Source organism: Acanthochromis polyacanthus, chromosome 19 (assembly GCF_021347895.1).
Source record: "Acanthochromis polyacanthus isolate Apoly-LR-REF ecotype Palm Island chromosome 19, KAUST_Apoly_ChrSc, whole genome shotgun sequence".
NCBI lineage: Eukaryota > Metazoa > Chordata > Actinopteri > Pomacentridae > Acanthochromis > Acanthochromis polyacanthus.
In genome coordinates this window covers 24,279,779-24,423,957 of record NC_067131.1, presented here as the reverse complement: position 1 = coordinate 24,423,957, position 144,179 = coordinate 24,279,779, and the positions used below count along the sequence as shown (strand labels likewise).

At 40.5% G+C, this 144,179-nt stretch overlaps 4 protein-coding genes and 1 long non-coding RNA gene across 9 annotated transcripts; 2 read left to right on the top strand and 3 right to left on the bottom strand.

Moving 5' to 3' along the window:
- Positions 1-22,759: 22,759 nt before the first annotated feature.
- Positions 22,760-33,919, bottom strand: dhrs7cb (dehydrogenase/reductase (SDR family) member 7Cb). Its single transcript, XM_022193173.2, is given in 8 exon segments — positions 22,760-23,633; positions 23,636-23,776; positions 23,904-24,065; positions 27,874-27,966; positions 28,064-28,274; positions 29,334-29,446; positions 31,486-31,642; positions 33,775-33,919. Coding segments are annotated over 7 exon segments (939 nt in total). The 5' UTR covers positions 31,640-31,642; positions 33,775-33,919; the 3' UTR covers positions 22,760-23,568.
- Positions 33,920-36,129: 2,210 nt separating this feature from the next.
- mprip (myosin phosphatase Rho interacting protein) lies at positions 36,130-89,025 on the top strand. 4 transcript variants are annotated; one of them, XM_051939117.1, is made up of 25 exons: positions 36,130-37,149; positions 42,518-42,595; positions 42,879-42,944; positions 50,344-50,495; positions 50,588-50,672; positions 50,764-50,932; positions 51,534-51,978; positions 58,839-58,965; positions 59,858-59,962; positions 62,424-62,480; positions 62,918-62,986; positions 63,081-63,170; positions 66,455-66,564; positions 67,483-68,044; positions 69,088-69,225; positions 71,132-71,191; positions 81,121-81,268; positions 81,411-81,528; positions 85,277-85,436; positions 85,557-85,670; positions 85,869-85,955; positions 86,093-86,255; positions 86,358-86,443; positions 86,797-86,871; positions 88,046-89,025. In XM_051939117.1, the coding sequence occupies exons 1-24, from the start codon at positions 37,027-37,029 to the stop codon at positions 86,827-86,829; spliced, it is 3,345 nt and encodes a 1,114-aa protein (XP_051795077.1). In that variant the 5' UTR covers positions 36,130-37,026; the 3' UTR covers positions 86,830-86,871; positions 88,046-89,025. The 4 variants fall into 4 exon arrangements, with proteins under 4 accessions (XP_051795077.1, XP_051795076.1, XP_051795078.1 ...); XM_051939116.1 differs by lacking the exon at positions 86,797-86,871; XM_051939118.1 differs by lacking the exons at positions 71,132-71,191; positions 86,797-86,871 and having other exon boundaries at positions 36,131-37,149.
- Positions 89,026-94,031: 5,006 nt separating this feature from the next.
- Positions 94,032-96,933, bottom strand: LOC127531037 (uncharacterized). The gene is made up of 3 exons (XR_007937881.1): positions 94,891-96,933; positions 94,546-94,667; positions 94,032-94,384 (listed from the first exon to the last, which is right to left on the bottom strand). It is a non-coding gene; the product is annotated as an uncharacterized LOC127531037 (long non-coding RNA).
- A 6,712-nt stretch (positions 96,934-103,645) lies between these two features.
- On the top strand, positions 103,646-120,003 carry si:dkey-94l16.4 (transcription factor 20). Of its 2 annotated transcripts, none has more exons than XM_022221702.2 (6): positions 103,646-103,831; positions 104,946-107,641; positions 110,900-110,993; positions 111,840-111,889; positions 112,069-112,138; positions 117,443-120,003. In XM_022221702.2, exons 2-5 carry the CDS (start codon positions 104,951-104,953, stop codon positions 112,114-112,116), a joined length of 2,883 nt encoding a protein of 960 aa, XP_022077394.2. In that variant the 5' UTR covers positions 103,646-103,831; positions 104,946-104,950; the 3' UTR covers positions 112,117-112,138; positions 117,443-120,003. The 2 variants fall into 2 exon arrangements, with proteins under 2 accessions (XP_022077394.2, XP_022077393.2); XM_022221701.2 differs by having other exon boundaries at positions 111,837-111,889.
- Positions 120,004-123,198: 3,195 nt separating this feature from the next.
- On the bottom strand, positions 123,199-141,384 carry bsk146 (brain specific kinase 146). Its single transcript, XM_022209049.2, has 5 exons — positions 141,113-141,384; positions 129,413-129,681; positions 129,113-129,315; positions 128,514-128,705; positions 123,199-127,871 (listed from the first exon to the last, which is right to left on the bottom strand). Exons 2-5 carry the CDS (start codon positions 129,582-129,584, stop codon positions 127,065-127,067), a joined length of 1,374 nt encoding a protein of 457 aa, XP_022064741.2. The 5' UTR covers positions 129,585-129,681; positions 141,113-141,384; the 3' UTR covers positions 123,199-127,064.
- Positions 141,385-144,179: the final 2,795 nt, after the last annotated feature.

Here is a 144,179-nt window from a genome sequence, read left to right as displayed (position 1 = left end):
TTTTTCCTGTGTGTTATATAAAATATACCACATACATGAAGAAAAGTGCCATTTTAATACTCATAAAATAATCATACAAAACATAAAAATTCCTTAAAATTCAGATTTTTAATTTAGCGCCAAAGCAAGAGTTGTAGTTTGACCAGCAAGAGCCCATTCATGGCTCCAGTGATTTTGGTGGCTCTACAGTGAAGTTATTGAATATATGTGTAGTGTCTCTTTTCGCTGTTGCAGCGGTTTTGCTATTTGCAGACGGTCCCTGTTCGCTCGTTGCACCGCCGGCTGCTCATAGACGCCAATGTTATTTCTGTAGCTTGAAATACAGCGACTTTTGATAAAATTGGCCTTGTAGCACATTGTCTACCTTACAACGATTTGAAAGAGGCATCGTTCATGTTTTGACAACATATATCTCATGAGTTATTGATGCCGGAAGTCCGAATCTGTGAATATCTTTCCAACTTTACCGAACTCCGCCAGATTCATTGTAAACTAAACTAATGCACGTGCCTGAGTTTGCAAAGAACTAAAACTGGACTTAATTTACAGCAATTTAGGCTGTACAATGGGCTGATTCATACGCCAATTGCCACGATTCATAATCTCAAATTATGTTTGTTTTGTTATTAAGCCTCCTTAGCCTCCTCATTAGCCTCCTTGCATTAGAAGGCTAATGTGTCACCGGCCCGGCTCGTTAGCGTGCAAGCTAAGCAGTACCGTCTTTCATCCATAAACTGTATATCAATTAAAACAGTGCAGTTTCATGAAATAAATAAATTACAAGAAGTTGGATGTGTTATTTACTTGACCTGTGAGGCGTCACCTGCCCCGGTAGGTCCACCGGGTCCACCCGGCGTCTACTCTTTATAAATGGCGCATGCGCGTTTGGAGCAATCTGTGTTCGATTACCTTCCCCTGTGACCTATGTGACGTCATTCCAGTATTTTTCTACTCGTACCCATAAACTTGAATTCGTCCTCACAGGGAAGACTTCGTAGTCGTAGAAATTAGAGTTGCACTCACAACTTTTAGGTTCATACTCGTAAAAACAATCCTAACCCTTAATTTATCAAACTCATGCATATGACAGCAGAATTTTGTGTACACATTTTTTATTAACATACAAATGTTTAACATTATGAATACGAATGGTTAGAATCGTGGATGAATACTTTTGACAGTAATCTTATTCCATACAACAGCAGCAGTGAGAAACCAGGTTAAAATGTCCAGCACTATCCTGGCCTTTGTCCAAAATTCACTCACTCCCTCCTCCTTACTGAGCGTATTTTCCAAAATGGAAAATAACTTTCTTTGTGTTGTGATACATTGCTCTGCTTCCATTAAACATATTCTTTGTATTACTAATAATTTTAATATTTTCAAGCTATTTTTTCATGCATTACACAGGCATATACTGGTGCCCAGATAGCTCAGTTGGCTATGCGGGCGATCTACAAACAGGGTCCCTGACGCAGCAGTCATGGATTTGAAACGTTTGCTTACTGCTTAGTAACTGTCTGTGAACTGTCCATTTACGAGCTCATTTACTTGTTTGCTAATGGAAATAATTTCACAGAGTTTATTTGGAAGTAATAATTGTACCATTAACTACTGTGTCTCCTCACTATGGTGCCATAATTGGGTCAAAAGTCACGCGCCTCCTAGCACTGGAATCCGCCCATAAAGGGTCAAAAGTCTTAGATCAGAGCTCCACGCACGCAGGAGGACAGTCTGCACACGCGTAGCAATGTCTCCGCGCGCGTAGGAGGCTCCTCGCACGTGGAGACATTGCTATGTGCGCGCAGAGTGTTTTTTGCACCCGTGGAGACTTTTTACCGCTCATGCGGGGTACGTGTTTCGCTGCTCGAAAGAGTGTTACGCGCGCACGACAGACAGTTACGTGCGCATGACTTTTGACCCAATTATGGCACCATACCTCACATAAAGGTTGGCTTACTGTTCCATACCGGAGGATTAAATTTAGTGTATGGTGACGCAGTTAGGCTAACGGAAGCAGAAATCCATTTTGAATACATTAGTGGCTAAAAATTCCCTCGAGTTGAACTCAAAGCAAAAATAGAGTTTTTGACAAAGAATTCTGAGCTGCTTTTTCACAAATACAGACAATTAAGTCAGAGGAGTACTGATTTAGCTTTGTTTCCTCTTCACTGTGAGATGCGCCAGACAAAACATGAACTTAATATTGTGCTGCTAAATGGTCCCAAAACCCCCCATCAGCCCACTACTACAAATTATGCGATAAAATAATCCCATTTTGTAACCAGGTTAAGCATAAAGGACAGTTTAGCTACTCTTATAATCTTATGGTTTCTCTCTCTCTCTCTCTCTCTCTCTCTCTCTGTGTGTGTGTGTGTGTGTGTGTGTGATGAATAATGCCAGCTGTATATTGTGTGTATTCCCACTGAGACAGACGCCCATCTGACTGAGCTGTAACATATGCTGCTCTCACCTCATGGACTTACATAGACACTTGTATGTAGACAATAAACAGACCAACACACACAGTCTGATCAGGATGATTAGCACTTTCTATTGTCTTTATAAAGAACCATCTACAGTCAGTGAGAGGTCACTGAGGACACCATTGTGAGTATGTTTACTACTTCACTACAGTTGGAGATCAAATAAGATAAAATGTTAGAGATTATTTGTAGGGAATACGATAATGGTCATTCCACCTCAATACACTGAATGTCCCACGCCAGACCATCTTTAATAGTTTTTTTTAAAAGTGGTGAATATTGATTGAGTTGACCACATGTACAATCTGGGGTCGTAGGAAGCATTAGTTTTTCAATTGGTGAAAGCTGTTCTTTCAGGGTGCTATATAAATAAAATTATTATTATTTAGGTTAAAAAAAATTAAAGAAGGTGGGGTCATGTCCATTTCTGCACAGTTTCATGCATGCCAATCTGTGGAACAATGCTTGAAGTGTGATAACTTCAGAAATAATGTTGCTAGAGTCCTGAATTATTGCAGGCTCATTGATATGTAAATATGATCTTCAGAGGTGCATTCCTGCTTTGACAGAACAATACAATACAAACAGTTAAATCACGATGTAAACCATAAAACCTTTATTATTCACACTAAGAGGCTGATTTTTCCTGTGATTAGCACCAATAGGAGCTTTAAAAATGTAGAGTATGGTGCCGATCAGAGGTATACTTCATGAGAATTTTTTAATTTTTTTTGGAAATTACATTTTTTGCATTTATGGCCAATGTTAGGACAATCACTGAGCAGGTATGATAGGTGAAACTGGTTCCAGCTGGAAGAGTTACATAATATTGCTACTGGGCTATTAAAAAAAAGGTTTTCCAACTCATAGTGCTTCATATAATTTAACACTTTTTCCTTTATAACATGTCAGAGTCAATTCCTAAACACTGGGATTGTGAGTTCTAAAGTTCTGACTTCTAAAGTGATGATAATGTGTTTTCTACCACATTTATTGTCTTGCTTCCATGTAAACACCAGAGCTTTTCATAACTTACAGCCACCTGAATCCAACTGCAGCGTTCACTGTTTGGCTCTAGTTGTTAAATGTCCCACTATATTCACCAGCAAAGGGCTAGAAAATGACAGAAAATATCCATCACAGAGATGCTACAATGCAAAAATATTACAATCTTTACTTGGAACTTAATGAATTAAAACAATGAGGTTACTTCATAGCAGTAGTGTCCAGTAAGACCCAAACATACAGCACTGCAAGTGAGCTGACTCAGATCAGAAAGGCAACAACAACAGGACTTCACAGCTTCAAGGGTTCAGTAACTAACAGCACCCTGCAAAGACCTCTAAAAACTGCTGGAGAGTCCGAACCACTTATATTCCTAAGGAGCATAGAAGTTACCTGTAATTAAGCCTAGTTACTGAAAAAGAAAAGATCTATCTAAAGAGCTGAAGGCTTTAATCTTTTATACAATAAAGACAAAGACAACTAACTACAGCTGTTGAGATCACCTAATGCTGGGTTCAGATGACGCACTGACAGCATGAATGCAGTCTGACCTGAAAGACCTAAAGTGTAGAGACCAAAATGGGACTGACATGACATCTGATTTTTTGTAAATGTTTGTATCAACCAATGCTTCACTGCAGAAAGACTACCATACATTATTTTTTTTACCTTCTGTCACATAATGACAACTTCTACAGCAACAAATATAGGCTACAAGGTTAAATTACCATCATGTCCACAGCTGTTTCTCCTTAAAGCTATCCTGAATACAAAACAGCAGTATCATACCACTTCAGACACCATTGTTTCCAGAAGTTGGCCACAGAACAGACTGAGGTTACGACACCAAAACAGACAAAGCTCAAAAGTATGATGGTGATGGCAAGGTAGTAACTACTGCACTTCAAGCTGCTCTCCTCAAACATAGTTTCTGACCTTTTTTGCTTTAGAAAGAATCCCCTCTCATGTGTTTTCAAATGGTTTTGAGCATAAGCAGCACTGGAGGTGGACCCTTATTAACTGTGCAGCAAATTTATCTAGTTTTATCAATTTAAAGACACATTTGTGGGGGTGGGACCAAGTCATGGCTGTTTGAGATGCCAAACAGTTATCTCTCATGTGGTGGAACCAACTGTTTGGCATCATCAAAACACTCAGCTGCTTGACAGACATTGTTCAGTGAGTGATATGTGGTCTGTTATAGGTGGGATCCCTTCTCCTCCCCCTCTGCCCTACCTCTCACAGTGGAGAGTTTTGCTGCAAGAGTTTAAGGACCTTACAGTCACTTCTTCTTGATTTTGTGGAAAACTGTGAAAAGCAAACACTATATGTGAACATGCAGTTCGGATCAGCCAATATTATTCCTCTCTCCAAAGCAGCTTTGCCCCTGAGAAATGTTTGTAGAGCTAAAATCCCAATCTGCCAATATTTGCCTTCATCCCTATTGCGTAAAAGAGTAAATACCATCTTGGAATTTGATTTAAAACATTGTCTTAAACATATAAGCTCAATTTAAATCCTTTTATTGGAAGTGTATATGAAAGAAAATCTTTTGTTATAAAGGATCTTTGTAAAATTTGCTGTTTAAAAAAAAAACGTTCTCTACTCTTGGCTTCTGTTTAAGGCACGTCTAAGCTGCTCAAAGGCTGCCTTGCCATTATCTACATACTCTAATACTCCCAGAGAGACCAGCGCTGTTTGCCATTATTTCAACTGAGCAGAGGAGATCACAGCCAGCAGTCTCTCCATCGATCCCCAGGTCCCCAGAGGAAAACACAGCTTCTACCAATGTCCCGGTGGTGTAGATATAGTGGGGCCTCCATCAGGACTGATAACAATCCCAAATTCATCAAATGGTAATATGCTGATACAGTCACTCCCTACAGAGCCAAAGCACAAGTAACTACATGCTTTAGGATATAAAATATAGGCTAAGGAAAAATATCTAACATTCAAATGTAAAAAATAATTGCAGACTAAAATGACCAGATCTGGTTTCAAAGTCTGTTACTCACTCAGAAACAGCAACAAACACTAGTTGGTGAGCTCGCCACAGACAGCCATAGTTGAAGATGAAATTAAATTTAAGCACTGATATTTTGCTCCCTAACTCTTGAAACTATTTTCTTGATATTATGGCTTATTTCATATAGTCCAGTCCATTGATCCCAGCAAAGAAATCTCTGGTCTTGCTTTTATACCTTGCTGCTTGAATGTTATACAGCAGCCAACTCTCTTGGTTGATCATGGTCATATGTTATGCATGTGCTAATGTGGACAGAGATTATTTTTGTTTTAATGCAGCATTTTAAACTGGAAAGTGTGAATGTAACCACAGTTAGGCATTCTATACCAGCTTGAGACTGATGTGCTAATGATGTTCAATGGGACCAATACTGCAGATTACATCACTGCTTTCCTCAATCAGCAGAAGGTGTGAACAAAACCACAATGTCTCAATTAAAAAAAAAAAAATCCAACCATTTATAAGTCCGACAATTCTGCAGGAATACACCACTAAATTGATGGAGTGATGGTAATGATATTTTCAAGCAAAAAAAATCAAAAGTCAATACAACATGCACCTTATACTAGCTAACCCGGAAACTTGCAAAATTGGAATGGGTAGTTTTAGTAATTAAAAAAACACAAACAACAATATTATGTCAATATACCGACTCTTGTTTATACAAATAAAACTGTGGAAAACATGTTGAAATTTGGGTTGCTCGGTGACTTGTTGGTTAGCACTTTCGCCTTACAGTTGGAAGGTCCCCGCATTCCCGGGATCTTTCTGCATGGAGTTTGCTCTCCCTGTGGATGCCTGGGTTTTCTCTGGGTACTTCCTCCCAAAATCCAAAAACATGCTCAGGTTAATTGATAATTCTAAATTGTCCGTAGGTGTAATTGTGAGTGTGCTTGTTTGTATCTATGTGTTGCCCTGTGACAGGCTGGCGACCTGTCCAGGGTGTCCCCTGCCTTCACCTTAAGTCAGCTGGGATAGACTCCAGCCCCCTACGACCCTAATGAGGATTAAGAGGTATATAGATAATGAATGGATGGACGTTGAAATCTCCCTTTTAACTCCCTGTTGTCCCACCAGTGATCTGTGCTGAGTAACTGTTTGGTCAGTGGGCACACATGTTCACTACAGAAGGCACGCTCTTTGCTCCATTATACACCAGCACCCAGTACCTCGTTACAAAGATTACCCAACAGCCCACATGGCCTCCATTCACAAATCCAAAATAACTCCTGCCTGCAGCAGCAGCACAGCTCCAGCCAACCAATCAGAGCTCAGAGTTCCGCCGGGAGAAACACAACGGTTACCAGCCGCTCTTTTCATAACCAGTGATCCGAGACCTGTTAGTGGCCGTGTAAAAACACACACACACACACTGGATCTTTTAGTGTGTACATAAAGAAAATGCTGTCAGCTCTATGCAAGAGAACAAAAGTCTTCGTAACAGACAATTAGGATCCCTGCTTCTGTTCTCGTTTCTCGTCTACATCCATGCATGTCTTCCTTCTTCCTCCCATATCCCCCCTATTCCCATCCTGATCCCCCTTTCACCCCCTGAACTGAAGCTCCTTGAGGGCCTGTTGAGCCTGTCAGCTCCTGCTAGGACCAAAGCAAAGGAAGAGAGACAGGACACCAAAAAAGTTTAAACAAGCACCAGTGGGTAAATGTGAAGTGATGTGACTGAAGGCAGCACCGAGGGCTTTGCTAAGATTAAAAAACTGCCTTGGTTAAGCAGCCTACAGTGTGTAAATTCTGTATGACAGGCAATCCGGTTGCCATAAAACCTATTTCACCTTCTGTTCTAATGATACTTACTAGTGAAGACTTGTTTTACAAGCGCAATTTTGCCTTAATGTTTCCCCTGGCAACACTAAGCTGTTGTGTTTCACTCCACAGAGCCCAGGGAAGCCTCTTGTTATTGACAGGCTCTGCCAGTTAAATGTATTTTCTGCTTATTGTCTCTTGATTCATTTCGGTGATTTTAGGGTGCTGTAAAAGAGGAACTGAAATGTGTATTCTCTTTCGTGTTTGTGGAGAAAACTGTTTCTATTTTCAAAAGAGGACGGACATATCTGTGAAACATCAATTTCAGTGAGAACCGGGGTGTCACTTAAAGAGGTGCAGTTAACTTAAATTGTGAAATTGTTTCCCCTAATATGCTATCAAGCACATAAAAAAATCTAAAGAAAATTCACAGAATAAGAAATAGTGCAACAGTGGAAGTAAAAAAAATCTGACTCAAGAAATGAAAAAGAAAAGCCTAAAATAATAATAATAATTTAAAAAAAGGTTTTCAGAAGCTAATGAAATATATTTAAAAAATGTTCAGATTCAGCAGGTTTGGTCCACATTATTGTATAGAAAAGACTGTCTAGATATGTCAATGGGGAAACATTTTAGATTGAGAAAAGACAAATTTTATTTTCTCTTAACAAGTTTACACAGAATACACTCTCTGGGGATAACTGTATATTACACACTGTGTAATTAATTCAACTCTTTCTGTCAAACGATTTGTCTCCAGCAGTTTGTGTCACAATATCTAAAACATGCCTATAGGATGAAAAAGTGTGATATTTGCTTTCCACATAAATTGGCTACAATCCAGATTTTAGGTAGCGGCTCCACAAGACTCACTGACTCCATTGGACTCCTATTCAAAATGCATTAACGTGTTTCCTAAAATACGAGGTCAGTACATTTTTTCTACACATTATTAGGATGTCATTAGCTACATTTTCTCCTTCTTTCAGTGTGCTGGTGGTCATTTTGAAAATCCATCCATCCATCCATTATCTATGCACCGCTTAGTCCTCAGTGGGGTCGTGGGGGGCTGGAGCCTACCCGAGCTGATTTAGGGCGAAGGCAGGGGACACCCTGAACAGGTCACCAGTCAATCACGGGGCCACACAGACACAAATAATCACACTCACATTCACACCTATGGAAAATTTAGAATTACCAATTAAAGTCAGCATGTTTTGGACTGTAGGAGGAACATGCAAACCTAATGCAGAAAGATCCCAGGCCCAGGCCGCGACGGAAACCGGGGATCTTCGAGCCATGAGGTGACAGTGGTAACCACCAAGCCACTGTGAAGCCTCATTTTGAACATGGTTTCATAATAATGTAGATATTAGGCTTCAAAGAACGGGATCATGGCTGGTTTGGTTGGCATGTCTGGACTGACAGCGTCGAAAGCCATACTCTTGATGGTAATTCAACTCCACAGCAAACCAAAGGGTGCCATCATGATGTCTGTGGTTTCTAGCTCATTGTCACAGTAACATACTGGTGCAGCACCTGGGTTACAAGTTTAGTGCAGACCCACATTTTCTTTGACTAGAAAATTTTGAAGATGACAGCTATCTGATGATTAAGCACATCTCCAAGCCAAGTTTCAAACTTGGACAGCCAGAAGATCCCACAGATTCACACTCACTTGAAAAAAAAAGAAAAGCGTGGACATTCAGCTACTTTGAAAAAGTAAAGAGATGCCACGACTTCTGAAAGGTTATAGATGTTTGTCCAGAATCAGAATCAATTCGACTGAAAACCCAATGAAATGCTGGCGATGCTTCATCTGTCCATCTGTGCCTGATCGCAAATATATGATATGACTAATCAAGGTTTGGTTGGTGTTACACTGTGAAAGACTGGCAGGCTGTGTGTGAAATAAAACAGTAAAAACATGAAATATATCAGCTGCACAGGGAAGAGGAAATTAATTAAAATTATTTATTATTATTATTTAACTTACTGTGCTTTAAAAAAAGCAGTAAAAAAAATTACTACACAAAGGAATCCACAAGAACAATATTGCTGCAATATTTAGTTAAATTTTCACAAAAATAATGATGCTATCAGTTAAATTCATCTTTCACTTTGTTTACTGCGTGTCTTGTTGTCTTTAGGACAAGTGAATTACAGGGAGTGAATGTGGGGAAGTGAAGAGCAACAGCCAAGAACAATTACAGTTAATAAATAGTAAAGAGATGACAGATGACAAACAAAAGCTCCACAATATAATTAACACAATGTCAACTGAAACTACCTACTATGGAGTATTGTACCATACTATCATATGTATATTATAAATGTGGTGTCAACATTTCCGTCTTTAAATATCACAGTTATTTTATTATTGTCAGTATCAGTATACTGTAACAACCCTAGCTACTAATTGAAACAAACACCCAAGGTACTGCAATAAAATAAAATCTTAATTTCAGTTTAAAAAATGTGTTTTATTTACATTTGAATGTCAGTAAAAGTATTTGCAATTGAGTGTTGAGTCCCTTTCACATTGTCACGTAAAAAAAATGAAAGCATGCATGACAGAACACCACATGTTTACATCTAAATGAGCATGTGTGTGCACAAGTGTGTTTTCTCCTCCAGCGCAGCTTATGTAAGATTATTCCGGTCATTCAAGAGTCACTCACATGAGCTCACCTAGAAGATGATAGCTATGCGGCAGCACACACGCGAGCTTCTTCAGCATTGTGAGGCAGGCCACCGAGAGGCACAGTTCCCTGCTCGGTGTTATTTTTCTCTTTCAAAGAAAAAAATCCAATCAAGTTCTTTGAAAAGCGGCAGCCGCTCTTCAGGCCTTGCTGGGTCAGGTTGTGGAGGCCCGAGGAGGCCAGGAAGGTGAGGAGCTGAGCCGGGGTCAAGGCATCCGGCAACGGCAGGCTTTAGAAATCCCTGCTCGCCCGGTGCCCCTTCTGTTTCATTAGCCACCCCCTCTTCCCACTATCACCCCACTCTAATTTAGATGAGGGGCAGGAGAGGGTTTGTGTGTGTGAGGGGTGGGGGTGGGTAGGACTGTTTGTGTGTGTGCTCAAGTTTATTTGCTTGTGTGTGTGTCTGTTCTCCATCTCACCATCAGGCAGGATTCCTACGATGTAATTCCTGCTTTTTTCCCTGTGAACAGCAGCAGACCTAATGACCCCTCTGTAATTGCACAGTGTCAATATTGTTGCATTTAGATTCCCATAGCTCTCATATAATATGCACAAAAAGGCATGGCTCATCAGAACTCAATACGCCTAAGCTTAGCAAGTTGGCTGGGGAGCATAAACACTGATATCATGTTGCGTCCTGTCAACTTTGTTGAAATCCTTGCTGCTCCCATGTTGTCAATTTAAATGTCTTTCCTGGAACATTTCTTTTGAAGTCGCTGCTTTAGTGTTTGTCCAATATTTCTGTGATGCGTGCAGCAGTTAAACCAGAGATGTGGAATGTGGGCAGCTTGTTACTTTTCTGTCCTCCACTTACAGTTCAGAGGTTTTTTTCATGTTCAGTCTTTATGTAGATAAGTCAGACAATGAACCACATGCAGGATCATAACATAGCAGTAGATCTGTTTGTCACGAGGTAACGAGACAAATCATGGTCTTGGTCATTATGGTCACAATAATACACACAGCTATTGTTATGGACCAGTCATTGTTGAATGAATTGTTGACTTTTGGTTCTTGAAGTGAGAAATGAACAGTTTTTCCTTGGTAATCTTAGTTGAGGTAGAACCCTAACATGGCCATCTGTAGCTGTGTTTCTATATGACTGTAAAGCAATTCTGGTGCAATTTTGACTGGTTTCCATTGACTGCTTTGGAACAATTAATCTAGGCTGGGCTGGGTCATCAGAAGGTGGTAGTACAGGCCGTGCAACACATGGCCAGCAGCTAAAAAAATCCTAAAGATAAAGAAACAAACAAAACTTTCACCATCAGTGACAGAAAAAGGAGTAGAAGTCGACAAGATAGAGACGATCTTAAAAGCAGGAAAATTTTAGTTAAGTGAAAAGGTGTTTCAATCGACATTGAAGCACATCACCTCTTTTCTGAAAAAGGTAAAAACCGCCTGAACTGAGAATACTTTTTTTTATTATTATTATTATTTGGGCATTTTCCATCATTGAATGTGTATCTTCAAATACTACATAAAAATACACACTCCAGCTTGTTTCTCAGTCATCCCATAACTCACTGTTTCCTCCACAAAATGCATCATGAACCACATGACTTATGAATGACACATTTTACGCTTCAGAAAATGATCTTTTATGTTAACTAGCTAACGTGCAGTCAACTGCCCTTTTCACCTGCCTCACACTGTGGCTTTATTCATCATCAAAAGCTGTCTTTTTAAAATTGAAACGTGTACATGACAGAAAATCAGCAATGATTAAGAGCAAAATACCAAGAAAGAAAAATGAAATCTATGAGAAAAAAAAACAATAACAGGACTGCACTTTGTGTAAACCAACAACATATAAAATTGGATAGATTTATAGATGGAGGTCACCCACCCAACTCTCGAAGATTTGGTTGACTGACTTGACGTACTCTCTCTGAATTGGCTGTCAAAACCCTCACTGTGGGTTGTGTTGACCAGTCCATCCACCCCGACCTCCTCCCTCTATAACAACATCACCACACTTCCCTCTTTGCAACTAAGAATTGAAACAGCCATTAGTCTTGATAACATATTGAGTCATTTTTGAACGGAAGTGCAAGAAAAAGAGAAAAACAGGAAATAGCAAATATTTTTCTAGATTTTATTTAAAATAAGAGAAGCAAAAATAAAAGAAGCCCCATGTTTTAAAAACAGTGATTGCACACTTACCCAAAGGGACACTGCTCCTTTGTCAATCTTGTCTCCTAAAAATTATCTTTATTTATTGCAAAATGTTTTTTTTCTAAGACATTTGAAATGACATGTGATGTTTTTTGTTTTTTTTTCCCAGTTTGTGAACAACTACATTTGGAGGTCATAAGACTTTGCGTTTTGGGGCTTTGGCTATTCCTTAGATGAATCTGTGGTTTAAATTGGTTGTGCTTATCTGAGGTTAAGCAAAGACCACTGCTTTGTCCAATATTTAACCATCACAATATTGAACCTTTTCCTGTGTTTAATCAAATGGCCTGAACACCTAAATATAATCTTTAAATATAAATCACAGGTATCGTAGGGGGTTCAAAGAAACTGGTCATCCTTTGAGACCATTAAAGTCTTGTGTTCTTTATTTATCAAATTCTGTTTCTGCAATTAAGTTTCTTTTCTATCTCTTGGTGCACAGACCTGCAGGTGCTGATCTTCTGATGGAGTGTCTACCTTTGGTTTGCCTGGTCATGGCTTGTATGCAGCAGTTACCACAAAGTGTTTTAGAGTGCCGTGTGCCACCTTAAAAATCTTTGGCCATGATTTGATGCTGAGGAAGTCTCTCTTTGCTCAGAATAACAAAGTGATTTGTGACTTCTATTTAATTCCTATGCCATGTTTCTCACTATCACACTGCTGCTTTGTAATGTTCTGCTGGAAATGTTTCTAAATCCTCACACTTTTTGGAGTATGTTCAGTTTTACATGAAAATATGACACATTTTTGTTGTGTATGATGAAAATATATATTAAAAATTTGACCCAACCATAATCGCTTTAATCTTGAGCTTTCTATCTCATAATACAAGGCCAGTCCTAAATCATTATAGGACCGCTTTAAGCACATTTCCTCAATTCTTTATGGGCACAATAACAGCAGTAGGCTCAGATTACAGGCTTCTTTCTCAGGGGGTGGTAAAATAACACATAAAATTCTTTGTGTGTGTAATCGAAAATACGACTTGGTTATTTACAAGGACAGCAATAAAGCCAAAGAATCAGCCCAGTGGCTGACATTGAACATTGAGTTACCACCCAATGCATTGACTTATAAAAGGCAGACAATCAATAGAGACACTCAAACTTTATTAACACCTCCAGTCACTGTGGGTTGTGTTGACCAATCCATCCACCCTGATCTCCTCTCTCTATAATAAGATGGACAACAAGTCAATCACTGAGTTGGATCGATGGGCGCTCTGACACACTGACGTTCTTACAGAGCCATGTTACTAATGGGTGTAATCAAACTAAAAAAGAAACCGTAAGCACTGCACTTATCAAATTAATCCAAATCTAGTTGTAGTGCAAAGACCCAGGATTCCTGCTTCAGTTTAGCTTTTGTTGCATTTGCATATGAAGGCTTCCTCCACTGCTGATTTAAATCTCTCTGGTAGCATAATTATATCTGTGGTCCCTCTTGATTTGAGGTTCATGAGAAACATCATGATGCTTTTCTGCCCAAAAGCAAGAAAATTGAAGGATTAAACATTAAAAGTCTCTAATCTGTAACTGGCAGCGCAGTCTTATTCTTGCAGAGACTGCTGTGAGAAACTGTTTCTGAAGTGAAGGGACATGAGAAGCAGTGCACGCTAGGATTTATGAGCGATTAAGGCAAACTTTCCCTTTAAGATTAAATATGTGTAATCTTTAAACCAAACAAGACTGATGGATTAGGAAGACTTGTACGACCAAAAAAATCCCTTCTCAAGATGACATGTGATGCTCAGATTATATCTTGAAAGAATAGTTTAATCACTCAGGGTGACATGCTGGTCCGTCCTTCTTTTTCTGTGTGCAGCTCATAGTCTTTTATAAGACTTTCCCAGAGTAATATCTAAGAATGGGTAAATGTGTTGCTTCCATCTTAAAATTATTTGTATTGCCATGTCATCACTGTAAATGAGAAATTGTTCTCAACTGATCTTAATGGGTAAAAGAAAGAATTAAGAATGTATTGATTTCAGGATTTTAAGCAGCAGGTACTGTGAAATGATTTAACAAATTGATCAATGGTAGAACTGAAATTCTTTCCACTGCAATATGTTTTGTTTGGTTTGAACTCCTGTGTGGTTATCTGAATTGTTTAAGGCTCTTTTAGCTCTCTGAAAATTTGCCGATGGGGTTAAAATAGTTTTTAAAAATCACCAAGACTACACCATTTGTCAGAGTCAGAAACTGGAAGAACCATTACATTTCTAGCTTTCTAAATTACTCATCTGTGATTTGTCATTACACCCTGAAGTAAAACCAACGCTAACCTTAAAATCGTGATATTTGATTTAAAAAATTTTTATTCTCTATGTCTCAACAACAAAGACATGCAGTTCTCAGCATAACCATGACTCGGCTGTGACCAACAGTCATATGACAAAAAATATATCAGTGCCACACAGAGAGGGAAGTTAGGAAACAAATAAAAAATATAACAGTAAAATGATGACTGTATGTTGAGTTTTCTTTTTTTTAAACAAGTAAAGTATAATGAGGCCTTCAGACATTGTACCTTACCATAAAACAAATCATACCATAGAAATGTGTCAGGAAAAAAATAACAAAAGCACCAAAAATAGAAGTAAGAACCAAACTGATGAGCTGGTTACACATGGTGAGATCTGAATAAAGCTATTTTGGCTATTCTGATTTATCCATCCATCCGTTATTTATACACTGCTTAATCCTCATTAGGGTCGCAGGAGGCTGGAGTTTATCCTAGCTGACAAAAGGTGAAGGCAGGAGACATCCTGGACAAGTCACCAGTCTATCACAGAGCTACACATAGAGACAAACAATCACACTCACATTCACACCAAAGGATAATTTAAAGTTACTAATTAACCTGAGCATGTTTTTGGACTGGGCTGCACAGTGGATTGTGGTTAGCACTTTCGCCTTGCCTCAAGAAGATCCCTGGTTCAAATCCCGGCCTGGGCCTGGGATCTTTCTGCATGGAGTTTGCATGTTCTCCCTGTGCATGCGTGGGTTTTCTCTGGGCACTCCGGCTTCCTCCCACAGTCCAAAAATATGCTGAGGTTAATTGGTTACTCTAAATTGTATAGGCATGAATGTGAGAGTGATTGTTTGTCTGTATATGTAGCCCTGTGACAGACTGGCCACCTGTCCAGGGTGTCCCCTGCCTTTGCCTGAGTCAGCTGAGATAGTAGTATGATGGTCTGGGGCTGCTTTGCTGCTTCAGGACTTGGACGAATTTCTGTGATTAATGGAGCCATGAATTCAGCTCTCTACCAGAAAATCCTGAAGGAGAATGTTCGGCCATCAGTTCATGACCTCAAGCTGAAGCGCACTTGGGTTCTGCAGAAGGACAATAATCCAAAACAGGCCAGCAAGTTGATTTCTGAATGGCTTAAAAAAAACAAAATGAATGTTTTGGAGTGACTGAGTTAAAGTCTGGACTTGAATCTGATTGAACTGCATGACCTTAAAAAGGCCGCTCATGCTCGAAAACCCTCCAGTGTTGCTGAATGAAAACAATTCTGCAAAGAAGAGTGGACCAAAATATCTCCACAGAAATGTGAAAGACTCATTGCCAGTTTAAGAAAACGCTTGATTTCAGTTGTTGCTGCTGAATGCCAGGCAGCTTTGAATATTTTTTTCCTTAACAAATAAAATCATCATTTTAAAACTGCCTTTTGTGCTTAATTGGGTTGTCTTTGTGTGATACTTGCATTTGCTTGATGATCTTAAACATTAAAATGGTGAGAATGTTGAAAAAAAAGAATTTAAGTAAATAGTTTTTCACTGCACTGTAGATATAAATGACTTATTCTAAGGTCACGAAAACATGACAGTTTCTTACTTTATGGTGATTATACACTAATTAAAACCAAATTTTAATTATTGTATTCCATTTATGCCAATAAATCCTCCAAATCCTACACACTGGTCTGTTGCAGGTTCTACTATCGCATGTAAATATTTTCAGTGAGATAGACTCTAGGACTCCTTTTGGTAAACCAGTCATAATAATAAGTTGAGTGGAACTTCTGGGGTGTGTTCCAATACCATTATTTCCATACTGTATAGTGTGCCAGAAAGATATTCAGCATGTCCCAAAATATACTATGATAAATGCAGTATGACAAAAGTACCACGATGTCTGACTCCATCTGGTTGCATTTTTCAGTATGCTAGCCAACAACTACAGTCCTCCATAGCTGAACATACGTCACATATGTTACAGTGTTTCACTAAAGTAACAAGCGTGAGGCACAGGATATACACGACAGGCCAAATGCTTGGAGGCAAGATCAGATTCGTACAAACAAATATCATAGTTTCATTGGAATACTTTGCAGCAACATACATGTGATTGTTTGAAGCAATCATCAAAGTGAATTTTTCCTAGAATTATCATTTATTTGTATCTGAAGTCTTGTTTCTTTACTCAGCTGTTTCTTTCTAGCCATTTCTGTGGTAGTTCCAGAGATATGGACAGAGTTGAAATTTATTGGGGATTTTGTATGCAAAAATGTGCTGAATTTGTGACTCTTGCAAATCTTCTCAAGCTTAAAACGAAACCCTTCTTTTCTTTTGCTTCAGCAATTGCCAGGTAAAATCAATGTATGAGTAATGGTAAACTGCAAAGTCTGATCGTGCAGTTAATACATGCTAAATATCCATCGAATTCATACAGTTTTTTATTTTTTATTTTTACCTTTTTAAGAAAGACATTGCAAACAGAAATTTGAAATTGCTTCTAAATATTTGACCTGTTGTGTATGAGTAAGACATCAAAGTTTACAGCACAACATTGTGTCAAAGTAATATATCTCAGTTGTATGATACTACATGAAACAACAGCTGTAGTACACACTGAAAGTAGACACACTACCGTTCAAAAGTTTGGGGTCACTTAGAAATGTCCTTATTTTTGAAAGAAAGGCTTTTTTCAATGAAGATAACATTAAAATAATTAGAAATACAATCTAGACATTGTTGATGTGGTAAATGACTATTCTAGCTGGATACAACTGATTTTTAATGGAATATCTACACAGAGGTACAGAGGAACATTTCCAGTAACCATAACTCCTGTGTTCTAATGCTACATTGTGTTAGCTAATCATGTTGAAAGGTTAATTGATGATTAGAAAATCCTTGTGCAATTATGTTAGTGAAGTGTGAGTTTTCATTGAAAACATGAAGCTCCCTGGGTGACCCCAAACTTTTGAATGGTAGTGTATGTGATGGAAATGCAAAGTTTAAAATCATCTTCAAACCTTGAAAGTAAAAGACTATATCTAACCTGCTCAGCTGTAGAAATTCTTGCATGTGCTTGAGAAAACAGAGATTGAGTCAATTTCATGTTGTTTTAAAGCGGTTTTTGGTGAAGCTCTGAAATCTCCTTTATATCAGGTTGACAGTTAAGCATCCTACCTGTGATAATAATCTAACCATACCCCAGTAGACACCTCAGTGTTGTTCTTATTGGTTTAGAGTATTTCTTCGACCACTTTCTTCATTCGTCTTATTTTATATATCACATGATGGAATATAAATATCCAGAGCAACAACAGATGGACAAAGAAGACATTACAGTAATGCTCACTGGAGCAGTAAAGTCTGCTTTCATCCAGTATTTTAAAGTAAGAGCTGGCCCCTCTGGTGTTGTATGTAAAAGCTTAGGGAATCATTACCATGCCCTCTGCATAACCTCCATAAGTCAGGTTAGTGTCAATAACCTGGGCTTTAAAAATTGATAAGGGTGATCACCTTGCTCATGGAAAGACCATTTCTGAACAGCAGACGTCCCTGTGAGGTGATTCTCATATATAAGTCATGCCTCACATTCAGGATGCATCACTCTGAATATGGCTCCAGGACAGTCATCTCCTCTGTGTTTGGGCCTTATCAACATATCGCTCACCAGAGAGCCCAGACACATGATTGAGAGAAACTATTAGGCTTAAATCATTCACAGATATTGCTGCACACTTCGATGCTTTTCTGTTTGATTTACCTTTAAGCAGAAATAAATCTGACAATTTAACGTCTGATATGATGCAAAGTGCTGCTGATCTCTCTGGAAACTCTTGTTAAACAATTATTCATACTTGGGGCTGACCTCCATCACACGCAATGAAACATACATGATCTGGCAGTGCTGCATGACATATGTTAATGTGTCCGATCAAAATGCCAATTTGGAGAGTCCAGCTGAGTGCTCTAAAGAAATCTTTCCTGTTTGACATGTGGAAATGTCACAGAGCTGCATTTATTCATGTGAACATTAGAGACACATTCCTGTCCCGAGGCCCCGGAGACAAAAGACGTGGAACTCCCCAGAGGAGAGTGACCTGGAGGACAGACTCTCGCATACCAGCTGGACTGGACGCATATAGTCTCTCCCACACACACACTGCGAAAGCCATATCTGCTGCTTTACCACTCATTTACATCACAGTTGGCATGAAAAAGAGCTGGCGATCTGTATGACACTTTGTTCCTCATATGATGTGCCAAATGAGTCACACAGTAGAATATACATCATGTTCAGAGGACATGGCTGAGCATCGATCCCACCACTCCTCTCCTACTGCCCTGAAGGGATGAGTGCAATAAATCTATGAGTGACATGCAATTGGACGCATTGCATCTGTGTAAACATCACAGCTGCCCGAAGAAGCTCTTTGGCGTACAGTATTTGTTTAGAGGAATAATCTGTCACATGAAAGGGCTTTAGTGTCTTTATACTCAACACACATTTCATAATTGACCACTGAGTTAATTAATATTTCAACAGAATAAATACAAGGACGCACTGCCCCTTACAAACAAACAATTCAGTGTTTGAGGAGCTTTACAAAGACTCAACACAAGACAGCAATAACTATAGGTTGCTGCCACCTAGAGGGCATACAGAGAAATACATTCATTTTCATCAGAACATACTTAGGTATATGCGTGTGTGTGTGCATGTGTGTGTGCGTGTGTGTGTGCGTGCGTGTGTGTGTCTATAACCCTTCAGGGATTTAATAAATTATTCATTCATTATTTCGTAAATTAACATATAATTTTTGCAAAATTCGATAAAATTAACACTGAGGGACAATCCACTATGACATGTAAACAACATTTTAAACAATCTCTTTCTATCCAATGATAATGAAAAAAAATGTTGTTTTTTAATGGAAGTTCTGAGCATTGGTTGGCAGTCTAAAGAGTATCTGAGGAACCTTTATTAATATATGGATAAACCAGGGTGTGGAGTGCAATGGTGTTGCTTTTAAAACAAATCAGAATAGGCATCTCTATTGTCTGTTGGTCTTACCCTTGAAGAACATCTTATTGTGTATTTTTTTTATTTTTAAACCAGCTGTTAAACTGTTATTTACCCGCTGCAGCACTTCTTATTTTCATTCATTTCTAATCAGTAGGACAGTTGTAAGCAATGTAGAAGATTGCAGTTGCAAAACAAAAACTGTATTTTGTACTACATTCGTTTATGTAAGATAAAACTGTTCATCTATTTTTTCCACATGTGGTCTGTCCAAGATTTCAGACCTTAGTTTTATATTATGTCCATTTAGTATTCTTCCCAAAAATGAACATTGATCTGTTTCTAGAAATGAATGCAGGTATGATGTGTTTTGCAGTGATACTGCCATGACTGACTTGGAGGACATTTGGTTTAAAGATCATGTCTTGTTTTGCTTTCTACAATGTGAAAATAAAATATTAATTAATTTTTAAAATATAGAAAGTTGAACATTTCTAAGCAACAAACTTTAGTAAAGTCTCTGAGTTGGCAGGTTGACTTAATTTCTCTGCCAAGGAAAATGTCAGTTATGTGATGATCGAAGTTGGTTTGTCTGTCTGTCTGTCTATTAGTAACATTACTCAAAAACAGACCAACGGATTTGGATGACATTTTCAGGGAAGGTCAGAAATGACACAAGGACAAAGTGATAAGATTTTGGCAGTGATGTAGCTTATACTCTGCATTCATGGATTTGCTCAAGAATTCTGTATCATTGCGAGATAGCGTCACAGCGTCACTGTAACTATGACAAGTGAACGCTATATCAGCTGCCTGCTGATGATCACGACTGCAATCCTACTACAAATCAACCTCTGCAGAGTTATCAGGACTTATCCATCGTGAATCAAACAAGGAAGAACTGATTAAATTGTAAGGGTATTTACGAATTCCATAATTCCTGCCACCCACTACATAGTTAGGTCACGTGATTCGATATCCATACATAACGTACACATGCATAACACACGTCTGTGCTCAGTGCAAGGTCATTTTGTTTGTGAGTACATCTATATTAAATGGTCACTTTCCATGTTGCTTTTATGATCATCGATAACTAATAAAAAAAATGCTGCTTTCTGACAATGCCATAATGGCAATGAACAGCCTTGGCAGAGTACTGCACTCTCTGAGAGTTTTTCTTGTTTGTTAATTTAGCCAACTCAAAATGTTTTACTTCCATGAACGTAGTACAAATGTGTGTAACAGAGTATTAGTATTATATTGTTCATTGTAGAAGGTTGAAATGTTTAATTTTAGTCAATAGTAAAGTTTAATGTAACATTTGTGTGTGTGTGTGTGTGTGTGTGTGTGTATCTCTACCTGTTGACAGCTGTAAGCACACTTGCTAGCATTCTCTGAAGCCCTTAAAATTTAACCTCAGTGTAGCAATCACTCTGCAATAGTCTGTCATCACTCTGTAATAGTTCATTGTTGGCCATCAAGATTCCAACATGAACAAGACATCTGCCAGTCACAATCAGCCACAATGTTTTAGTCAGTCACTTCCATATTACTGGACCTCCACACTGTCAGTTACAACACCTGAATCAATCACCAGCAGTCTCTCTCTCACTCTCTCCCATTCCTTTGTTTGAAGCACATCAGCTTCATTCAATCACACACAGCAGTAACTTGAACAACAGGATCACCCCACACCACTCATCTCAGGAAACCATTCACTTTTCACAAGCCTGGACACCTGGAAATCACACCATTAAGGAGGAAGTGAGTTCAAACTTTTGCTAAGCATGTTGAAAGCTTTTTAGTATCGTGTTAATGCTCATACCAACGTCAGTTGGCTAGATTCATTACAAGTACTACATCAGTGCAATGCATCCTGGGTAGTGTATGCAGAAAAGCTTTGCAATTTTCAAAATAGTCTACTTGAAGTTGAGTACAACAAACAATCCATTCAACATTTAGTCAGCTACACTGAATATTTTTATTTTATTTTTGAGAGTGATTGTGAAGCATTTTTAGAAATGCCAGTTTAAATGGAATTAATACTGAAACAAGTATCTGAAGCTTTTCAGTATGCTTCCTATGAACCTCAGATTTCTAAGTTCTAACAATTTGATTGGTTATTTGTACCAAAGAACAAAAATGTGACATTTATGTTATGATCCAGTGGCGTAGCATACCTTTCATACCCCCCCCCCCCCCCCCCCCCATTGTGAAAAAAGTGATGTGATATTTTACTTAAGTAAATAAAGTAATACCACATTGTTGAGTCACTCCATTAGATGTACAACTTTGTGAATTATAAAGATAATATAACTGGCAGCAGTTGTGTGTGCTCTTGCATTGTGTATTATATTATTGGATTAATAGCATTTTAATGTTGCTGCTGGTTAAGGTTCATTTAATTACCTTACTCTACCTGTTGTTAGACAGTTTAATTTATTTAAAAAAAAACATGTAGTATTTTAGAAATATTGTGTGAAACATTTAACTGTAAAACTTTAACTTCCAGAAAAACGTTGAAAATTATTTTAAACTTAAAACCAACTGAATACCTCAATGGAATGAAATATAGAAAAAATAATAATTAAAAGTGCTGGAATATTTTAATTTGAAATCACTTATGTGAATTTGTTTAGTTTCAAAATTGAGGTAAAACAAATAGTTACATTTTGTACACAATTTGAAATGTTTTTGTTTACCATATTATAGACATAATTTGAGATTAATATAAACTTGCACAAGTAAAACTGGATAAATGGTTATTTGCAAATTAGAAACTTGAATTTGTTGTGTGAACCTGTAAAAAGAACTATTAAGAATTCAAAGTTCAGTTAGATAATTATCCAGGTTCGGTTTTCAGATGCTTATAAAATTTAAATAAATCTGTGGTCCTTCCTTGCTTCCATAAATTACTTTAAAGTGGCAATTTTCAAGTGAAAGTACCTAAAATTTACATATTTACAGTACTTAACGCCTCTTGATGCCACTCATTGTACTGCATCCTCTGCTTGTTAATCCTTGCAAATACTAACACAGAACACTATTTCAGTAGATACAGTATGTTATCTCAGTATATGGAAATGTGGTTAAGTGAAAAACACACTAATTGATTCAATATGATGAAATGTATATTTGATCAAGGCAACTATTTGTTGCATTTATTTGATTTGCTATTTGTTTTTAATCAGCTCCAGCACTTCCTAATTGCCCTGTTCCTAATCAGATCCTGCTGCAGTCAATTTCCCCACAGCTGTCATTACATTTTCCTCTAATCTAATCCACAGTAAACTTTCCTTCAGGCTAAGTGCAATAAAGAGGCAGACCACAAAAGATTCAGTTTTTCTCTTTTTACATCAAAAAGTCAAACAGCACAACCAAAGGGCAAATGATTTTCTAATGAAAACACAAGGTCCAGATTGGGACTCCACTGAGCTGACAGGCAGATATTGTTTAACACACAACACTTGAGAAAAATACCATTCACAATATTTCAGGTCATCTCAGGACAGCAATGTAATTCTTATTTGAATTTATTCATGTTTTCCCCTGAATGTAGTCACTTTAATGAACCCATATATTCAGTCAGTTCTGGATTAATACACTATCAGAGGCAAAAATGAGCCATTGGACCCAATGGATTGTGGTAGTTTGATTAAACACATACGTATTCAGTTAAATAATAAATGCCTCTACTGTGAAAGAGTGGCTTCAGTGGGGTGTCTTACAAATAGACTATGCAGCAAAGAGCACATACGCAAAATTAGCATGAAGCAGGTACATATAGTAGCTAAAGAGTCGAGGATTTTCGTCAAGAGTAGGTGGAGACCAAAGCAGAGCTAAAAGAAAGACTAAAATGTGATTTATTCTCTTCAGTGGGGCAGAAACAGATTTTAACAGAACTAAATTATGGCTGTTTCTTTTTTAAAATTACTTCATATTTACAGTTTTTGTCTTTTCCCACAAATGAGCAAAATAAATTTTAAAAATTGGCACAATTTCTGCTTAGAGTGTGATTTAGTGGTTTTAAACCAGCTATTCGAAAACAGCTTGGAGCCTTCAGGACTACACTTACATATCTGGTATTTCCAAACAGTTTCAGCTTTGTTGCACACCTCTGTCTTCTTTTCTTTCTGTCTTTCTCTTACTGCATCTGCTCACCCAACACCGAGTCCTTAACTCCAGCAGCCAGCACAGCGAAGAGGAAGGGGGGAGGAGTGAGCGGAGGTAGAGGGCCACCCTGGGGATGGGGTGGGCCAGCACGACCTCCTTCCTCTTTCTGTTCACCGTTTGCATTATCTCATTGGCCAGGACTGACGGCCGCACACCGTGGGTCAGCTGGCTGGCGATAACTGTGAAGAAACAGTCGCATTTGATTGTGTCACATAATAAAATAAACATTTGTATCTGCGTGAAAAATGGTCTTACATCATGATTCATTTAGTTACCTAACTGTATCATAGCGTTTGCTTTACTCACATGCAGCTAGGGCATTTGGTTTAGGAACGGGCTCCTCGACTTGCGGTGGCTCAGAGGCGTTGATGAAGGTGTGACTAATGGTGCTGACAACGATCCCATACTCCTCCACTTCAGCCCTTAGGCAGTCGAAGAAGGCCTGAGCCGCATGCTTAGACGCTGCATCTGATAGGTGCAAACAAACTTATTTACACACGTGGACAAAATTGTTGGTACCCCTCAGTTAAAGAAGGAAAAACCCACAATTCTCACTGAAATCACTTGAAACTCACAAAAGTAACAATAAATAAAAATTTATTGAAAATTAAATAATCAAAATCAGCCATCACTTTTGAATTGTTGATTAACATAATTATTTAAAAAAACAAACTAATGAAATAGGGCTGGACAAAAATGATGGTACCCATAACTTAATATTTTGTTGCACAACCTTTTGAGGCAATCACTGCAATTAAACGATTTCTGTATTTGTCAATGAGCGTTCTGCAGCTGTCAACAGGTATTTTGGCCCACTCCTCATGAGCAAACAGCTCCAGTTGTCTCAGGTTTGATGGGTGTCTTCTCCAAATGGCATGTTTCAGCTCCTTCCACATATGTTCAATGGGATTCAGATCTGGGCTCATAGAAGGCCACTTTAGAATAGTCCAACGCTTTTCTCTCAGCCATTCTTGGGTGTTTTTGGCTGTGTGTTTTGGATGGTTGTCCTGTTGGAAGACCCATGACCTGCGACTGAGACCAAGCTTTCTGACACCAGGCAGCACATTTCTCTCCAGAATGCCTTGATAGTCTTCAGATTTCATCGTACCTTGCACACTTTCAAGACACCCTGTGCCAGATGCAGCAAAGCAGCCCCAAAACATTACTGAGCCTCCTCCATGTTTCACCGTAGGGACAGTGTTCTTTTCTTCGTATGCTTGGTTTTTGAGTCTATGAACATAGAGTTGATGTGCCTTACCAAAAAGCTCCAGTTTGGTCTCATCTGTCCAAAGGACATTCTCCCAGAAGCTTTGTGGCTTGTCAACATGCATTTTTGCAAATTCCAGTCTGGCTTTTTTATGAGTTTTTTTCAGCAGTGGTGTCCTCCTTGGTCGTCTCCCATGAAGTCCACTTTGGCTCAAACAACGACGAATGGTGCGATCTGACACTGATGTACCTTGGCCTTGGAGTTCACCTTTAATTTCTTTGGAGGTTGCTCTGGGCTCTTTGGATACAATTCCAACGATCCGTCTCTTCAATTTGTCATCAATTTTCCTCTTGCGGCCACGTCCAGGGAGGTTGGCTACTGTCCCGTGGGTCTTGAACTTCTGAATAATATGAGCCACTGTTGTCACAGGAACTTCAAGCTGTTTAGAGATGGTCTTATAGCCTTTACCTTTAAGATGTTTGTCTATAATTTTTTTTCGGATGTCCTGGGACAATTCTCTCCTTCGCTTTCTGTTGTCCATGTTCAGTGTGGTACACACCTTTTCACCAAACAGCAGGGTGACTACTTGTCTCCCTTTAAATAGGCAGACTGACTGATTATGAGTTTGGAAACACCTGTGATGTCAATTAAATGACACACCTGAGTTAATCATGTCACTCTGGTCAAATAGTTTTCAATCTTTTATAGAGGTACCATCATTTTTGTCCAGGCCTGTTTCATTAGTTTGTTTTTTTAAATAATTATGTTAATCAACAATTCAAAAGTAATGGCTGTTTTTGATTATTTAATTTTCAATAAATTTTTATTTATTGTTACTTTTGTGAGTTTCAAGTGATTTCAGTGAGAATTGTGGGTTTTTCCTTCTTTAACTGAGGGGTACCAACAATTTTGTCCACGTGTGTATACAGACACAAAAGAGGTGTGACTCACCTGTAAGGAAGTGTCATTCCACACATTGCACGGAGCATACTTTGTTTAATTGTTTTCTGTCTCGTCACTTGAAGCCTTCCTGTGTTTGCACTGTGAGAACACGTCTACATGTTGGGAACCTGAATGTGCTGTTAGACATCTTTGCTTTGTTATATGTTGGGAACCTGAATGTGTTGTTAGACATCTTTGATCTATTGATCGGTACGGACCATAAAACAGACTGTCAAAAACATTTAGAGACTATGTCTATGGTGGGAAGTGGTTCCAAATTTGCAATAATAGAATGAACTGAATGGCTACAGAAACCAAAATAATGTTCTGATCCTTTTGGACACAATAGTTGGATGGTCCATTCTTGATTTGAGGCAGCACTAATTTATTTTTGAAGGATTCACATCATTATATTCATTTTGTATGTATTAGTTTGTATTTATAAGCATTACTGGAGTCTTCTGGTCATATTTTGTACATACTCTAATACATGCTCAGTTGTCAGTCCATTAGGTACATTAACTATAACTAATGCACTCTAATACAACAGTCTTGCAAAAAATCCTCTTCTCTTAAGAGGAGAGGATTTTTTGTTATGTTATTTTGCTTGCCTTGCTGATGTAAATGGGTTGGACACAATTATAGAAACACTTGTAATCAAACTGGTTGTACAGTTGGACCTGCACCTCCCTGAAGCATTTTCAACAAAAACTGAACATTATAACATTTATGAAGGGAGGACGTTTTTCAAGACTACTGTACTAGACTGCATTAGTTGTAGCTAGGTATACCTCATAAATGGAATATTGGATTAATTCTGCAATCAGAAGATGATGACGGGACCCTTCATTACAAATAATATACACCAATCTCCCATCTAGCAGATGCTCGTTTAATGTGAGATCTGGTCAGTCAATATTCTCGGCGCTTTGTCATGTTCATTGAGCTGTTCCTAATGTGGAAGGCATTCGTTTAGCTGATCAGTGTTGCCAATTCCTGTCCTTTTGTACATCCACTCTCATGCAGGTGTCCTAAAAGAAGTGGACATGTGTGGCAGCATGCTAGGATGCATATTTTGTATGGTTTAAATCAATAATTGCCAGCCTTATAACTCAACAATAGATATCACAAATTGAGTACAATGTGCATTTGTCTTTTGCTGATGTTGCTGTTTTGATCCACAGACATGAGCATCAGAGGCAGTTCTGTTAAATATGCCAGTGGAATATAGGAGCTGTGTCCTAGATGATCATAACTCAAGGAGCTCCGACTGGAGGCCATGAAGCGTAACAAACCTCTTTGCCATGGTGGTCAGTTGCTAGCTGAACCCCAGCAGTGCTTTCTGGTTGCCTGCACCAAGCCGCTACTAGTCCAAGTGAGGACCTCCTCATTGGTCACCACAGTATTAAACAGAAGAAGGTTCCACCTAGCGATGCAACCAGGTTCTACAACTAGAATACACTTTTTTGATAGGCGTGAAGAGAATACAGGTTATACCATATTTTGTAGCTTGTGGAGCTATGATACACCCTACCCTATTGACACTAAATTTCAGACAGTGCTTTACTGGAGATGTACGACAAGACCATGACCAACTACATAACATTACAGAAAGCTTGGATGCAGAAATCCAAATTTTTACACCACCAAGGAATGCGGATTTGTTAAGGAATTCTGTATCATTGTGAGATAGCATCACTGTAACTAAAACTACAAGTGAACTACGTCAGCTGACGATCACGATTGCGATCCTACTACAAATTGACCACTGTGGTCTTATCAGGACTTATCCGTCAGAAATGACACAACAACTGAGCAGCTATGGCTGTGTATTGCACTGTCTAAGTGCTTTTCTTGTTTCTTATTGCATTGCACAGCTATTCAGTTGTGAAGCATAAACTGGGCTGATTTTATTAACTTTAATGTACTTGAAGTGTGTATTATGTAGGAAAATGGCATTAGATTGGGACTTGATATTAGCAGACACAAAATATTAAATTACTTGGATTGGATTAGGGTGAAAAGAACTTGACTGGAGACCCCAATCTCTTTTTTTTTAAATTACAGTAGATAGACCAACCATTTAAATTAATCAGAACAAGGTTGTGGTGTTTGTTGGCAACTTACAGGAACTTCTGAAGGGGACAGCCAGTCTGCCCTGGATGCTGTTGATCAGTATAATGTGGCCCGATCTTCTTGATATCATTGTTGGAAGAACACCTGCCACAATATTTAGACATACTACCATTTAGATCAGATCATCAAGAACAAACTCAAATAAATATTTGATTATGATTTCCAGCATTGTCGAGCCTACCTTTGGCCAAAGTACTTGGGCCAAAATAGTTAATGTCCATGATGTTTCTGTCCAGTTCCAGAGAGACGCTCTGTACTGGAGCTTTCAGCTTCATGCTGCTATTGCAGATCAGCACGTCCACATACCCGTAACACTCCATCACTTCAGCCACCACATCCTCCATGCTGTCAATATCACTGAAGTCCAGGATCACTAGCTTTGGTGCAAATGTCTAGAGAGAGGTAGATATTAATTTACCATGTGCTGACAATAGACACCCTTGCACTGCAGAAATGCAGGGCAGGTGTGAGTTGGCAAGAGCATTTACAACAAAAACCCCTTAATAAGCCTTTTTAGTCTTTCAGTTTCCATTGCAGTGGAGGATCTACTAGACTTTCAAAATGACATAAAAATTGTGCGACACCTTCAACCACATCTAAACAATGACAGCAATGGTAGCAATGTGTTGTTGTTTCTAGTTGTGCGTGACTTTAACCAATCGGTGTTGAACACCAGCTTGTTTGTGTCAGTAAGTTAAGAAATAAGAAAGACAATTGGATTAGCTTAGCATAAAAACTGAAAGTAAGACAGCTAGCCTTTGGCCATGTTTGATTTTTACAAAGAGCTACTGGAAGCAGCCATTTCTTGCACCTAGGTAAGTAATAACCCCTATAAAATCTGTACTGTAATTTCACATTTGGTTGTATAAAAACAAAAAAAAAAACATGATAATTTGTGATCATTACAGATGAGGGTGAGTGCATTACAGAAAGTGATCTGCTTTGTGTCATCCACAGCTTTCTACAGTTGCCATGTGGACACATCTGCTGTGGCTGGTGTGTAGAAGACACATAGAGGACAGCATGCTGTCAGACAGGATATCCTGGTATTGTGGAGATCAGAGGAAACGGTGATCTGGGAGGTGGCGACAGAGCAGTGACAAAAACAAGGACAGAACGTGATATTCTGTTGCTTAAAGCTTAAATCCACCAGGTCATTTTAGTGTCACATGTAAATTCCTGTTGAGGGATTTTTGGGAATGGTCAGAGCTTTGCTGTCACTTTACAGACAAAGTTTCCAGAGTATATTAACAGACTTTAGATAGTGTTTACTGGACCAGCCATCATGTAAGATTTGTTATTCTGCTGTGAGGTTTGCCAAAGAGATGACTCAGCACCATAAAAGCAGAGTAATGGTATTAGTTTGGAAGCATTTACTCAGAGTTTGGCATGCTGATGATGTTTCAAACTGACACATCATTCACTGCACATTTATTATTTAATTTCCTCACCTCTCTGGGGTCAGCATCAGTCGTCAGAGAGTCATACAGAGACTCCAGCTTGTCCCAGCTGGTCCCACACAGGATCAGCCTGGCACCGCCCTTATGGAAAAGATGGGCACACTCTGAACAAAATGAGAAAAACATGGTGAATAACTTTGTTTTAAGAGAAAGATTTTTACTATCGGATTAAGTTTGAATGCAACGTAGCACAACCACATTTCCAATGAACGTATCTTTGCTGTTTATTTTGCTGCTTTGCTGTTGTTCCTTTCCAGCCAACCAATCATACAGCAATCAGTCACAACATTATGACCACTGACTGGTGAGGTGAACAATGTCAATCATCTTGTGATAATGCAAATGTTCTGCTGGGGAAACCTCGAGTTCTGATATTCATGTGAATATTTGACATGTACTACCCACCTAAACATTGCAGGTCAAGCAACCCCCACCCCCCATAGCAACAGCAGTCGTTGATGTCAGTTGCCACCTTCAGCAGGACAATGCACCCCAGCACACCACAAAAACTGTTCAAGAGTGACCCAGGAAACATGACAGAGCAAAGGGGTTCACCCAGGTTTCAGACTCCCCAGATCCAACTCTTACTGAGCATCTGTGGGATGTGCCAGGAAAAGCCTGATCTATGTCGACCCCACCTGACCTAAAGGACCCACAGAATTCACTGCCGCCATCCAGGGCATCCCCAGAGGTTCTGTGTCCATGCCCAATTGGGTCAGAGGAATTTTAGCAGCATAAAGGGGACCAACACAATACTAGGCAGGTGGTCATAATGTTATGCCTGATCGGTGTATATTCAATGAAACTCATCAAACTGATAACCCAGAAAATAGATGAGAGACCTGAAATGGTGTATTTTAACCCATACCACAATCGTTTCTCACGGTGAATCTATGGATGTATAATACATGTAGCTATGTCAACCAAAGCGTCAGAGCACAGTTTTGGTGCCTAAACCTAACAAAGCAACAAATGCAAATAAACATAAGGTTCAGAACAAGTGACTGACACAGGACCCAAATGAGTAGTATGTATATGCAGTAGAACACAGGACAGACGTTGAAGGACAGCATGGACCACTGATTTTTGCAACAGCACCACCTGCTACTACTCTTCCCAAAACATCAGCTGTTCATTTAAAAAAATGAAGTTAATAGCTTAGTTAAACATAAGGGTGCATAGCCAGAGAAACAACTAGCCTGCTTTTACTTTAGTGATGGCAATGTAAGAAAGGAGACATGTCCTACACTATGAGGATATTGATAGGGACGGAAAATGGAGCTTGTTAGCCTCTCCAGATTTGACCAATCAGTGTCAAGCCACGAAAGGTATCTACTGTGGTGTAGAATTGCTGTAGAAAATGTGTACATTGAGGGTCAGTCAGTGTACAGAACGTGTGATTGTCCATATTGGCAGACACAGGTGTCATCATATGGCAGCCTTATTGTTTCAGGTGGAGTTAAGCTAGCTGCTACCAGTCTTTATGCTAAGCTAGCCTGCTGTTGGGTGTAGCTTCCTATTTAATGGAGACGTGAAAGTAAAATTAATCTGTGCGTCAAACTGTCTGCAACAAATATGCTTTACTTTTGCTTATGTGCCCAAACATTAAATTATTTATTTGAATAGGTTCACTAACATTTAGAAGAGGATACTGCTCCTTGTTTGCTAAATATGAAGACAGAGGTCGGAGGTCATGATATTACCTTTACACTTAAAGTAACTGGGAAACAGTTACTTGATTCTATCCAAGTTTTTTAAAGTGGCATTTGTTGAATTGATACAAAAAAATCACAGTGTGAAAGTTTTCACATGTCCACATATTTAGGTTAGCTGTTCCTTTTTCTGTTTTTAATCTGGGCAAAACTAACAGCCTCCACATTGTGGCTTCATATTTTGGAGAGTAATCTATCTCCATTCATTTAATGGCTGACTTTTATATTGTATGATAACCATTAAATGGCACAAATCCAAGCTCTGATTCACTACATAAATCAACTTAGTACCAAGCCTTAAATGTCTTCTAAAATTTCATGGAATCTGCTCTGAGAACATTTTTCAGAAATGACCAAAGTGGATTGAAAGCAAAATCTCCATGGAAATCAAAGCAAAGCTAAATATTAAAAACACAAGGAGGATCATTTACCAGCCCCCACCCCAGACACAGCATCACTGATCACCACCACTTTGTTCCGCACTAGGGACTTGGACATGAATTGCAAGACCTCATTGTAGATATAGTAGATGCCTGCTGCCACCACTATCAGCAGGGGCAGCACCGTCACCGAGGGCAGGCCCATGTTCTGTAGAGGAGAGAGGAGAGTGGTCAGTGTTTGGGACACCTACAGACCTACTGACCTTCATCACAGCCACCAGCAGTCTGTGCACACAGGTCAGCTCAGGTCAGGTTTTAGGTTTCCAGAAGTGTGGCTCACTGGTGGCGTAAACTAACACAGTGTCAGTGACACAAAGTGAATCAGACTGGAATTAAACGCAGACCACTTCTCAGTTATCTGAAAGCTGAAATTCATTCTTTAAATGACATTGCTTATCTAAAGCTTCTCTTTTGTATTTGGTATTGATTCAATCATGGAAACCAATCAGGGGTGTCGGGGTTTCGCCTTATCTGTGTATTTCCAGAAAACAGTCCCTAATGTTGTCAAAATTCAGTATATCAGCACCATCTGTCAGAGGCAGTCATGTGTATAAGACAGCAGCCTTCCTGAATGTGCTTCCACAATAACAAAGCAGTAAACCTGCATCTGTTCATGTATAATCACTTTGGGTAGTATTCCCTTTATTGCTCTGAGTTTGCAGAGAAGACTGATCCCACTTCCATATGAAAAATCTAACTCTACACTGAGCTTATCTAATTGTTTTCTTGCTTTGTACTACCCCAATTAGTTAGTATTGTGTGTCCATACTTACACAGTATATTATTGCACACGTCTGTACATGTTCTTGCTCTGAAAAAAAGTTAAACCAAACCAAACAAAAAAAGCTTGATAGCATGGTTTAGCATAACAGGGGGAAAGACATAGCCTCCCAGCACATATAAATCTCACCAATTTATATTTTAAGTAAGTGAAGTGTAAAGCCACTTTTTAACAGACAACACAAGCAATATTTAGCACATTAATAAGCAAGCTTTAGAAATGACAGTGAGTGGATTTTGTTACCTTTGGATGGAGTCAAACTAGCTGTATTCCTTGCCTCCAGTTTTGTGCTAAGCTAAGCTATTTAGCTACTGATCCAGTTCAATCTTTCAGTTATTGAAGTCATATTGTTAGCAAATTATTCTGCTTGACAGGAATCTGCATCAATTTAGTGAACATTTACATTTAAATTAATTCATATTTTCATATATTTATTACCTGAAAACATAAAACTGAATTGTAATCGACTCATGTAAGAAATAAACAGGGATGGTTTGATGGTGATATCTATTAATAACAGTTCTTACCCTTGAATAAAAGTTTCCAGTAAAATGTTTCTTAAAGGCATTTTTGAGAATCACTTTTTGCTCCCATTTTGAGCTAGAAATCTCCAGTTCATTATTGTCTACATACACTAAACTTTTCAGTTTTGTTCCTCTCTATGTTCTGAAGGATTATCCAAAGGGGTATGTTCATGTATCATTGATAACTTGATTCATAAAACAATAATTTTGTAAGATATGACTTTTTTCTGGTTGCTAAAAGTTTGCTTTTGCCACTAATTTGTCAACAAAATGAAACAAGGATTTTGAATCTGGATTTATTAAGAATTAGAATTTCTTTTCAGGAAGTTAAAGCAAATTTCTGCATGTTTGAACATCAAAATTCAGAGAACATGTAATGAAATAGAAATCATTATCTCGGTGTAAGTAACTGGACAAGTTTTATTTCATCTGTTATTTTAAACTGGTTTCCCTATTCTCCTGTAGTATTTTGCCTTAGAGTGCATTGATACATGGTTTCCACTTCAGTTGTATATCTTGCTTTGAATGTGACAAACTGTGTTTTTCTGCTCTAAATGTGTTAAGCCTCCTGAGGTTACAGTTTGCATTTGGAGGCCTTTCTAGTACACTTACCATGTAAAGTGAGAGTGAGAAGAAGAGCTAAATATATTCTGGCCATGGTGCCGCCACAGAATGTCTATGTCATCTCCCGGATATTGTCATATGATACCCCAAAGGAGGCAACCAGGGAGCCTCACATTCATAAGCAGTGAATGACCTTACTTGTCCTGCTTTACTCGGGAAAACACATTGAGATAACCCCTAATCCACATTAAAACTCATGATGACCCCAGCGATCCAGTTCCCAGCTCAGCCCCATGTGTGGAATGACACATGATTGAGGTTAGTCCGCTTGTGAGTGCATATCTATAGCAACTGCACAACAGAAACACACGCACACACACCTGTAATCTGTGTTATTATTGGTTCACTTACAGCACGGACAGGGAGCTAATCCTTCAGCTTGACTGGCTGTAGTTTTTTTCTGGGTTTGGTTAGGTAACAGAGGCCCTTCTCCTCTGTGTCCCTCGTCCATTCACTCGGCTATGATCCTCTGTGTGTCTGACCCTCTGCTGTCCACTGGAACCTGCTGCTTATAATAGCCTCCTCTGAGTCAGCCATTAATATACATATATGTGGTCCACAGTATCTGAGGCATGTTCCCTTGTTGCCAGCATGAAGGGATGGACCACAAGTGAAAGAGTCAGTGTTTAACACTTTATCTTAGGGGCTAGTCATTACATTGTACTGCTGTTTTAAAATCCCTTAAAGCTGTTCATGTTTTCCAACTACCAAATTAAACTGGTATTAATACATAGTAAATGCAGAAACACCTTAATTAAGAATGACCCAAAGTTTCCTAATACTTCCTTGCATGTGAGAATTTGGCTGTCTTTTTATTTATTTTTTTATTAAGCAGGTCATTTAGAAAGTAACTAAATACCGTACAGAAAATTTTGAGGTTCTTCACATTGTTTCAAAAAATGTGAGTTAACTGAACTTCAGTTGAACAATTAGCTCAAAGTCATTTTATGGATTATGAAAATGTAAAACCAGAATAAGTCAGTTATCTGAAAGCGATTAAAAAGCTCAATAAATATAGGATAGCAAGTTGAACCAACAAGTCACACAGACAACAGGCTTGCTTTCATTTAACATTTTCTAAATTATGTTTCTTTTCCAATTTACAACCTTCAGCTGTTCAGTTGCTACAAACCTGGTTACACTGAAATAAATGATAGGTTTATGGATGCAGGGATGATTTTCAGTACTAATTTTTGTAATGGTTACAATAGCTTTGACTGTTACCAAAAGATGCAACTACAACTTTAACATGGATTCAAGACATACAGCATCATTGTGTCTGTTTCCTTAAGCTAGGAATTCAAGAATGTCTGGAGAGTTTTAACTTTGATATTATCCTTGGAAGTCAGCTTATATGTTAATTTTGTTTCTTAGAAATTTAATTTAAAAAGTTGTGTGAAGTCACATCTGTTTATTCAATCAGCTTATCTTTTTAAGTCACAACTCCTTAAGATATAAAAATGACTGTTTTTCAAATCCATAGTAACTAAATCCCTTTTGACAATGTGGTTCACAGAAGCATTTTTCTGCCTCATGAAACTTTTACCTTGGATAATTACATATATTTTGTTGGCACTCCTTTGCGTGCAGTGCCAATTTTGCACATTTGAGTTACTTCTACTTATTTTGCACATCAAAATCTTATATACAATCGTATGACTTGTATACTAGATAATGAGGATCTTAAATGACATCAGTAAAGCAAAAATAATAACTTTCTTAATAATTGAAACAGTGTAAACATGAGCAGATATGCATAATAAATGCTTTACTTTTAATTCTCAAGCTCATTTATCAGATACTTCTACTCATTGCAGTAGTTTACTCCTACATCTGTATATCTAGATATTTGGTGAAGTAAGATTTGAATGCAGTCTTTTTTCATTTATAGCAGAGTATTTTAGTGATATCAAGGTTGCATATTTTACCAAACATAAAGATAGAGAGTAGATTTTAATTATTTATTTTTGTCCAACTATTTTCTTACAGTAACTAATAACAATAGGTTTTCTATTTTTATGGGATGCTGTTTATATTTAATAAATACATACAAAAACTCAGAATAAGTAAATATTCATACATTCTAAATACATATGAAGAAATAAATATTTAAATAAATATATAAATAAGTCTTTGAAAAATAATCTATTTATTATTGCATTCATTTAAATATTCATATATCATTTATTTATGTCAAATTTAATTTAAGAGCTACAGAATGCACTTTCATTAAATATCAAATACATATATACATTAAATGGATCTGAAATAAATAGAAGTATTCCTTTGATCAAATGCCTCTTAAGATAAGATAATATAATCCTTTATTGCTACCACACCAGGACAAATTTAAATTGCAGCAGCAACAGCAGCAAGATTTTTTGTGCTGCAATAAACACATATATTATCGTAATTATATTTACAATATGTACAAGGTCCAAGATGCAGCAGTGCAAAATTGCTGTGCAAATTTTGTTCTATCATTATTTAAAGTAAATACCAATTTGCTTTGTTATTACGTTTATTAATATACTTAATCATTACTCAATCATTTTTTCAGGATTATTTTCAAATGAGTGTTCACTTTTTTATTTCAGTTGAATTAAATTGCTTTACAAACTCGTATGGGTGTTTCGGTGGAGCATTAAAACTTGTCAATGACCGTGTACTCTCTGTGGATGGCGACACTGAGCAGTTATCGCGAGATCCCACAGAATTCCAGGGTCTTGTGCTCAGTCTGCGCTCCCCCTCGCTCCGTGGGGAAAGAAGAAAATAAACCTATTGCTGCTAACCAGGCTAGTTATGGAACCAAATCCTAAATACTCCTTGTGCCATCTGTGACTGGCTAAGAGGTGCTTGCCCTGCACACGGCGTTTCTTCCCGGGAGAAAAGCACCTGAAGCGTTTGTATTTTCGGACCGACTCTTCTGTAAAAGTCAAGTTGAAGACGCCAGTCAGGAGAGGATTTCATTAGCTAGCCTATCTGCGTGCTAGCTAACTAGGCTAACCGTAGCCTAGCAAAGGAGCACTGGATGAACTTCGCATGGAGTGGCTGCTGCGAATGGGATAGTAGCCTGCTGTCTGCCTGCAAGCTTTCTTTTAAACTGGGTTCTTCACATGGGAGTCTGTTGTTACTTCATGGACACTATCGACCTGGAGCTTGAAGGCGATAACTGTTTGCAAATGTTGTTTTTGTGACTTGCGCCATCACATTATTGATCGGGAAATCCACTCGCGAGCTAACAGGATATTAGCCATCTTCTCGCCACTCCGCTTTGTGGTTGCAGGCCATGGACTGAAAAGCATTCATCACTGGCTGAGTGATGAGAAGGCAGGCTTGATGGCAGCTAATTATTTATTGGGAGGCAGCAATTGGATACAGTTAAAGAGACAAAACATGCGTTTGCTTTGAACGTTGTCCCCGAACAATTAAACTAATGTTTGATCTTTTTTCTTTTTTACTTGAAAATGCATCGGAGTGCTGGAGCTTTTACGAAGTTGGGATAAAGGAGACGCACAACGTAACAGCGGGATTACAACTCCATTGCTGATAAAGGTCCTCCAGATAAATTACTCCAGAGAGTTTTAAAAGAGGTGAAATATAATGTCTTCCGTTAAAGAAAACCCTTGTAGGAAATTTCAGGCGAACTTTTTCAACAAAAGTAAATGTCAGAACTGCTTCAAACCACGGGAGCTTCATCTATTGACTGACCAGGATTTGACCCAGGTGAGCAAAATACTGCCAATACAAAAATATATTCCCATAGTGTAAATACTTTTGGTTGACTACCAGCTGAAATAATCCTCTCCAAGACCTACTGTAGCTGTCAAACTTCAGAAAATGAAAAATTATTGTTGCCTGCAAGCTGTCACCAGCTGATCAAGCCTTTGAAACTCTAGAATGACAGCTACGTCCTTGTAACTTTCCTACTATATCTGCAATATTTTAAACTGATCAAAGCTGGACACGGGTATCGAGGTTGAGTTGTACTGATGAGCAGGCTGTCATTGAATATATGTGATGCAACAGTCCAGTTACAGCCCTGCTGGAGGTATGGTTGGGCCTGACTGTTTATTTTAGCTGAGTCTGAGGTCATCTATGGTTTCTTCACTTCCTCTTTGCACTTTATAACTATTTTCATGAAACAGACTGGTGAAAGTTGAGTCCTTCAAATCAGAATTGCTACATTTACTGCCCAGCATTGTGACTGACTGTGTAACCTTCAGGTGTTTATCTATAGTTGTTTGTTTTGACTGTGTTTTTCTCTGTCAGACTAGTGAATAATATGTGGAGGTTAACGGGAACCTTAGTGAAGACCTGTCAACATGACTGGAACAATGATGAAGTGAAGCTCCATTCAGTGATGTTCATGTCATGAGCAAGTTTTTGAGTCTCTCTTTCTGTCTCTCAGATCATTAGTTTAGTCTGTTGTATCCTGTAATTGATCCCAGACGATGAGGCCCAGATGGGCCCTTGAACGCGGTTTAAGAGCCAAGCAGCAACGTCAGCATCCTCTTGTGCTCTGTGAGTGTGTGGGGGCACACATTTGCTTTCTTTCTCAAAAGTGTGTTTGGCTTTCTGTGCTGAGTTTGGTGTAGGTTAACCCTTCAGACACTTAAGTCACAATAGATAGGTTATGTTTACCTCACTTCTTCTAATCTCCCTGTGACCTGGCCCATGCTCTTTCCCACAGCCTGTGTAATGACACACAGAACCATAGAGGCTTACTACTCTGGTCTTCAAGAAACATATGCCATCAGTCCTCGCTCATCACTGCTGTCCCAGTCACCCACAGGGCGTTTGAAAATGTCTCCAATCTGTCAGCTTTCCAGTTTGCTGGGAGCTCAGTTGCACAAGTGGGTTTTGTAAGGATTCTATCTGGGCAGTTCTCAAACCAGTTAGGGCCACGCACCAGGCCATTACTGACCTAAAGTTGTATTATGTAACACCACGTAAACGGTGTTAAACTTCTGAGCCTTGTTCAGCAGGTCCAAGATGAAGGTTAGGATTTGTAAAATTGTTCTAGTGTTAAACTGATGCAGGCTGACTGAGGAGATGAACTCAATAACCCAGTGAAAGGGAAAGCTCCAGTAAAGCTGTGTAATGCTGTTAAATCACCATGAATAGGTGATTTAGCTGAGTGAATGTAAGTCCTAAATTAAATGCAAGTTATTCAGAGCTTAAAAGGGGGGCTAGAGATTGAAAATTCAACTTTGAAACAGATAGCCCACATTGAAAAGTTATGCAAAGAGAAGAAAGCTGAATGTCTGAAGGACAGTGTCCAATATAAACAATCTCTCTGTTCAACAGGACTAGAATAAAAGGTGGGCTGGGGGAGGGGCTGGTCTGGGAGCCGGAGTGAATTCTTTTATTACAGTCAGTTTGCTCCAAAAGAAGTTTTTTGGGTTTTTTTTTTTGTCCCCACAAGTTCTCAGTCTGTTGTCACGGTTTTCACCAGGTCACATAAATAATTTGTCCTCACAGTGTGGAGATGGTGGTCAGGCCTGCCGTTGACTCCCCATTGGAGAGAAGTGATCACACTATCTGGGAGAGGTGGTGGGAGGCAAGACAGTGATGGAGGATTCAGGCAGGCTGAAGTTTACACATATGTGGGAGAGACGGAGAAAGACAGGCGGGGATGTGATAGGACTTAAGGAGTGGGAGCAGGAGTCAGAGGAAGTGTGGGGTTGGGAAATCAGAATAGAGTTTCCTTGAGACTGCTGCTCAACATCCCACTATTTGAGGTTAAGAGCAGGCCTATAGCTTTAACACGTACCAAATGTTCCAGCGCAGTTACTGACTGAAGGCTGTACCTAATGCCTAATAGGCCACAGTTCATACTTATGTTTTTTCACAACCAACACAATTTTTTTTTTCTGTGTGAAGGATTACTGTTGTGATGATAGGATGATGGTCACAGCGGTCCACTGGTGTCACACCCAGCTGCGTTTGTTTTTGTCACCCACAAGCTTGGATAGTGAAAACAGCACCCTGACTAGAATTAACCTGCTCTTTGGAGTTCCCGTTAGAACTAACACTGGTTTTGGCCTTTGGTCCACTCTAAAGATGGTGTTTTCCTCTTTGAAAAACACAGCTCATAAAAATGCTGGGTTGAATAAACAGATCTGTGCTGTCACTGCAAGAGCTTTCCACAGGGAATAGCAACATTTTCAGAAACAGTTCCCCTACCTGCATTTCATATAGAAAAAACAAAAAGCTTCTGGGAGAGGGTTTTACCTCAGAGGCAAATGTTCTCAGGGGTTAGTGCATTCTGAAGATTCAGCAACTTGAGGTGGGGTTTACGTTTCCAAACATCGATTGTAGATAAAGGTTTTCTGCAGCATTGTTGTACACCTACAATATCTTTTTAAAAAACCTCTTTTTGCTTGTAATTTGTGGCTATCTGTCTAAGTTTTATAAATTTTACGATCAGTGATGAGCTCTGAGATACGCGTTTTTTTGCTGCGAAGTGTGACATACAGAGGGTTTTATTTGTTGTTTGTTTATTTTTGGATGTAATCTTCTTGGGTTTTTGACTCTGCTGTTAGGGAATGCTGGAGAGCTGGAAGAACTTTTAATCCTAGGAAAGTTGCTGGATGTTTTTGATAAATCAGAGTTTCTGATTCTTTTGATGGAGAATAATATTGTAATTTTCAGGCTGGAGAAACTTGTAGGGACTTTTTTGAAGGCACTGACATCATTTTGCCGGTGGAGGAGCGCTTCTGTGTGGTTAAGAAGCCAACATTCTGTCATCTGCCTCAGTGATTACTCATTTTGCTTGTCACTTAAACCCATCACACAATACTGCGGAGTCAATGATATAATTATGTTTATGCTGCCAAGTGCTGGCACAATTATGAAACTGACTCAAGGTCTGCCCAGGGATTACTTTTTGCCTGTGTGAGACAGCAGTTATGAGCTTTAATTACCTGTGAATAGTTTTGCAGCCATCTAGCAGCAGTTAAAGAGAGAAAATATACTCGGTGCAAAAATAATTAGAAATTTACCTGCATTTCCAGTCCCAAGCAATTGACGTCTGTGTTTGATTCATTAAAATCTTTTGACATTACAGCGCAACACTGGGCTGATGTATGAGTGACCTTTATTGCGGAGTATGGGGTTGTTGCACTTCAGCACCATTACTTTTAACACGCATTATTTTGGACTTGCCAAAGAAACCACAGACAGCCCAAACTGACCAATCACTGTTTTTGTGTTCTCCACCTAGTTTTCCCATAACAATTGTAGCCTCAGCAGGTATTGTCTTTTTTTTGGCACAGTATGCCAGTTAAACCATAGACTAAATGCTTAGCATCAATGCTTAACCCTAAACCTTAACACACAACTATAAATTAGTGTTTATAGTTTCCATATCTGTGTGGCGCTAAGGGTCTGCATGACATGAATTTCATCATCTACTACATATATATGAATATTTTCATCTGTGTTGACTCAATTTATTCTAAACAAATTCCTGTGCTGATCTGTGTCTGTCACATGGTCAAACAATTTCAGAGTGCCACACTGAAAGTGTCTTCTTGTCTAAAAATGTGCACCATTATCCCTAAGTTTAAGCTATGCTATGTCAGCCCCTCTTGTGATTTCAATTGAGGGCAAACAACACATCTTAAGGACTTCTCTTCTTTTCATCACATGTCTACAAGATAGGGCTTTAGTGCTTCCTATTCGTTGTCTATGTAAGCAATCATGCAATGCATTCTGGTAGCATCGTATTGCATTTTGAGAGATGGGATGGCATGTTGCCCACTTCTCATCTGTATGAAAGTGAGGTTTAGATTACTTTATATAAATAAAGGTTGTCTGGCTGCCACTCAATGCCTCTGAAAACTCCCAAAAAGCTTTTAAACAATTCGTTGCTGATCTAAGATGACAGCTATTGCATTACTTATATCTTGCCTCAAATGTTTTCAGATGAAAATTTTGCTAAACTGTTTAAATGTAAGTAAAAGTTTCCAATACCAGCTGCTATGTTGGTCCAGTTTGACATCCAAGATCTCCTCATTCATTTCAATCAGACCGCTGCCTTTTAAAAGCAAGTGTCTCTTACAGATCAACAGCTTTAGTCTGATTGTGACCTGGGATGACAGTCTCTGGGAAAAAGGGAAGCACACCTCCAGATTGAAGGGGTGGTTGTGGGGTGTTCAGAGCAGAGGGAGTTTGTGTGTTTTTCTAAGTGTGTCTGTGCTTTTCCTTGTCCTTTTTAAAACAGCTGGTCGCTGTTTACACCCATTTTCCAAATGGTTGTCCCTCTGCACTGTCCTGCTCTCAAGCTGCATGACGGCAGGACACAAGTGACATCATTTATCATCCTTTGTCATATTCTCAGACTGCTTTGATTTATCAGCCGCATAGCATGGTGCCCATGCAACATAACCTTTTAATGGGTTCAGCTCATCAAAACTGCCTTCATAGGCACGTCCATGCATGCTCAACCAGGCATGTATAGATTTATGGGGGGCATGCAGTGACATGGAGCAGTAGCAGAATCAGTATTGGAATAGCAGACTAATAATTGGATCCTTTTACCTTCCAGCAGAGACATTTCAGGTTGGATTTGTGGATGTGGTTGGGGAGGAAGTGCTGGTATGGGAGCTGCTTGCTAATGGTGAACACTTGAAGCAGAAAGATTGTCAGTGTTAATGGAGAGCAAAGAGCAGTCGTTTTAAAGAGCCTGCCTGCTTCCCAATGAGAGCAGGTTCTGTGTTTATATGTTCAGAAATCCAGAAGTTAAATCTTGAGTGTCTGAGTCTAGATGTATTTGCAGTGTTTTTGACTATGCAGGCAGTCAGTTTGTCTTACTGATTTCAGCTGCTGTAGGGAAACGGATAAAAAGAGGCATTGAAGCATGTCACCAACTGTGGTTGATTACACCAAAAGGCTCACAAACTGGTTGTGTGTGGCTGCAAAATGCCCTGTGAAAACAGAGGCAACATCTGGATCGCAAAAGGCCTCGCTCTCTTATATTTACACCATATCTCCCTACTTCCCATCCCCCTCAGCTCACGCGCTTCCACTTTTAATGATTAGCTAAATTGCAGTTTTTCCCCTCCTCTCCCCCTCTTTTCTTTTACAGGCTAAACCTATTTATGGTGGATGGCTATGTTTGGCCCCTGAGGGAACTGACTTTGACAATCCTATGCAGAGGTCCCGGGTAAGAGAATGCATTATGATCTCGTATATTTGTTCAGTAAGATGGTTGTACAATCACGCTGTATGTACATATATATGCAGATACTTACCAGATATTTGTTAAATGTAAGTAGGAATACTGAACAAGCTGTCTCTGCAGCTTCTTCTGAAATTAGGAAAAGTGAGGCTAAATGCCAATGTCTGTTTTAATGTTATTGAGGAAGCAATGTGTCTATGCTTTTGTAACCCACAGAAGCCTCTGCATTGGTTCAAAATTGATTCTAGTGACATGTTTCTTTTGACAGAAATGGCAACGGAGATTCTTTGTGCTGTACGAACATGGCTGTCTGCGCTTTGCTCTGGATGAATCGGTGAGTACTGCAAGTTGTCTACTGTTGCCACCCTCTCTCCTCTCATTTCATAGAAGCCAGTCTGACCTGGACTTTAACTCTGTTCATTCTCAAAGTTGCTTCAAGTTCGCACTGGTTTTGTGTTGTTGGGGTGCATGGTTTCTTCTCATCACTGATGGTCCAGCAGTGCCAGGTTTGCATTCTTAAGCACAAAGCATTTGCAAGTCTGGAAAAATGTTAAAAAGCATTGAACATAGAATCTTTTCTTTACCTTTTACTCTAATTTCTAGTTCTACAATGTTTTTTGTATGTGATTGCTGGCTGTTGGGAGACACTTGGACATCACAAACAAAAATGGGTTCGCTGTGACAGTGGATAGTCCTGCAGGAGGCTGTGCAATTCAGTATAAAGTTTCACTCTGCACCATCACGCCTTTAGACACTGTCACTACTGCAGACTGCAGTGGCATGGAAGCTCATTGTCTCTTAATAAGTGTTGCCTTAAATTACATTCAATGGACCAATCATTTTCAGTTGGTCAATGAATCTATTTATTATTTGCAACTTTTCTGTGTTAAGCTTGCATGTGGTGTTATCAGTCTTCAACAGGCAATGTACCTCAGCACTTTGGGGAGTAGTCATGTAAAGCTCCATGGGTACTGTTAATTGGCTTCTCTCCCTTGATGGAGCATATCTTAGAATAATTGCTCATCTTCCTGGATTATAGTCTAGTGTGATGTTTGTATAGATGCTATCTTGACAGCTGAGGATTCATTGAGGATCAGAGTCATAACATTGCTTTCAAAGTCCACCAACTATAGCTCACCTCCTAGTTCCATGGATTAAATGTCTTTGGTGCAGATTGTGGATATTGTATGCAGCCTGTAGGCACTTTATATGGTTTGTTTGTGCTTAGGAGCACGTGTGGTTTTACTACTAGCACTATAAACATGCGGTATAGGCTTAATGAAATTTGTGTGTCGCCTACATTTTCAGTTTGGAACATTCTCTCATAGGGTACTGCCAATGTTTGCCTCTGCAGTGCAGAATTAAATTAGTGTTGGTAGATATATATATAGAGTGTTCTAAGATCTGCCTGGGAATGTGATGAGGATGCAAAACATGACGGTTGACGAACGCTAAGGCTACAAAGTCAGTGGTGCTAAAAATGTGCTACTTCACCAAAAACTTTCCACGCAATTCATAGATGGGTAAAGGGAGCATAGTAATGCTACAGAATGAAAATGATTTCACTTAAGATATGTCAAACACATTGATACAACTGATGGCACCTTCAGGGCCTGTTGGCCTAGAGGAATGAAAAGTTGAGTATTGGACAGCACAGCAAAAGGCTCTGAGAACTACAGAGAGGACCAGTGTGGGAAGTCACCTCTGCCCACTGTAAGCCTGTGTTTGTGGTGGTACTGTGTCGCCAGGGGAATGTGACACGGGTGACCAAACCCATACCGGCTGATCAGGCTAGAGATTAGGCTGCTTGTGTGTAAACACGGGGGCCCACACACTGCCAGTCAGCCTACCAGAAACACACAGACTCTGACTTTTCCATGTGGTGCAAAGAAATGCAGCTCACACTGCACAATAGTTTTTTAACTAGTAGTTGAAACTCTACTTTATGTCTTTCTGGTTTATAAGAAACAGACTCTTGGAGCAGTTGTGTCCCTGTAACTGAGTAGAACAGAGAGGGGAAAGCAGATGAGCTGACTTTACAATAGCCTGACTGTGCCTCTGTGTACAAGCCAGGCGTTTGAAGTCACATTTGGTGAATCTCTTTGTGTTGCCAGTGATGACAATGGGAGGAAACTTGGTGTGTTTGCGAGAGTGCGTGTGCACGTTTCCACTGTGTAATGTCTTTCCAGTGACACCCAGGCTGGTGTGCAGTTGTGTTTTCCTTTCATTGTAACAGTGATTCCAAAGCTGTCTGCCTCATTGTCCTTTGGTCTTTTCATCTGCTCCACAAGGCAGGAAAAGTGGGTCAGGGAAATGGATGCTTTGTGCTATAGACCCTGAGGATAGGAACTCTCCAAAACCTCGGAGCTGATAACAACACATTAATGGTCCTGATCTCATCAAGCTCATCGTTGTTTACCCAGTGGCTCGAGCCACCAGTGGAAGGCAGATGAGATATGTTGAGATCAGAGTTGAGGTTTACATTCACATATCCCATCTCCTCTCATGTGGCTGTAATATAGCAGAGTGATTTACACAAGCCACACCCACCCACTCTTTGTCTTATTACTCTTTTGATCACATTATCTCCACTTACATTGCTGCCCATCAACAGACCAGCCCTGCAAAGCCTCATGACAGGGGGGTTCATGCTGAATAGTGCATGTACAAAAACATTGCCATTTTCAACTCTGTGATGTTTCAACAGGGTTCAAGACCAGCCTCCATGTTCATTTTTGTTGCTGACTAAAAGTAAAACAATTCTTTTGAATATGATTGTGCTCCTCATCCATCTAATATGTTCAAGATGTCAGACAAAAAATACCAGACGTGGAGTGAAATGTTTTTTCCCTTCAAGGCTAATCGTAACATTGTACTCAACATGGTGATATGTAGCAGAAAGAGCTCCAGCTCTCAGATGAGGTGGCCATATTTCGGCTGTAGTTGTATTTTCCAACATCTAGCACAAATGGAAAAAATGCCCAGACATTTTTAATTTTGTTTTCATGTTGTGAGATGTTCGTTTTCTCTTAAAAACATTTGTCCTCATTGCCCTCTCAGGCCTACAGTTTTTCTCTCTGGCTTTAAAGGAATAGTTTATTTGTTTTTCAACTTTCTTGCTCTTTGTTAGGTAAGGGGATTGATGCCGCTTTCATATTTAGAGTAAAGCTGTAATGATTAATCAATTAAGTTGTAATCAATTAAACATTGTTTTGATGATCAGTTAATCGGTTTGAGTAATTTTGTACGAAAAAAGACAAAATACTCCAAGCTTGTAGCCTCCTAAATCTACATATTTTCTAAATTCTTTCCTCCTCTGTGACAGTAAACACAATATCTTTAAGTTGTGGACCAACTTCTTACCAATGTGCACATGTATAAAGTCTATGACAGACTTCGATGTAAAGATGGCTGAGAAATCAGCACTCTCAAGGAGGAATTAACCAGTAGACGTCATGTTGTTCTAATCCTCTACCTTAGGATAACCAGGTTTCTCATTTACATGAGAGTTATGAATTCAGCTTCCTGGAAAAAACAAACTGTCCTATGGTTTCCTAAAGTTTCTGTCAGGTCATTAATCAAACCACAAAAAACTCATCTCTGTGAGCGTTACATTTTTACAAGTTTTATCCATGACTGTAATTCCTTTCTGCCTTAAATGGCTGATACATAGCTTCCTGGTTAGTGACGTTTGTTATGTATGAAAAGTCTGAATCTGTTTTTTTGAGACCGTCATTAGCACTCTGCAGCTTTAAGGTGCAAATGCTCAGTTGTGATGATGGCTAATTAGTTCACTCATTATGTGTCTTCAAACATATAAAAACACCATATGGACACGATAGCAAGATAAAGCACGTGATTTTCTCAGAGGGTCTTTAGGTGCATGTAAGCGTACTGTATTTGTGTGGATAGCTCAGCCACAGACTGGCTGGATAAAAACCCTCATCCTAAACTGAAAACATAAAGCAGTGGGAGAACAGATGTGTTTTTACCACATGTTCATCTTTGCCTCAGCTTGTTCAGCAAAAGAGAAACTTTATATTTTCTTTGTATTTACTTTATCTACAGTGACACCACCTCTATAGCACATGCTTTCACTCACAGCTCTCCACAGAAGATATTATACAACTAAGTAGTGCTTCCCATAGTTGGTGAATTGACCTTTTTATTTGAAAAAATAGTGGAGTTTCCCTTTAGGAGCATTCAGCATAAACGAGGACTACACCACTGGCAGCAACAACAGTTCAGTTATTTTCTATCAGTCTCACTGTTTGTTGTTCGGAAGATAGTTGTATTTTACTGTGATTTGCACTTTGATTGCCAATGTGATTAATCAAAGTATGCTGATAGCCTTATCTTGAGCCCTAGACATTTAGCTAATATGGATAATAGGTCAATTATTTGAGTAATAACATTACAGTTGTTACACATTCTGGCAAGGTCATGTTAATCTCTTTTTGCTTTCTCTGTGTGTTTACTCAGTCTACGATCAGGGCGTGTATACTTAAACAAATATACAGCTCCCAGTCACTTCATTGCACTTTGAGGCCATAAAGTGGATGAAGGAAGAATTTGTCCCCTATTGATGCTCTTAAAATCTGAATACACTCATCCAACAAGGTCCAGGAAGCCATGACATCGTCTACTATTTTTCCCCTGGTAGACAGCAGTCTATCTGAAGCAATAGCCTCTTAAAGCTGAACTATTTTCACCATGAAAAGAGGGAAAGATGCTCTCCAGTCTAAAGCAGCATTCCTCCTCCAGTGCCCTTATTTGGTGAACTGCCGTGTGCTCGGAGGCCCGGGACCACAGAGAGCAAGAGAAAGGGAGCGCTAGCCCCTAAAAACCACAGAGGAAATGTCAGATATGCCCCAGACCCAGACATTCCTCACACACGGCCTGCCTCAGCAAGCACCCAGGTCTGCTGATGCTGGCGATCATAATGCTTCAGATAGCTGAACGGCAATAGTTTAGCACGTACATCACTCTTACATGAGATGAAGACTGGAAATGGGTCCAAAGTGAGATGGATAGTTGAGGAGAAAGAGATTTTTTTTTTTCCCAGAAGAATGGAAATTGAGTTAGACCACCCTGAAAGTTTTGAGGTTAAAAGGTCAATGACCATAAGAACACTCTGAGGTAGGGGTCAGTTGGAGACCGCTTAGATCCAGAACTGCTTCTGTTCTACATCTTGTTTTAGAAGGCAGTTCTGTCACTCATACTTTAGTCAGAACAGCTCACTGTAGCACATCTCTGTTTTGGACTGAGTTGGAGCCTGTCTGTTATGTTTTGATGGAGGGGACTGTGTCAAGGAACATGTACCATATTAAACAGCAGTCTCCTCTCCAGATCCTGCTGTGGTGGACTTGCCTTCGGCTCGGCCTGTAAAAGCCTCCTTGGTGGATTTATCATTTATGGAGTGGGTGTACTCCACTTAATTCTAAAGCTGGCCCAGTTATTTCTTCATGCTGTTTTTACAGGTTTTTTTTGGGGAACATTTACTGTTGGGCCTGGGCTATAATAAAAAATAAAGATTTTAGCATGGGACAATTACCTTATAGACACATCCCTGTTTTTTTTAGTATAAAGCATTTTAATTGTCAGTCTCTTGTGGGTTGTATTGTTTTAGTGTAGTTTTCGCTTAATGTAGCCTCTTGTGTCATGTCAGCCAGGGATCTCAAGAGGAGTCTGTGAGAAAGTCACTGCTTTTAATAATATCCCATAGCAAAGCTAAAATTAGTCAGCACCATGGAAGGCAGACACAATTGAAGGATATGGAATTGGACCAGTTGTGTAGAAATCAAACCCAGGACAATTCATTTGCGTTTCAATGGTAGCCTTGGCAGATACATCTCCTTTGTTTTGGTGCCAGTAGCAGAGGGCAGTTTCTAGGGAACAAGTTGCTTTTATGCTGTCAGCCTCAGGATCAGCTGGACTCCGGTAATCCAGGCTCCACCTAACAGCAGCAAATAACACAGAGAAGCACCTTCAGCCACAGTGAGCATAATCCTCTTTTCTGCGCGATATTGATCAAACACCAATCCGTTTATGAGAGCAAATCAAGTTGAATATGTTTTCATTTCTTTAAGTTACCTTTGCTGCAGACAGTAAAAGGAATTATGATGTTGAGGTCTTAGGTTGATAAAAGATTTTATAATCGGAATATTGGCTGCATCCTTGGAATGGACAGCAGGAAGGCTATGCTTCAGTCTTACAGTCTCTTTCCACTGCAAAGAATTTTCAAGATGGCAGGAACAATTTCAGGAACCATGGACAGAAGTTAGAGCATATCAAAACTTCCCTGCTCTTGAAGTAATACTAGTCAGTAGCAGTGAATTGTAATAGTAGGGTAGATTTCATGGTACATCACAGTACTTAATAATTAGTCATTTATCATATCAAACAGCAGAGTGAAGTGAAAAATCCATTAATCAAAATTTCACAGTTATGAATTGAGTTGCAGATTAATTTTCTGTCTATCAGCTAATGTATTACACACAATGCTGAAGCTCTAAATTTGCACGATGGAAATGCAAAGGATGTACACAAAGCGACTTAAGTTCTTGGTCAGTTTCCTGTGTTAATTTTCCCATGGTTCCTGGAACTATTCAGTTAGAAAATAGTTACGAGTGGAAATAGATTTTCTTCTTAAAGCCTTGCATGGATGCTGCCTTTCTCATTTTAGCATCTATCACTACAGTCATTAATGTGGCACAAGTTTTACCACTCAGTAGGGTTCCACGAAGTTGTCAGCCGCTACCACTTATTCTCACATTTGATCATGTTCTTTCTAATGGAGGAAATTCTTCCATAGCATCTGAGTCCTGAAGTACAACGCTGTGTAATTGCCATATTTGGAAGGCCCTGGGGGTTTACAGGCAGATCTTAATAAAGCTGGATCTGTGTTCAGTGGCCTTAAAAGGAGCTGGAAAGAGACCCAGCACCTGTTTTACATCTGTAGCAGGCAAAATCCAGCACAGGCTGATAAGAGAGCGACAGGATTCTGAGCAGACACGCAGAAGGTTGGAGAGGAAGTTTAGGGGATTTCTTCACTCTGATGGTAGTGAGACAATACCGGTTCAAGTGACAATACAGTCTCAGAAAACACACAGGAAAGGTGCTTCAGTGCTTTGTCTGGGGCCAGTTCAATGTATTTCTGCTATCACTGTGGAGATCCAGAGTTTTCTGTTTTGTAGCAGTTTCACAAAGCACACACAGCTCTACATCCTTCATTGAGAAGACACACAAAGCAGCTTTAGTTTGGCGTCTAATTTCTGTCATCTCTCCTTTTCATTCAGTGTGCTGCAGCTGAAAGGATTTGACTAGTTACCATGGTGAGCTGGTGATAACGGGGAAGTGTCCGTACAGTACAGGCCCAATGTGCCCTGAAATCTGTCTGTGTGAAAGAGGGGCGGATGAGAAGTGAGAGGTTGGAGGAGACTTGCTGTTAAACGTTGTGCTCCACTGAGGCATGTTTTCCCTCAGATCTTCTCTGTTAGAGGTTTGGAGCTATTTGGAATGTGAGACCAATGATATCAGTGTTTAGTTGGGCAGTCACCCATCCAATATGGAAACAAACCAGTGACTCAAGCATCCCTTCTCATTTTTTTCCACATTTGTCTTTTTTTGCCCTTTTTATGCTTCACTGCCAACATTCCTCCACATAAAGTCATGTGACTTACAGTCACACAGGGTAATGTAATTGCTAATTTGTCATGTTGTGTCCTCCCCAGCCAAGCACACTGCCTCAGGGCACAGTGAACATGAACCTCTGTACAGACGTCATTGACGCAGAACCCAAGACAGGCCAGAAGAACTCCTTATGCATTATAACCCCTGACCAGGAGTACTTCATCAGAGGAGAGAATAAAGAGATCATCAATGGGTAATTCTTCTTCACAGATCTCTTGATTGGTTGACAGAAGGTTGGATGTCAATGCACAGAAGTCAGAAACTCTCATGTCTGTTTGTTTGCAGTTGGAGTGAACAGCTGGTTGTATACCCCCGAACCAATAAACAAAACCAGAAGAAGAAACGCAAAGTGGAGCCCGCAACCTCGCTGGTAAACCTCTTCACACCGCATACAAAGCTCAGTTTCATATTTCACTTCCTCCATTCCATTGTCTTTGACTTCTTCATGTTCTCACATCCAGGAGCCAGGTCCAGCCAAGGTGGCAGTGACTGGCTCTGGTATCCCCGAAGCAGAGAAGGTACCAGACTCCAGCTCCATCATCTGGCAGGAGGAGCTGAACCAGAGGGAGGCTGAGGGGGCAGCAGTCTGGGCTGCTGACCTACCTCCAGGATCACCGCTACCCCCTGCAGGTAGGAGGAATGATACCTTTTCCTCTTTGTAGGTTCATGCTTCAATCATTGAAATCAGATATGACATTTTAAAAATTATTTAAAGAAGTGAAGGAAGTAGACAGCATATGTTGCCCCAGGATAGTAGTACCGGTTGTATAGCAGCCAATTATTATTTACCAGCTGTTTTCTTCATAAATGGATTAATCAGATCATTTGTTCCAAGATGGATATTTGTTTTGAGCTGTTGTGTGCAGACAAACACATGGATAACATTCATATAGTCATGTCATCTGGAAATATCAGAAAATACAAAAAAATAAGAGTCACAATATCCCAGAGCATAAGATGGCGCTTGGATTCTTGGACTCACAATCCAAGAGCCAAAGTTATTCAATTTACTATAATGTGACACAAGAAAAAGCAACAAACTGTCACACCAAACTAAAACCAACAAAAGTGCTGCTCAAACCAGTTCATCAGCCGACCTTCCTGATGAGCTAATAAGCCAGTCAGCACAAAAATGGTGTTTTCCATATCAGAATTAAAATATTCAAGTTTAGTGTAATACAAACAATGTGTTTAATGAGCTTCTTTGGCATTTTTGGTTTCTTATCTCTAGGTGACTGTGTGTCTGTAAGTCAGGGCTCTGATGCGGGCTCAGTGAATGGCGATGAGGTGGACCGTGGCAGTCTGGCACTGCACGGCTCTGCCCCCCAGCCCCCCAGCGACCTGCTCTCCCCAACGGGCTCCTGCTCCAGCCTGGGAGGAGTCCCACGCTGCCTCTCCCCAGCCCCCAGTGACCCCTTCCCCTCTGGCAGCTCCCTGCTCTCCAACGGCTCCCATATCAGCGGCTCGGTCAGCTCTCTGGACTCGGATGCTAGTGGCAGCACGGTGACCAGCACCGACAGCCACCCGGCCAACCAGAGAGGCGGTCACTCGTACAGCCACCATGACACGCCACGATCCCGGCGGCTGGAGGCCGAGGCCCGAAAAGCAGAGAAGAGGAGCCGGTTCAGAAGCCCTGACAGACAGGAGAGAGAGGCCGTCCTCAGCCCCGAGAGGAGGTCAGTGGCTGTTTCTTTGTTAATGGTCCCCATCAGTGGGATCTAAACCTTTCTTTACTGCCATGGTTCCCAACATTTTGGAGACTGACATGCACCTATTGTTTTATTGGCACCTATTCTAACAGCTATGTCATAGTTTGAAAGCAGAGATTTGCATTTTTAGACTAAAACTTGGGCTAGTCGACATTGTATTGTGATTTTTTTCTGTATATTAAGTTAACTTTTGAAAATCTCAGAAGAGGAGAATCATATGGTAAGAGAAAAAGAAGTAATTCACTCCATAGCGCTAAGTCCAGCTTCTTCGGACAGATGGTGGGATACAGGAGCAAGAGTTCTGCAATATAATAATAGGCAATACTTTTTTAAACATGCATTAGGATTTTAAATTCACTTGTGTATCTAACTATCAACCAGTGTAGGGAGTTGAGAATGGAGACCATTGTGGTTCCTGTTTTTTTGTTTTGCTCAGACAGCATTTTGAAGTGATGATGAGATAAAAAAGACTGAATGCTGCCAAAGTTCAAAGCATTGTGGTAGGACAAAAAGGCGTGAAATTAAGGAAAATTTATTGTTTTAACTAGGGCTGCACCTAACGATGCGTCGACGAATCGTCTGAGCACGATACGTCATCAAAAGCGGAAGTGAACGTGCAATGCAAGAGAAATTGAACAGAAACAATTTCTAATAATTATTTTATGTATTTGTAAACCCCCAACTTAAAGGAGTGCTTGAAACAACAGCTTATACAGACGCCCTTTTGTTTAGAAATATATATCCAGGTATTCAAGCCAGGAGCATTGATTATTAATCAGTAATTGCTAGTGGTAATCTAATGGCTTAAAAATGAATGCAGAGGAGGAACATGCAGTGTAGCTGTCATAAAATTTTTGTAGATTTGTTTTAGTACTCTCTACCACTGGACGCACAAAGGGTGGTTTGCTGCCTAATGAGATGTTGTCATAGATAGAAATGTAACCTCACAGATTGTATAACAAACACACCTCTCTGCTATACCAAGAAGAGAAAACAATGCAGGCTACTTTGGATTTGATTGGGCAATTGTTCCATTGTGACAGATGGAACTGAAACTTAAGCAATAGTAAATAAAAATTAATTTCATAAATCCAGCCGAAAAAGAACCAAATTTTGATTGCCGACATGGTAGACTTAACATTTATGGAAAGAGATTAAAATTAGCATCCAGCTGGTAGCCCAAGCTGAGAAACCCCAGTGACAAAATAAGATGATTGACACTGACTGAGTAATGCTCAGGATGATGAAACCGATCTCAATGTGTCAAATCAGTGGTGTCCCTTCAAAATAAATTCTGCTTAGTTTTTTTGTCCTCTGTTGTGCCATTCCACCTTAAGTCTGGTACACTAGATCCAAAATGAACATGTGACGATACTCTAAATGCTGGTGTTCAAAACAACTTTTTGACTGACCCACCCACAACTGACTTGGCAGCAACACTCATGACGATTTTTGAGTAAATGTTACACCTTGAATTCAATTCAATTCAATTTTATTTATATAGCGCCAATTACAGTCAAATTGTCTCAAGACGCTTTACAGAACCCATTTGCCTGACCCCCAGAGCAAGCCCAAAGGTGACAGTGGCAAGAAAAACACCCTTTTAACAGGGAAAAAACCTTGAGCAGAACCTGACTCTTGAGCAGTCCTTTAGACACAGGCTTTTTGACAACTGAACATCAGTGGAAATATTGGAACAAACTCAACCTCAGTGTTCCAAGTGGTAATTTTTTTGCTCTGAGACTTGAATGAAAAACAGTACACAAGCATGCAGCTGAGACAGTAGACCAAGTGATTTAGCTAGTGTGATAACGCCTCCCTGTCCTTGCTGACAGGTGAAGAATTTAATCAGCCTCTGATTCAACCTGATGAACCAGGTTAGTGGACTGCTTTCTTGGAATCTCTGCTCTGTGCCTCCGACACTGCGATCTGCAAATACTTGAGCCTCTGGCTTATCCTTTTAAAGGCATCTATGTACACATGCACAGACCCACACACAGTTCAGTTCAGTGACGCAACTAGCTTTTGATGTGCTCACATACAGTCTTACAACTGGTGTACTTTTAATGAGAGGGAGGAGTAAAGGCTGCATTTGGTTAAATAAAGACATACTGGGAATTGTTGTGTTCTGAGTTTCTCTCTTATGTGTGTGTGTGTGTGTGTGTGTGTGTGTGTGTGTGTGTGTGTGTGAGAAAATGTGTTGTTTAATAAGCACCCGTCGGTCAACAGCCTAGCTGTAAGCACAGAGTGCATAAACACAGGTTCTGTACTTTCCATTCAGTAATCTCTCTCTTGGCCATCAGGGCTGCTTGTGAAGAGGTCAAGGTCTTACACTCACGCACAGCAGAGACTGCAAGATTTCAACGAAATCTTGTGGGTGAGGGGAGTTGGTCAGTCATCTTTTTCCTCCCTGAGCCAGCTTCCTGTGCCATTCAGTCCTTCCATTTATGCCAGGCTTGAAAGGAAAAGGAGGAGAGGGAAAATAAGAGGAGTGCCCACATACTGCCCCATAAACACAGGACTTTACTGGTCCACTTGAGCCAGTTAGGGTTTAAGTGAACATACTTTTTTTGCATGTCCGTATGGCGTCTAGGCAGGCAACCTTGGAGCTCATTTTGGATGTTTACCTCATTATGTACATGCAGTGACAAGTTAACATGTAAGCCTTTGGTCTGAGTAAGCATCTGTGTCACTTTGTGTTAAAGCCAGTTTGATATTTCTTGCAGTGTGGGGTAAATAATGTTAAAATAACTCTTTGACTTTCAGTCATGCATAGTTACATGAAAATAATCCAAACATCCAGCCAAATTCTTTACAATACAGTGTGTGTGAGGAAATTATAATTAAAAATCTGTATCTTAAATGTGCCATATAGAATTGGTGGTCTAATAAATAGTGAGAGTGAGAAAAGGGTTCCTTGGTGTTCCTCGTGTGTTTGCAGGTGTAATTTATGACTGAACAACTGAAACCCCTGTTTAAGCTTGAACAACTTAATGAGATGCTTTCATAATCTGTGGGTGGGTGTGAGGGATGAATTCAATTTGGTGACACGGTGCCTGTGCAAATATTTTCAAAGCAGACAAAACTGTTACATTTTCTCTGGAAAGTCAAAGCATTTGTGTTGTAATAAAAGCTGCAAAGTGGGGCCAGGGTCAACTCAAAAAGTAACTCTTTCAGGTTTCAGTGGCAACGTCCAGTTTAAAATCCATCTGTCATGCAGCCAGAGAGGGAACAGAAAACACTCATCTAACTTTTATAGTGTAACTTTTCAGTTCACTGCTGTTGTTTACTCAGCTGCGTCTCTCATATTAAGAACAGCATACACCGATGTGCCACAACATTATGACCACAGATAGGTGAAGGGAATAACATAAATCATCTTGTTGTGATGCAGTGTTATGCTGGGAATCCTTGAGTCCTAACACTCATGTGGATGTTTGACATGTACCACCCACCTAAGCACTGCAGGTCAAGCAGCCCCCAAACCCTCCACTCCCCTTTGCAGCATCAGTCCTTGACACCAGTTTCCACCCTCAGCAGGACAATGCACCCCGACACACCACAAAAACTGATGAGGACTTACCTGGGAAACACGACAGAGCTAAGGTTCGGAACTCAGGTTCCACATTCCCTAGATTCAAATCTTATTGAGCATCTGTGGGATGTGCCAAGATAAGCCTGATCTAGGTAGGTCCCACCCTGCAACCCACAGGACTCTCAGAATTCACTGGCACCATCCTGGTGCCACAGGATACCCCCAGAGGTCATGTGTCCATGCCCCACTGTGTCAGAGGAGTTTTAGCAGAATAAAGAGACAACACAATATTAAACAGGTGGTCATAATGTTATGCCTGATAGGTGTAAATTCAAAGAGTGCAGCTCTTGTAAATGTCTTCTGAGGTCTAAACAGAGTCACCCGGAGCATTTATGCCACTGACAACTAAATCTGAATGACCAAAGCTTTACCAGATAGATGAAAGACAAGTCCTCAAAATGTTTTAATCTTAGGCCATCCTCCATTTGCCAAACTTGAATTTGTATCTTGACATCGAAAATGTAGATGTGTTGATAATAATGGATAAAATGGTAGGATGAATGGAAGCAGCTGGTTTGCACATATGGATGAGTGTTAAAATGATCAGGTGGGATTTTTCTCCACAGCTTTTGCAGTAAAAGATAGAAGCTAAACTTAAACTTAGCTTTGTTTGATCTCTGTCTGTGACAGTCCTTCTGACAAAAATAGTCATTCAGTGGGCGTTCGGTCTCACATTGTCCTTGTCCTCCCCTCTCCATTATTCCCTTTTAAGGACTGCAGCTTTAGCTGAAGAGTCCCCAAATAAGGGCAACATTTAGGCAAAAGAGTTATATATTTCTCACTGCCTCTCATCCTCTTCCTCTCTGTAATGCAGATTCTTCTGTCATTGAACAAAAGGCCTGTGTGGGAATGTGTTGGAGCGGGCAGTGTTCTGTGTCACTGATTGAGAAAGGTTGCAGATGAACACTAGCGAGCGTAGGCTGTTCTTGGATCTGTGATCCAGTGCTCATTGCACCCTCGAGATGGATCTTTCTCGGAAGCAGAGGGTCATTTAACATAATCAGCTGCAGATTGTGTAGCTATACAACACATTGTTGACAGTTTATAAAACATATTACAGCAGCCCTCTAAATTTTTGTGTATCTTTATGTTTACATTTTCGGCATTCAGCTCTTTCTAACTTGACTAGTAGAGCAAACTTTGATCATCCCTGCGAGCCTAAATTTCGGCTTTCAGTGTATGTAGTGGTTTGACTTAACCCGATGTGCACAGTAACATTAATAAACCCTTTACACTGGATAAAAGTTAAAGTTATCACTGTGCCAGAAACCAAGAAATGGCCTGAATGTAGCAACAACAGTTTTATTTTCTCACGTTGTATTGTTTTACTTGAGAAAAAATTAAATGCAAAAATTACTTTGAGCCTAAACACTTTTTTTTATCTGCCACTTTCCACTGTAGGAAAACGACTGGACAGGTCTGATTGATTAAACTTGAAGAAGACAGCAGTGAAAAGCTCCATTCTTTTCTTTCCTCTTCATATCCTATTTTTGTTTCAGTCATCTGTCTTAAACATCGGCATCAGCAATGTAAAATTTTCCATGTCAGCTAACATGGCAAAGAGCACTGCATCAACCAGCTCAATTCTATTTGTTGTTGTCGATGTTATTCCACACTCTGAATTGATGTCGTGGTGGAAGTTGCATAATTATTACTCCACCTCAGGAGTTTAGTAGATCTGACATATCAATGGAAATAGATGAGCTGAGACGCTGATTACAGGGCCTTTGCAAGTTTTTGCAAACCCTTGTGCCTGTCCCAAGTTCCTGCAGAGGAAATGCACCTTATTTGACATGGGGCTCGCAGCCAAAGTACGTTCTGCAGCTATCAGTGCTGGTCCTAAAATAGTACCCACCTTTGCAAGTTTCTTCTAGTGGCCTTGAAACTCTCAAGCTGGAGTTTGTGGCATTGAACATCACTGGCTGGTCCCACAGGTCTTACATGTTGCTTGTGTTCAGCTTCAGTCACATGGTAAAGAAGATGTTTCAGGATCAGGATTTAGTTCTGCTCCAAGATTTCTTGGTGAAAAACCACTCACTCTGCAGATTAGTTTGTTAGTCAACTTCTGCATGTTTATTGTTTTGAACCATTTAATAAAATCATTTAAATAGCAGTCAAAAGCAAATATCAACTATATGGGTAAATTTCACCTCAAATACTAGATTTTAAAGCTATGTAAAGTTCATTTACCTAGTCTTTGTGGGAATGTTTATTTCCTACTTTGCATCCTTACTTCAGCTCTCTGAACTATTGAACTGTGGTAGTTTGTTCCAAAGGCCTGAGGGGCTCTGAAGTCACATCAGCACTTTACACTGTGATTAGTGAGCTGTGCGAAGCTGAAAAATGAATCGGGGGTTGAACTTGTCTCTCTTGCTCACTTTATTCATTCATCAAACACCTTTTTCTGTCACTATTTATGTGAATGTCTTGTCTTCCTGGACAGCCTGAAAGTGTGTGCAATTCAGCAGGCGCTTAGAGAATGTCACATCTCCCGTCTCAGTGACGGACACTTTACATTCTGTCATGGAGGTGTAGCTGTTCAGAAACTTGTCATCTACAGAAAACTAAAGTCAGAGGTCTCTGCCTGATCTGTACACAGTCTGCTAGTACTTCCTTAAAGCTGGGAGCACTCGCCTGCATGTATGAAGTGGTCTAATGAGGACCTGACTCCATCACATCTGCTGCAGATAAAGGAACACAAATGACAACTGTGTGTTCTATCAGTATATGCAACTTCTTAACTTTAAAAAATATTCTGGTTTCTTCTCCTCCTCTGTGACAGTAAACGCTTACCAGTTAGCAAGACCGTGTAATAATAAAAACCAGCTGATGCCAGAGCTGTGCGGGAAAAATGATCTGATTAGTGGTGCTGAACAGTGACTTGATTGTCTGACTGTTGTAGAATTAAAGTCTTTATTTTTGTTGCTGCTCTTTCAATCCTTCACATAGTGTATTATAGTAAAATCAACCTTATATTTTCCCAAATGCAAACGCTAAATGATCATTGTCAGCCTACAAAATGTGTGACAAGCTCCTTTTTAGTATAGACTAAATTCAGACAAAATTATGAGATTGGAGTACGACGTCTTTTTTGCTGCGGTGCATTAAGCCAACACCCCTGGTCTGAGAGGTGTGCTTGAAAAGAGAAGATTGGAAATATAGCAATGATTGTATGTCAGAAATACTAAATGCTTTATGATGTTTGACTTAACCATCTGTGTGTGTTTTCCAGTCGCTCCGGTGTTATTGAGAAGTTGGAGGCCTTGGAGTTGGAGAATCCCGAGAAAATGGAGGTGGAAGAATCAGGAAGAAGTGGAGCCAGACAGGGCCGAAGTGAGCACAGACGCTTCCATAAAGAGGTAACACCGCTGCCTGTGTTGGTGTGTATTTGCGTGTGTGTGTGTGTGTGTGTGTGTGTGTGTGTGCGTGCGTGGCTGCGTGTGCATATCGGGTCCAACAGTGCCAACATTGTGCAGCAGTTTACAATAGATACGGTGAGACTCGTAAACAGTGACGTTAAACAACATCACATGGCAGAGCAGATGTGAGCTCCCAACACCCCCACTCCTCCTCTATCTTTTCCCTCACCCTCGCCCTTTTCCCTCCATCCTCGCCCTCTGTCTGTCCTTTCTTTGTTTTGGTTGTGGGTCAGAGGTCAGCAGCGTGTGCTGTATTCATTTCCAGTTTCCATTCTGTAGTGGGATTCCCCTGGTGACTATGCTTCCCTTTCCCACCCTGGTGCCGAGTTAGACCAGCTGAAACCCGACTTTAGCATGACAGAGCCCTAATCCTAGATCTTTGTTACGCACAGATGAAAATATTACAAACGCACACTGATAAGCAGCCCGGACTGTTTGTGTGCCTCGTACTGCATGCACACGTTACAGCTCTGTTCTTCTTACTGTTGCTTTGGAACAATATGTACACCGTACAGGGTTGAGAGCTGGCACGTTTCACCTCACACTGTCAGTGTTTTCGTTCTCTTTGATTCAGTGCACTTCTCTGCTGAGCTAACTCTCACAAAATATTTAAATTGGCCTTGTCAGGATATTTCTCAACAGCCCATTAATACCTACTCAAGCAGACTACATTAGAAAAGAGTGCATCTTTGATTTTTACATAGTTCAAGTTTGTGTTTTAGTACATTTTCCCTGCCACTTATTAGCCACATATTGCCTCAAATGTAGTTTGTCTTTCTGACAATGTTACTGCAGAAAAACCTAAGTGTGTTGATGTGTGTGTATTATTCAGGAGCAGAGGCGAGATGTGGGTCAGGGCCTGGACTTTCCCTCCACACTGCCCCCTCTGAGGAGAGCCAAGTCCCTGGACCGAAGGACCACTGAGTCAGTCATGACGGTAAGTATCTGCTGTACTCTGACTTTTGTATAAACAAAAGAAGGGTTTATGATTCATCTCAACAGCATCCTCTGTAACGATGTGATTGCAATATACACATAATCAAAGCAATTATCGAAGTGTTCCCGTGAAGGAAATTACCCTCACCGTGATCATTGTGTTTTCCTTCCTTCCTGACGGAACTAAGAAATCAACCCCTGTTATTTGCTCAAGGTGTTTCACAGGTGTGGGGGTATAATTAGACAGTCATACCCAGGGACCATGTAAAATATTAAATTAATAATTAATGCACCAGTAAACAAACTGGACAAAGAAGAGGCAACATCTCACCTACATACCATGTCAGCACTGAGGTTTCAGCGCATGTGAGGCTGCCAACAGATTTATATTGTGCAATGGAGAATTATCCTTTAAAGCTGTTCCACTCTCTCTACTGAGCTGTAGTTTTCACAACATCCTGAATGCAGTGTGGCCAAAGTGCAAAATGTAACCTCTAATAAGAGACATTCCTGAGGACTTATCGAGTTCTCTTAACGAAACTGTAACATAATAAATCTGAAATTCTTAGATGGGCTTTCAATTTCTAAATATATTAATTTATTTAGTTAGTTATTCAGTACGCCTTTCCTAGCACTGAGGGACAAAAACCCTTCAGCCAAACAGATGAATACACAACCAGCACACGTAGTAGGCTTATACGCCTACTATGTGTAAAGTGTTAGCAAACAATTACCGATCTACACATACAGCAGATGTATAGCAACATTAGAATTAATTTGAAATGAAGTACACGACGCCTACTTCATAAATCCAATTTTTCACTTTAAATCTGATATGATTGAAATAATTCCCAATATTAAATGTCCAGTCAGGAGGGTAGCAGCCTCTTGTTCCATGCTAGACTGTCCTTACCAGCCAATGTCTGCTTGCCATTTTAACCTGTGCAGGTAGCATAGAATGTGTTTGTCAGAAGTGCTTTGCTAAAAATAGCTAAAAAAAAAAACAAGACTTGAAGGGACACTTTCTCTTCATTTCTCACTGTAGGCAAAGCCTCTCATATTGTGCACAGTTATGTAACATAGTTCGGTAAAAATTTTCATTGACACTTGAAAACTGTAACATTTCTGAGTATTATCTGCTTAATGCTATACCATGCTACTGTTAGAAAGCCTTTAGGGCATGAAGAGCCAGCAATGAAACCAGTTCAATCGACTGGTGCATAAATGAGCAGGTTCAGATTTGTTCTGATTAGTTAGACGTTAACACTCAAATATTGAAAGGTCAGTGTATTCCAGTGTGTCTGTAGTGTCCCACACAAAGCTTTCCCTGTTCTACTAAGCCGTAGGATCCAGGGTCAGCAGCATTGCCAGGGCTTCAGCTGAGCAGACTGAGGTCAGCGGGTTGTTGTTGGGCATTGAGAGGCTGGATTTGGTTAGGTAACACAGTTTGGAGAATTAAACATTGAGAAAGGTCTCAGTGGACATCACCCAACAGCATGCCATTGGGTTTTTATGTCAGCTTTGCCCAGACTATTGGGAATATTCACAGTTGTAGTTACAAGTGAAGCATTATTATACACGCTGCTGTGTATTGCAATATTTCAAAGCCTTAGTAGAATGTTTAATCTACCCATCCATGCTTTAGTGATGCAAACCAGCTCTGACTTTTATTAAGAAGCCTTGATATCAGTGTATGATTTATTTCCAATCTTTCTTTGGCTGTGGTGTGGTGGTGCGAGGGTGTGGTTGTTGTAGGCCACACCTCCATGCTGCAGGGGGCAGTGCAGCCCCCTCTTCTCTCACTCATCTCCAGGTTATACTCTTCCTCCTGCTCCATCTGTATGCAGATTTTGCCCGCTTTGTGTGTTCATTGCACCCAGTCTGAGCGGTGTGTGTTGGAAAAGAGAGAGTGTGTGTGTGTGAGACTGTATATCACAATTTACCACTGCTACCTGTGGTCACCATTCACGTGTGTATGATTGTGTGTGTGTTAGCATTTCTCCCACTGTGTGGAATCACAGCAGACTATGACAGTATTGAGCACTTGGGTTCTGCGAGTGGTACAGCTCAGCAACACATCTGGGAGAAGTTGCCCCCAGCCAGTGGTCCATATTTCCACAATCTTACATCCTCAACCTTTAATGTGTCTGAGCCATTGGTAGGGCCAACTTCTACCCTCAGCTGACTGACTGAGCATGTGTTTTTCTTGCTCTTAATTTTTGAATGGTGACAATATGATCTTCAATTCAAATTTGACACATTGTCAGTGTCACTTAGTAGCCGCTTCTGGGCAAATTTATAGTCACTCATTTGTTGTCATTTCAGCACAAGGTAAGTTGTGGTCATCTGCTGCTGTGATACAAAATTAAATGATTTGTGTGTGTCTCTGAAGTTAACTTGCATGTTCTCTTTGCTCGTTTTAGTCAAATGATCTGTCAATATCCTCTTTCTCTTGTTTTTAGCCGGATTTGCTGAACTTCAAGAAAGGTTGGATGGTGAAGCTGGATGAGCAAGGCCAGGTACTCTGTCAAGTTGTAACCTGCTGTTGCCATTTTCTTTAGCTAATTAAGAGAAACTGGGGGAAAAAAGTATCAATAACTGGAGGTTTCTTTCTATAAAGGAGTGCCAGCTAAAAACGGAGTCAAAGCCAGTTCAAACAGCATCTGACTCTAAAGCATTCATGAGTGTCTGTAGCATTGTATGGCCTTTGCAGAGCTGTGGTCACACTTTGATGTTCCACCTTCAATGGACTTAAAAGATTTGGGTGGAGCCTTGAAATGCATCTTTAGATGATATATACAAGAACAGCAAACTCCATCTGCTGACATGTACAGCAGCTTTTATTGACCTCCTGGATGTTCAGTGTCTGACTACTGCTTTATTTGTCCAACATGCTGCTTAACTCAGCTTTAAACTTTGCATTGCCGAACTGTCTCCTTTTCTTTCCTTTTTACAGTGGAAGAAGTACTGGTTTGTGCTGACGGATCACAGCCTGAGATATTACAAGGATTCAATAGCAGAGGAGGTGAGCTCATTCACTTGACTTTCTCACTTCTTTCCCATTTCTGCTTATAAACATTTCTTTGTGATGTCCTGTATATCATCCTTGTGTTAACTAGGCCTCTGACCTGGACGGTGAGATTGACCTGTCCACCTGCTATAATGTAACTGAATACCAGGCTCAACGCAACTACGGTTTTCAGATTCATGTAAGAAGCTTTTCCTATTTTCACTCTAAATGCTTACAGAAAAAAATATTCCTCCCACATTAGCACAGACTTTGCACATTGTACTACACAGTCCTATAATGAATACTTTATCTGTGAAAATCCCGTTGTAATTATAGCTGACATTATCAGAGGGGAAACATTGTGGTGTTTTTGTTTAGCTGTAGATTGTTTGCACTTGATAACATGTTAAAGTGTCTGTAGTGGTTTTGCTCTTCTTTTCTATATTGATATTAGGTAAACAAAGTTTTCAGCTGATATTTAGGGCTGCCACAATTAGTAGACATAGTAGATGACATGTTTATCTTCTGTATTGCTACGGGATTCCTGCGTCATGATGTTGGTCATTTTTGGCTCAAGTCATTGGTCAGCTGTAGCAGACTCAAACTTGTTAAAAGTAAAAGTTTTTGAAGACACAAGGCTTTGAAAGTATGCTATTACTTCAAATTACCACACAACAAAAAGGTGAATTGCACACTTCAGAGTTTTGGAAGCAGACCACACAAAATTGAAGACAAAATACACAAGTGCTTTATTTCAAGGCAGCACATTCCATCCGTTTGTTTCTCTGCTGCTCTCCGTGCTCACATATGTTGCATTTTAACACAGCTGAAATCCAAATAAAACTGTTCTCATTTACATATTTTTATGTTTCTGTGACAGAGTATGAATTTGCGACTGAAATGCAGTTTATTACAGGCATGTTATGTGGTCGCAGATCTGCGAAAATTCGCGCATCGAGGTATCAATTTTGAGACCCAACGTGAATCGCCTAAATTCGATGAGAAAAAAAATATAGGGTGTAAGGGGTATAGGGTTGGATAGCACGTAGTTGTCAACAGTGCGCTGGTAAAAGCACGAGTTGGAAACAACGATTGGAGAGCATTATCGAAAGTTAGATGTGGCTGGGAAAGTGAGGTGCATGGTGTGCGACGATGAGACAAAATACAGCGACAGAGGATGCCAAGCGCTGATAGACCACATGAAAACGAAAAATCGTGCCAGGAAATTGTACGAAAAGTGCTCTAACCACCAAATGCCCAGCAATTTTTTCACCCGGCGGAGGGAAGAGACGCGACAACAGGACCAAACATACGGGATCAGTAGTGTGTACTTGCAACCATAGACATAATAAAGAGTAGACGCCGCTCGGGCTGCTGCACAGCGAGAAATACGGCCGCCATCTTGGTCCGATCACCCGCTCCACTCAGCGCTGTTTGACAGCGCATTTAATCCATCTTAACTCTGAATATTAAACTGATTTTCACGCGTTTTTATTTTTATTTTTTGCTGCAAATGTCATACATGTAGCTATGATACAGGACAAATGGTTCAGCGTATTTTAATATTCATAGCGGGATTAACAGTAATAGAATATTCTGATATTAAGCTCGACTGTAGACAGGTATTTTGCAAACACTGTAAACACACACACACTAATATATGTTAGAGAAGCAGATAATGGCAGTAAAATCAATTAGCCTATTTTAATATTTTGAAGAGACAATATATGATTACGCTATATATACATATAAAAACAAAATACTGACTAATGAACACATTTTTCTATATAAAACAATAGATAGAAGTTATATATCAGAGAAAATGAATATATATAAATCATAGATGGAGTATTAATATAATCAATATATCAGAGAAAATTATTATATAAATCATATATAGACTATCAATATAATTCATACATATATATTAAAAAAGATATATCAGAAAATGATAATATATATATATATATAGTTTTATATAGAAATATGTGTTCATTAGTCAGTATTTTGTTTATATATGTATATATAGCTTAATCATATATTGTCTCTTCAAATTATCTGCTTCTCTAACATAAATGAGTGTGTGTGTGTGTGTTTACAGTGTTTGCAAAATACCTGTCTACAGTCGAGCTTAATATCAGAATATTCTATTACCTATTATTATTATTATCTATTATTCCTGCTATGAATATTAAAATACGCTGAACCATTTGTCCTGTATCATAGCTACATGTATGATGTTTGCAGCAAAAAATAAAAATAAAAAGCTTGAAAATCAGTTTAATATTCAGAGTTAAGATGGATTAAATGCGCTGTCAAACAGCGCTGAGTGGAGCGGCTGAACGGACCAAGATGGCGGCCCCACCGCTCGTCAGCCCCAATGGACAGTAGCGGTTGATGCGGCGTCTACTCTTTATTATGTCTATGCTTGCAACAACCCAGTGGCATTGCCCCACAAGTTCCTCAACAGAAGAGGCTCACTCCCATGGTCGGTCGGAAAGCACACATAGTGATGACTTCATGTGGCTCATTCAAATTTGAATCCAGTATAAATATTTGGTTTCATCACATTAACATGACTTTGTGCTGTTTTTGGGGGGTGCCTAGAAGGTCCCATACAGACATTTTTTTAAGCCTTCATGTTTAAAGAATTCTAGGTGTCAGAGTTCACCAGAATGCACCATTTCAGCCTTTAAATTTCAAAGGTTTCTTGCACGGGAGGGGGGCCCTGCCCCCCTCACAAACCCTCGGTCGCACTGCTCCCTCGCTTCCAAGGATTTACTTATTTGGTAATTTCCCAATGACATGCCTGTTATTAAGATCACATGAGATCCAGCAGTCACTTCCAAACTCTGCACCGCCAAAATCCAGATTTTATAACCACAACGTTGTCTGACAAACTTACCAAACAGGATGAAAACAACAGCTGTGCTGTGAATTCAGTGGTATTTACATAAAATTTGAAGTGCCATCAAAGTCAGAAAAATTGCACAAAAAGTAGAAAAAGAGTTGCCTCATCTTCTGTGTGTCTGTAAATTATCCACCATGTTCATGTTGCATTTAGTTTAATATACAGAACAAACTTTTACACTTTAAGGTTTTTTTTAGAGACTGAAATAATATGCCCTCTTCGTGTTGGAGTTTCCAACTGTAGAGTGCTAAACACTAATATGTCAACCATCTTTTACATTTCATTTTGTGACACATTATACAATAACATACAGTTAGTTAAAATAAAAGGGACTTACATAAAATAGCTGTTTTCTTTTTTTAGTGGAAAAATGCTCAACTAATCTGGAAACTAGCTGACATAATAATGAACAGAAAATAGTACAAAAATAACAGTGGCAGTCGTAGTCTAAACAAAAAATAAAAAGGATTTGGGTTTATTTTTTTAAATTTTTTTTTTCAGCACATTGCACGTAAATGTTTCTATTTTTCTGGTCATTCGGTTTGTAATTCATGGTGTTTGCACGTGTTCAGACCCAGGAAGGAGTGCACACTTTGTCGGCCATGACAGCAGGCATACGCAGGAACTGGATCCAGGCAGTCATGAAGAACGTCAGACCCTCCACTGCTCCTGATGTAGCAAGGTCAGTACAAGTCACAATGTTACTGTTACACATGTTTTTTTTAGTTCTGGTCTGTGTTCTGTATTTTCAAACAGTTCTGCTGCATTTCAGAGGTTGATTAGATTCTTTTTAACATTTGAGTTTTCCAAACATGTTCACACCTCAGTCAATATTCTTAAATGTACTTTGAGGTTATAGCTTAAGTATTTTATTTACTGTACATAGCATGGCAACTGTATTTTGAACTTGTTTTGCTGGGTGTATGTCAGTAAATAATGAAAGTATCATACATCTTGCATTTGTTTCAGTTTTCAGGAGATATCGGGATACGTGTACACTACTGTTGAAAAGTTTGTGATCACCCAGACAATTTCATGTTTTCCATTAAAACTCACACTTTTATTCATGTGCTAACATAACTGCACAAGAGTTTTCTAATCATCATTTAGCCTTTCAACACCATTAGCTAACACAATGTAGCGTTAGAACACAGCAGTGATGGTTGCTGGAAATATTCCTCTGTACCCCTATGGAGATAATCCATTAAAAATCAGCCATTTACAGCTAGAATAATCATTTACCACATTAACAATGTCTTGACTATATTTTTGTTTAATTTAATTTTGAATGCCTTTCTTTCAAAAATAAGGAGGTTTCTAAGTGACCCCAAACTTTTGAACAGCGGTAGTGAATATAGATAAACTACAGGAGTAAATCTGATGGTTTAGTAATACAAGTTTCTCTGGCAAAGGTAGGCAGTGATACATGAAGATAGCAGAGTGGGCCAGTGGCCAATATAGCACTCCAACTGGGCTTGCTATACACTGGCGGAAGCTCTGTATAACCAGAAAGCGACTGTATTGTCTCCACAGCTGCATCATTTGGGAAGAGGAGAAGTCAGCAGAAAATGAGTTGCCTTTCTTTTTCTTTGTCTTTCAGTTCAACTGAGGATCACAGCTCCTTTTCTGCTTTGGAGGGTCTAGTTAGGCCAGACGTCACTCAGGACTCTCCCTCCTCTGAGGCCTCGTCTGTGGAGAGAGAATCTACTCCAGGTGGCATAAAGAGCCGAGCGCGTGAACGCAGGCGAGAAGGCCGCTCTAAGACCTTTGACTGGGCGGAGTTCAGGCCCATTGCCCAGGCTCTGGCTCAGCAACGGGCACAGGAGGCCGAGAGCCTCCAGGCTGACATGGGAGAGCTCGAACGCAACCGGAGAAGAGAGGAGAGGCGGAAGAGGTATGAGTTTGTGACGGGCCCGGAGAACACATCCGAAAAAGAAGGAGGGAGAACAGACTATGAGAGTGAGGAAGGAGTTGGAAACACAGATTCATTAGGTCCAGCGTCTTTGGAGAGGCAGCAGATGGTGGAGGAGGTGATTGAAGAACACTGGCGACAAGTGGAGAAGACGCCCATACGGGAGGAGAGGAGAGTACCTCTGCCCACCACAGTGCAATCCACAGAGACTGCAGAGCTGGAGCAGCTCCTGGAGAATTACAAGCAGGGGGTATGTTTATCTCTTATTTTTAGTGAATTTTGTGACTGTTATATTCAGGTCACTTCAAATGTACTACGTACACGAACAAGTTATCAAAAAAGCCTTGGCTCTGTTAAAAAAAAAAAAAAAAAGTCCTAGGTGCATACAGAACCTACACACACCATCTGTACATAGTGACATTGGTCATCTTGAATAATAGGTCTGCCTGGAGCATATATGCATGATTTAGAAAAGATGGATTTATTATTTACAATTTCTGTAAAATACATATTTTCCTGTACCTCAGTTTGCTTTCCTGCTGAGTTCCAATCATACAAATTGACTTCTGTTTTTTTCTTCATTGGATTGCCCTTTCTGTTCTAAATTTGTGATTCCTATTTGTATAAAATGTATTAAATATTAAACAAATTTCCTTTGTTTATAACTGTAGATATAAAATTTTCAAACATACGACACAAATTCGTTTCACATTTCCCAAATTGGCCTGTTAGAGGATTCTATAGTGAAGTTCTGAAGTCTGATGAAAATGGGTCAGGTGAAGCAATAATGGTTGTCCAGTCAAATAATCTACTAATGCACATATCATTTTATATTATTTAATTATTATTTACTTTGTCAAGTGTCCAGGAATAGCAAAAACTGACCCTCATTGTTTCAGAGCCCAAATTGATGGCATCAAATAGTTGACTTCATCTGAGTATCAGTCCAAATCATCTGAGATATTCAGAGAGCTGGCATAGAAGACAAAGGAGAGCATACAATCTGAGTAATTGTGAAGCTGGAAAAATTACTAATTGACTCTTTTTTGTTAAAATAGGATTGATAAACAACCATCCTTCTTGAATAATGAATATTTGTTGTTGGGTCATTAATGATAGAATTGTTTCACTTTTACCCAGATAACATTTTTATGTTCATCTTTTATTACGTGTCCTTCAATATGGCAGTAAATGCAATTTTCTCTTTAAATTCACATGGGTGACAAATGCCACAAATTATCGTTCTTTTAAGAAATGCATAACTAATTCAGCGTTGTCCTACTGTTCCTGTAGATAGAGGACCTGAAGGCCCAGTTGGAGAGCTGTCACCAGCAGCTCCTCGACTCAAACAAGCATAAGCAGGAGCTGGAGCTCCAACTGAGAACAGCTCTGGAGAGAGAGCAGGACATCCGGTCTGGTTACATCTCTCCGGTGAGTTATCACCCTCTAACATGCAGCTGCATTACACTGTGTTGTTCTGCTGTGATGTGAAGAACTGTTGAGATTTTCTGAAGTATTTTCTCAACTGAAGAGTATTTTTCACTTCATTTTGTAACATTCCTTGCATGTTGTAATTATTGTAAGAAAACATCAAACAAACTGACATTGAACCAACAACATGGCTACAGATATGTGCCTTTGCATGAGTTCATTGCATGTGAAAAACATTGAGATACTATTACTACATTGGCTTCTACTAGTTAATCTTCTTCTCTGTATGTTACAGGTCTGTAATGTATCTGAACTCATGCTAGCAGTTACCTAAGTATTGCATTGATTGTGGCCCAAAGAACTGCAGTTTTGTGGTTGCTGATGTGACTTGCAGAGGATTATTTCACTCTTAATGCAAAAGAGAATAAACACCTTTCAGTTTCCACATCTTAATGTAATCATTCAGTGTTTAGATATTATTAGGAAAAAAGCTGTTAATCTGAAAATTAAAGGTGGTATAGAACAAAATAGAATTTAAATATAATACTAAAGTTGAATTTTGCATTTCATGATTTTTGAGAACTCAAAAAAAATAGCAAATATAAAGCAAACAGAATATGGAAAGGCTAAAAATTTCAGTTTCTGTGAAAATTCCAATGAAAGGTATAAAATTGCTTTTCCTTTTTAGCTAATTTTCCTCCCTCATCTGATGTGGTTAACATGCATCTTGTTTACATACAACTAGAAAAATAGACAATGGAAGAGCAAAAATTTAATTGAACATTTAATTTTTCAATTTGAGATTTTCCATTTTGTCTCATGTTAGAGGTTCATCTTCAGTTTCCATATTATCCATTTTACCTATCTCTCTATATATCTACATATCTATATGACCATGCTTCCTTGCTAATATTCAAATAGAGTTAGATTCTTTGAAACAGTCCATCATTTTCTCCTTCAGTTTAAATTAGAGTGATATTATCCTTTGTAGTCACTGGCATAATGGCTTCTCTTGTTAAAAATGTTTGGCTCGACATGGAATAATATTAACCTCTTGGCTTGTATTCTAATTATTTGCATGGATGTCAGATTCTCATCTTCTATTAACTACTATACAGATCATCCATTTGTTATTCTGTTAACAAATATTGTATATAGCTGTGTAATGACCTAAATGTGTGATGTTGGATGAATCTCTGCTTGTGTCTTGATGAATGGATGGATTTACCAGTGAGGCTGAATGATTATTTTTACAGATGATTTAATTTGTTTTAGTTGACTGTAATGTAAAAACGCTGCAGTGATTATTATTATTATATACTTGCATACTGCAGTGTATGCTGTATGAAATGTTTGTGTTGCTTTTTGTTTTAGGAATAGAACATTTCAGTCACTTGCAAATGATTTTGGAGAAAGTTAGAAAATGTTTTTGAAAAATTAGACTTAGGTTGAATAATTTAATTCGCTATCTCCTCTCAGAAAAGAATTGCATTGGTGTAAGACATGAAGTTGGACCAGAAACTTCAGAAATGTGTGTTTGTAGGACCTGGTATGCTCTCTATCCTTTAGTAAACCATGCAGCTGAAACTAATATTGCATTACTTACCACGTGAAGTAACTTTTAACCATTTAACGTGCATGCTTTGTTGTGATTAACTAACCCCGGTCATTTAATCTTTTTCCTTTGCTTTTAATTTATACCATTAAACCAAAGGGAATTTTGAATTTGTTTTGAATCACTGTTCATTACTATAATTTGAGATTATTGTGTTGGAATGCTAATTGTTATTTCACTTTTCAATAGAAATTAGAGGTTATTGATTGGTAGTTGACGGTGAGAAATTATTAGCAAGCTTTGTGTCTCCCCTGCTGTATGTTAACCAAATGTCTGGTCCCCTTTTCCAAGCTGGAGCACCCTTTGGGTCTGGAGGCTGATGTGACGCCCCAGATGAAGAGGCCCGAACTGGTTAGTTCTCAAGCACAGAGTTTAACAAAGAAGTACCAGGAGACCAAAGAGCTCCTGAAGCTGCAAGAGCTGAAAAAGCGCAATATGCAGGCACAGCTTGGCCTCTCGCTTTCTCACCTCCCCATCAAGGAATCTTGCTTTTCTGAACCCCCAAAAACATCCATCCTGGAAGGCAATCCACCTGAACTTGTCCAAAAAAATGTTAACTTCTTACTTATGGACAGCACAGAAGCGATTGAAGAACTAGAAGACTTGATATCTGGTAAACCTCTCACTCTAAGAGAGCTGGGAAAGTGTTGAGATTCCATAGTTGTAATCAAGAGACAACAGAGAAGCATCAACTTCAGATGCTCCTGGAGACCTGGAGGTACCAGCAAGAGATAGAAAATGAAATAATAAAAAACAGTTTAGCCAAAGCAGGAGAGAGCATCCGCAAATATGAAGCCCGTCTTCTGACCATTGAGGATATAGTGGGAAAGGTTCAGAAACAAAGTTTGGAAAGCCTAAAGAGCCCTTATGGTCCCCTGTCCAAAGCTGAAAACCACTCACAAACAAATGATGCGACCTTTGGGATGCTCTCTCAAAGGGTCGAACTTTTAACAAATGAAAATGGAGCATTGAAGCAACGATGTCAGGAGATAGTAAACCAGCTAACCGAAGCTGACAGAGAAATAGACAGACTGAAAGCCGAACTCATCAATCAGCAGGGTGGCAAACAGCATCATCTTGTCATGGAAGAGCTGAAAAGAGTGAAAGCTGAACTTGCTGAAAACCAAGCTAATGCCATAGATAGAGAATATTATGAGAGGGAGCTGAATGAGAAATCCCTGAGGCTTCATGAAGCACTGGTTACCTTGGAGGAGCTTGGCAACACCCTAAAAGACACTGAAAAGAAGCTCCAGTTGAAAGAAGCCACACTCAAAGGCCTGGGCTTCCAGGCAGATTATGAAGATGAGGAATTACACCTGGAGAAAGAGCTACTTGAAACCACACAAGCAAAGTTGATTGAGAGGGAGGCCAGCCTTGAGTCTACAGAGCAGCGCTGCAGGGAACTAGAAGCTAAGAATAGGGAACTAGTTGCACTAAACCAGGAATCCGAGAAAGTCAGCAGAGAGAAACTAGCAGAAGCAGAAAATGAAATAAGGATGCTACGAGAAAAGTTAGAAATGAAGACGGGTAGAGATGAAAAGAATGTTGCAGTGTGTGTTCAGGCAGGAGAGAGGCAGGTTGATGACAAAGGACTTTTAAAGCAAGTAGTAGAAGAGTTTGAGATGAAGTCTGAGGCGATAAATCAGGTTGTAGAGATGTTGGCAAAGGTAGACGTTAGTGTAGAAGGAATGCTTTGCGATTTGAAAAGCACTTTATTTGGGTCTTTAAAAGAAGAGCCACTTTGTGTGAGTGGAAAAGACATGAGACTGGTGTTAGAGGGGGAGTTCTGGAGCCAGCTGTTGGGTGTCATTGAAGTTAAACCAGAAGAAAACAGACACAACTGTGAAAGAGGGGTGGTAGAGCAGATGATGGCACAGAAGAGCTTGATGCTTTTGATTGGAAGGAATTGTCCACAGGCAGACACTGAGGCTAAAGTAGTGACAGATTTGATGTCAATGTATAGCTGGCTTGATGATGAAACAAATGCTCTGATTCTTAAAGAGTTGAAAGAGACCTTGGAGGCAAAGTCACACGGTTTGAAGCAGATTGCCTCTACTTTGAAGCTGGACAAAGATGACAAACTCCGGTCTTTGGCCATTGCAAGCTTTGGTCTTGACCGAACACAGAAACAGCCTTTGGAATATCTGCTTGAATCTCTCAAAGAAGCTTACACATCTTATGTTATCATTAGGGTCAAAGTTCAGCATGAAAAAGAGCTAAAACCAGAAGTACAGATGAGTAGCTGGTATTGTCCAAATTGTCCTAAACTGAGAGAAGTTGCCAGCGATCTCCAGTCCAAACTGGCAGATCTTCAGAATCGGCTCTCTGAGGTCTCTCTGAAACAAACTTTGATCCAGGTTGAAGGAGAATCCATAGATTCAGTGGATGAAACCATTGAGCTTCATGACATGATAGCCAGGCACAATAAGGAGCTACAAGACATCAAAGACAGCTATGAGCAGGAAGCTGAAAAGTTGAGGCAGGAAATGGCAATAGCCAGCGAGACACTCCGCCTCCGTTCCGAAGAAAATGTGAAGGAGATCCATTCCCTAACGAACTGCATGGAGAACCTAAAGAAGAAGCATGAGATGGAGAGGCAGAGCCTCATGCAGAGGTTTGACCGGGAGATGGAAGAGCTGAGAAACATGATGACTCTGTCAAATCGAGACAGGAACGGGACAGATGAGGACACACCAGCACAGCATTCCTCCACCCAAACTTCAACCCTGAAGGAGCGCATTCAAGAGTTGGTGACCCAAGTCTCAGTGATGACTGAAGAGATGAGACGACGTGAAGAGCAGGGCGACATAACCACTCTGCGGCTGAAATACGAGAAAGACCTGGAAAACCTGAAGGTGGAAGCGCTCCTTGTCCTTGCCGTCCTCCATCTGTGATGCCTTGTTTTCCTTTGTGGCATTCCCAGATCCCCATTCCTTCCCCGACTTCTACTTCCCCTCCTAACCTCGTTCTCCCTTCACTCGCTCTTTGTTCCGTAAACCTCTTTTCTTCAGTGTTGCATGAAAACTAACCTCCTTTAGGTTTCTGTAAAGCTGTAGCTGTGTGACGAGGAACCCATTTTGTTGAAGCGTCATCAGTATCACATGTAGAACTTCAAGCAAAAGATACATTTCATGCATTTAATTAGTTAAGAAAAAGATTCAAGAAAAGCCATCAGTTTCTTTCAGGTTACGTCATGTTAGCCCCAGCCTGTGAAATGAGTTCCTCTGCTGGTAGTTTAATGTGCTTACTAATCTGAACTCAGCTTTGGCACATTTTAAAGCGTAAAACAGCTTTCTAGTGCTAAGAATCAAGAAATTGTTCTTGGTATTATCGGCTATGACATTCTTTTGTCTGCATTTGATCTTGTTTCCTTTGGCTATTCCTACTAACAATTTAATGTTATTCCCTGCTTTTACTAAATGACAGTTGATGACATAACATTTAAATTCTTTGACAAATGAGTTGTAACTCTTGATCTACTTACTAGCTTTTTCTGGAGCATTTAGCAGTATCTCATGACTGTCAGCATACACTTGGCTTATTGTCAGCTCTCTGTCATGGCATATCCTGAAACTTTAGCTGTAAGATAACTAAGCCAACTGCTCCATTTGCTGATGAAATACTGGAAAAAGCTAGAAGGCAGACACTGATTATGATTATTTTATCAAACTACCATTAACAAGTTTAGGACTGAAATCTTGTCATGGTAGAAGGTGACTTTGCCCAGTTTATTTGGGTAATTCCTCACTTTCCTCTGAGAGTATTTGGCCAAGCAGATAATTTGGATTTTAATTTCCAGGTTTTCCAGTGAAATGGAAGTGAAAGAAATTTTGTGTGTACTGTCAAAGGAAAGAGCAATGAACAACAAAAGAAAATGAACATACATGGTTCACATTTCCTTCATGTAATCCAAGTATCAATGTTGTGGACAATGAATAGGATTTTCCACCCCTGATAAAACATTTCTAGGTAAAACAGTTTCAGGAACGACATGCTGCTCTTGAAGGTGTCACATTTAAAATGTCTTTGTGAAGTGCAAACAAAATTCCATTCACTACCATTTTATTTTAAAAATCTCAGCAGTGGTTTCTGAAAACTTATGAAATCAAACTTTAAAGTATCTGCATGGTTGAACACAGCAAGAGGAGTGTGTGGAAACTGACCTGGTAAGCTGTGGTTAGATTGAACCATGAATGTAGAAGTGTACAATTTATAGCAAATTGTGTGCATTTTCAGGATGAGGCTTGTGGTAATCTTTCCATTCCTTCTCACCAATTTACATGACAAGACCAAAACCAGCGAGTCTTTGGCCTGTCTGTCAGTACTTTGTGACTTCTTTAGTCTGCCACATTTAGCCCCAAACCCAACTGTTCCTACTGAAGTTGAAGTGGTAAAAAATAGGGGTCTTTCCACTGCAGAAACTCAGAGGAGGGGTGAAGTGGTGCTAACATTCACGTGATCAGCCCTTGTAGTCTTTCTGTTTCCACTGCAAGGTAGTGTTCCACAGCTGTGACCATGAAATTACCTCAAAGTACACCAAAATAGTGACAAATTGTAGTTTTTGGACCTAACTCCTATTTTTTGAGCATGTAGAAAATGCAACAAATGGCGTTTATTTTAGCCTATATGGTGAATTTTACATAGTTGATAGAGAAAACTGCTGCTTGAGAGGAAAATCAAGTGGGCAGTAAAGTAGGCGTTTGTTTTCCTCTTCTCAGTGTTAAACCAATCAGCAATGAGCACCGCACAGTAGTTTTTCTGAAGTTTTCACCCTGGAGAGAATACTTGTTTGTCCAGCAAAAAAGAAAATTAAGTTCTTCAATGCTGGTTGTTGAGTTTGGCAGAACTAAAGTTCATCCGTCCATTCTCTATACACCGCTTTATCCTCACTAGGGTCGCGGGGGTGGGGGGATTTGAACAAGGGATCTTCTTGCTGCAAGGCGAAAGTTCAAACCACGACACCACTGTGCAGCCCAGAACTAAAGTTCAGGTCACCTTAAAACTGCCTGCAAGATCCTGCAGTGGAACTTATAGCCATAGATAGTTTTCTTTGAAAGCTAAATGCTTTCCTAAATTAGCCTTGCACTGCAATTTTTAACCGTCTTTGCTTAAAAACTTTTGTGGAACACTGTTGTCAGCAGGGATTTATACACATATGGTGCTCTTGTGAGCATTTGAAGCAGCAGGATAGTGCATGTGAGACTGAGTCAGAGTAGTGCAGCTGTTGTAGTGCAGCAGATAACTGCAAAATACTTCAGTTTGTGATGCAAGCATGAAATTTGGCACAAATACTCTTTAAGGTCCACTTTTTGTAAAAAAAAAAAAAAAAAAAAAAAAGGCGTTAGCCATGCAAAATACCATTTTTACTTTGTGCCATGTGCACCGTAAATTCGTCTTCTGCAGCAAAATATTTGAAACAAAATGCAACATTAAGGGTAAAAACCAATGATTCTAGTGTCTAACATTGTAGCCTGATTATTTTTGTTATGTAGCATCACACAGCATAGTGGTAACAGAGATAGCGTCCAAAATGTCTGCCACGAAACCAAAAAATGCTCATACTTCAGGAAATAATAGACATAGAATAGTGATTTTTGATCTATCACTAGGTTTTTGGGATCAATTAATTAGATGGACACCATTCTAGATTCCTAGTTATCATGTGTATTGCTGAAACAAAGATGCAGTCCAATATGGCTGTTACAATAGCCATAAACCATTGTTCACGAACTAGCAATTAGAACTAAATTAGGGTTTGCATGATTTGCTATCTTGATATGGTTTTCACCAATTTGTGACAATATAGTCTGCACTGTGTTTGTACCGGCTCATGAAAATAAAGTGCATGGCGCGACTGTTCTGGCCCATGACAGAACGTGACAAAAGCCTATAAACACATGCGCATGGTCAGTTGGCCTACGGTAGGGTTGCTGTGGTAATGGCAACGTTGAAAAGTCAGAATTTGTTTCAGGTCTTAATTCGCGTATGCCACAAACATCACACGACTCTGCGTAATCTTGATTGGATTTCTATGTGTCCCTGCCATGTTCAGCACACACTGGGACTTGACTCCTGCCATGCAGAGCCCTCACAGGGTACACAACCAGTACCGCTGGTACAGACCACAAGACATACAGGGTGGTACAGAACATGGATAGGAATGATCTGTGCTAAATTTCATACTTACGACATAAGATATTCTGATGAACATAACGGAAGTAGCTTCAGCACAGTTCTAAAGACATTGAGATTTATAGATTTCATGGCAGCCATCTTGGACGCCATCTTTGCTTTGATCATTTGATTAGGTACTCTAGCCCAGAAAACCTTTCTTTTAGATACTTTAGTCCATAAAACCTAGATATACATGCAAAATATAATCTTTCATTCAAATACTTGGCTTGAAAATTGAACTTTTCAATCAAGATGGCAACCATTTTTCAAGATGGTCACCATCTTGGAATTTTGCGTGGCTAATGCCTTTTTTTTTTTTTTTTTTTTTTTACAAGAAATGGACCTCAAAGAGTATTTGTGCCAAATCACAAACCGAAGTATAATGGGGTATTTTGCAGTTATCTGCTGCACTATTTATGGTGATGAAGCAACTTATCAGTGCAGCCGTGTTAATGTGTTTTTACTTGTTTTTGAGCAACCGAGAATTTTGTTGGCACAGAGGAGGACGGGGATGATCAGACTCGTTTTTCAATTTTTAGCTTTTCACAGGTTTTGCTTAAGATGAAAAGACTTAACTCTGGGGCTTCACTGCTTGCGCATCATATGCAGACTACTCAAGATGGAGCAACTGCAGCAACACTATACTGCACATCGCTACAAATGTGAAAACAGACCAGTCTTCAATTTGTGTTTTTTGTGCAAAGTGAAAGCTACAGTGCATCCGGAAAGTATTCACAGCGCGTTACCTTTTCCACATTTTGTTATGTTACAGTCTTATACCAAATCGGATTCAATTCATTTTTTCCCTTAAAATTCTACACACAACACCCCATAATGACAACATGAAAAAAGTTTTTTTGAGATTCTTGAAAATTTATTAAAAATAAAAACTAAGAGACCACATGTACATAAGTATTCACAGCCTTTGCTTAATACTTTGTTGATGCACCTTTGGCAGCAATTACAGCCTCAAGTCTTTTTGAATATGATGCCACAAGCTTGGCACACCTATCTTTGGGCAGTTTTGCCCATTCCTCTTTGCAACACCTCTCAAGCTCCATCAAGTTGGATGGGGAGCGCCGGTGCACAGCCATTTTCAGATCTCTCCAGAGATGCTCAATTGGATTCAAGTCCGGGCTCTGGCTGGGCCACTCAAGGACATTCACAGAGTTGTCCTGAAGCCACTTCTTTGCTATCTTGGCTGTGTGCTTAGGGTCGTTGTCCTGCTGAAAGATGAACCGCCGCCCCAGTTTGAGGTCAAGAGCGCTCTGGAGCAGGTTTTCATCCAGGATGTCTCTGTACATTGCTGCATTCATCTTCCCCTCTATCTTGACTAGTTTCCCAGTTCCTGCTGCTGAAAAACATCCCCACAGCATGATGCTACCGCCACCATGCTTCACTGTAGGGATGGTATTGGCCTGGTGATGAGCAGTGCCTGGTTTCCTCCAAACAAAACGCCTAGCATTCACACCAAAGAGTTCAATCTTTGTCTCATCAGACCAGAGAATTTTTTTGCTGATGGTCTGAGAGTCCTTCAAGTGCCTTTTGGCAAACTCCAGGCGGGCTGCCATGTGCCTTTTACTAAGAAGTGGCTTCCGTCTGGCCACTCTACCAAACAGGCCTGATTTGTGGATTGCTGCAGAGATGGTTGTCCTTCTGGAAGGTTCTCCTCTCTCCACAGAGGAACGCTGGAGCTCTGACAAAGTGACCATGGGGTTCTTAGTCACCTCTCTGACTAAGGCCCTTCTCCCCCGATTGCTCAGTTTAGATGGCCGGCCGGCTCTAGGAAGAGTCCTGGTGGTTCCAAATGTCTTCCATTTACGGATGATGGAGGCCACCGTGCTCATTGGGACCTTCAAAGCAGCAGAAATTTTTCTGTACCCTTCCCCAGACTTGTGCCTCGTCACAATCCTGTTTCGGAGGTCTACAGACAATCCCTTTGACTTCATGCTTGGTTTATGCTCTGACATGCACTGCCAACTGTGGAACCTTATATAGACAGGTGTGTGCCTTTCCAAATCATGTCCAATCAACTGAATTTGCCACAGGTGGACTCCAATTAAGCAGTAGAAGCGTCTCAAGGATGATCAGTGGAAACAGGATGCACATGAGCTCAATTTAGAGCTTCATGGCAAAGGCTGTGAATACTTATGTACATGTAATTTCTTTGTTTTTTATTTTTAATAAATTTGCAAGACTCTCAAAACTTTTTTCATGTTGTCATTATGGGGTGTTGTGTGTAGAATTTTAAGGGAAAAAATGAATTGAATCCGATTTGGTATAAGACTGTAACATAACAAAATGTGGAAAAGGTAACGCGCTGTGAATACTTTCCGGATGCACTGTACATGATGCAGCACATTGGCTTCTTGAATGCTTTACATACTTACATGTTCAATGAAGCCATGGCATTATTCTGTAAAAAGATATTGTTTCATTACATTCTTCATAGGCCACAAGAACGCATAAGGTTAGAAGAAACTACAGATTGAAGGGTATCTATTTGACATTTTTTAATCATCGAAACAAAGCTGTGAAAATCAGAGTGAGAGAGATTCGGTAGGAAAGTTGACACATTGCTTTGCTTCCATCCATCCATTCTCTGTACACCGCTTTATCCTCACAAGGGTCGCGGGGTGCTGGAGCCTATCCCAGCTGACTCGGGCGAAGGCAGGGGACACCCTGGACAGGTCGCCAGTCTGTCACAGGGCTACATATACAGACAAACAATCACACTCACATTCACACCTACGGATAATTTAGAGTAATCAATTAACCTTAACATATTTTTGGACTGTGGGAGGAAGCCGGAGTGCCCGGAGAAAACCCCCGCATGCACAGGGAGAACATGCAAACTCCCATGCAGAAAGATCCCAGGCCCAGGCCGGAATTTGAACCGGGGATCCTCTTGCTGTAAGGCGAAAGTGCTACCCACAATTCCACTGTGCAGCCCACATTGCTTTGCTTGAATTGTATAATTTAAAAAGTCTTTAAAATGTGGACTGGGTAATTATTAAGAAGGCTAATTGTCAGTTGTCAGGTTTGGGATGAATAATGTTACCATTGTGACTCAAAAATCAGTTTTGCTTGTGTTGGATGCTCTGATAGTCAACTTTATCTTAGCCAAAGTAGTGACTCCATGCCCCTGCCATGACCTAGAATATATTTACACACAAGATACATAGCTTGACGTGCTTCTAAATAAAGCTGCTGCTTGGTCTGATGTCAGAGCAGGAAGTTTACATTTGTTCTGTGTTGATGTGAGGTGGGGAGGGGAGGGGGCTTTCAGCCTCTCAGTTTGGTCTGAGCTCTCAGGGAGGGGTTGATCCCTGTTAAAACACACTGGACCTCCATTTCCCTTGTGTGGCTGTAGTTAGACTAGGGCAGTAGGAGGGGAGGCAGGCAGCAGTCAACTGAGTACTCAGATTAGTGGCAATGAATAGAGGACGGAAGTAGGGCTGGGTTTTGGGTCGGAAAGGCCATTGAAACTCCTTCTTGTGGAAACTTACACTGGAGTTAATACAGCAAAACAAGGATTATTCTTTTCTCTCTTTTGTCCAAACTATCCAGATGTGCTTGTTTGGCAAACTGACCTCCACAATGGCCAATCCTGAAGATACATTCACCTGCAGTGTCTCAGACGACCAGTTATTTGTTATTGTTGTAGTCCATAAGCTTAACCAGACATTCCATCAAAGATTTGGCCTGTAGGCAGATTAGGATTCGTACATTAGCTGCAAACTAAGTGCTGTTTGGAATAAGAATTTTCTGAGCACCATCGGCAGCCTAAATGTTGTGCTGTGACAGGAAGCAGCAGCTATTCTTTCTTACACCCGCCTCTCTCATTGTCTGTGCATTTCTTCAGTGTATTGTGTATCCCGTCGTTCCTCTTAACCCTTTTTGTACTCACACAGGCTCAACTTGCTCATGGCTTACAGGCTCTAGCTTGCAAGTTATTTGCTGGAAATAAATGGATGATGTGCACTGGTTATATAAGAGCCAAGAGGTTTTGCTCCTGATTAAGTTACATGATCAGGAGAACCTTTTGGTCCATGTCCAGCCGAGACATAAACTCACAGTTGCATCATGCTCATTCTTTGTCATAGGCCACCTGTGAGAGGGGCTTTGCCGCCATGGAGGAGTCTCATCAGAAGGTGATAGATGAGCTGCAGAGGAAACACCAGAGAGAGCTAGAGAACCTACAGGAGGAGAAGGACAGGCTGCTGGCAGAGGAGACAGCGGCCACCATCGCTGGTAAATACTCAGTACAAATTTGTCATTTTCACAAAACTGCTTGATTTACCTTCATATTTTGGCCATCTCAGTCTGGTGATAGTACAATTTCAGTAGACAAATGTACAAGTTGGTAATAAATCCTTTGTATCTGGTCTATCAGCAATCGAAGCAATGAAAAACGCCCACCGGACAGAGCTGGAGAAAGAGCTAGATAAGGCTCGCAAAGCCAACAACAATGCAGAGAACGCAGATATGGAGGAGATCCGCAGACAGCATGAGTAAGTTTTCGTACCTGCCACATTACCACTGTTTTAAGACTATGATCATGCTAATCAAGGACTTCCATTCATTATTTATTGGCCAATTTTGATGCGACTCATTGAGCCTGCAGCAAGGTTTTTGCTTTGGTTCCAGTTGTTTCCAAGGAATTGAAACAAATGCTGTTTAACTGTTTGGATACATAAAATGCCTACAAAAAGTATTCACCCCCCCTTGGATGTGTCACCCCTTTGTTACTTTTATACATGACATCATGGTCAATATAATTTGGCTTTTTGACAAGAATTTGCAAAAAAAACACAATTCAATTCAATTCAATTTTATTTATATAGCGTCAATTACAGTCAACTCGTCTCAAGACGCTTTACAGAACCCAAATGCCTGACCCCCAGAGCAAGCCCAAAGGCGACAGTGGCAAGGAAAAACACCCTTTTAACAGGGAAGAAACCTCGAGCAGAACCCGGCTCTATATAGGGGGGACCCATCTGCCTGCTGGCCGGGCGGGTTGAGAAGGACAGAAGAGGGCAAGGGGGAGGGATGGGAGAAGAGGGAGGGGTGGGAAAGCAAGGAAAACACAACACACATTTGGATACATGCATGACAGGATATGTGACACAGACAAAGTATAAGCTAACATTGAAAACTGACTCATAATTTACTCTTATGATGTATGGCTCTGACATTAAACATACTCCATATATAGCTAGCAGTAAAATTCAAACAGTATGTAAGTTAGCATAACAGTATAGTGAAGGCAATGCAGAGTTGACTGGTGGAAAAAGGGAGTTGGAAGCAGAGGGCTGGAGGAAGGTCAGCAACAGCATCCCACAGTGGACATGGTGGAGACTGGACCAGCTGGTGGAACATCAACCGCAGATCTGAAGCATCCAGCTCTGGGACCAGGGACACTCGGAGAAATAGCACAGGGGGAAACAGAGTGAATGTACTGCAATAACGGTATGCATATTAAATGTAAAGGTAGATAGAGAAGGGCTCAGTGCGTCAAGAAAAGTCCCCCAGCAGCCTATAGGCCTATAGCAGCATGACTAGAGGCAGAACGAAGGGACGTCCAAGAAGGAGTCAGCTGTGCAAATGAAGACACAAGCCGAACCTCTGTGGGTCACCCAGTCAGCCCCAACTATAAGATTTGTCAAAAAGGAACGTTTTAAGCCTGGTCTTAAAAATAGAGAGGGTGTCTGCCTCCCGAACCCAAACTGGGAGCAGGTTCCACAGGAGAGGCGCCTGATAACTGAAGGCTCTGCCTCCCATTCCACAACAACTCTGTAATATCAAAGTGAAAACAGATTTTTACAAAATCATGTCAATTAATTAAAAATATATAAGGTAAAGTCAAAGGTTGCATAAATATTCACCGCCTTTAAAGTGACTGAACTAATTCAACAGAGGTCCATCTAGTTGATGCAAGCAGTGTCACAGTTAATGAAATGGAGATCACCTGAGTGCCGTTAATGTGGTTCAGTTGAGTGTAGTATAAAAACACCCATATGCTGCAAGTCCAGCCTCTGGTTCATCAGTGTTCCTGCTACAATTGCAACATTATGACGGAAAAACAGTACCGAACTTTCCAGACTGTAAGTCGCTACTTTTTTCTCACACTTTGAACCCTGCAGATTATACAATGATGCAGCTACAATGATGCAGCTACTCTATAGATTTTTACGGGCGAGCTTCATGCTGTCAGAACATTTAGCCTCATAACAGGTCACATGGACCAATGAAACTGTTCAAATTAAATCAAACACTCGCACTAAATTCTTCAAATCAGTCATTTTGCGCTTCATGCACACACCCTCATCATGGAAAACACACGAAAAAATGGATATGATGCAGCTTTTAAGTTAAAGGCAATCGATTTCGCTGTTGAATCAAATAGAGCTGCTCCACGAAAGCTTGGCATCAATGAATCCATGGTGAGACATTGGAGTCAGCAGCGTGAACTGACTCAATGTTTTTTACTGCCGTGTTACAGGCAGTGTTCGGAAAAAAAACTTTATTTAATTAAAAGTTTTTTTTAAATATTTCTGTCTAAATATCTCATGTTACAACGTGGACACCTGCAGTTTACAGTCAGGAGCGGATTATATATGTACAAAACCTTTTGCTTTTTAATTTTAATGGGTGCGGCTTATATTCAAGTGCGCTCAATAGTCCGGAAATGACGGTAACTCAGAGAAAAGATCATTGAAAAGTATGTCAGGTGATGGCTACAAAAAGATTTCCAACTCACTAGATATCCCACAAAGTTCAGCTAAATCCATAATTAAGAAATGGAAGGAGTATGGCACTTGTTTAAATCTGCCTAGAGCTGGCCATCCTCACAAACTGAATGACCGGGCAAGAAGAAGACTGGTGAGGGAGGCCACCAAGACACCTACGATCACTCTGAAGAAGTTAAAAGCTTCAGTGGCTCAGATGGAAGAGACTGTACATACAACAATTGTTGATTGGGGTCTTCACAAGTCAAAGCTGTATGGAAAAGTGGCAAAGAAAAAGCCAGTGTTAAAAATAACTCAGATGAAATCTCGCCTGGAATCCCAAAGGCATGTGGGAGACTCCGAGGTCAGTTGGAAGAAGGTTCTTTGGTCTGATGAGACAAAAATTGACCTTTTTGGCCATCAGACTAGATGTTATGTTTGGCGAACACCAAACACTGCACATCTCCACCGTGAAGCATGGTGGTGGCAACATCATGATGTGGGGATGGGGTGCACATTTATAGGCATTGTATGTTGGATGTAAATGTGCTTTGGAGTGTTTTACGGAGTGCAAAACGGATGAAGCTGCACTAAATACATACGTACTACTCCTGGTGTACTCCTTATTGCCAACACATCAAAATATCAATCCAGAAGTATGTTTGCAGTGAATTAGAAACAGTGTCCCAGTCCACAGAGAGCACTAAGGGATCCCTACTTGCTATTCTGCTGTAATGTAAAAACTGTTATCAGCTTTTCTGAAGCCACTCCTTGGCTTCCATCTGTCAGCTTGTCCTGTCAAAATGCTGCCCTGTAGGGGTTTTTTAAGACAAGCCTCATTCATTACAGAAGGTTTCATTTCAACTGATAAAGTGCTGAATATCAGACTGTGCAGGTGTCACTCAGGACTTGCTGTGGCCTGCATGGAGGTGCTGTGTGTTCACTGCTCACCTGCCTGTTTTCAACACGCTCTAACACTTCACGTGGTGACATGTGTGGAAGTGCAGGTGTTGACAGTAAATCAGATTGTATGGTTGTAGGGTCAAAGGTTTCTTGACTCTTTTTGCACTTTGTTCTAGGATTAAAAGGATTTTTTTAATGAAAATGTCTTGAGGTAATACACTAACACAGGGGTGTCAAACTCAGTTCCTGGAGGGCCACTATCCTGCATGTTTTAGATGTTTCCCTCTTCCAACACTTCCAGCTTATCATCAAGCTCAGCAGAAGCCTGATAACGAGCCTGATCATTTGAATCAGGTGTGTTGGAAGAGGGAAACAGCTAAAACATGCAGGATAGTGGCCCTCCAGGAACGGATCTTGACACCCCTGCACTAACAGTTCACTCTAAAGACAGTATAACAGTGCTGAACCACAGTTTGATACAAAAATACATAAATCGCTTTATAACAAACTGCTCTCAGCACAGATCTGTCATTACTATAAATATTGACCATTTAACCAAACCACTGCTTTCAGGATTTTACTGCTGCTGTTAGTTTATCTCTCAGCGTGGTATTGCGTTGTGTTTCAGGGAGGAGCTGTGTTCCTTCCAGCGGGAGATTGAGGTGTTGTCGGAGCAGTATTCCCAGAAGTGCCTGGAAAACGCCCACCTGGCCCAGGCGCTTGAGGCTGAGAGGCAGGCCCTCCGGCAGTGTCAGAGGGAAAACCAGGAGCTAAACGCACACAACCAGGTGCATACACAAACACTGGCAAACCCACCTCCACTGTGTACAAATATTTGCTGAGGGACTGTTGTGTTAAACAGTCATTAGCTGCCGTTCTGCTGAGCTTCTCCTCTGGGATGTTTTTAGGAGCTGAACAACCGTCTGGCAGCAGAGATCACCAAGATGCGCTCGATGACGTCTGAGGACGGAGTGGGAGACACAAACACCACAATACAGGGAAAAGAGCTCTATGAGTTAGAAGTAAGGTTCTAGAAAAGCAGTGAAGTAGTGTGGATACAATTCTGCATGTAATGCATATGAAAATTGCACTGTGCTGATTAGGTTTTACATACCGGCTGATTATCTTCAACAAATGTTCCATCCCAGAAAGTAGCTTCCCTCTTGTTTGTAACCTCAGCTTTTCATCTACTTTTTCCTCATTCTTTTCTTATTTTCCAGGTAATGCTGAGGGTAAAGGAGTCAGAGGTCCAGTACCTAAAGCAGGAAATCAACTCCCTCAAAGACGAACTCCAAGCCGCCCAAAGAGTACATTTTTTAATCGTATTTATTCCTGTTAGAACAGCATGCCTCCTGGAAGTAGTTTGAGCAGGAGATATTCAGAAGCTCAGAGGCACATATGGATGGTTGTCCTGTGTCTGAACTGCTAAACAATGTGTTTTCAGGACAAGAAATATGCAACAGATAAGTATAAGGACATCTACACGGAGCTGAGCATCGTCAAAGCCAAAGCAGAGCGAGATCTGGGCCGACTCAGAGATCAGCTGCAGCTGGCTCACGAGGCGCTCGGGGAGCCGTCGCTGGAGGAAGTAGAACGGGGGGGATATGGTATGAAACTATACTCTAAACACACTGTGGTAACTAAATTCACTACATGTGAGTGCTAGACTCACTTTTTCCTGGATTTTAATGGACTTGTTTCCCTCATAGATATCATGAAGTCCAAAAGCAACCCTGACATCCTCAAGATGGCAGCTGCTGCTGCCAAACGCTCAGAGCGCACCATGAGGTCCAAGGTGAGTTTCACACGAGAGAGCCCTTTAAGAATGAAATCAGTCGTCCATTTCACTATGATTTTAATTCAGGATTGTCATTGTCATTACTGTCACTGCTGAAGCCCCAGCAGATTGAGGACTGACAGCAGTCCACTAGTTCTCTCCCACCACGCAAAACCTGAGAAGCCAATGACTTGCTGCCATCTACAGGTCACCTGCAAAGTTGCATGCAGCACTGCTTGCCCACTGGCTGCATTTCACAGTTGTTCATGTTGTGACTCCATCAGAACTGCAGGCATAGGATTGTGTTACAAATGAAAGACCACAGTAGTCTAACACACTTTTGCTGGTGTGTTTCCCCCTTCTGTCCTCAGTCTGTGAGTCGTGACATGCCCTGGGACAGTTAGGGCTGCTGAGGACGTGTAAGCCTCCTTCCCCTTCTCCTTTAGGTAAACCAAAGCAGACGCACCCATGGGTGGGTTAAGCGCACCCTCTTGTCCTCCACTTCTAAAGCCAGTTAAGAGATTTGAGTCACTGCTGCACATTAGTATGCACCAATATCTCATTCCACGGATGCATGGTGGTGAAGAGCAAATGTCTGGCAGAGTGACAGCGTGTCTGACATTTTCAGTGATTACTGATCTGTGGGTCTTGTCACTTTAGCAGCCATATACAGTGTTTTATTAACAGCTTCTTACAGACAGTGAAGCCTTAAAACCATTAAAAAGCAAATATACAACTGAATTTTCAATGAATTAGTTGTGTTCTGTCATACAAAGACAGAGCAGTAAGTACTATGAAGTTTAGAACAACGGGTTTCAAGGCTCTTATCCAAACTGTGTAACAAATAAATAAGATGTAAAACTTTGTTTTTGCTACCAGTCTTATAAATTATTCATGTATTAGAATGTGTGATTTAATGTATTGAACTTCATTCTTACTTTGGCTTCACGTTATTTTAAATGTCCTATGTAAATAACCGTAACTTGTCCTAATCTTAGCTAGGTAGCATCATTAGTGTTAGCTTGGAGTCTAATTCAATAATAATTCCAAGAATATGCATTATGTTGTGTACCATATGTAATACATTTATGTATGTATTATAGTTTTATTGCAGTTCAGCTTAGCTGGAGTTAGGCAACTAAATGAAAGACTAGCACTTTGTGTGTTCAAATTTAAAATATGTTAGCCATGTTTGCGTGCAAAATGATAACTAAAAATTATGGTTAATAAAAAGTAGAAACTGAATTAATAGGCTAAGATTTTTTTTAATAAGAACTGCAAGCCTGAAAACTCAAGGGAATAAATCAGAAAGTATGAAATACATTAAGTTTAAATTGAAAATTTAAAAAAATACACTTAACTAACACTGTTTATTGGTTTAATGTAACTCTTATTTTTGTTGCGGTTTGTGACTTTTGGGGCTTCGTAGCACACATGGTATCCAAAAGTTTGCTTGTGGTGTGTGGACTCTCCATTTTAGAGATATAATCACTGGGTGACAACAGATTTAAACTGACGAGGGATTCACTGCCTGCTCAGAAACTGCACATCTGGCCAAACAAAGTTCTGTTTATCCTGTTTATCATTAACATCTGCCTTCTCATTTCTTCGTTCCTCCAGAGTCTGAAGGAAGGGCTGACGGCGGAGCAGAGACTCCACCTCTTTGAAAATAAAGACACTAAGGAGTTCTGACAGTGACGCGTAATGTCTACCTACCTTGCTGCATGTTTAGAAGCCCACTATATTTTAGCTCTGTAATTACTTATTTAGTAACACTACACACTGGTCACCAAACACAGATCATATGTTATTAAAAAACATGGTATGAAGTTTGAATTTCATGTCTAGAGTTTGCATTCCATGCACTTCAGTTAACTGTGACATTTTTTGTATTGTTGATTTTTTTTCTGCCATGTCTTACTGTAAATACTATTTTTAAATGAGCATCTGTCATACATACACTAAAACTATGACCGTGTAAGCTACTGTTTTAACTCTAGACTGTTGCTAGCCAAAGCATAAATGTGATGTTCAGTGGCTAAACACACTACATATTGGTGAATAATACCTGCATAACAAAACCATAGGAACTAGTCTGGCGGTCAATCTGCACGTTAACGCTCCTCCACTCCATTGTCATTCCAGCACTGATGGAAGTGTTACTCGGTAAACAAGCTATGGAACAAAATGCTCGTCTGCAGTAGAAAACAAGTCCTTGCCCATGTTGCTTCATCGCTTCACTTCCAAATTAACATCAAAGATGTTCTCTGCAGTCCTTGGAAAAAAAATCTAAGACCGGTGGAAGGTGACAGCTGAATGCATAGGGCTGGATTCACTGACTATAATTTAAATATATATATATATATATGAAAATTTATATAGAGTTTTTTTTCCTACTGCAATCATTGGTCCAGCTGTTTAGGAGTTGTTGGAGTTGGTTTATGTTTGTAGTCTTGTTCAGTGGCAGTCCCTTTGTATTTATTTAAATGGTTGGGATTTTTCTTTCGCATTCCCATTCCTCTGTACTCTTATTGTAAATATAAAGCAAATATACACCAACTGACTACAGGTTTATTAGCAATAAATATTTTTGCACCCTTTCCAGCGTCTATTTTGACTTTTCTGATCTTGCTGCTTGCTGCTTTTTTCATACTGCATTTCAACTCAAGTTATACTTACTAAGGAGCTTTCAACTATCTCCTTGACTTCCTCAGCATGTGGAGTTTGAAATTCTTATTTCATCTGTATTGTTGGCAAGCACTGAATGTTAATAAGTTTTAATGATATACCAGACTTGAAGATGTAAATTGCTGGATATTTGCAAGGAATCAGAATTTAAAGATACATTTTTATTTCTTTTTTTAATAAGTTTTTCCTCTGCTTTTCCAGCTGGTTACACAACTTCCAGCCATTTGTAAGGGCCCAGACCTCCAGGTTGCAGTTCCAATGTAGTGTTTATTATTTTGGAAAGTATTTGGATCTCTTTGCTTTTTGTCCATTTGGAAAGTAATTTTAAAGAAGTCAAATTTGCATTTATCCATTGGTAATCATCAATAGCCCAAATGTAGGAGTAAAAATCATGTTTTTAAGAATAGCAAAAACTGCATCTAAAGGACTAAAAGAATTCTCTGATAGGACAAAAATCTAACTACAGTATTTTGACAGAACTTGAAGCACTACATGATACAGTGACTTCCCTACAGTGAAGCATGGTGGAGGTATCATACTATGGGTGTGTTTCTGTGCAGTAGGGACAAGGTGACTGGTCAGACCTGAGGAAGGCATGAATGCAGGCAGCACTTCATCTTCCAGTGGGAGCTGCAATGATTACTCAAAAATGTAGCTGCCAAATATGAAAGTAAATCAATGATTTTGATTATTGAGCAGGTGATAAGAATCTTAAAGAAAATTAGTAAATTATCCGATCCCATTTTTTTCATTTAAAAAAAAAAAATGGTTTCTTTTGTTTGCTGTGATAGTAAACTGAATCTGGTCAGAAATTTTAGAAAGTAAAGAACTGATCAGTTAATCCAGAAAATAAGCAACAGATTAATCATCAATGAGAATAATTATGTACAGTGGGTACGGAAAGTATTCAGACCCCTTGAAATTTTTCACTCTCTGTGTCATTGTAGCCATTTACCAAAATCAAAAAAGTTCATTTTATTTCTCATTAATGTACATTCAACACCCCATCTTGACAGAAAAAACAGAAATGTAGGATTTTTTTTGCAAATTTATTAAAAAAGAAAAACTGAAATATCACATGGTCATAAGTATTCAGACCCTGTGCTCAGTATTGAGTAGAAGCACCCTTTTCAGCTAGTACAGCCATGAGTCTTCTTGGGAATGACGTAACAAGTTTTTCACACCTGGATTTGGGGATTCTCTGCCATTCTTCCTTGTAGATCCTCTCCAGTTCTGTCAGGTTGGATGGTGAACGTTGGTGGACAGCCATTTTGAGGTCTCTCCAGAGATGCTCAATTGGGTTGAGGTCAGGGCTCTGGCTAGGCCAGTCAAGAACGGTCACAGAGTTGTTCTGAAGCCACTCCTTTGTTATTTTAGCTGTGTGCTTAGGGTCATTGTCCTGTTGAAAGGTGAACCTTCGGCCCAGTCTGATGTCCTGAACACTCTGGAAGAGGTTTTCCTCCAGGATATCTCTGTACTTGGCCGCATTCATCCTTCCTCCAATTGCAACCAGTCGTCCTGTCCCTTCAGCTGAAAACACCCCCACAAGATGATGCTCCCACCACCATGTTTCGCTGTAGGGATTGTATTGGGCAGGTGATGAGCAGTGCCTGGTTTTCTCCACACATACCGCTTAGAATTAACACCAAAAAGTTCAATCTTGGTCTCATCAGACCAGAGAATCTTATTTCTCATAGTCTGGGAGTCCTTCATGTGTTTTTTGGCAAATTCTATGCGTGCTTTCATGTGTCTTGCACTGAGGAGAGGCTTCCGTCGGGCCACTCTGCCATAAAGCCCCGACTGGTGGAGGGCTGCAGTGATAGTTGACTTTGTGGAACTTTCTCCTATCTCCTGACTGCATCTGTGGAGCTCAGCCACAGTGATCTTCGGGTTCTTCTTGTCTTATATAGACAGGTGTGTGCCTTTCCTAATCAAGTCCAATCAGTTTAATTAAACACAGCTGGACTCCAATAAAGAAGCAGAACCATCTCTAGGAGGATCAGAAGAAATGGACAGCATGTGAGTTAAATATGAATGTCACTGCAAAGGGTCTGAATACTTCTGACCATGTCATATTTCAGTTTTTCCCTTTTTGAATAAATTTGCAAAAAAATTCTACATATCTGTTTTTTCTGTCACGATGGGGTGCTGAGTGTACATTAATGAGAAATAAAATGAACTTTTTTGATTTTGGCAAATGGCTGCAATGACACAGAGAGTGAAAAATTTCAAGGGGTCTGAATACTTTCTGTACATCACTGAAAAAAATGTCTAGTCTTTATACTTTCTAAAGCAACTGTACAGCATTTATAAATGTGTTTTTCAGACTTGGGTTTCCAGATATCACACATCACCGTCCAAAGGCCAAACACAGCAAATTTAATTGAATAATGGCATCATTATTAATACCTTCTATACTGAAACAGCCACATTTGTATACAATGCAGGCATCTTACTTATGATACTGAGCAAGGCTGTGCCATATTGACCTTTTCCCAAGCAGTGGTTTGGACGTAAAAGTAGGAAATGCTGTGGTGTAATAAATAACTCATAATGGCTGCATAGGAGTCTGATGTGACAGGTCCAGGTCCCTGATGTTGCTGGTTCACTGCAGTGGAACAAGGCCAATGTTAATGTTTGAAGTTCCACTTTTATCGGCCCTCCTATGAGCCATGAGCAAGGCCTAGTAACTGTAAATAAACCATTGTATTAATGTGTAGTGGGTGTCGAATGCTCAAAGATACATGTAAAAAAAAAAAAATCAATAAGCAGTGCTGCAGTCAACCTCTTGTATATTTACAATAAGGCTCAACTATGGAGCCATCAGGAAAGACTTCACACACACATCTTCACCCACAGCCCTGCAGCAGATGTGGCCCCCCATTGACCCTGAATACAACATCATGGTCAGTCAGTCTGAGATTACATGAAGAGGCAAGTTCTTCAAGATGCTGAACAACCTGTCTGCAAAGTACCTGGAAAAACTAAGTGTACCATTGAGAACCTTTGCAGTTTTAAAGACAAAGGGGGCTCACACTAAATATATTATGTAACTGTTACCCAAAACATCTGCACTGTGCTGCAGCTGTTTGTGCTTCTTACATGGCTGCATAAACCTGTTGAGATGTCTCCACTACTTATAAAATTTGCTGCCACCGGGTTCTCATTGGGTCCTGCAACCACCATCCATTGCTGCAACAGTCCTTTGATTAAACACAACTTTATTTGGTAATGTATACTCCTCTTGAAGACAACATAAAGTGAAATAATAAAGACTTTATGTGTGTACTTTAACACAGGGTCCCTCTAAAACAGGGGTGTCAAACATGTGGCCTGCGGACCGATCTAATGGTTGTACATTTGGTAATTAATTTTATATGTAACTTGATTAAAGCAATTATTTCTGCTTTAAAATGATAGAGTTCTGTGATATTTTCTTGAAACTGGGCATCATAGATTTACAAAATTGCAGTTTAAGATTTACAAATGCATTTCTAATTAATTTATCACTATTTAGATAACAAAAAGACTATTTTTGTTGAAAGAATCTAAGATTTGTTAATTTTTTTCCCTCAGAAAGTACTCAACACAGTGGTATCAGCCTGGATATGATTATCGCAAGTGATTCTCAAAGGAACAATTGAAAAAGAACCAGAGCCACTGACAAAGTCAGCAATTCAAAGACTAAAAATTTGCACAATTTTGCAAAAACTTGTAAAGAGAAGCTGCTGGCAGGCTCCAGAAATATCCACACAGCGTCAGATCATCTTTAAGCTTTTGCTGCTTGTGTGTAAGGCTTTTAATGGGCTGTCTGCGCCCTGTTTTTTTTTTAACTCCCACACTCTCTTGACCCCAAGGTCCTCTGAAATAGACCTCTGAGCTGTTCTGCAGTCAGGGCTGATGCTGGAGGAGATCTGGTGTTTGAGGCCTTTAGATTATAGAACAGCCTCCCACAGTATGTCAGGTCTGCTGTCACGACTGACACTTTTAAAATGGTTTCATATCGTCTCTTCTCTTTTGACCTATAAACTCACATGGATGGATGGATGGATAGATGGATGGATGGATAGATGGATGGATGACTGGGTGTGACTAACAGCAGTCAAGAGAACAACCCTGTAAAGTATTGTAACAGTAGAATGTATTTGTAAAACAACTGTTACGTGCCCTGTGTGTTGGTGTGCTGCTTTGTGTTCTCTCTCTCTCGCTCTCTCTCTCCAGGCTCCTCTGCTGCTGTGAAGGTGTGGCAGGTGCCAGTGTTTAGTCTGATTAAGCAGGAGAGTACATGTAGCAGGAGTGAGCTGTGGTCTTGCTCTCACTCTCTGGCCTCTTCTCTCAGTAGTCCTGTGTGGAGCAGTGGTGACCTGTCGGCTTTGTGGAGCTGTTTGTTGTTTGTGCGTTTTGCAGGCCTCCAGTGGCTGAAGAGCCTGCAGTAGTTTGGTAGTTTTCTTTGTTCTTTGTGTTCTTTAGCTTTTTCGTTTTACCAGGCGGTATATGGGCTTCCCTGTGGTTTTAAGTTATCAAGTTGTGTAAATCAACATTCATCACCTTTTCTTTTCATAATTTGTCTCAATTTTCTTTATTTAACCTGGGTTCAAATCATTGTTACTTTCTTCATCCCCTTTACCATCTTTTAGATTGTAACAACTAAAAAAACATTTAATTGTAGTGTTGCTGATGTGTCTTTCATTGAGATATTGTTGACTGTTCTTTTGTGTTTTCTGTTTGATTTGTCTAACCATATTGTTTTATTTTTGTCATTATGCAGCTGTCTGAATCTCAGAATGAAGGATGTAAATTAGCATTAAACACTTTCGTATGCAGCATTTCTATATTCAGTGAATGCACTATCCTTTGTATTCATCCACTTGTATATTCAAATACTATACAGTTTCAGGGTGGGTTCAGACATTTTTTTAGTAACCAGTGGTTTTATTGTGCTCTCAGGTTTTGAGTTTGTAGCCATTAAAACATGCTTCTTAAACGTATAAGATCAAAGGAAGGTGTCCTAATATAAACCTTTAAAAGAAACAGACTTATTTTAAGTTCTCTCTTTTTGACAGTTTCATCAAAACAATTATCAACAGAGAAACCCAACAAATCCAGCTTTCTTTGGATTCCCTTTGAGCAAGCACGAGGTGACAGCGGGGAGGAAAAAAAACTCTCTGATAGCAGGGAGGGAAAAACCTCCAACAGAACCAGGCTCAGGGAGGGCGGCCATCTGCCTCGACCGGTAGGGGTGAAGGAAGCGCAACAGAGGTCCTGCGCCAGCTGAAACACAAAAACAGGTTAACACATAAGCACATAAATGGTGCAGTAGAGTGTTTAAATTCATCTTTTCATTCCAAGGAATATAACTCAAGATATCAGAATGTCACCTCATTTACAGCTGTAACAGTGTCTGTGGAGACATTTTAATTTAGAATGGTTACCTTTGGAGTTAACCAGAGCTGCTGTTCTTTCTTTTCCTGGGTCTCACTCTTCTGTCTGGGGCTTTTCGTCATCTCATCTTGGACTGATCCTTCCATGTTTGATCATCCTGGGGCTCCTCTCACTGTTTCTTTGCCCAGCAAAATTTTGAAATGGTGTTAGAAAGGGGGGGGGGGGGAAGAAACATGCAACGATTAGCACTGTCAGCTGTCTGTGTGGATTTCATGTTCTCTCTGCACCTGGCTGGGTTCTCTGCAGAGGCTCCAGCTTCTTCTTGTAATCCAAACACATGCATGGAAGGTTAACCTGTAATTCTGAATGTGTGAATGTGAGCCTGAATTCTGTACCTCTGTGATGGACTGATGTCCTCCAGCTCCTGTGTCCCTCTATGATGGGCCAGATTTTTTCCAAGCCATTACATGGTGAGCCACAACCAAAACAATGGTTAATTTATTGAATTAATAGGGGAGGATGAAAATGATAGGCGCTCGTGAAATGACACAACAGACGTACTGAGGCTGATGTAGGTAAAATTTGCTGACTGGCCATTGGGGGCACTATTAGTTATCTGCACATTTATTAAAAAACAACCAACCCACACACACACATTTCCACGTGTTGCTATTAGCTGTGGAAAAAATGGCAGGATCTTTCATGACGAATGGACAGAGAACTATGCATTCATCCTGGCCAGTTTTATTAATGCAGTTGAGTGACAACTTGTGTTCTAGAGACTAGAATTTCAGCACCAGGCGCTGTCCGCTGACGTCATTTGTTTTTGCATGTTGAGCGTCCACGCTGCACCTCGCTGATGCGCTTATTCACCCTCGTATCACAAATAAGAATTTAGATGGATTCAAATGTTTCTGTTCTGAAAAATGAAGTTTCCAAATAAAGAGCTTTTTGAGACTGTCAGTCCGATTTTTTAAAAGTATAATTTATTTTGTTATTTTCATTCTCTAGTTCAAACAATCTTACGGGCCAGATGTTTTTGCTTGCGGGCCACATGTGGCCCGTGGGCCACTAATTGCAGACCTATGCTCTGTGAGATAAAGCAGGAACAGCTACTGGATGGAGGATGCCTGTTGTTGTGGGGCAGATGACACACAAAATAATAACACAGTAGAATTACATCTTATTTTGGTCTCATCTTCCATGTCACTACAATAAGTATTCTTTCCACATCTTACTTACATAAATGTGGATTCCTATCCTGTGGGCTGTCCTTCATCTGGCTCCCTGTCCTTATCTGATCCTTCTGATTATTGCGTGTCTTGAAGAGAGCAGAGAGCTTAGAAAACACATCAATTCAGAGATAAATAATTGCATTTGAGCCACAGAACTGCATATTAACATGAAGGATCTCATGTGCCAGTGTGCTTCAGTTGTCAGACATGCCATGTGCTGGTCCTGGATCAGTTTACATCATTTTTTCTCATATCCTGATGCTGTGGCTCATTTTCTGAGACTTTTCTCTCTCGTCTGTAGGATCAATTGATTCACTCATGAATCACGGGGTTTTTTTTTTTTTTTTTTTTACATATATATGCCATGTAATGAATACTAGTGTCTCCATAATGTCGTTCCTGTTTCTTATCGTCTCAGGGTTCACGCTTCTGTCCCTCTCATCACACTTTCCTGTCCTGGAGTTATGGAGTCATTCAACATCTCTCCTGAAAGAAAACAAAGAAAATAACACGGCAGAATCTGATCTAGTTTTCTTTAAAGGACAATTTTTGGGAGCTTCTTTGACTGCTGACATCTTAAAAATATCAATCAGACACCCACAGCATGAAGAGTGTCAAATCAGCATGAAACTCACCTTTTTTTTCTCTACATAATACATAGCGAGATGCAGCAAGCTGGGAATCCATGTGGCATACAACTCCTCTGACAGTGAGGAGACCACACAGCTAATACTTACCTCTCTCCAGCCACCAGTTGTACACCCTCAGAAATCTTGCCCTAGTCCCTGGAGCTTGAAGGGCAGCTAAATGCAGCTAGAAGCGCACAGGTGGAGGATTCATGGTTAGCAGTGACTCAGGACAGTGTTCAGCTGCAAGTCTGCGAGCTGACAACCACCGAGCTGTGACCCTGAGCTGCATTCAACCGGGCCTCGGCCAGGCTGTGTACAAACCAGTGAGCAGCCTCCCTCCAAGCCTCCACCCCAGAGCTTCCACCCAACGAGCCTACGAGCCGGCTAGCAAAGTGCCTCCGAAGAGTTCGCTCAGTGTCGGCAAGCCGCAGAGCCATCAGCGTACGAGCTGCCAACCAGACGAGTTTGAGAAAGTGAGCCGCAAGCTGGAGATCCGCATTCCAGGAAAGTTCAAAAATAGATAGTCGCGACGCTGCGAGCTGCGCAGCCTGGACAGCTGCAACCCTGCGAGCGGTGCGACTACGGACGAGGGGCCTGGTAGCTGGAGCCCAGCGAGCTGGGTGGCCCTCGGGCAGACGGCGTGGATGACATAACATTTACACATTTGCTTCATGAACACACATCAAATCATCATGAGGATATACTGGTCATCAGATCATTAACTTTATATGAGAACAACTCATCAAAACTGTGTTCAAAGCTAGATGATGGAACTATGGCCTGTCAGATACAATGTTGTGGTACACAGGAGCTGACATGGACACTGTGCTTCTGTTAACTTCACCACACACCTCAAATCAAAGAGCACCACAGATAAAGACTGAGCGAAAACAATTCAGCAAGCATTACACACATTTGAGCCATGAGGATATTTGAAGCAAAATTGATTAAAAGCAACTGAGATTTCAATTACTGATTTGTAATGACAGCTCTATGAAATTTGTACAGATATGGTTGTATAAAGTTCGCGAGTGAAGCAGCTGCCAGCATCTGTATCATCATAGAGATAGAGACGGAGCAGTCAGGTTAGAAAAAAGTCAACAAATATCAACTTTTTCTCACATTCAATTCATTTTCAGTGGATTTAAAAGCAACATATGACTGAAGTGAGTTGTGTTTGTATGTTTTGAAAGGTTTTGTAGTTCTCAGTCACTGACAGCTCACACAAATTGCCTCCTACAAAGTCTGCCTCACATTAATATTACAGCTGATAGTAATAGACATCCTTACTGTTACCCTGAACACACCTCAATCTCTGATATAACATCAGTAAATTCTCAGACTTCTCAAAGTCTCAAATACACAATTCAGCAACATTACATTTTCCATCCTCCGTTGTGAAAAAGTTTTAGTCAATGATAGTCTGTCTGCCATTTTGACCAATATCTATTTGGGGGTAAAAAATAAATAAATAAATGCAGTTGTGTGTTTATATTACCGATTGCAGGAAAATCTGTAAAATTACTTTAGAATAATCCGATGTAACTTTTACATCTATCAGATTTTTTTTTGAAGCGTTTGATCTCAACTTTTCCAGGAAAACCATCAAAATAACAGTAGTTATTCACAAACTTTGAAATTCATTCTCATACTCACTGCAATAAAACAGCTGTAGTTAGCCAGATGCAGCGCACAAAACCACATGCAGTATTACACTGCGGTCAAGTGAGCCGCCCGCACTCTGGGCGTTGCGCGGCTATTCTGTGTGATACGGTAATGCGATCACAGGCGCTGAGCAGCCAGGCTGAGAGACGTCCGCTGCAAATACATGCTGTTATACAGATTTTGACTGTCCATATCTGGAAATCCTTAGGCGGTGACAAAGACCTGTCACTGTGGCTTTGTCAGGGGTCATCCCAGCTACCACCATGCAGAATATCACCTGATTTTACTGTAGAATTTTGGAGAAAATTAATGTCAAAGTATGCTGCAATTTCAATCACCTATGTCCAAAATTGCTGATTTTGACTGTCCATATCTCCAAATCCTTAAGCGGTGACAAAGATCTGTCACTGTGGTTTTGTCAGGGGTCATCCCAGCTACTACCATGTACAATATCACCTGATTTTACTGTAGAATTTTGGAGTATATTATGATATTAGTTTGTCCGCTAACAGACACTGAGTTCAGCTCTGAGCTCAGAACAGCACAAATCTGGTTGTGTTTTAAACAACGTCTCAACAGGTACAGGATCATCACAACTTGACAGCATTTTAAGCTGCTCAACTCAGCTGCTCTGTTTACATCTGCGTTCTGACGTCGTGACGTTTCCTCCTCACGGTTCTCCTGGCACTTCCAGCTTCTCCATGGTAACCAAAATGTGTACTTTTGAGTATCTTTTGAAAAATAGCCCAGTTGCCATCTTGTTTCACTCATTTCTAACGCAAATTTCAACAAAATTATTCACCTTAAACAATCAAAATAAATTGTTTTTGTCCCCCTCAAGTCACTACAACTTTGTTAATACATCCCTCACATCTCCAGGACTTTTCATAAAGGAAAACTCAGAAATAACAAGTTTACACCACATGAATGTCAGCATACTCAAACTGGGTTATTTCAAAGAGTCAACAAATACTCCATTTTTATTTAACAAACACTTGTCTGGGACTGTTTGCGCAATTACTTAATATCACTGCTATAAATAACAAAACTGCATGCGTAATTACGCTGAACATTTGGTCATGTTAAGCCTACAACAACCAAAAACAGCTATCTTTTCAAATAAGTACACAAATGTTCAACATTCTGTCACTTTACAGTCTCGTTATTCAAGGAGCATTTTATGAAAAATGTCCCAGTTTCCATCTTGATTCCAAAACTTTGAACACCAATTTTGACAAAATTTATGCCCTCTGTAAACAATATCACAGTTTTTCAAGCTATTGCAGCTTTGTTGACACATCCTCACATTTACTGGGAACAGTAATACAAGGAAATTTAAAAACAATAACAATTTTACACCACGTGAATGTCAGTATCCCTCAAACTGGGTTATTTCAGAGTCAAAAAACACTCCCTTTTTATTAAACAAACACTTGTCTGCAACTGTTTTGGCATTTACTTAATATCATTGCAATAAATCACAAAACTGCATGCGTAATTACGCACCTTGAACATCTGGTGTTAAGTCATGCTAAACTAATGGCAATCATTAGCATTTACTTCTCAAATAAGCACACAAATGTCTAATATTATGTCACTTTTTCCAGCGGCATTTTATGAAAAATGTCCCAGTTTCCATCTTGTTTCCAAAACTTTGAACGCCAATTTTGACTAAATTTAGGCCCTCAAAAACCAAAGTCACGGTTTTTCAAGTTACTGCAGCTTTGTTGACATATCACTGTCACGGCTCCTCCCTCGCCTGCTCTGCGCTCCAACTGATTGCCATCAGCTGTGAGGGAGCAACAGCTGCTCACAATCCAATCAGCTGCAGCATCAAGCCTGGCTCTCCTCACAGCTCTGATGCTGGGCTATTACACGCTGCACTCCGTCTTGCACACATTGCTTCCTGGACTCTGTCTCCTTTGGATTACCTTGCCTGCTCCGTCTTCCCTCCTCACCCTGGAATCCCTCGTCCCTTCTGTACCCCTCATCCATCTGCTCCGGTCCACCTGCCTCAGTCCTCGCCACATCCCCAGCACCGGCTCCCTCAGCTCTGTCCCCCACCTCGTCTCCAGTTTCCCCGGACATTCCGTGAGTCACCTCTCTCCGACGGCCCCGCGCCGTCGCCTTTAGTTACAGTTTAGTTTCCCCGTTCTGTTTATATTCTGTACCTCCCATGTGGAGTGTTTTATGATGTCCTGATTAAAACCCTGTTTATTTATTCACCTGCCTGTCTGTCTGCCTGCTGCTTGGGTTCTAACCGCCACAGTTTATGACAATCACTCACATTTACGAGGAACATTAATACAAGAAAACTTGAAAAAAAAAACAATTTTACATCAACAAAACGTCACCCAAACTGGGATTTTTGAGCAAATCATCAAACATTCCCTTACTTAACATATTCTATATTCATCTATATTATATTTTATTTTGTTAACGGGGTAAATTAGCGAATTAGGCCCATGAAAAGCACGAATGAAATGTTCTTACTGGCATGCTGACTACGGTCTGCTGGCCTCCGAATAGCAGGTGATCCTCTCTGGTTGGTGGTCTCTCCTGAAGATTGGGTCTCTTCTTCTTCTTCTTCTACGGATCCGACGAGTTTTTTCTTCAAAAGTTTGGTAGTTCAGATGCTTTTAAGCTTGAGCTCTCCAAAGATGGCAGCTTTCCAGCAGTCAGGTCGTTTTGTGAAGTCCAAAAGTGCAAAATGATACAGAGCGAAGGTCTGTGGGCCTTTTATAGGCGTTCGGCTTCTGATTCCATGACTTCCAAACAACGCACGCAGAAGTGTTGCTATGGAGCTGACTGGATGATCTATAGTGATCATTTTTCTGTTCTATACTGTAGCTGATTTTCCCCCTCATGTACGTTTGCATCACCACTGTCAGAAATATATGGAGCTCTAAAGTTATCTCCAACAAACAATATGAACCTTTTCTCTGAAGATCGGCCTTGAAAGATCACAAAAAGTTCAGCAGATAGAAAACATGACGGCTTCATAGCCAGGCTGTTAAAGAATTCGAGGATTAATTACATCAATTAAGATGTGAGTTGTTCTAATCTCTGCATGAATTCAGGTCCTCTCCTCTAATGGTTTCTATTGATCACACTCATCTCTGGAAGAACTGACAATTTTTTTTATTTATTTGTTTTTATCTTTTAGGCCAAGTGTGAGTTTTCCCTGCTAATCATTGATATTTTGCAGACTGACATGATGAAAGACGATTTTAAAATGATTTTAGGCATTTTTTTAAACTCTGCTCCCACCCCAGTAGTTGTGTAAAATAAAATGTACCTTGACTTCACTTTGAGAGGCTTACATTGTAGGTAATTTCCTAGGTAATTTTGTAGGTATTGTTTTACAGTTTAATAACTTTCATCATTTGCATCTACCTTTTATATATTATTGAGTTTATGATCCAAAAAACTTTGGTCAGTCAGCTGTTGTTTGAATGAAAGGACAGAATTTGTCAAAAATATTTGTCGTACAATTGAGCCAGAAACACTTTTCAAAACGCAATCACATTTTTCAAGCTAGCTGGACCTTCAGGGAAAATTCCATTTAATAAATAAATGTATATTTTTACACCGATTTTCAATAGGATTCAGGGCAAATACATCTCTCTCCTGAAAATTGTGACTCTTAAAATGTCCTCATAATCATGCAGGCAGTCATACTGTGGTGGTAGGTGATCCATCACCCTCTTTATACAGAACCGCCTCAACATTTGGTGACTAACAGGAGGCCAGAGAACAACAACCCTGTAAAGTATTGGAACAGTTGAAAATATTTGTAAACCCCAACTACTGTTATTCAGGTTGACAGCATCAACGTTTGTGTCTTTTACTCATATAGACATTGTGAGAAACTCCTTTCGTCAGTCTTCAGGTGATCATCTAGACCAGGGGTGTCAAACATGCGGCCAAAAACTGTCCACCACAGGGTCCAATCCGGCCCGTGGGGCGACTTTGTAAAGTGTAAAAATTACAGTTAGTGCAGATTGTAAATTAGTAAAACTATAAATTTAAAATAATTTCTTGACCATGACAAGTTGTTTTGATCATAAAGTAAAATACTAGATTGCTCGTTGTTTTTTTATGTCTCATTTTTGTAATATTTTGTATTGTTTATAGTTTTTTGTGGTTTTGTGTTTCCTTTTTGTCTTGTTTGTGTTTTTTGCTGTTTGTTGTCATTTTGTGTTGTGCTTTATTTTTTGTTTTGTGTGTCGTTTTTGTCGTTTGGTGTTTTATTTTTTTGTCCTGGTTTTTTAGTTTGACCATTTTTGACATTTTGTTTCTTTTGTTGTCATTTTTGTCTCATTTGTGTCATTTTTGGAATTTTTTGTCCTGTTTTTGTTGACTTTTTTGTTGCTTTGTAAGTTTTTAATGAAATGTTTTGTCTCTGTTTTTTCTTTTGTGTCATTCGTCTCATTTTTTTGTTATTTTAGTTTTCAATTTTGTCTTTTTGTGCCTTGTTTTTGTTGTTTAGTCTTTTTTAGTTGTCTCATGTTTTTGTAGTTCTGTTTCTTTTTTGCCAGTTTTGTCTTGTTTGTATGACTTGTGTGATTTTTTTTTGTTCTTTGTGCAATGTTCGCTTTTTTTTTAAATTTCATTTCGTGTTGTTTGTCTTATTTTTTCTCATTTTGTTTCTCCATAATGCTGTGATTTTACTGGTCCAGCCCACTTCAGACCAAATTGGGCTGGATGTGGCCCCTGAACTAAAATGAGTTTGACACCCCTGCTCTACAACAAAGGGCCATATAATTACCTAATAAAGCAGGCCAAAACTTAATTGTCAAAATCACTGAAGATTGACTTAGCTTCTGGGCTTCCTGAACAGTTGCCCTACTTGATGATCTAACTTTGGTTTCCTCTGATTTATGTTCAGTTACAGCTGATTGCTCTGGTATATTTCTGTGGCACACACTGTACCTTTAATCCTGCAGTAGCTGTTACCTTTTGTCCACAACCTCTTCAGGACTTCTCATCTGTGCTTTTTCAAAGGCCAATCATAATTTAACGACAGTGGAATACTACTTGGGGGAATGGCCCTTTAATCACATTTGTTATATTTTTAATTTGTTTATTTTTATGTAGTAGTTTTAATAATAATCACAACCTACAAAGAAAGTAACTGTGGAAAATAAAGGAGCAGTCTGGGCGTCAGAGGTCAGTGTTAACAACCCCACAGGTATCAATAATTTGGCCCGAAACAGGTCAGACCAGTGGCTCCCATAATGCATCTCTGTTCCACAGCTGAGTGACAACTGTTCTCACTGATGCTTACTTTACATGTCAAGTCACCCGGAATTACACAGCTTTGCTAAATGCTTCTGTTACTCCAAGAAAAAGCAGACAAATCCCTCATCATCCCTGCTTGTTGCCTGCTTAAACTTTTTTTCTTTGAAAACTGTGACATCTGTGCGTGCAGATCATACTGAACACCGGGTTGCCCCTTGCTAACACTTGAAAATGCAGTGCAATTTCTCGTTTACTATTTTTAAATGATTAAATACTATGTTTCAATTCATATAGTTTCAAATTTAAAATGATTAAAACGTATTACGAACTGTTTTATGATGAAGGAGGGGCCCGGATGTGACAGATTATGTAGTGAGCGGCTTGACGGAGCTGCTGTCAGAGTGTTCCTGGAAAGTGTGTGGATCTTTATTTTATTGGGGGCTGTCTGTCTGTATAGTATTTTTTTAAGGGGATTCAGTAGAGAAAACGTGTTGCTGTAAGAGATGCAGGCTGGGTCGGATTCTTAACTGGACGTTAAAAACGCTACGGTTTCTCCCGTCCGGGTAAGTTTTGATGAGCAGCTCAGCGCAGTCATTACCTCCGCTCTGTCTTTGTTCCATCCAGCCGGGCCTTGCCCCGCTGCGCACCGTGCTCTTTAATGGAGAGAATGTGCTGCCAAACTCAATGAAAAGTAAGCCGCAATTTAGTAACGCATTGCTTGCCGTTAAATTTTCGCTTGTACAACAAAGCAAAGTGTGTTTCTTTTAGCTGTTAAGACCCACTTTACAATTCGGAGGTCATGAAATAAAACAAATGATCATTTAAAAATACATTTTAAGATTGCGCTGGCCGTTCTTGGAACAAAGTTGAAACCAGTCGGAGGAGGTGGTAAAGAACATTGCGTATAACTAAGCTACATAAGTCGGCATTTTATCAAAGTAATAAGTTTTTTTTCAAGAAGTAGACGTCGCCGAAATAAAGAGTGATTGGTATCGAATAGTACAAGTTGGAAGTCGTGTCATACGGTCTGTGATATCCCAGCTTTACCGGAAACTCTTTTAAACTGTCAAAAAAATCAACGCAGTTCAACGTAGGGGAGCGCTGCCGGAGCTTGGCCAGGCCTAGCTAGCTAGCTTGCTAACGCTAGCTGTGGCTAAGCTAAGCTAAATTTCGTCAGCAAACCTGACCTGTCAGCGTTGGAGGTAAAAAGTGTGCCGGTTGTCTGAAGAGACATTATCCTCAGAACATAAAGATTTCACATTCCAAGTGTTTGGTAGTATTTGGATAGTTTGGAAATAAGCCAAATTGTAAATTTACTGTTAACCCTTGCTATGTTCTCCAGCGTTAATAAAAATCACACCTCAGTTTCCTAGCTAATGTCAGCGGTGTGACTTTAGCTGCAAGAGCTTGTTTGAAATGCCTGCTTCTGTTTACAATAAAATGGACTTTTTATAAATGGGTGAACAGCACACAAAGTGATAGAATAGCGATAGGCAGCTCAGTGGTCAGAAGTCAAACTGTGACCTCAGGTTTCTAAAAATAAAAGGGAATTGATCGTAGGAAATCTGCTGAGCTGGACAGCAGTAGAAAGGCCAGTAATATACTTTCACAGATAGATTTTCTGTCCCTACATTCATAACTTAAACCAGCTTCTTTTCTCCTCTCCATCTGTGGTAGTTGTTATGGAGCAGCCACCTGGGAGCATAGATGATCTACAGCCTCAAGACCTCTCCACCTCCAGCATCCCCACTGTGATCGACCTGACCAGGAGAGGGGGGGAATGTGTCCTCAACTCTGCAGCGCTCGATGCTGTGCGAGTTGTCAAGAGCCCCGGCTGGTACCCAAACTCCGGGACCAGCAACCATGGACTACAATTCTCAGAGAGTGGCACCTCGGATATCACGCTCCAATCAGGGGATCAAATTCAACCAGACAATGCCTTCTCCCACACTACAGTCACCCTCTCCTATGTGAGCAGGTCTCACGTCTTCTCCACCCAAGACTCCCTATCTCAACATTTGCCTCTCTACAGCGTGCCGCCTATCAGCAGTTTCTCCATCCACCCTCCTTGTGACATAGATAAGGGGGTCGGGGAGACTGGCAATGCATTGAACCAGCATTATTTGGAGTCGGTCGATGGGCCAGTGGACCTCGTCGCTCAGTTGTCGTCTCAGGCTCTTCTGGGACCAGAGAACGATGTGGGAGGATCTCTAGCGCAGGAGCCCCATGAGGTTAATGGTGAGGTCATTTCCAGTGATGGGGATTTAGAAAAGTCTCTACAAGGTGAAGAGGAGCACAGCCTTACTCAGCAAAACAGCAGAGTTTTGGAGAATGGTCAAGGAGACAGCTGGTCAAGTTCAGGAGCATCACCGCAGACTCTCACCTCTGTCACAGGGGAGGATGAGGGGAGAGGGGGCTCTGACGTTGTCTTCATCATGTCAAAGAAACAGGACCCGGTGGTGGTTGTCTCAGACAGTACAAGTGTTAGAGACCTGTCTTCCCTGAGTAGGGAGTATATCAGTCCACTGGATGACCCCGTCTCCCCCTCGGCTACCTCACTGGACGATGTGGAGGATGTGTTCATCCTGCCTCAAGCCTCTAGCTCGCCCAGCGGTGACAACTGTTATCTAGCTGAGGAGGCTGCGTGTGATGACTTGAGTACAGAGGAGACCATTGAGCCAAACTCTGGCATCAGTGATGGCATCACAAGGTTGGATTCAAGCAATGAGAATAAACAGCGAACCCATAGACGAAAGACTGTGTTGGAGCCTTTGATTGACTTGACAGATGATGTTTGTGTGTCCGATGATTCGGAAAACAAACCCAAAACTGTTGTTCCTCACATGAATGGGAATGCAAAGGTGATACAGAGAACTTTAAAAGAAAGGAAACTGCCATTGCGTTCCGGCAGAGGGACGCGGTTAGAGGCCATAGTAATGAACATAAATTCAAGCAGGTATAACGTATCAGGGTGTATACGCACCCATAAGAAAGCCAGTGCTTTCCAGTCAGCAGCTAGGGAATCCACCTTAGCCAGTCCTAGGAGAACTAATGCTGTCTTATTGAATAAAAGGAGAGGCAAAGTGAAGGCACCTTTCTCAGTGAAACAAACAAAACGAAAAGCGGTAGCTCCAGTGACAAGGGGTAAATCTAGGAACGTTAATACTGACACTTGCAAGGACTCTACCTCTGATTCTGAAATCATTAATAATTCTAAGGCACACAGCAGCGTACCTCCAAAAAGTCCACCGTGTGCTGTGCACAGGAGGTCAAAGAGAGAACCAGGGAATGTGTCTCCCCCTGTGCAGCCATTACAGAGCAGCCCCCTGAAGTCAAAGAGGAAAACTTCATCACAGTCAAGTCCTCCGTTAGCTGTGCACAAGAACTCAAAGAAAGAGCCCGAGGTGCTTTCTCTGCCTGACCCCTCAGTGGAAATTCATGTGGAAAGGTTTTCTCTACCACCTTCAAAATCTCCAAAGAAAAGTCCAGGCAAAGCCAAAAGCAAAGTCCCTGGTAGCAAAACATCTCCCACTGCCAAGACGAAAGGAGCTCGCACTCCCAAACGCAGGCGAAAGAAACCCAAACAGGGCCAGTCTTCCTTAATGTTCTCCCCCAAGGAGCCCGAGATCAAGCTGAAGTACATAAATTACAAGGAGGAGAAAAGAGACTTGAGGTTGGACAGCTTTTCTCCGTTCATCCGTGTGGAGCGTCAGCAGTCGTCGCCATCCCTGTGCACTGTAATCAACTACCCCGAGGAGGTAAACACAACACACAAGAAGGGCCAGCAGCAGCAGCAGGCTCACACCAGCGGCTTTATTTCTGCAGTCGTACCCAGCACCTCCTGCCTGCAGCTGGGCCGGGTGTCAATGCTCAGCCAGCACCAGCGATCTCTGGTCTGCTCCCTGTGTGGGCAGTCGGCCAACGCCATGGACTTGGGGGACCTCCACGGCCCCTACTACCCTGAGGGCTACCAACCGAGCACCAAAACACCAGCCAGCACCTCAGGCCTCAAAGAGGAGGATGACTACAGTGATTCTGACTCTTCATCCTGCAGTAGGAGGGGCAGAGGGAGGAAGCGTGCCATTCGGCCCCAATCTTGGGCCCTCAGGCCGGGCACCCAGCTGAAGCAGAAGGGCCTCCTGGAGAACCAACGGTGGGCCGGCAACAGCACAGGCAGCCCTGCAGCTAAGCGGGCCCGGTCAGATGCTGCTGGTTCTGCAGATGTGGAGGACTGGTATAGCCCACCTGTGCTGCCTCTGGAGCCCTGCGAGTACTGGCTCCATGAAGACTGCGGCATCTGGTCTGCAGGCGTGTTCCTTGTGAAGGGCAAAGTCTACGGACTAGAGGAGGCCGTCAAGGTGGCCCAGGAGACGGTAAAACTGCACTTAACACATGTAATATGAACATATCATTACACAAATTACATGAAGATGTGGCTGGTATGATGCAGCTGAAGTGAACTATATGTCTCAATGCACTTCAGTCTGTTTCTTCCCACTGGTAGATTTTAGATGTGTTTTTGAAACAAAGCAGGAGGAAACATGAATAAGTGAAAATTCAGTCAGTTTGAAAAAGATCAGGAATTCTTAATGCAGGCAAACAACACTGAGACCCTGTTATTTGTTACCCCCACACTCAATCAGAGAACCCTTTTATTTGCAACATTTTAATCAACGGTAAACTTTCTGTAGGCTACGTACGATTACTTTACTATCCATTTATCTGTTGACTGTTTTACCAATTAGTTCAAGTGATAAATTTTTTCTAAAAGAAATGAAACTAATGAGTCCATGATGCAAGAGTTTCATAGTGATACTGACAAAAAACATTTGTTTAGATAAGTTGAAGCATTTGATAAAAAATCTTATGTCGAAAAGATGTTTGTTGCTTGAAATATTGCCATTGAATTTTTCAATTCTGTTTTATTTCTATAGCGCAGATTCACAACATATGTCATCTCAAAGTGCTTAGCATAGTAAGGTACAGACCTTATGAATTGCAAACAGAAACAGACGTCATTGACTAAAGCAAACTATTCTTCACAACGAAAACTTAACGATCTAATCCCATGAAGATCAGATATCAAACTTAATTTGCTACACAAACCGTCATTGCTCCACAAACATCTCATGTTTTCCAGTAAAGCAGAAGCTCCAGTTTAAACGATGAGGAAACTGCAACCTTCCTCAGAATAACGGATCTTGCTAATAAAAATGTTGTATTTCCTTCTTGGTTTCTGAATTAACTTTCACTGCATGAGGTTTGACTGTCTTTCAGTCACATCTTCTTGTTGGGACCCTCTGCTTCCACATTGGCTTGGTGGCTGCTGGATTGGAAAATTAGTGCCACCAGCTCTTTAGCTCAATATGGCCTTGTTTTCATGTCCGTATTTATGTTTGTTAAATCTGCACTCATCACTTTGGAAACAGTGCTTTCACATACAAATGTTAACTCATTGTCCACTTACTAATTTTTGTTTTCTACATTTCACAACTACGTCTCAGTCATCTGTTGATGACGTCAGATGATGTCAGTGAGGCTGTGTAGTTCACATCATACAACCACCTGTTATCACCTAATTAAAGTAGCAGTTTTAGCACTTGTGTCAACCAACTGGGCGGCCACCAGCTGAGGAACACCGTGCATTTAAAAGCTTGCTAGTTAGTGCACCTCAAGACTGTTTCTTATATATGGATTTTTGTGCTCTCCTGTGAGGCAGCACTTCCAGTCCTGTGGATGTATGGAGTCAAACACAAAGAACTTACAAAAAAATACAAATATTCACTTTTGAGTATTGGAATCTGTCCATACTGACAAAAAAGTTGCTTTAGTCTCTGATCTCCAAGCAGTTATCTCCTTCTGTCAGTTTTTTTTTTTTTTTACAAAATTTTCACTGCAAGGAACAGAAAAAGCAAGGTCGAAGTACAAAAATGTATTCTGTGCAATATGACAAAAATAATGCCATACATCATGAGGAAAAAGTTGACTTTCTTTGATTATTTTACAAAAATTGCAGAAACCTGGACTCAACAGGTACATTTTTCCAAATGCCAACATATGCAGAAAATGGTGATGCTACATAATTGAATTAATTTTGCTATATATAAAAATTTCCAAATATAAGTTTCTGAATTTAAAAAATAATTAAAGTTAGATTTGATAATCTTTTTTGAATCAAGTCACACAGGATTGGATTCAAAGCTGAAAATCCGACTATTGTTTCTGTCTATTTCAGGCTTTGACAAATGATGTAATTTTTGTCATGCCTTTGAAACCCCCGACAGGCTTTGGGTTTAGAGGGTTAAACAATCACTGTAAACCAACTTCCAGCCATGGCCCTAAGTTTGGAAACAGCATGACTTACTATGTCTGTTTTGATGTCTATTACAGAACATAACTAATATTTTTTGACAGCACCAGTTTAATTAGTCAACAAATCAACAAGGGATATAATATTATCAATAAATTCCAACAATTGGAACAACTTTGTTCCCAAAACATATTAGAAGAAAATAACAAAAAAATGCAGTACTTTCACAACCAAATTTGGTAAGAATAACAAAATGACACCAAACTCTTTTGATGTTTTTTTTAAAATATGAAACTTAATATAGTTCTCAGGAGTTGTGTACTGTATTGTAAGTGACAATTTTGTGGTATTTTCTAAGATTCACAAGTGTCATGGTACTTGTGTCCAAACTTATGGCCATGGCTGTCTGTCTGTTAATTACCTCCGCGAGGAGGTTATGTAATCACCGGAGTTTGTTTGTCTGTCTGTTAACAGCATACCTCAAAAAGTCATGGACGGATTTTCACCAAATTTTTACAGGGTGTCCCTAAGAGCAAAAGTAACAATTCGATTAGATTTTGGAGGTGATCCGGATCACCGTCTGGATCCAGGATTTTTTTGAAGGTCGAAGGACAATTGAGAGATGGCCACCAGGCCATCTCTCAATTGTACAGAGACAAACGGATGGCATGGCGGAGGTCTGCGCTCTCCAAGTGCTTCTCTAGTCTGTAATCAGATTGTTGTTTCAGCACTGCACCCGCACACTGTCATCTCACCTTTCCTCATAGTAAATAGTTTGTTCCAAAACATTTGGCAGTATGATTCCAGGAGATAGCGTGAGCACTGATACATCTTTACGCTACTAGTGGCCACTAGCAGGGCTGCAGGAGGCTCAGCCATGTTCCCCTTAGTTTGGCTACAAGTACCACCTTGCTGCTACCAGATAACTGGAGCTCAAATCTGGTGTTTTACTGTCAAGTATGTTAAGGCAGATTTCGTCTTCATAAGCTGTTAAGATGGTCAGATTCCTAAACCCTCATGAATTTAATGACCGTACAAGGCCACTGAAGTGCCTGATTGCTGATAATTACAGCCTTTGGTTTTTATTTTCAAAGGTCTTTAAGGAGCTTCCCTGGTGTGCTGTGTTGATAATGACTGGGTGGTTTTATATTAAGACATCCAATCAAATTCATAACTACTTAAGGCAGTATTTTAATTAAAAGACTAAGAAGTAATCACCTTAATGCCATCTCGTTTCTCATGTTTTTACACGATAAGTAGGAATCACAGGTGAATAAATGTGCTTTTTCTGTTCTTTTGACTCCATCCTCTGTGTTCTCAGATTTGTTCGGCGTGCCACAGTCCAGGTGCTACACTGGGCTGCTTCTTCAAAGGCTGTCCCAACAAATGCCACTACAGGTGTGCTCTGGAGTCAGGTGAGTGTGCATCGAGTAAATGAAGTAGGATTCCTCACTCTCCTCTTTAGTACGTTTTTGATGTAGATTTTCATTTTTATTCTTTAGCTGTTGGCATAGCTCAGTGGGTAGAGTGGCCATCAACCGGAGTGCGGTTCAACCCCTCGGCCCGTCGTGCTCATGTCGAGGTGTCCCTGAGCAAGACACCTAACCCCTAATTGCTCCTGATGGGGCGTGGTTAGCGCCTTGCATGGCAGCTCCCGCCATCAGTGTGTGAATGTGTGTGCTCCAGGGGCGCTGTACCCTGGAGCACACACACAGGCTGACCCTGCGCTCTGGCCCCCCCAGATGGGGGGATATGCAAAAATCAGAATTTCCCCTTGTGGGATTAATAAGGGATATAAAAATAAAATAAAAAAAAGTTATTCGCTTTTAATAGTATGTAGGTTTTGTTTGTATTTGTCCGGGTTTTCAGATATGTTTCTGAGATTCAAGAGCTTTTTAGAAACCATTTATGTCTTTTTCTGTTATCTGCACATCCAAGCTTGTATTCACTCTGATGCGTGGAGAAGTACTTTTTCGTTGCACAATAGAACCTATATTTTTTTCTGGCAGACGTGTGATGCCTCAAATTAACTTTGTACTTATTAAAATCTAAAGTTGAATTCACACACCTTCCACTGGTGCTCTGTGCAATTGTGTGAGAGTTCCTGTGTGTGCGTGCAGTGGTCTGGAAATAGCTCCTTTGAGAACTGCTGTTGGCGGTTATCACTTCCGCTAGGCCTAAACTTGCAAGTGTAGGCGGTTGAACCTTTGCGGTGAATCAGTGCGGCATCCTCACCTCCTGTTCTGTTCTTGTTCTAGCAGACTGTGTTCTCATTGAAGAAAATTTCTCCATGAAGTGTAAGAAGCACAAGGTGAGCAGCTATAAATGCACTTTCAACTGGCCCTGCCTGGTTTAAAGTGTTTTTTGCTAAAATCTTGAGGCTTGGCTGTGTCTCTGGTGTTGGAGAAGACTTGGCTCGCAGCTGTTTAAAAGATGCTGTGGAGCTGTGAGAATTAAATATTAACCTTCTGCTTTCTGATCTGTTCTCAGAACAAGACATTCAAAGCTCCTCCAGGGAACCGACGGGAAGACAGGTGACAGTGAACAGAAACCTCATGAGGTTAGTAAATACCTGCTCTACTTTCACAGGATACTGCACGCTGCACAGTGGGCTTTAAATGCATTTAGATTCACATTGCGACATTCAGCCTGTCAGAAACAGGTATATAGTACTGTGGAATTTAGTCTGAGGAAATGCCTCAAGTAACATATCTGCGCTTTGACTCAAATACAACAAATTAATAACAATCTGTAAACAAAAAAACTGGGAGGAGTTTAAAGATGCGTCTTTAGGTTTTACACCATTTAACCACCGATAGCTGCACCGAACACCTTTCCTTAGCTGTCAGAACTTTCAGGCATGTTTTGCTTTTTCTCACCAATAATTACTAAATAAGACAAGCACTCAGAGAGCGCAGTACTCTGCCAAGGCTGTTCATTCCCCCATATGGCATTGTCAGAAATGCAGCATATTTTTTTTAGAAATGCAGCTTTTGTTCAGTAGTTATTGATGATCAGAAATCATGGCAGCATTGAGTGTGGCCATTTAATATAGATGTACCCACAAACAAAATCACCTTGCGCTGAACACAGGTGTGTGTGATGCATGTGTACGTTACGTACAGATACTGAATTGCATGACCTAAATATGTAGCAGCTAGTGGGAACTAATGGGACTGAAAAACACTCCCATGATTTAATCAATTGTACTTTGTGTCACTTCTGACGGATAAGTCCTGATAAGTCCACAGTGGTGGATTTGTAGTCGGATGACAATCATGTGATCATCAGCAGGCAGCTGACGTAGTGTTCATTTGTAGTCATAGTTACAGTGACGCCGTGCCGCTGTCTCGCAATGATACAGAAATCTTTAACAAATCCATGGATCCAGACTATAAGCCACATTACCGCCAAAAGCTAATCAGTTGGTCCTTGTGTCATTTTTGACCTTCCCTGAAGATTTCATCCAAATCCGTTTGGCCATTTTTGAGTAATGTTGCTAACTGACTGACAGACAGACAAACGTACATTGATCATCACAAAACTTTGCCGTGTTCCTTGGCAGAGAAATATCTTAAGTAGAGTGATGATGAAATGAGAGGTGGAATAAAGCTCTGCAGGTGAAAATTCTGTTGACATTCAGTATTTAAGTCTTTTTACCATTTCAAAAATAATGTCCACAGCTGTTTATATTGTGTGTTTTTTGTAATTTTTAATTAATAAAAGCGACGAATACATTTGTTTGCATATCAGAAAGACTCATGAGCTTATTCCTTTATTAAAACTGTGAGCCTTTTCCTACTGACTGGGGCTGTTTGTGCACGACTAGCAAAAGAAAACCACCACTTTATTCTGCAGAGGAGCTGTGCGCCAGTAGCATACAATCAACCACATTTTTGCAGTTGTGTGGTTCATGCTTTGAATCTGTGTTAACGTTGGTACCAGAATTTGATTAGATTTTAGTCTAGAAGATGTTTAGTCCTTTGGCTTTTGGTGGTTTAGTCGAGTTTTCATCAGTGTCATATTAGTCTTGTATTTTCTTTTTTTTCATTTTTATATCATTTAAGCATTTTGAGGCCATTGTCTACTTTAAGTGTGGTTGCCTTGGTTACCAATATTACTTCTGACTATTTTGAGGTCAGTAGAGAAGTAATGCTTGCCTGTTATCATGAACACGCATAGTAGAACAGCAGACTGTCCTCAATAATTCATTTGGCGTTGCTGCCGCAGCTAGCTGCTCTCTCCACTGAAGAACAGCAGCGCATTCAGAAGATGACTTACTCACTTATTCACTAAAGATCTATTCACTGTCTGAGGTTCACATGGAGAACGTTAACATTGTGATATTTCTTTAGTGAACTTCAAGAGGACGATTCAGATGCAGTTCCATCATTAATCATGGAAGTGACTCATTCTGTCTGACAGCAACATGAAAGGCATCCAACAGAAAGTGACATTAAATCCACATCACCTAATAATGTTACATCAGCAGATCTTATTATAAATGTTGGCTTCTGCTTCAGTGTTCATCATTTAAGCTGTTTTGCTGCTGCTTCTTGATAATTAATGTAATTCTCAGTAGATAGTTTTCTCTTCTAAGAACCTGAAATATTAATCTGAACAATCCTGTTTAGACGTCATCGTAGAATTTTTATTCATTGACATCATATTTTTTAATATACACTGGCAGTCAAAAGTGTGGACACACTTTCTCATTTAGTGTTTTTTCTTTATTTTCATGACTATTTGTGATGTAGATTCTCGCTGAAGGCATATATGGTCAAAACATGTTTTAGGTTTTAGCCACCTTTTGCTTCGATCACTGCTTTGAACACTCTTGGCATTCTCTGGATGAGCTTCATGAGGTAGTCACCTGAAATGGTTTTCCAACAGTCTTGAAGGAGTTCCTGAGCTCTTGTTCGCCCTTTTGCCTTCACTCTGCGGTCCATCTCATCCCAAACCATCTGGATTGGGTTTAGGTCAGGTGACTGTTGAGGCCAGGTCATCTGATGCAGCACTCCATCACTCTTCTTCTTGGTCAAACAGCCCTTACACAGCCTGGAGGTGTGTTTGGGGTCATTGTCTTATTGAACAAGACAATGTTGTCTTGTCATCAGTGAATATTCTTGATCACAGTACATAAAATGAACATGGATTTGGATCTACTAGTAAAGGCAGTCTGTTCTGCTGTGGAAATGGGCACCATGATGTTCCTGATACAACATGCCAACGTTTGAGTAATGTCCTTCCACCTGTTCCTTGTTTTCTTATGCAGGGTGACACTGCAAAGTGTGGCAGCAAATATTGGCTGCTTTGTAGTTGTGACTGTGGTATTTGGACGAGCATCTGAATCTCAAAGAGGCCCATTGTTCCCAGTCCCCTGCTGCTGTACCTCCATGTCTCGTAGTGGTTTGCTATGTTTCCTCTTTTAGTTTTGACAAACCTCACACAGCAGGGCGGTCTGTTCTACGTTAGACTTTACAAAACTGAACCGTTACTGAATCTCTGAAGTAATGTGACTACCTTTGTTCTGTTTTGTTTCATCATCATCAGCTGCTGCCATTATCCAAGTGTGACTGGCAAAGCTCACACATACTGGCCTCTCCAAGGAAATGATGACAGCTTATGTTGCTGCTCTGACTACAGAGAACTATTTCTTACTGTTAGTGCTGGTGTTGATTAAGAGAGAGCTAAGGAAGCTCTACTCAGGCATTTTCATAATGTGCATACTGAATGCACAAGAGGCCCAAAGTGGACTTTTTGTTTCTATGTGATTTAGATGTTTTGTTCTTATAATATCCATCCATCCATCCATTCTCTATACACTGCTTCATCCTTCTTATAATAATGCGAGTAACACAAATCACAGGAATCTGATCTGTGCAGTTGTAATTTGTGTCATGTTTCTAAGTCATATACAGGTCTAATTTTCACTCCACCAAGGAATGCAACGGAGTTATGCGACAATCGGAGTACGTTTGTTTGTCTGTCCGTCTGTTTGCCTGTCTGTTACTCAAAAAAAAACCTAACCCTGATTAGATTTTTGGCAGTGATGCGGTTTGGATCCATGGATTTGTTAAAGTTTTCTGTATCTTTGCGAGATAGCGGCATGGCGTCACTGTATCTATGACATCAAGTTAACACTACGTCAGCTGCCTGCTGATGATCACATGATTGCAATCCTACTACAAATATTATAGCCTAGCCTCGCTAGACAACCCATGGCAACGAATTTAATTCTCTGCCAGGGTGGGTCTAGTTACCCTCGGTAAGCCTCGAGGTTGGATGCTCCTAAAACTGGCTGGACGAATCACCATGAAGTGTAGAGTCAGAAGGCGGGCGTAACTAAGTGACGACAGAGGCGTGACGATTCTGACAGAAACAACCGGAAACAACTAGCCTAGCCGCGCTAGACAACCCATGGCAACGAATTTAATTCTCTACCAGGGTCGACAACAAAAATGACAACAGTCGTTGAGCTCCATTAGCACCCACTCTGAATAATCTTTCTGTTAACATGTCTGTAATATACTTGAGCTTCACCCATTGACTGTATGAATAAGGCTTCACCGAACTCCCGCATCCTCTGATTTCCAGCGCTCTAGGAACTACGTCAGCCTATTCGTTGCGCTGATTGGTTGTATACCTACCCAATTGCTGCAGAGTGATTTGAAAGACAACCTTTTAGCCCGCCTCCCTCCCTGTCGAGAGTTCCTAGACCCTTGTGTCTTCAGAGCTGGGTCTAGCACGGCTAGGCTACAAATCTTATTCATCGGAAATCATTCAAGGAACAATTGATTAAATTGTAAAGGTGTTTCTGAGTCCCATCAATTCTCGCCGCCCGCTACCTATTTAGGTCACACGATTCGGTATCCGTACAGAATTTACACATGCATAATACATGCCTGTGCTCATCGCAAGGTAATTTTTTATTAAAAATTTCATCTGTCGGAAATGACGCAACTAAGTAGCCTTGGCAGAGTACTGCACTCTCTTATTTGGCCGTGCTACTTCTGTCTGAACAATTATGTTGGATTTCATGTAACTTTTACATCAGTGCAAATTGTCAGCCGTTACAATTGTGCACAGGCACTGAGGTGAAACTTTGGTACGAGCACAACTTGAGGGGGTTGAAATCATAATCATTCTGTCTTTGGAAGCATAAAGAAAGAAAACTTGTCTCTGTCTTCCTCCCTATTTTTCAGCTTCCACTGCAGAACAGCTTTTCATTGAACCACATAATCTGACTTGATGTTTTACTTTACGTCTGTGACATCTTGTTGTATTGCACGTGTGATCAGTTCAGGACTATGACCAGTTCACACTGGAATCTGACATTGGCAAAATAAAAAAGTGTGACCAACTGCAGAAAAACAGATCTGAGCAATAAATCTGAAGGGAGCGCTGAGGTTTGCAGTGAGAATCTAATCTGGATGCATTGCTGTAGCCTAGTTTGGACTGTTGGCCACATAACACAAGATATCTAAAGATGTTAGCTTGTGTTGTAGGATGCTGAGAACACCTGTGCAGTTTTCAGAAGTTTCATTCATAAAACAATTGACTGATAAGCTGAAAAAAATTATCAGCAGATTAATCATTAATGAATATATCTGTTAATCGCAGCCTTGAATTGCAATTTTATGAGTGATCACGAGGAAATGTAGCTCGCAGCTAGTTAATAATTCACACTCAGAAATTAAATTAAAGAAGGTTGTTTGCCAAATACTGACAGTAGCAGCAGTTACTGCTGTGAAATGTATGGTATGAGCTTGTTTTTCAACCAAACAAGCCTGCATGTTTTTTCTCCCTGAAAAACATTAAAACATGTTCAAATGGTCACTTCAGTTTTTTTTTCTTCATCTAGAACCTTCACCTGCGTTTGTTCTCCTTCCCCATTTCTGCTGGTAACCATGGCGACAGTGGACCAGGGTTCTTCTGACTGACAGCTAGCACCCGCAAACCTTAACTTCACCCTCTGCTCTTCAACTGCACTGTTGACCCCCGACACTGTGACTGCAGGAGCCTCCCTCAGTCCAGTCTGACGGTACTCCTCAGCCAACACCACCTGTGGACCGAGGAAAACTACTCTTAAAGTAACATGCTGAATTTGTCAGTTGTGTAGTTATTTATATGTTTTTTTTTCCTGAATTAAATATGAATAACAATCAAAGATATTTAATTTTGTAAAGATTTTCTAAATATTTGATTATATTTGGTTTATTTATTCCTGGACATTTAGCAGTTGTCAAAGAGGTTTGAGTGTGTGTGTTGGTTTTTTTATTTTTTTTTTAAGTTATTGGTAAAGCAATTTGATGTTGAAATGTCAAGCCAGTCAAGGAGATGGTGGTTTTTTTAAACCAGATGAGACAGAAAACAAAGGATTTGAGGGGTTGAGACCCCGCCCCCCCCAAGGTACCTGATTGGTGTCAACGCAGCAGGGTTCCATGTTAAATGCAACACCTTCTTAGATCCTCACGCATCACATTGCGTTTTTGTTTCCAGTGCAGAAGTCTAACTCACCCAAACGACCTCACGCTGAATGTGGGGCCCGGTTGATGATGATGAGGGAGCCGGACAGTGTGTGTTTGAATGTATTTCACAGGGAGCACTTTGGTCCTCTGCTCCGGCTGCAGTATTACCTTCTTCAGCCTCCAACCCTCGTTTACGTCGGGCTGTCATGTGACTCTCTGAGGCTCACAAGTCGCCCTTACAAGAACCATATCCAACCTTCAGAATGAGACCATGTGGGTCTGTTTTTTTTTTTCATTTGGCTTAAAGCACTTTGACCTCCTACTTCAGGCTGGGAGCACTTAAATGTGTCTGTATTGTTTTCACCCGTGCAGCCTCTATATCAGGTAATATTAATAGAATTTCAGTGTATTTTTTAGTGTGCCCTGTTAGGACAAGATTAGATTAAGAGAGCAGACAGTTTCCCCTAAAAGTGAAGCGATTCCTTTAAATGCAAATCATTGCCGTTTACCTGGATTTCTTTTCTGTTTGAGCTTCAGTCATTACTTTCAGCTCTAAACTTTGCAGTTCAGTATTCACTCTGCTGTTGAAGGCACACTAGCCTTCTAGGTTCAGCTGCAGAATCGCTCCCTTTTGGCTCCACTAGTGTCACTACAGACACAAGATCTTCAGTATGCAGGTGTAGCACTCAGTTTTGTGCTGACACTGAGAACCTTTGCTTTACATCAGTCTTAAGTTCAATAGGAATGATCATGTTAGTGGTCCTAATCATTGACTGCAATTTTTGTGTCTCGATTTGGGCCTAAGAGGTGCATTTGCACCTGAACCTTTCTGAAAAAGCCTTATCTGACATACAAGAGGTGTATCCATTAATTTTTTTTCCCACTTCTCACTAGCTTGTGGTGCAACGACAAATCAGTGGATGTACTGTACACCACAGTGATGACTAAAGGCAGCTTGCATGCACTTTCCTGCACCAGATTTTATTGTTATAACCCCAGAGGCATGGCAGGCCAGTTCCTGATCCCTCCAACCACACAGGGACACACTGACCCTCTCAGACTTGTGTACTGAGATTACTTCCCGGTGTGTGAGCACCTGTTGAATCAGATGGAGTTTGGGGCTTTTTTTGCCTTTCAGCCTGTCTCTTTGTCTTTGTGTTCAGTGTTGGTGTTAAACGTCTGTACTTTCAAAGAGCGCCATCAGGGGCAGCGCTGTGCTTTGTGAGATCAGTGTGAGGCCCATTAAGCCTCGACTGGATGTCAGCAGATCTCCACACAGAGGCGGCTGAAGGCTTGGTCTGCTCAGTGTCTCACCAGCAGCAGAACACACACCCACATCTCCTGACGCCGACAACATTGTGTGTCATCCATTTGTGCCATCTTTATGTTTTGTGTATTTTCTGTTTTGTTGCAGTGACATAACAGGCTAGACTGTTTTTAATGAGCAGAAGCGTCATCAAGTCTGGAATTTTCACAGCATTTTTAATTATTTTTTCTGTCACTCGCAAGCAGTTGTACCAAATACAGATTTTGGAATATGTTTTATTCTTGCAAACCTACAAAATGTTTGGATTTTGAGAACTGTTTTGTCCATGTGTTAATCTCAGGGTTGAATCTCAGATATTCTAATGATTTTGTGATTATTTTTCTCTTCTTCTCTCGTATCAACTCCACTATGACTGGAGCAGTGATCCATGTAGCAGGATGTGGTTATCTCCCATGATGCAAAGCCTTTCTCTGTCCTGGTACACACTACTCGTCACATTCCAACGCTGCCTCCTCCGTGTGTTCGTCAGTGCTGTTCTGTTCTTAGGTTAAACATGGGAGTAGGACTGCCAACTCATTATCACACTTTTGTCATCGTCTTCTTTTATGGCAACTTTTTGTACTGTCTCGTTTACCTCTTGGAGCATCAGAGGTCATGTAATTGTCAAAATTAAATATTTTGTTTGTGGTTTTCTGTATGCGAGTTTTATTCTCTGGTCACTTGTGGGAAAATGTTTTAACTGATAAGAATATACAACGCACACTACCAGTCAAAAGTTTGGACACAGCTTCTCATTCAGTGTTTTAAAAAAAAAAAAAAAAAAAAAAAAGTTATGCATTGTAGATTCATGCTAAAGACATCAAAACGATAAAAGAATACATATGGAATTATGTTGTAAACAAGTGTTAAATTTTTCAGTATTAATCTGCAATGTGGAAAGTAATAGATTTTTTTAAAAAGCATTGAATGAAGTGTGTCCAAACCTTTGACTTGCAGTGAATACAAAATAATATATGATAGAAATAAAATGGATATATTAATAAATTAAACTACATCAACTAAATACAGTAGCCTTTATTGTGAAATATTTTTTTTCTAATTATGCTTAAAGCTGTAACCAATATTTTTATATTTTCAGTATGTGTAATGTCACTGAATTGGTGTTTACTTGCATACAAACCCACAGAGAGGTAAGAAAAGCATGTGTGACAACTGGTATGACCAAGAACAGATCAAGTGATTCAGTGATCCAGCACGCACATCTCTGACAATGAAGTGGGGCTTTGTAACAATAGGAATAGCTCTGATTTTCCTATTGTGACATCAGGCCTGCCAACTTATGACCAGACCTTAGAGTGAGATTTGGTTTGTGTGGGATGCTGACAGGGGGTCTGGGGGCCCTCCCCCAGAAAATTTAGAAAATTATTGATCCTATTTCCTGCATTCTGGTGTAATTTAATAGCATTTTGCCTGTTAAAATCTTATTATAGTGATAACATTAAGGGATAATTAAAAAACATTGAGCTTAAAAAAAATGAGAAAAAAAAAGCAGAGCAAGGGCAGGTAGTATTGAAAATGGTTCTTCATGTAAAATAGGGATGAAAGTTCTGTGGCTGGATGTGCACAACACATTTCAGTATTTTCCATAAATATATGCATAATTGAAATAACTCCAGCAACCACTTGTAACATTTGTGTAGGAGGATTTTAATGCACACACTCAACAGATTCAAGATGATCACATCAGCCAACTAAACAATAAAAAGCGCTTAAGCAAAAACAAAACATAACTTTGTTGGTGATGTCCTAGAAACAACACACAGGCTTGGTAGGAGAATGAAACGAGATAATCCAGTAAATATTATTGTAATATGGTGATTGTTTTATGTTGTTTGGTATTTTACATGCATGTTGTATGGCGGGGTTTTATAGAATTGATGAAGAATGGACTGATTGTGTGGCGCCGTGTGAGTGAACAACTGAGCGTGGGACGACGGCGTTTCAGGTATGCGGCTTTTTTAATGTTTTTGGAGATGTGATTAAAGTGTTTTTTAGCCTTTGGTAATGTTGTGTTTTTGTTTATTACAGTGTTCATATGGACCGCTGCATGCTGTCCTTTTGTAACCTTGTTTATATTTTTTATTTTAAGTTAGTTCGCCCAGTAATACACTACAGCTGTGGGAAAGTATAAAGAACTTGTGCTGGTGAACTAACTCCCTACTCTTGTCTTTTGTTTTGTTTGGGTCACTTCCCCCTTTCAGTATCATCTGTGCTCTGACTCCCCATACCCGATCTTGTGGTGTATTAGCTTGCAGTTCTTTTGCTGTGTCCTAAGTTTGGAGTGAATTCATGCATGTTATACCTGCGGGTTGATCCGCCATTTGTTGTGCTGTAAAATTAATCGGGTTCAACGAGGGTCAGAGACAAAGTGATGATCCACTCCTCTTCAATGGCTGTGCGAAGTTGCTGGATGTTGGTATACTGCCGATCCAGAGCATCCCCAACATGCTCAATAGGTGACATGTCTGGTGAGTATGCTGGCCATGCAAGAACTGGGACGTTTTCACCTTCCAAGAATTGTGTACAGATCCTTTCAACATGGGGCCGTGCATTATCCTGCTGCAACATGAGGTGATGTTCTTGGATGTATGGCACAACAATGGGCCTCAGGATCTCGTCACGGTATCTCTGTGCATTCAAAATGCCATCAATAAAATGCACCTGTGTTCTTCGTCCATAACAGACGCCTGCCCATACCATAACCCCACTGCCACCATGGGCCACTCCATCCACAACATTGACATCAGAAAACTGCTCACCCACACGATGCCACACACACTGTCTGCCATCTGCCCTGAACAGTGTAAACCGGGATTCATCCGTGAAGAGAACACCTCTCCAACATGCCAGACGCCATCAAATGTGAACATTTGACCACTCAAGTCAGTTACGACGACGCACTGCAGTCAGGTCGAGACCCCGATGAGAAAGACAAGGATGCAGATGAGCTTCCCTGAGATGGTTTCTGACAGTTTGTGCAGAAATTCTTTAGTTATGCAAACCAATTTGTTTCAGCAGCTGTCCGAGTGGCTGGTCTCAAACGATCTTGGAGGTGAACATGCTGGATGTGGAGGTCCTGGGCTGGTGTGGTTACACGTGGTCTGCGGTTGTGAGGCTGGTTGGATGTACTGCCAAATTCTCTGAAACGCCTTTGGAAACAGCTTATGGTAGGGAAATGAACATTCAATACACGAGCAACAGCTCTGGTTGATTTCTGCTGTCAGCATGCCAATTGCACGCTCCCTCAAATCTTGTCACATCTGTGGCACTGTGCTATGTGATAAAACTGCACCTTTCAGAGTGTCCTTTTATTGTGGGCAGTCTAAGACACACCTGTGCACTAATCATGGTGTCTAATCAGCATCTTGATGTGGCGCACCTGTGAGGTGGGATGGATTAGCTCAGCAAAGGAGAAGTGCTCACTATCACAGATTTAGACAGATTTGTGAACAATATTTGAGAGAAATGGTGATATTGTGTATGTGGAAAAAGTTTTAGATCTTTGAGTTTATCTCATAAAAATGGGAGCAAAAACAAAAGTGTTGCATTTATATTTTTGTTGAGTGTACCATTTCATTATATTCTGATGAGTTATAAATGCTTTTTATGATTTCACAAGTGGTTGTTATATTGTTTGTTGTTTTAAATTACTGAAATTATTTTTGCTTTCTTAAAAAAATGCATCCTTAAGTCTGAAATGCTCCGATGCAGGAATGCCACTGCATTTAAGTAGCATTCAAATCACTTACATCTGCTGTTTTGGCCTAATGAATGACAAAAGACACACTCAATGAGAAAAAAAGACAAAAATGTCAACATGACTCCAACAAGAATTCTCATTTTATTGACTAAATCTCAACCTACAGGAAGACAGTTGTATTGCAAAGACAAAACCGGATACGGGTTCTAGTGCTGTGGTCATCTACTCACTAAAACTCCACTAAAATCATGATGCTTTGAAATATGTCACCGGACAGAAAGACACTGGAACTCCATTACAACACGTCACGTTATGGGTGAGATGAGCAGGCAGCAGTGACTGACTCAGACACCAGCAGGGAGAAAAAGGAAGGCGTGTCAAGGCAAATACATGTGTCCTGAAAATTGTGTCATTACAATGAAAACTATGGTAGGATGATACTGTGTTAAGATTAAACCAAAAATCTGCTTGTTTCTTTCAAGATCAGTATTGGCAAAGCATTGTTTGTACAGTAGTGTTGAACTTTTAGTAGCCCTCTGGTAACAGGTTGGTATTAGCAGCAATCATGTTTTCATTAGAAGATTAGTTTTGTGGCATACTATCAGGTGACCTCTAACTAACTGTGGAAAACTGGTGCAAGTTTGCGACAGATTTGCTTGATCTGTCAATTCATATTTTAAGTAGTTTTGCTGATATTGCAGGAGTGATTTTCTTGGTACTTCCATGGTTGCGCAGTGGTTGAACTGTTGCTTCATAACACGAAGCTGCACTCTCGGTCCCTGTTTTGGGTTTCTCATTCATTTTTTTCTCTCATGCAAGCAATTTGGACTATTTGATGATCACTTATTCATTCATTATTCAGTAAGATTTCATTTGTATAGCTCATAGCAGCCATTATTTTGCACAGCTTAGCGGAGGTTAGAGATTGGCTAACAGATCTGAGCTATATTGTCTGAAATGAGCCCCGGACAGTTTTGTAGGATATTGTAGTAAAGTTAAAATGACCAATTTCCCCAAAAAATGAGGGAAGAGGATATATGGCTTCTAGAACAAACTAAAAGAGATCACAACTACATTGCTGTTGCTACTTGTCTAAAGTGAGGAGCCAAAAAAACGTATCAATAGTTTAGCTAGCTATCTTAGCTAGCTAAACTATTGACAGTTTTTTGGTTCCACACTTGAAAAACAAATGACTTAAGTGAAAAGAACATGAAGTGAATTAAAAATTCACTGTAATTGCCTGTACAAATAAAAAAAGATCAGTATGTACAAACACAACAGTTCACACCTTGTACTCCAGAAGTGGGGCTTTGTAACAGTAGGCTAATGTTGTCTATGCAAATGTAAAAAGGGATGAGCATGGTCTTCTGAATAAAACCAAACCATCTGTAATTAACTGTAAAGTAATGTATGAAGAAAAATATTCAATACATGTAAGACTGTTAGCTTCCTTATCAAAACTCCTTACACCTGCCTTAGTATTGTCACGTCACTATTAGCATCAACAATTCTGACGTCAGCTTTAAGAGACACCATGAATTAACATAATTTTTAATTCTTTAACTGTTTATGTAGTTTGAGTTCCAGTTGATTTAGACTGATTCTCAATTATTTGTTAGAATTTTTCTAAAATGGCCACACCTTGTCCCAAATTTACTCCGCACATTGCTTCAAATATGAAACCAAATCGCTCATTAGCATTGCTGATAGATGTATGTGGGCACTGCCGAGGAGAAGCAGAAGGTGGTTCTGGGGTGAATATGCATGATGAGGTCATGTACAGGCTTCATACGGTCATGTGAATGTGAGGCCCCCACAGTAAACGCTGCAGAACCAGTGCTGCCTGCAGCTGGCTGATGGGGGGCGAGCGGCTGCAGAAAACACACGGCTACAGTGTCTGTATCAGGACTGTCCATTGTTCTGAGTCAGAAGGCTGCTGATGAGGTCAGAGATTGTCACAAGATGTAGTAATTTGCATACTCCCCTGCTGATCCGGGAGCAGCTTTGAAGAACATGATCCAAACACAAACTGAGTCTAGCTGATCCTCAGTCAGGCAGATCCGAGCTGAGGATAAAGAAACATGTTGTTTGCAGCTATACTACATCTACAGAATACTACAGCTTGTGACAGGAGAAACACCGCAGGTTTTCACAACAGAGCTTTTAGCACATACAAGGTCATGCAAGTTTATGTCTGGAAAGCAACACACAAAATGCCCATTCCTATGCATGATCCAATGCTCCTCTTTTTTTCCCCAAAATATTTAGATTGATATTAAGGAGGAGTCAAAAAGGAATGGATTGCTTTTTTTGCAATTAATTGTAACTTGGTAAAAAAAAAAAAGGGGGAAAAAATAGAGAGAAAACAATCAAGGCCACATTAATTCATCAAAGGTGGCTGTTTAGAAGCACAGATTTGAACCAAAGATGCATCATTTAATTCCCAACCTGTGATAAATTCTAGCCTCTCGCTCTTTGTCCTCATGCTTAGTTTTTTTTTTAACTGTTTCTGAATGTGGTGAGATGAGTACACAACATTAATAGCAATACAAATACATCACACTGAATAGAAACTAATTATTGTTCAGATTTTTTTAGCCCTAGTATGTCTCAAGAGATCATAACAATAGGATTTACTCCAGGACATAATGCAAGAAATTGTGCTACTGCAAAAAAATTCACGTCACAACATTTTAGATTTTTATCCTTTTTTGTTTGTTTTTTGTAAAGCCAGTTGAAATTTCTTGTGATGTACATTTGAGCTACTTGTCATGCAGTTTATAAAAGGGGACTCTTCAGTGATTTCTTTCTGTTGTTTCAGATTAAATTTAAACTGATCAGTTTTTCTTTTCAGACAACAATTTTAGCTAAAAGTTGAAAAGAAAACACTTTTTCTTTTTATCAGTTGAAGTTTCAATGAAAAGTTAAGCAAGGCAGACAGAAGTTTTCGGAAAAAGCTTCAAAGAAAAGCTTTACAAACAGAATTTCAAGAGTGAGTAGAAAAAAGTCTTTCAACAGTGAAGTAGATATGTTTGTCATGAAGAACAGAGACATCATAAGCCTTCTCTCGCTGCAGTCTGACGCCTACAGTGGTAGAATATTCCATCTGGAATCTATCGATCATCTTACATAATGTACAAGTGTTCATACCAATATGTACAGCAGCCAGCCCAGTGTGTTGCACAGAGAAGTGGATTTGGCACAGCTACGTTTTAACGCCATACTGAAATGTCGAGTCAAATGGAAAACAAAGAAAGCTACCTTACAAAAAACAATAGAAAAAATAGAGTGTGTAGTCTTTTTAGATTCAAATAAATAATAAAATTCTCAAAGCAAAATAAATCCACTTCTTTTAGATTCATACATACAGAACACACAGCGATACACACAAACACACTCGCACTTTCACATTTTTGTTACAGTGAAACATTTAAAACCACCGCTCGCTCCTCTTTTATCGTACAAGGTTTTTCCTTGAGTTCTGTTTCAGTCTTCTTCAAAAATACAAATCCCTTGTCTCTTGGCTTCATCAAAAATGATACGTCTTGAAGAGACCACACTGTTCCATCACCATTTGTTATTAATTTTTTTGTAGCTGGAAGTATTGCTTTAAGAAAAACATTTTGGTCTTCTTTTCAGATGGTTTTAGTGACAGAATCTCGAATGGAAGCAATTTTTTAAAATAATTTTTGCTCTGGATTTCCCGACACAACACTTGAACATGGAAGTCAAAGTGTGCTCAAGGCTTCTTCTGGAGTCTGTAGAGGACATGTGACCGAACACCCCCTATCAGGACGAATGTTTGCATTCTGCAGAGATGCTCTCTTAAGTCTTCCATGAGTGTGCTCTTCCTTTGCCAGGATGTTGGAAACAGGGTACGTGCTCATACTTGACTGTTTGTTTCTTTTTCCATGCATGCACATCTATGTGGTTGGATGAGAGGTATAAAAGTGTGTTGTGGTGAGTCTGTCACAATGTCCTGACACGCTCAGACGCAGATCTCTATGGGTGTAGCTACCAGCATACGGCCGCCTGGTGAACTGTTCTCTCGCGGCATTCGATCGTAACTGTTGGTCGACGACACCGAGCTGTTGGTGGAGACGGACACAAAATGGTGGCCCCCGCCTGGCTCCATCATCCCTCCTTTGGCCCCGCCGCCTCCGCCGCTCCCCCTCTCCACCACCATTGGGGACATGGGGGAGAGGGGGGACAGCGGGGAGCGAGGCGACAGAGTCTGCTGCTTCATCCTCTCCACTAGGAGCTCCTCATCTTCCTCCCCTGATGAAGATGACGAGATGGTGCCATCCACGTCTCCTCGCACACCCCCTCCCCCTCCTCCTCCTCCTCCTCCTCCTCCTCCTCCTCCTCCGCCTCCTCCACCACCTCCTCCTCCGCCACTCACTCTCTCCCCACCACCTCCGCCTCCCGTGTTGCCGTTGTTGTTGTCGTTCTCCGCATCCAGCATCCAGGAGTGGCTGAAGTACCCGAACACCTCTTTGACGGAGCAGCGGCGGTCCTGCTCCACGGACAGCAGTCGGCGGAACATGCGCAGCGCCTGCTCGGTGAAGCGCCTCCACTGCGACGGCACCGTGTTCGTTCTCCTCCTCTGCCAGCGGATGAACTCCTGGTAGAAGGAGTCGGAGGGTAGCGCCTTCTCCCACGGGAAGTTGCCGGTAAGCATGCAGAAGAGCAGCACGCCGAAGGCCCAGACGTCAGTGCTGTAGTCGACACAGAAACCCTCGTGGCGGGAAACGTCGCAGAGCTCTGGGGCCGTGTAGGGGATGGTGCCACTGACCTGGAGGGGAAACACAACGGGTCACGAACATGGCGTAGACTAAAGCCATGTCATGTGAACTTGATGCAATCCTTTGAAATGTTAAAAAAAATGTATGAAAGCAAACAAAAATTAGATTTGTTTCCATCAACTAGGCTGCATTGTGGTGGAACAGCTTATATAAACATTGCTGTAATAAACGGAGTAGAATAACCCAGAACAATATCAGTTAAACTGCTAAAAGCCTGAAAGAAGGTAAAGACACAACCAACATTTTTGCCAATCTACAAGTGAAAAATGGAGATGATCTCCTGGAATTATTTTCAATCAAGAACATTGTGATTATTCTGTAAGTCCAGCTTGTTTCGGCTTGTTTCGTGCTGTCCAGAAGCAAAGACAGTGAAAGAAGCAGTAACAGATCATCAGTCATGTGAGTTAAATGTTTACTGCGTCGTACCTTGAAAAATGTGTTTCCATTTCCTATTATGTGCATTAACCATTTTCAAAAAAGTCAAAAACCACCTGAAGCAAGCATATATTTTTGTGAAGTTGTAGAAGTTGTTGTAAATTTTGCCATTACCCTTTTTCTAATGTGATGCTTCAGAATACTACAAAATACTTCATGAATCATGGTTTAAAAGGTGTTACAAAACCAAAACTCACTCTTTTCACGGGTGAGCCAGCACGGCGGGTCATGCCGAAGTCAGACAGCTTGACCTTGCGGCACTCTCGGTCAAAAATGAGGATGTTTTCAGGCTTGATGTCCCTGTGGACCAGCTTCTTACAGTGCAGGTAGTCCAGAGCAATGGCTACTTGGTGCACACAGCGCTTTGCCACTGCCTCAGGAAGACCAACCTTCAGGAGCAGACAGAGGGAGAGCAGGGTTACAGCGAGACAGTGAGTTTGGTAAAACTGGAGCAGAGCTTTGGTTCACACAGAGCAGTGAAGTCCCACTTGTTCAGCATCATTAGTGATTCATTCATTCCCAGTTTGGATTCACCGCTGACTGAGGAGGTGATGCCATTTTCTGAAAAAACTGCAGTCATTTCTAACATAAAATGTTTTATTAAAATCCCTACATGCAGTTTTTTTTTATGTGACTAGAGAATATTCTAAATGTAATTATCTAATTTTGGAGTGATAACTTCACTGGCAGACTGCTTACTAATCTAACTTATTAGGGTGTTAAATTAGCCACAGTCTTGATTTGGAAGCTATGATGTAATGAATCAGGAATCAGAATGATGGCTGTAAATGAGCACCTGCGGAGGAATGATATCGAAGAGGTCTCCTGCCAGAGCGTACTCCTGCGCAAACACGTAGTACTCATCGGTCTCAAAGGCGATGCCAAACATGTTGATGATGAAGGGGCAGGGAGACAGGTAGAGGGAGATGCTGTACTCCCGCAGAAAGGACTTCAGCTTGGTTGTCTTCTTCTTCAGGAACTTCAGCGCCATTTTTGTACCTTTTGGAGAGAAACCAAGGAGTTTTTTTTTTCCTGGTGATCATTTAAATTACGACAGCATGCTCCTGCTGTTTGTACAATGTGCGTGGCCCCTCACCTCTGATCTTGTGGATGACCAGGTCCACCTTGCCATAGGTGCCTTTGCCCAGCTCCCTGATCACCTCGTAGTACTTGTTGACCTCCAGCCGCTCCAGGTTCTGCGCAGCAATCAGCTGCAGCTCGTCCAGAATGTCCATGTTGGCTCGAGAAACCAGCGGAGAGGAGCTCATGGTGAGGAATGCTGGCTGGGACGGACCGTGGGGTGGAAAGACCGAGGAATGGATGCTCAGGTAGGACAGGAGCAGCAGCAGCTAACAGCTGGTGTCACTGTGCAGAAACAAGACAAGACAAACATTTGTAAAATTCGTATCCATTTTTAATGTTCTCCTTATTTCACCTGTAAGAGGTGCATCGAATTGATTACACTTCTATGGCAGTGATTTTCTGTGCGACATTGAGAAAAAATGTGTGGAAACAGACACAAAGACCAGAGCTGAACAGGCAGCAGTGGAAAAGGAGAAGCAGAGGAGAGTTTAAAAACAGCAGTGAACACTTTGGAACTGAGCTGGCATGAAACGAGCACACATAAAATGAGTAAATAATAGAAATCAAATATATACACTACCACTGAAAAGTTTGTGGTCACCCAGGTAATTTCATATTTTCCATGAAAACTCACACATTTATTCATGTGCTAGCATAATTGCACAAAGATTTTCTAATCATCAATGAGCCTTTCAACACCATTAGCTAACACAATGTAGCATTACAACACAGGAGTGATGGTTGCTGGAAATGTTCCTTTGTACCCCTATGTAAATATTTCATTCAAAATCAGTTATTTAAAGCTAGAATAGACATTTAGCCCATTAACAATATCTAGACTGTATTTCTGATTAATTTAATGTTATCTCCATTGAAAATAAACTGGTTTTCTTTCACAAATAAGATCATTTCTTAATGACCCCAAACATTTGAACTGTACTATATATTTTTAAATACTTTGGATTTTGGATTTTAAGGACATTAGTTAAATGCTCACTAACCTTTCAATCCAATGTTGGATGCAATTTTTGATCTGTTTTGAAGCAGTTTCAACTGGAGGGACTCACATGCACACATGGTCAGACCAGCTGCTAACACATAGAACCGATTACAACACAGAGGAGTGTGACCCCATTCTCTGCTGTAGGTACCATTACTACACTTTATTACAGAAGAGACAGCTGTTTACTGTTACAATAATGATTCATTTATCTAACCTTGCATATAACACCTTTAAAATTTTGTCCGCTATGACGAATTTTTATTCTCCAGCATGACTTGCATATTTTCTAATAATATTCATCCTTATTAGTTTTTAGCATCTATTAAACATGATTAGCCTTTTTTTAGCATGAAAACTCTGGATAAAATGTAAATTCAAAATTTTGTGTCAAATTGTGGCACAATCTACCGCTGCGTATACTGCAGTTTTCTGTGGAAATGGTAGTCCTACTAGTATAATTGTTGTTGCTGTTTTAGGATGACAGTAGACAGAATTATTTTAGTCTAAATTTCAAATGCAAATATCATTTGTTGTTGTCATTTATTTGGCTTTCAAGGTCAGTGATGTTGGAGCTCACAGTCTGTTGGTCTGATCTGCAGTGTGATATTCACTGAAAATGCTAATTATCTGCAGTGAAGGCTTAAGTAATTCTAAATGCTACTCGCCAAGGGGGGATGCCAGAGCTGAGCTGTGAGCTAACTCTCTCTCTCTCTTCTCACACACACACACACACACACACACACACACACACACACACACACACACACACACACACACACACACACACACACACACACACACACACGCACACATGTTTGTACTTCTATCTTAGTGAGGACATCCATAGGCGTAATGCATTTCCTAGAGCCTTACCCTAACCTTAACCATCACAACTGATTGCCTAACCCTAATCCTTACCCTAACCCTAACCAAACCTCAATTCATACCTGTTCTCTAAAAACAAGTCTTCACCCTCAAACATGGCTGTTTCAAAGTGAGGACCGGCCAAAATGTCCTCACTTTGTAAAAATGTCCTCACTTTGATAGTTAAATGCAGAAAATGGTCCTCACCATGTAGCAAGTACAAGAACACACACACACACACACACACACACACACACACACACACACACACACACACACACACACACACACACAGAGCCACTAACAGTCCTTTCTAGCAAATCCATTCCCTGCTGCAGTGTGATTATTCTTAGTGATTGCTTCTTTTCTTCCTGAGCAGCCGGACCTGCCAAGTTCTGACCCTCAATCTATACATCCAGGCGCATGTGGAGGAAATATAGGAGCTCTACACACACACACACACTCACAGCTCTACACACACACACTTGCACACTCCTTACGTAACCTGAAGTGCTGGAAAGCAGCCGGTCTCCATTTGTAGACACTTGGATTGCTGTCATATTTACAGCACCTTCTTTGTCATCAACACAGACCCCTGCCAAGCTATATCTGATATTCTCCACAAATCCTGCAAAGGCTTTAATTTCTTGCCATCGGCTGGTTTTGGAAAGAAGAAAATCACATTCTGATGCGGACATAGCAGCTGCAAGCTGTCGTCACCTGCTCGATCACAAGTTAAGCCACCATGTACGTGACAAAACAAACACACACAGCAGTTTCAGTAGCTTGTCATCCCCTCCACAGGCCTCCGTGTTCCTCTGTGGGAGTGCAGTCTTTTTTTGTGTATGTGAAACGGACAGGAAGAAAGGTTGACGCCAGCAGGTGAGGAGGGATGAGTCAGTTTGGGTGATAAATGGCTCAGAGAGGATGTACTGTTTCTCTGTGCGCCCTTAAGTAAAAGCTCGCAAACACATGTGATGAACACACACACACATACACAGGAGGGAGGCTGGGAGCTGTAAACAGAGAAGACCATTTGTTTCTGCCTGGGATCAGAAGTGCTTACTGTAGCACTGCAGGATGTACACAGCACCATGTGTGTCTGTGTGCATGTGTGTGCTTGTCGATATGTTCGGGCTGCAGAGGACCGTGGTCAAGTAACAGCCTACACAACCTTGTTTGACACCACAATAGCATTCACATACATACTATGTGTATCATTACTTGAAGTGCTGCAATTTTTATCAAGGAAGCAGTTTGAAATGAAATATCTTGACAGCTGTTGGATAAATTGGGACAGATGTTCACGTCCACTGACTTTTTATCCAACACCATCACTGGGTAACATTTTTTTTTAGCCATTTAGCAGTCAATGGCTGAATTACTCCAGCATTACAAGTTTTCATTGTGTAGAACCTGAGGCCTCTGAAGCATCCAGAGCCCTCAAATCATCAGGGACAGGTTTCCTGTGTGTTCCCAGAACCAGACTAGTGAAGCAGCATTCAGCTATTACGCTCCTCATCTGTGGAACAAACGTCCTGGACACCTGCGGTCTGCTCAAACTGTTGGCTCTTTTAAATCAGACCTGCAAACCATATTGTTTACTGCTGCTTTCTCTTAGATGCTCAATCAATTTTCTTGTCTTTCAATGCACTTTCATGATCTTAATGTGTACTTTTATGTGTTATTTCTATGATTTCAATGTATGCATGCCTTTAAATTATTTTCCTGAATACAATTCTTTGCCATTGTAAGCAGCTTGAATTGCCTCGTGTATGAATTGTGCTATACAAAAAAACTTGCCTTGTAGTATAAAATAGGTTTAAAGGGTTTCATAGCATTGCAGGTGAGCTGGTGTGCTGGAGCTGCTGAGTGTGGAGGAATGGGTGGAGAGAGAAGCAGGGACTACAAAGATCTGCACACTCTAGAGTGACATTCAAGCCACATTGAGGCACAAAGGGATCACTTTCATGGATCAGTCAAATACCCGCAAACTGAATTTGCAGCTGTTAGCATGCTAACAAGCAAAGCTAAAATGGTGAATATGATAAACATCGTAGCATTTCTACTAAACATCAGAATGTCTGTCACTGGGAGCATGTTCACCTTCATATATGTTCTCCAACAGTCAATCAAGCACATCTAAAAAACTCTTATTCCCAGTGAGCAGCTTTGAATGAGCTGAATTTCAGAAGATGATATGCCATTTGCTACAGCTCTTCCTTGTTGTTTTTGTGTCTCTCTATCTACTAGCGGCTGTTGTCAGAATTTCTGGCAGCGACAGCCGGTGGAAAACTCTTTCTCTGATCAGCACCTTCTTTTTCATCCACTCAGTGTAATCAGGTCATACTAATTTGACACGAATCCTCACGTATCTGCGGCTACAGAGATACCACATGGAGAAATGTGATTTGTCAGCATGAGAGGCTCGTGTTTTCTCCTACCAGCTTCTGCTGTCAGCAGAGATGATGCAAGTTTTAAAAAAGTCTCAGCAACCTTCTCTTTTTCACACATCTAGGAACGCTATCTTTACTGCAAACCTTCTCTTTGCCAATAAGCACTTTGCGTGACAGAACGAATGACATATGAATACAGTGAAGAATATAAACACTTTGGAGTTTAAGACTGCGCAAGTTTTTCTTTGTTGTAATCTATGTACCCAGACCTCCCTGGGAAGCAGCACTGATACTGTGTGGCTGATGAAATAAAGCAGACAGAATTGAATTCCGCCTTGAGTCGGATGATCTCAGCTACATTAATCATCAGTTCCTAATCACTGTGAGCATAACCGGATTAACGCACCTACACTGTGCTCAGGCAATTCATTCAATCGAAGTAAACTCATAGCCTGATTTTATTAGGGTGTTTTAAATGTACACAAATGCCAGAGAGAAAGAAAAGTGAATGAATGCAAATAGCCTGTCTTCCACTTGAAATGGCTTAATCAGATTTAACTTTGGACCTGCACAGTACGTGCAGATCAGCTGTCTGCAAATTGCTAACATCGTTCTGATGTTCAAGGGTTCAACCAAATTAATTTACTGATTTTTTTTCAGCATATATGAACAACTTGTGTAGTTTTCTGATAAGTTGAGTAGCCTGAGATTGATTCTTTGATCTAGTGACAACATTTATGAGACTGCACATCGTTAGCTGTTTGGTATTCAGATCAGATGACTGTGCGTTTGGGAACCAGACACTCCCTAAATACGTCACACAGCATCTCTCCTTACCTTAGTCTGCCTTTTTCAAACACACTCAGGTCTGTGTTGGCAGCTTCTGTCGACATCCATTATATGTGTGTGTGTGTGTGTGTGTGTGTGTGTGTGTGTGTGTGTTAGCCTGTGTGTGTTGGTGTTTACCACAAAGAGAGGCTGAATCTGTATTTATATAGAATCAGAATGAGTCATCAGATCAGGATAAATGTTGGCTCTTCATGGGGAGAGGAAGCCTGCGATCCCACTGTGTGTGCTGTAAGCGCATCACATAAGCTTAGTGCCAACAACACAAGTAACACAATGCACAGCTAGCTGTATTTCACAAGCATTCTGCATCCTTGGAGGAAAAAACTGCAAAGCCAGTGATTGGACAGCGTCTTGGCAGAGTTGAAATCTGATTGGATAAAAAAAATTGGATGACCTGCAGCTCATCCTTCTTAAAGGTGTAACATACATTTTTACAGGAACAATAAATAAGGCTGTGAAATTACTGGTGATCTCGCTCCAAGAGCACTGTAATGAAGTCAGACCAAGGCGAAGCTGAATGGCAGCTTTTATCTCACATGCACCATTGTTACTAGTAGTACCAGTGTTTAAATGTGAAAATCCTTATTTGCATTGTACCGTTTTATAAAAGAAACCAAAGCCTTGCTCTGTACTGATAGCACTACTTCCTCTAAAGCAAAGCCCTCAGTGCCCACAGCAGAGTGCTATGTCTTGCCCTGTGACTTGAAACTATATGTAAAAGATGGAAAAACCTCCTGGTCTGAAAAGTGAAGCAATGCAGACCAACCTGCATTCTTACTAACAGCCAGCAGGGGCGACTCTTCTGGTTACAAAAAAAAGTCAAATTGTACAGAAGTGTATGAGAAAATGACTCTACTTCTAACTTGATCTGTTACCTCATTAAACATTTTTCCTCATCAGATTATGAACTCAATCACTAGTGTCAAGTCACCCTTAATACAGCATGGTGTTCACTTTGTAATTAATGGTCCCATTTAGAGTTCCATGCATGATAATGCACGGTACTTTTTAGAGAAGGGGTAAGTTGTGATTGAGAAGTCACTACTATGTTGGTGTGCTTAGTGTTCTTAAAATTCTCAATCAGATCCAACCCTCATAACCAAGAGTTCTAGGTCTGGTTACAAAAGATCAAGATGGTGACGACCAACTGCCAAAGTCAAGGGTTCAAATTACAAACCAATGTGTGGCTGTGTCCATCTTTTATATACAGGCTTTGGCCGGGATGGACAAATATTTCTTGGCATACAATATGCATAATAGTATTTTACAAAAAACACAAACACACATCCAGACAAAGATGATGCTAATCCAACAACTGCTAGCAGGGACAGGAGAAACTTAGGAGTATCTTTGGATACCTGTTTTACTGTTTCAAACAACAGATCTCTGGAGTCTTCGCTTCTAGTTATAGTTCAGTTCTCTGCTATTGCCATTTAAGCTTAATTTCTTCATATAATATTAATAACTACGTGTAAAAAGAAAGGTGCTACTTGTAGAGACAAAGTGACTGTGAGGCATTTTGTCTCTTTGAATTTGCTGCTGGTTTTACGGTGCATAATGTCAATTCTCGTTAACTCATCACTTCTTATAAATTCGCTACACACTACCGGTCCAGGATCAAACAGTGGAATGATAAAAGTAGTAGCTAGCTTTAGCTGAACAGCTAGCAGTCAGCAGGAGACACCAAAACAGAGCTAAAACTCAGTGAATACTAGACGACAATCAGACAAACACAGCTTCAGATGGATCACATGCATTGAAAGGCACATTTTGCACTTTCAGTTTGGTTGCAGTTGTGTTGCCCCCAAGTGGTCAAGAAAAATCAAATAGTGCTGCTTTAATGCAACACAGCAGATTCGCCTCCTAATCAAAAGGTAAAGAGCAGTGAAGATGGAGACAGTCTTTTTTTTGTGACAGCCTCATTTATAATCATTAGTACCAAAGTGAATGGTTGATTAATGAACCCAGCAGAAAATTAATTATCAGTTTTGATGACTGAGTAATTGTTTAAGTTATTCATTCGGCAGAAATGTCACATGCATTGGGTCCACTTTGTTGTCATGGATGGCGCATTTTTTGGTTTTAGGTTAACTTGGGAAACTGTATTTTTTTTCCCCACAAGTTTTGGCTTTTTTATTAGCTAAATACTGATTAATTCCCCCCAAAATCCATCACTAAATGAAAAAAAATGACAAAAAAATAGTCATTGTTTGACAGCCATTGAAATTAAACTGCAAAAATGTGTGCCGTGATAATTTTCTTCAGACTACTCGTGAATATTCCTCCTCTCCTCCTCAGGACAGCTCCCTTCCCACAGGCTTTAAAATGCACCGTACTGGAAACAGACACAAAATACACCATGTTCCTTTCAGTCGACCAAAATCCCCACCACCACCACTCCCCCCCGCTCTCCCTCCTCCTGCTCCTGCCTCCTCTCTCAGCACTGACACTGTGCCACCAGGTTTAACACTCTGTGGAAGCAGAGCAGCGACCGGGAGCCACAGCTGACTAAATCCCAGACTGCTTATGCAACCAGCGGGCAGAGCTGACCGGTCGAGCACATTCAGCGAGCCAAGGCGATGATCACAGCCACGTCCACCCCCGCTGATGCAGCCATACTGCCCTCCAACAATTAGAGCAACGCCATCCTCATCCATCTTCCATTTCAATGACCTTTCGCTTTTCCCGACGCTCATGCTGCAAACACACACATTCTTGCTTCCTGTGTGAGAAACTGCAATCAGACACAAACGTTGGGCCATTAAATTTCTGGACCTTGCACAATTTGTCTTGTGTTTACACAAAGCCGGCATGATCAGAAGAAGTGGCGGACCGCTGCAGACACACATAATCAAAGTGCTTGTGTGTGTTGACAGGGAGCAGTGTATAGGAGAGGAAATAATGAGAGAGGAAGGAGAGGGAGAGCAGCACACAATGACAAGGGCCGTTGAGTAGCAAAGCACCAGTCAGTGTGTGTGTGGACAGAGATAAAGAATCAAGTGTGGAAGCCAATATCTCTGCACCTCAGCCCCTACTGACATAATAGCAACTTAGACCCCAGAATGGCAGATATCCAGCTCAGTCTAAAGGTCAGAGATATAATGATCCAAATTTCCTCCTTCTGTGACTGACCTCAGACCTCCGAGCTTAATTAGAAATTCCTAAATCATGACCAAACTTGCTTTATAAGCAAGATGACAGTAAACAGTCCTACGTTTTGACGCTGCAGGAGAAAAAGATTGACACACAAATTTAGTCCTGTAGAAACACAGTTGTTTTGTGTTACATTTCCTTAAAGTCGGGGGCTTAAAAGAGACGGAATAAATAGAAATGAACACATCGGCAGCAGTACAGACTGAGATGTTCCGATATTTGTGTCTCTAATACACAGAAAATTCCAAAAGCACTGGCTCCTTCATTATCCACAATGCATCTCCCTGCATGATAAACATCCAGACCTCCAATTTGTGTGCAGGTTTTCTGTTACAACTAAAAGGTACCTTTATTGTATATGGATCAATGAGTTGTTTGGTCTACTCAATTTTTTTTTAAAAATGGCAAAAATGTCGATCAATGTTTCCCAGAGCCCCAGATGACGTCCTTAAATGTCTTGGTTTGTCCACAAAGCAAAGATATTCAGTTTACTGTCACAGAGGAGGATAGAAAACTGGAAAATGTTTCACCTTAAGAAGCTGGAATCAGAAGATTTAAACATTTATTTCTTACATAATTGTATACACTACCATTCAAAAGTTTGGGGTCACTTAGAAATGTCCTTATATTTGAAAGAAAAGCAGTTGTTTTCCATGAAGATAACATTAAATTACTAAGAAATACTGTCTACACATTGGTAATGTGGTAAATGACTACTCTAGTTCGACATGTTTTAATGAAATCTCTACATCATTCCTGTGCTCTAATGCTACATCGTGTTAACTAATGGTGTTGAAAGGCTAACTGGTGATTAGAAAACCCTAGTGTAATTTTGTTAGCACGTGAATAAAAGAGTTAGTTTTCATGAAAAACATGAAATGGACCCCAAACTTTTGAATGCTAGAGTAAACCTATGAATTGATTCTGATAGTCGTTGTAGAGTAATTTCTTAATGAACAACTAATCAATTAATCCTTCATATTGGAGTTATCATGACTACCAGTTTCCCAGTGGGCAAGCTGAAGTTTTTGAAAGCTTCAATCAGTCCGACTTGGAGGTGCCATAGTCTGTTGTTATGGCTAAATACTGAAATTTATAAATACTATTATTTTGAACAGGTACACCATTGCTGTGATCACCAAGGGTTATTGTAAGAGTCATTAAGCTATTATCAAAGTCCTTGTAGGCAAGTTTCCCCTATTGGCAGCCATCTTGGTATTTGGGCAAACAAGACTAAGTTTCTGTCTAAATGTATTTATCCATTTAAATAGTCACAAGGACAAAGGTTTGGCTACTCTCCCCTAAAATAAGGTTTTAAAACAGTTTTTTTTCACAGATTATGCATTTTCTTTCCATGTGCACTAGCATCAGCGCAGCAACATGACTGGCTGGATGTTTCCAGTTCTTCTGTTGCAAAAACAATGTTTAGCTTTTGGAGAATAAGCAGGTCCTACAACTGTTATCTTTGACAGTATCAGCTATCATTTCTATTCAGGAGTCTTTAGGTGGCAAGACTCTCCCTTAAAATGTCTCTGCGGTTATGTGTACAGCAGAATTATAGATGAAACTCAATTTGTGATACATGTGGCTGAAAAAGCATCATCTGCACATCCACTTCAAGTAGTATGCACTTCACCTGAGGAGCTTTCAAGAACAAAGCAGATTCTTGAAAACGCATGTATTCGCTTTTGTAGCAAAGTAAGAAGAAAATCTGATACCACTCTATGTCTGTATGCTAAACATGAAGTTACTGCTAGCACTGCACACCGAGGAGGCTTAAATAAATCTGCCTTCCAGGTCTTTTAAAGCCCGCAACTAGCTTCACCCAACCAAAAATTTATTCCAATCCATGACTTGCTGTGAAACCACAAACTGGAGATGGACCATTTGGTTGGTGTCTGAAAAAACAAATGGGATGCAAATAAGAAAAATCTACACATGCTAGTAGGTATTTTTTTTGGAAATTTGGACAGAGCCAAGCTATCTGTTTCCAGTTGCTAAGCTAGGCTACAACCTGGCTATGATGTTTGCTGATCTCCAACATAAATACATGATTATATATCTATACTACTATGATTATTTGGATCAGATTTTGTACATTTTGCCACGTTGTCACCTACCTCTGCTCACTCAGACGTTGGAAAACACAAAAAATCCTTACAGCAGTATTTAGATGTGACAATCAGCTAATGTTATCAGCTTCTGGTCAGCCCCTCACTGCTCCTGGACAGCTATCTGACCTACATTATGATCTGTGACTCATCATCCAGGAGTTTATCTCAACTGTGTGTGTGTGATTTTATGTGTCTTCAAGGAGGTATAGCCCGCTTTGATCAGCTGCCTGCAAACACACAGCCTGACACAGTGCCTCACGATACATAAAGAGGAGTTCATTACAGGATGATTCACTGGAGTCTATCACAGCTGACTTAGGGCAAATATAGGAGACAGCCTGGAGATGTCATCAGCCTATCACAAGCCTACATATACAGACAAACAATCACACTCACATTCACACCTACAGACAATTAAGAGTTACCCATTAACCTTAGCATGTTTTGGACTGTGGAGAGGCAGCTGGGGAACCTGGACAAAACCCACACATGCACAGGGAGAACATGCAAACTCCATGTAGAAAGATCCCGGGAAGGCCGGGACACAAACCGAGGATCGTCTAAATGCAAGGCGAAAGTGCTAACCACCACGCCACTGTGCAGCCCCTTCTGCAAAATAATAAACAAAAATAAGTTTTATGGACCGTCAAACACTTTGTTACAACCCTGATTTCATAAAAGAAGGCAAGAAGATGGGTGTTCTTTGGCACAGTAGAAAGCAGCAGGTAAGGATGTAAACATTATGGCCTCCTCAGCTCCAGCATTCTGTGGGGTTATGTCATGTTGATGCCACCTGCAGTGTGTCCTCACACTGCACTGGCTCAGAGGCAAACCACTGTCACTTTAGTGTAACAGAGCTCTGAACAAACACCCACACACACACACACACCACCATGCACTAGCTGCTGCAGATACCTGACAACCCCCCCCCCCCCCCCCCCCCCCCCTCCAAAAAATACAAAATCCATGGTGGGGGTGAGGGAGGAGTGCAGGATGTTGTGTTGTGATCAATAACACAAATCTCACTACACACACACACACACACACACACACACACACACACACACACACACACGCACACACGCACACACAATGCTGTAAACAATTTTAAATACTAACAAGTAAATGGATTGCTGTTTGCTGGGGACAAACGCAGCATTAAGGGCCAATCACAGCATTCAGTGCTGCTGTGCAGAAGGGGGCCGATCGATCCAGCACTGGATCCAAACAGCTCTGGTAGCACGGGAGCTGCTGTGCAGGTGAACGGTGCAGGCTGGTCCGGGTGCAGGTGAGGATACACACAGGAGTCAACCCTTATTTATTCCGCTACTCACCCTTCAGTTGGTTCCCATATGGGGGCTGTGAAGTCCGCCCTGTCAGCCCGGGCTGCTGCTGAACACACAGGTGGATGTGAGCGCATACTAAGGCCCGGGGAGCCTGGAGGGACGCCGGGTATCCTGTGGGAAGCCTCGGAGCAGCCGTGTGTCGGTGGATGTGGCGCCGAGCATCCTGCAGCTTCCTCCGGCTCTGCGTCCTATTGTCTCCGCATCGCTCTGTCCTCTAGGATGGGAGGAGAGGGGAGGAGAGGGGCGGCAGGAGAGGACCGACAGGACCCGCCCCCTCCTTGGCTCTGGCCAATCGCAGCGCTGCTCCGCCGGGAGCCACCGCTGCTCTGTCTCCGTACAGACTACGCCGCCTTCATGGCCTGTCGGACATAGTACCACCTCCTTCAAACGCGAAGAAGACAAACATGTTGCTTGCCTGAGGTGACTTTTAATTATGAGAACACCGTGTTCACAGCCATTTAAAGGGGAACTGCACTGATTTTAGACGGAAACTTTCTTAGCATGTAGGATGGAGTGTAAAAAGTTGTATAAAGGGTTCAGTGTTTCCACAGAAATCTGACCTATGTCCTCAAGACATGTCATTTGAGTTTGTCACTGGGGCTGACACTCAATAAATTTAAGAAAAAAATAGATTGTACATCCACTATCCATTATCTATATACTGCTTAATCCTCAGTTGGGTCCCAGGGGGGCTGGAGTCTATCCCAGCTGACTTAGGGTGAAGGCAGACACCCTGGACAGGTCACTGGTTTATGACAGGGCTATATGTAGAGATAAACAATCACACTCACATTCACACCTACGGACAATTTAGAACCACCAATTAACCTCAGCATGTTTTTGGATTGTGGGAGGAAGCCGGAGAACCCGAACAAAAACCGCACATGCACAGAAAGAACATGCACACTCCATGCACAAATATCCCAGGCTGGGATGCAAACCGGTGATTTTCTAGCTGCAAGGCAAAAGTGCTAACCACCAAGGCACTGTTCAGCCCTAGATTACACACAAGTAATTAAATTCATTTATTTATTTTTACACATTCGATCCATTCTAAAATTGGGGATGAAAATAGGTTGCTACTCGTCTTTTTTTTAAATTCAATTACAAAAACTAAATCTGTGGCAAATTTGTCACTAATATGCAGCAGAGACATTAGTTTACCATTGAATGCCTCAAGTTTGTTGCAGTGTTGGACACTAGTGTAAACTTCCAGCAACACTGTGACAATAATGAGACATTTACTAATGATAAACTGTGGTGGCAAGCAACCAGTGAACACGTTTGACAGTGGTGCTAAACTTCTAGTGAGATTCTAGTGATAAGTTTGCCAGTGGTGGCCAACATGTCATTTTGTTTTCCATAGACACAATATTTCTGTAAATAGTGATATAATTTATAGTCTTGTTCGTAAGTTTCTGCCTAGTTGTAGTTAAGATCCAGAAATGTCATTCCTTGGTGGACTACCATTGAAAAGTTTGGGGCCACCCAGACAGTTTCATGTTTTCCATGAAAGTTCACACTTTTTTCCATGTGCTAGCATAACTGCACAAGGGTTTTCTAATCATCAATTAGCCTTTCAACATGATTAGCTAACACAATGTAGCATTAGAACACAGGAGTGATGGTTGCTGGAAATGTTCCTCTGTACCCCTGTGAAGATATTGCATTAAAAATCAGTTGTTTCCAGCTAGAATAGTCATTTACCACATTAACAATGTCTAGACTATATTTCTGTTAATTTTGTTGAAAAGGCTGCTTTTTTCCCCCTAAATGACCCCAAACTTTTGAACAGTAGTGTATGTATAGCAGATTTGGGGCAAACTTGTGGCAGATTTCTGGACTTTGTGGAAATTCATGAAACCAATTTTGTGCAATTTTGCCACAAATTCATTTTATTTTATTAATTTTATTTTTATGCACTGTCACTTCACAACATGAAGGTTGTGAGTTTGACCTGGCTGACCAGTTGTTCTGTTCCCTTTCACTGGGTTTTTCTCCGAAGACTGTTTATAAAAGATGAGGGCCTGAAAAGTGAAGCCCAAGCAGAAGTGCCTTAAATGTGCATTTTCTCTAACGGCCAACAGGGGGCGACTCCTCTGGTTGCACAAGGAAGTCTTGATACCATAGGAGTCCCTTAAAAAATAACCCAACTTCTTACTTGATTTATCACCTCAGGAAACACTTTCCAATGAGTTTATGGGCCTAATCACTTATTTCAAGATCTTTTGAGTACAGCTTCATGTTCATTTACTAAAGTATGCTCCCATTCACAGAAAATAGGTAATATAGCAGGGTATTTTACAGTGCTGGGCTACATTGTGATGGAATGGTTGCTACTGTATTGCTGTGTGTATTCCCTCGCGGTTCCTTAATCAGATCCACCCGTTGCTAGCTACATTGGTTGTCAGTAACCAACATGGTAATGGTCAAATACGAAACTGGAGGCTCCACAACAGTTATCCACAAACCTAAGGGTGGCATTACAGTGGCTTTGCCCACCTTCCAGAGGTTTGAACTGGCCGGAGGGCTGTTCTCCCTGTGATTGACCCTCTAAACCAGCCCACCAGAAGGTCCACTCAGGCCCACGGGATGACTTTGCTACATGTAAAAAGTCACTGCGTAAAAACGAACGAATGAAAAGGTAGTGTGGTAATATTTAGACATTGAACATTGTGCACTATAATGTCAGTCAGCAGATTCAGTACAAACTAGTTTGGTTTGGCGGAACTCTTGTGGCAAAGTGAGGCCCAATATTTTTGAAATTGCACGTACTTTTCTTCAGAAATATTAGGATGTTCGTAATGTTTTGGAAGACAGAACATTTTCGGAATGCACTTGTATTTTTTTTTCCCCGCTGAAATAAAGAAAATTTAGCGTTGTCGTTATTTATAGGTTATTATGCTGTGATCTTGCTGGTTTGGCCCAGTTGAGATAAAATGGGGCTGAATGTGGCCCCTGAACTAAAATGTATTTGACAGCCCTGCTCCAAAGGATAAAGTGGGAATGGTGAAGTTTTCCCCAAAGTTAGCCAGAAGTCCTTGGCAAGTTTTCC

What these genes read in the sequence shown, in the direction of transcription:
- mprip (XM_051939116.1), top strand. Translation starts at nt 37,027, where the DNA reads ATGTCTTCCGTTAAAGAAAACCCTTGTAGGAAATTTCAGGCGAACTTT. An exon ending in TGGAGCCCGCAACCTCGCTG is followed by an intron (nt 50,673 to 50,763) that starts GTAAACCTCTTC and finishes TCTCACATCCAG; the next exon opens with GAGCCAGGTCCAGCCAAGGT. An exon ending in GAGATCCGCAGACAGCATGA is followed by an intron (nt 81,529 to 85,276) that starts GTAAGTTTTCGT and finishes GTTGTGTTTCAG; the next exon opens with GGAGGAGCTGTGTTCCTTCC.
- bsk146 (XM_022209049.2), bottom strand. Translation starts at nt 129,584, where the DNA reads ATGAGCTCCTCTCCGCTGGTTTCTCGAGCCAACATGGACATTCTGGAC. An exon ending in GGTCATCCACAAGATCAGAG is followed by an intron (nt 129,316 to 129,412) that starts GTGAGGGGCCAC and finishes TCTCTCCAAAAG; the next exon opens with GTACAAAAATGGCGCTGAAG. An exon ending in CTGGCTCACCCGTGAAAAGA is followed by an intron (nt 127,872 to 128,513) that starts GTGAGTTTTGGT and finishes TTTCCCCTCCAG; the next exon opens with GTCAGTGGCACCATCCCCTA.
- si:dkey-94l16.4 (XM_022221701.2), top strand. Translation starts at nt 104,951, where the DNA reads ATGGAGCAGCCACCTGGGAGCATAGATGATCTACAGCCTCAAGACCTC. An exon ending in TCAAGGTGGCCCAGGAGACG is followed by an intron (nt 107,642 to 110,899) that starts GTAAAACTGCAC and finishes CTGTGTTCTCAG; the next exon opens with ATTTGTTCGGCGTGCCACAG. An exon ending in TGAAGTGTAAGAAGCACAAG is followed by an intron (nt 111,890 to 112,068) that starts GTGAGCAGCTAT and finishes ATCTGTTCTCAG; the next exon opens with AACAAGACATTCAAAGCTCC.